This window comes from Rhinoraja longicauda, chromosome 36, assembly GCF_053455715.1.
Source record: "Rhinoraja longicauda isolate Sanriku21f chromosome 36, sRhiLon1.1, whole genome shotgun sequence".
In the NCBI taxonomy this organism is placed as follows: domain Eukaryota; kingdom Metazoa; phylum Chordata; class Chondrichthyes; order Rajiformes; family Arhynchobatidae; genus Rhinoraja; species Rhinoraja longicauda.
In genome coordinates this window covers 3801748-3945926 of record NC_135988.1, presented here as the reverse complement: position 1 = coordinate 3945926, position 144179 = coordinate 3801748, and the positions used below count along the sequence as shown (strand labels likewise).

Genomic DNA, 144179 nt, shown 5'->3' with positions numbered 1-144179 from the left:
TTTCCTCCCACACTCCAAAGACGTACAAGGAACTGTGGATGCAGCCCAGACCATCACACAAACCAACCTCCCTTCCACTGACTCCATCTACACCTCACGCTGCCTCGGCAAGGCCAGCAGCATCATCAAGGACCAGTCTCACCCCGGCCACTCCCTCTTCTCCCCTCTCCCATCAGGCAAGATGTACAGAATTGTAAAAACGCACACCTCCAGATTTAGGGTCAGTTTCTTTGCCAGCTTTTATCAGGCAACTGAACCACCCTACCAACAACTGGAAAGCAGTCTGAATTAATATCTACCTCATTGGAGACCCTCGGACTATCTTTGACCGGACTTGATCTTGCACTGAACATTATTCACGTTATTCCCTTTATCCTGTATCTGTTCACTGTGGACGGCTCGATTGTAAGACATGTATTGTCTTTCTGCTGACTGGTCAGCACGCAACAAAAGCTTTTCAATGTACCTCGGTACACATGACCATAAACTAAAGTCAAACTCTAAACTTGGGTTTCTCTTCATCTCTAAATATAGTGGGCATGGTGAGAAAGCAGCTTAGCAGCGGGGTGGAGCTGTGAACACAGGGAGTGTGCACTAGATGTCAGCCACGGCTCAGCTCATCGCACCATGACCACAAAACATCGCACATCCACCCCGCCTCAGGACGCTGATCACAGAAGGCAGAACCATGCCTCACCGCGGAACCGAGAGAGTGCAGCCTTGGCAAAGATACTGCCATCGAATCAGATGTCAAAGCAAGGGTAGAATCATAGAATCATAGACTGCGGGTGCTGTCCGTATGGAGTTTGCACGTTCTCCCCGTGACCTGCGTGGGTTTTCTCCGGGATCTCCGATTTCTTTAGATTTAGAGATACAGCGCGGAAACAGGCCCTTCGGCCCACCGGGTCCGCGCCGCCCAGCGATCCCCGCACTATCCTACACACACACACTAGGGACAATTTTTACATTTTTAATTAACCCAGCCAATTAACCTACATACCTGCACATCTTTGGAGTGTGGGAGGAAACCGAAGATCTCGGAGAAAACCCACGCAGGTCACGGGAAGAACGTACAAACTCCGTACAGACGGCGCCCGTAGTCGGGATCGAACCTGAGTCTCCGGCGCTGCATTCGCTGTAAGGCAGCAACTCTACCGCTGCGCCACTGTGCCGCCCTTCCACAGATTTCCTCCCACTCTCCAAAGAGGTGCAGGTTTATAGGCTAATTGGCTTGGTATACAATGTAAATTGTCCTTCGTGTGTGTAGGACAGTGCTAGTGGACGGGTGAGCGATGGTCGGCGCGGACACGGTGGGCTAAAGGGGCTGTTTCCACGCTATATCTCCAAACTAAACTGTACTAAACTAAGCCTTGACACAGAGGCCACTGTGAATTCTTAGTGCTGTCTCTTAAAAAATGCCTGCGTTTGGAGGCACTTCGCGATGTTCCAGTTTAACTTAAAAACTGATCTCTGGCTGAATGGCTGACTCATTGAAATATGAAAGGAAGCTTTAACCAAGTCATCCATCACATGCCAATGAATGTAACTTTAGCAGACACACAATGCTGGAGTAACTCAGCGGGTCAGGCAGCATCTCAGGAGAGAAGGAATGGGTGACATTTCGGGTCGAGACCCTTCTTCAGACTGAAGCAGACTGAATGGACCTTTGGCTGTGGACAAATATTTGGATCAATCCTCAACGACTATGCAAACCTTCACTTGGAAACGCACAGATCAGTCAAAGTCAGTCAGCATGGATTAGTTAAGGGAAGTCCATGTCTAACTAACAATTGGATTTAAGTTCAGAAATTCATTTGATAGGAGCAGATTTAGGCCATTCGGCCCATCAAGTCTACTCCGCCATTCAATCATGGCTGATCTATCTCTCCCTCCTAACCCCATTCTCCTGCCTTCTCCCCATAACCCCTGACACCCGTACTAATCAAGAATCTATCTATCTCTGCATTAAAAATATCCACTGACTTGGCCTCAACAACCTCCTGTGGCAATGAATTCCACAGATTCATCACCGTCTGACTAAAGAAATTCCTCCTCATCTCCTTCCTGAGTGAAAGTCCTTTAATTCTGAGGCTGTGTCGCCTCGAGTCCGAGACTCTCCCACTAGTGGAAACATCCTCTCCACATCCACTCTATCCAAGCCTTTGGTGTTTCTTTGAAAGACGTAATAAGGGTCAATGAGGGGTAGGTGACATTGATGTGACCTCCCTGCGTTTCAGTACGGTATTTGAAAAGGTTTAACATGGTATGCTGGTGAAAATAATAAAACAGAATGGGATCAAATAAACACGGGGAGGGGGGGGGGAATCGTTATCAATGGAGAGGAACACCCCTGTCCCGTCTCCATCAATAGACAATAGGTGCAGGAGGAGGCCATTCGGCCCTTCGAGCCAGCACTGCCATTCAATGTGATCATGGTTGATCATTCTCAATCAGTACCCCGTTCCTGCCTTCTCCCCATACCTCCTGACTCCGCTATCCTTAAGAGCTCTATCCAGCTCTCTCTTGAATGCATTCAGAGAATTGGCCTCCACTGCCTTCTGAGGCAGAGAATTCCACAGATTCACGACTCTCTGACTGAAAATGTCAGAGAGTTGTGCAGTTTATCAGGGAGTACAAATACCTTGGAGTGTACTAGACTGGTACAGCGGTAGAGTTGCTGCCCTACAGCGAATGCAGCGCCGGAGACCCGGGTTCGATCCCGACTACGGAGTTTGTACGATCTCCCCGTGACCTGCGTGGGTTTTCTCCGAGATCTTCGGTTTCCCCCCACACTCCAAAGACGTGCAGGTTTGTAGATTAATTGGCTTGGTAAATGTAAAAATTGTCCCCAGTGGGTGAAGGACAGTGTTAATGTGCGGGGATCGCTGGTCGGCGCGGACCCGGTGGACCGAAAGGGCCTGTTTCCACGCTGTATCTCTAAACTAAACTAAACTAAACTAGACTGGTCCACACGCCACTTTAATTTCATGTTTCATGTATTTTATGTTCTTGTGCTTTTATGACTGTTGGCAGATCAATCTCCCTCCTGGGATAATAAAGTTCTATCGTATCGCAGCGTATCGTTCAACGGTGGTTACCGAACCAGGAAGCAAAGAGCAAACCGAGTCATCGCCCCGACTCGTCCACACCGACCAAGGTGCCCCATCCAAGCTAGTCCCATTTGGCCCAAAGCCAAAACATAATTGCTCAAGAAACACTTTTGCAGCAGGAAAGTCCAATACATCTTTGCAATTAATTTTAATGATTTAGAAATTAATGTAGGAGAATATGAGAAATAAATGTCCAGGTTATATAAAAATTGGCCGTGTGGCTGAGAGTGAGGAGGGAGGTTTCAGACAGCTCGAGTGGACAGACTCACGGCAACTGGTGTGTAATGCTGTCCATTGCACGTAGGGTTGCCAACTGTCCCGTATTTGCCGGGACATCTCGTATTTTGGCTAAATTGCTTTGTCCCGCCCTTGTCCTGTATTAGGTCCGGACTGCGCTGTAGGCCCGGACAGTGTAGGCCCGGACAGTGTAGGCCCGGACACTGTAGGCCCGAACACTGTAGGCCCGGACAGTGTAGGCCCGGACACTGTAGGCCCGGACACTGTAGGCCCGGACACTGTAGGCCCGGACACTGTATGCCCGGACACTGTAGGCCCGGACACTGTAGGCCCGGACACTGAAGGCCCGGACACTGTAGGCCCGGAAACTGTATGCCCGGACACTGTAGGCCCGGACAGTGTATGCCCGGACAGTGTATGCCCGGACAGTGTATGCCCGGACAGTGTATGCCCGGACAGTGTATGCCCGGAAACTGTAGGCCTGGGCGCCGCATAACGGGGGTTGCGTAGCAATCCGCCTCCCGGCCCGGGCGGCTACCATTGGTGGAGCGGGAGCACGTGGCCGCTGGCTGGGTGAGGTCACGTGGAGCGCGGGGCGGTGACGTCACCCTTTGTCCCTCATTTGGGAGTGAGGAAGTTGACAACCCTAATTGCACTTCTCTGCATGTGGGGAGATGCAGCAAGGCAATGGGATTGCAATAACTCCACACATACTCAGAGAAGCCTAAAAACACCCACCACCACACTCAGCAAAAGCTTCTTCCCTGTTATCAGGCTTCTAAATGGTCCTTCCATAAACCAGGCTACTCTCCAATCCACCTCTACCCCATTATGGACTTTGGACTAAGAAACATAGAAACATGGAAAATAGGTGCCGGGAGTAGGCCATTCGGCCCTTCGAGCCAGCACTGCCCTTCAATATGATCATGGCTGATCATCCAAAATCAGTCCCCCCTTCCTGCTTTCTCTCCCATATTCCTTGATTCAGTTAGCCCTCAGAGCTAAATCTAACTCTCCCTTGAAAACATCCAGTGAATTGGCCTCCACTTGCCTTCTGTGGCAGAGAATTCCACAGATTCACAACTCTCTGGGTGAAAACATTTTTCCTCATCTCAGTCCTAAATGGCCAACCCCTTATTGTTAAAGTGGGTTGCTGAGAACTACTGTATATTCTGCACTCTGTATCTTCCCGGAGAACGACACAAAAAGCTGGAGTAACTCAGCGGGTCAGACAACATCTCTGGAGAGAAGGAATGGGTGATGTTTCAGGTTGAGACCCCTCTTCGTTTCGACTGAAAACGTCATCTATTCCTTCTCTCCAGAGATGCTGCCTGACCCACTGAGTTACTCCAGTTTTTTGTGTCTATCTTCGGTTTAAACCAGCATCTGCAGTTCCTTCCTACACACTTTGTATCTTCCCCTTTGCTCCACCGATTGTACTTGAGTTTGACCTGATTTTATTTATTTATAGTATTATCTGGTCAGATTGGATAACGTGCAAAAGCTAAGAGTGGGCAAATCTGTGCTTTTCACTGTAGCTCAGTACATGAGCCGATAATAACCCGAAACCCAAAAGGTTTGTAGGTAACTAACCTTTAAACAATCCCTCCCTATTATCAACAGTTCTCTGGCCACTGGCACTGTTCCAACCAGTTTCAAGCACGCGGTGGTCCAGCCCCTACTGAAAAAACCTAACCTAGACCCCACCTTGCCTAGCAACTACAGACCCATTTCCAAACTGCCATTCCTGTCAAAAGTCCTTGAAAAGGCAATCCTTAACCAATTAGTGCCCTACCTGCACCAAAACACCATCCTGGAAAGTTTCCAGTCAGGTTTCAGAGCCCACCACAGCACAGAGTCTGCCTTGTTGAAGGTACACAACGACCTGCTTCTCGCCATCGACACCGGCGACTGTGCAATCCTGCTCCTTCTCGACCTCAGCGCAGCATTCGATACAGTGGACCACACCATCCTTATTGACCGTCTCCGGTACGCGGTTGGCATTGATGGCACTGCCCTGAGCTGGTTCGCTTCGTACCTCAAAGATAGGAGTTTCGCCATCAACATAGGCAGTTATTCCTCTGCTCCAGCTAGCCTCTCCTGCGGAGTTCCACAAGGCTCAATCCTAGGCCCCATTCTCTTTTCTCTATACATGCTCCCCCTTGGCCAAATCATTCAAAGGCACGGCATTTCTTTCCACTGCTATGCCGATGACACTCAGCTTTACCTCCCCCTGAAACCCAACAACCAGTCAAATTTAAACAGCCTCTCACACTGCCTTGAGGACATAAAATGTTGGATGGCACAGAACTTCCTCCAATTAAATGAGAGCAAGTCTGAGGTCATCCTATTCGGCCCCCCCGACTCCATCAAATTGATAACAGGCAGTCTTGGAAGCCTATCCTGCCTAGTCAAACCGCATGTCAAAAACCTCGGCATGATATTTGACTCTGCATTAAAATTTGATAAGCAAGTCAACGCTGTGGTAAAAGCCAGCTTCTTCCAACTTCGAACCATAGCTAAAATCAAACCTTTCCTCAAATTCGACGACACAGAAAAAATCATTCACGCTTTCATTTCCTCCCGCCTAGACTACTGCAACTCCCTATACACTGGGATCAGCCAATCTTCCCTGTCCCGCCTGCAACTGGTCCAAAACGCCGCAGCGAGACTCCTGACGGGTACCCGTAAAAGGGACCACATCACCCCGATTCTGGCCTCTCTCCACTGGCTCCCTGTACGGTACAGAATCAACTTCAAGCTCCTCCTATTCACGTATAAAGCCCTAAATGGACACTCCCCCCCCTACATCAAAAATCTTCTAACCCCCCTCTCTAACTCCAGGTCCCTCAGATCGGCCGACTTGGGGCTATTCACTATCCCACGGTCTAGGCTTAAACTCAGGGGTGACCGCGCTTTTGCGGTTGCAGCTCCTAGACTGTGGAACAGCATCCCTCTCCCGATCAGAACTGCCCCCTCCATCGACTCCTTTAAGTCCAGGCTCAAAACATATTTCTACTCCCTAGCGTTTGAGGCTCATTGAGGAGGCGCTGTGAACTGTTTGCGTGCTACTGTATGTTTTCATTTTTTTTTCTATTGGAACCTAATCAAATGTACAGCACTTTGGTCAACGTGGGTTGTTTTTAAATGTGCTATACAAATAAAATTGACTTGACTTGACTTGACTCCCTTCTCCTCCTCCTCTTCCTTGTGTCTCACTTGGATCGGCCCGCATTTCTCCCCTCCCACCTCTCCCACCCTCTCCCCTCCCACCTCTCCTCTCCCACCCCTCCCCTTCCACCTCTCTCCTTCCATGCCTCTCCTTCCCCCCCTCCCCTTCCACCTCTCCCCTCCCACCTCTCCCCTCCCACCCCTCCCCTTCCCCCCCTCCCCTTCCCCCCTCCCCTCCCCATCCCTCCCCTTCCACCCTCCCCTCCCACCCCTCCCCTTTCACCCCTCCCCTTCCACCCTTCCCCTTCCCCCCCTCCCCTTCCACTCCTCCACTCCCCTTCCACTATATTCCTTCCTCTGGCTTCACAATTCCCATCTCTTCTATCCATCTCTCAATCTTTTTGTCTTTTCACCTCTTACCTTTGTACAACTATCTGCCCATCATATCTCCCCTCATCTATATCCACCTATCACTTGTCAGATTTGTGTCCAGCCCCCCCCTCCACCTCTCTTCCAGCTTCAATCTACCACCACCCGTTATAATCAGTCTGAAGAACGGTCCCGATCTGAAACGTCACCTGTCCATGTTCGCCAGAGATGCTGCCTGACCCGCTGATGCATTCACTTTTACTGGGCTAATCAGCAGCTCAAAAATACAAATTCAACCACAAAATGCAAAAACTAAACTGATGACACAAATTATTGGATGCCATAACTCATGCGTTATAAATTCATAAGTTCATTAGTGATAGGAGCAGATTGGGGCCATTCGGCCCATCAAGTCTACTCTGCCATTCAATCGTAGCTGATCTATCTCTCGCTCTCAACCCCATTCTCCTGCCTTCTCCCCATAACGTTTGACACCCGCACTAATCAAGAACCTGTCAATCTCCGTTTTAAAAATACCCAAAGACTTGGTCCACAGCAATCCCACAGATTCACCACCCTCTGACTAAAGAAATGTCTCCTCATCTCATTCCTTTTATTCGGAGGCACGTCACATTGGTGAGGCCGCATTTAGTGTATTGTGTTCAGTTTTGGGCACCATGTTATAGGAAGGATGTTGTCAAGCTGGAAAGGGTTCAGAGAAGATTTACGAAGATATTGCCAGGACCAGAGGGTCTGGGCTATAGGGAGAGGTTGAGTAGGCTGGGTCTCTATTCCTTGGAGCACAGGAGGATGAGGGGTGATCTTATAGAGGTGTATAAAATCATGAGAGGAATAGATCGGGTAGACGCACAGAGTCTCTTGCCCAGAGAAGGCGAATCGTGGACCAAAGGACATAGGTTTAAGGTGAAGGGGAAAAGATTTAATATGAATCCGAGGGGTAACATTTTCACACAGAGGGTGGTGGGTGTATGGAACAAGCTGCCAGAGCAGGTAGTTGAGGCTGGGACTATCTCAACGTTTAAGAAACAGTTAGACAGGTACAAGGATAGAACAGGTTTGGAGGGATATGGACCAAGCGCATGCAGGTGGTACTGGTGTAGCTGGGACATGTTGGTCGGTGTTGGTGAGTTGGGCCAAAGGGCCTGTTTCCCCGCTGTATCACCCTATGACTCTAAGTCCTGTTATTCTGAGACACATCCTTTTATTGTGAGGTACATTGCTTGGTACATTGCTTTTATGTACATAAAAGGTACATCCTTTTATAGTGAGTCGCCTGAGATTCACAGACTGCCCTTTAAAGGACAAACCGCTGAATATTCAGCGCCATTCACAGACTCAGAGTCATTTATTTTAGAGAAACAGGCCCTTCGGCCCACCGAGTCCACGCCACCCAGCGATCCCCGCACACTAACACTATCCTACACGCACTAGGGACAATTTTTACATTTACCCAATCAATTAACCTACAAACCTGCACGTCTTTGGAGTGTGGAAGGAGACCGAAGATCTCGGAGAAAACCCACGCAGGTCACGGGGAGAACGTACAAACTCCGTACAGACAGCGCCCGTAGTCAGGATCGAACCTGAGTCTCCGGCGCTGCATTCGCTGTAAGGCAGCAACTCTACCGCTGCGCCACCGTGCCGCCGTTGGATTGTCGGGCACAGTCGGGCACAGAAGGAGTGCAAACAAGCTTGGGAATTTCAAGCAGAGGCCAAAACAGCACAGTAATGGCGGGAACGGGACGAGTTAGGACAGGGGGGCACAATGATGGGTGACGGGCGCCGTCTGTAAGGCGTTTGTACGTTCTCCCCGTGACCTGCGTGGGTTTTCTCCGAGATCTTCGGTTTCCTCCCACACTCCAAAGACGTACAGGTTTGTGGGTTAATTGGTTTGGTGAATGTGAAAAATGTCCCTAGTGGGTCTAAGTCTAAGGCCCCCCTGGGTCATGGCTGACCATGGGTGATGCATCCTGGTTGTTGGCTGCTTGTTCCAAACCTCGGCTGGAGCAACGTGGATGTGCGGTGGGATCGGATGCAAGCCTGGGCGATGTCATATGAAGGACAGGCTGTTGCCTGTGCAGCTCGTCCCCCTCTCTCCACGTCGCCGATCCATCCAATGGAACAGCAGAGCCTTTGCAGTTTGGCACCAGCGCCATCGCAGGAGCTGCCAGAACCAGGTTGTGGACAACGACTAGTGTAGGAAAATAACTGCAGATGCTGGTACAAATCGAAGGTATTTATTTCACAAAATGTTGGAGTATCTCAGCAGGTCAGGCAGCATCTCAGGAGAGAAGGAATGGGTGACGTTTCGGGTCGAGACCCTTCTTCAGACTAATGTCAGGGGGGCGGGACAAAGGAAGGATATAGATGGAGACAGGATGATAGAGGGAGAACTGGGAAGGGGGGGGGGGGAAGAAAGGGACAGAGGAACTATCTAAAGTTGGAGAAGTCAATGTTCATACCGTGGGCTGCAAGCTGCCCAGGCGAAATATGAGGTGCTGTTCCTCCAATTTGCGGTGGGCCTCACTATGGCACTGGAGGAGGCCCATGACAGAAAGGTCAGACTGGGAGTGGGAGGGGGAGTTGAAGTGCTCAGCCACTGGGAGATCAGGTTGGTTAAGGCGGAATGAGCGAATGTGTTGAGCGAAACGATCGCCGAAAACGACAAACTGCCTTCGGGACTCCGACTCCGGATTTTTCTTGAGGTTTACTCCTGGAGCCTTTTCCATGACTGGATGTGGCCACAAGGCTGGGGAGATACAGTGGGACTGTAACAACATTTAAAATACACTTGGATCGGTACATGGATAGGGAAGGTTTAGAGGGATTGGAACTGCAGATGCTGGTTGATACCAAGGAAAGGCACAAAGTACTGGAGTAACTCAATGGGTTAGGCAGCATCTTTGGAGAAAAAGGATGGGTGATATTTCAGGTTGGGACCCCTCTTCAGTCTGCTGCGTCCGTGCCAGCCTGAAGGAGGGTCCCGACCCATCCTTCTTTTCCAGAGATGCTGCCTAACCCGCCGTTACTCCAGCAATTTGTATCTATCAAAAGCTTCGAGGGATATGGATCAAACACGGGTAGATACCACTTGTACCTTGGTTGGCACGGACTTGGTGGGCCGAAGGGCCTTTTTCTGTGCTGTGTGTCTAGATAAGTCGGGAAATCTAACATGGGCAGGACCTACACAGTGAATGGTAGGGCTCTGGGAAGTGTTGTAGAGCAGAGTGCAGGTGCATGGTTCCGAGAAGGTGAAGTCCCAGGTAGATAGGGTGGTCAAAAAGGTTTTTGACACATTGGCCTTCATCAGTCAGAGTATAGCAGTTGGAAGGTCATGTTGCAGTTGTATAAGACGTTGAAAAGGCCGCATTTAGAGTATTGTGTTCAGTTCTGGGCACCGTGTTATAGGAAAGATGATGTCAAGCTGGAAAGGGTAACAGAGAAGATTTACGAGGATGTTGCCAGGACTAGAGGGTGTGAGCTGTAGGGAGAGGTTGAGTAGGCTGGGTCTCTATTCCTTGGAGCGCAGGAGGATGAGGGGATGATCTTATAGAGGTGTATAAAATCATGAGAGGAATAGATTAGGTAAATGCACAGTCTTTTACCCAGAGTCGGGGAATCAAAAACCAGAGGTTTAAGGTGAGGGGGAGAAAGATTTAATAGGAATCTGAGGGGTAACTTTTTTGCACAAAGGGTGGTGGGTGAATGGAACCAGTTGCCGGGGGAGGTATTTGAGGCAGGGACCATCGCAACATTTAAAAAAATTTGGTCAGGTACATGGATAGGACAGGTTTAGAGGGGCCAAACGCAGGCAGGTGGGTCTAGTGTATGTGGGACATGTTGGCCGGTGTGGGCAGGTTGAGCTGAAGGGCCTGTTTCCACGCTGTATCACTCTATGACTCTCACAGCACCAGGGGCCCAATCGTTTCATTCTGTAGAACATCACTGGACATTCCGGTAGTCTGATTGACAGTGATATGGAGAGTCTGGTGGTACAACACAGCCCAGACTATCGCAGAAGCCAACCGCCCTTCCATCGACTCCATCTACAACTCACGCTGCCTCGGCAAGGCCAGCAGCATCATCAAGGACCAGTCGCACCCCGGCCACTCCCTCCTCTCCCCTCTCCCATCGGGCAAAAGGTACAGAAGTGTGTAAACGCACACCTCCAGATTCAGGGAGAACTTCTTCCCAGCTGTTGTCAGGCAACTGAATCATCCTACCACAACCAGAGAGCAGTGCTGAACTACTATCGAGCCCATTGGTGACCCACGGACTATCCTAGTTCAAACTTTGCTGGCTTTACCTTTGCACTAAACCAAAGATACTAGAGGAGCAAGATGGACCACCGCGTTGAAATCGCCCATACTGAAGCGCAGTACGCAAAGGAGCCATTTTAGTAAGCAAAACCCGCCGTTCGCTATGCCTCTCGCAGTGTAATCAGTGTTGTGGGGGAACAGTATGTGTGATGATACCATAAAAATGCAGAATATATCTCATCTATCAACTCACAGATTGTTGTTATTTTTCTTTTTAAATGTTTCTGCAAGTTTCTGCCGACTAAAATGGCGCCGTGACGTACTACGGTTTTTAGGGTCGAGTGGTCTATCTTGCTCCTCTAGTATCTTTGCACTAAACGTCAATCCCTTATCATGTATCAATTGTATCTATACACTGTAAATGGCTCGACTGTAATCATGTACACCCTTTCCGCTGACTGGTTGGCACGCAACAAAAGCTTTTCAATGTACCTCGGTACAGGTGACAATAAACTAAACTGTAAACTAAACTGCAACCAGAGGAAGGGAAGAAGGCAAGGGGATGGTTAAAAATGCTGCAGAGTTGACTCCAGCATTGAAAAATAAACAACAATGTGCTATTCTGCTGGGGTTTGTTCAATCCGCCCATATTTGCTGAGTGCATTTACAGCAGATGGTTTATTTTGTTCTTTGGTCTTGGATGGAAGCTCGAGTGTTACTTTATCATATCCTGTAGCCATTATACTAATGACTGAAGCCCTTTGGACACACAAAGCGAGAGCTAGAAAATTAATGTCATAAAACAAGAGAGGATGTTAAAGTATTGCTCATCCCCAATGAATTAGTGATCCATTTCAATTTGAGCAATCTTTCAGTGCTTTTACAAGAATTAAATTATTCATCACTCCACTGGTGGCTCAGAGCCTTGAGTACTCTGCCCGACAGTGTTAACACCTTCAAGTCTCAGCTGCCATTTTCCCTGAAGATCGACACAAAACGCTGGAGTAACTCCGGCAGCATCTCTGGATAGAAGGAATTGGTGATGTTTCGGGTCAGTCTGAAGAAGGGCCCCCTTCTCTCCAGAGATGCTGCCTGACCCGCTGAGTTACTCCAGCCTTTTGTGTCTAACCTTGGTTTAAAGCAGCATCTGCAGTTCCTTCCTACACATTCCTATATATTTTGTGTGTTGTCTATGTGCCTGTGAAGCTGCAACAAGCAAGGCTTGTTCACTGGACCTGTAGCTCACCATACTTGTGCAAATAAATATCGTGTGACTATAAACTCTTCGGCACGGTGGCGCAGCGGTAGAGTTGCTGCCTTACAGCGAATGCAGCGCCGGAGACCCGGGTTCCATCCCGACTTCGGGTGTCGTCTGTACGGAGTTTCACCCCGTGACCTGCGTGGGTTTTCTCCGAGATCTTCGGTTTCCTCCCGCACTCCGAAGACGTGCAGGTTTGTAGGTTAATTGGCTTGGTAAATGTAAAAATTGTCCCTAGTGGGTGTAGAATGGTGTTAGTGTGCGGGGATCGCTGGTCGGCGCGGACCCGGTGGGCCGAAGGGCCTGTTTCCGCGCTGTATCTCTAAAACTAAAACTAAAACCCAACTTGACTAAATTCCTTGATTCTCCAATTCGAGAAACGAGTTTGTTATCTATTTTATCAATTCCATTTGACATTTTTTGACAAAAAAACAAAGCAAAATTGTTACAAATGCTCATCAGCCATTGCAGCATCTGTGAAGACGGAGCTGGAGTGAGCAGTTCAGGTTGGACAGGTACACTGATAGGAAAGGTTGAGAAGGAATATGGGCCAAACGCGGGCAGGTGGGAATAGTGTCGATGGGGCATCTTGGTCGGTATGGACCCATTTAGTCTGAGGGTCATGAATCTGTGGAATTATTTGCCACAGAAGGCTGTAGAGGCCAAGTCAGTGAATATTTTTAAGGCAGAAATAGATAGATTTTTTGATTAGTACAAGTGTCAGGGGTTAAGGCAGGAGAATGGGGATAGGAGGGAGAGATGGATCAGCCATGATTGAATGGTGGGGTAGACTTGATGGGCCAAATGGCCTAATTCTACTCCTATCATTTCTGACCTTCCGACCATTTCTGTGGAGTATGACTCTATGACTTAATCAGACTGGACATTGGGAAGGACCAAAACTTTGGAGAGAGAGCCAAAGAGATTTGTTAGATGGTAGCAGGGGTGTAAGCTGACTGAAAGACTTTGGAAACTGAGCCTGATCGTCAATTAGTCAATGGGAGTAGGGAGCTTTAATATAAACTAGACCAAGTTGGGCCCAAACCTCTACTGCATTGGTGCAGCACCCTCCCCTCCCCCACTCCCCCTCCCCCCACTCCATCCCCTTCAACCCCCCTTATCCTCCCTCCTCACCCGCTCCCTCCCTCCCTCCCCCCCTCCCTCACTCCCTCGGAGATAGATTTAAACTTTAAAATGTGAATAACTTTAAAAATATAACACCAATTTCAACGAAACGTCTTCCATTAGCACCAAAAGGACGACGGTGAGTAAGGTGGGCCTAAAATTTAGCGCTATCGTGAACCGTTTTGGCTGAAGTTCAGGAACAAACAAACAAATGAGAGTTTTAGTATATAGATGTCAAAATATGAAGTATTGTGATGCAGTAAATAGAGTCAAAGTCCATTGGTGGAGCGGGAGCGCGTGGCCGCTGGCTGGGTGAGGTCACGTGGGGCGCGGGGCGGTGACGTCACCCTTTGTCCCTTCTTTGGGAGTGAGGAAATTGGCAACCCTAACTGAGAGAGTTATCGAGTCATACATCGGCCCAAAACCCCCACATCATCCAAGATGGCCCATCTACTCTTGCCCCACCTGCCTGTGTTTGGCTCATATCCCTTTAAACCTTTCTGATATGTACCTGTTCAAAGGGTTCAAAGGTTCAAAGATTAGTTTATTGTCATCTGCACCAATTAAGGTACAGTGAAACTCAAATAACCAAACAGCCATACTAAAAAAAGCAACAAGACACACAACGACATAAAAGTTAACATAAACATCTACCACATTCCTCGCTGTGATGGAAGGCAATAAAGTCTAATCTTCTTCCCTCTTTATTCTCCTGTGGTCGGGGCAGTCGTGCCATCTGCAGTCGGGGCGATCGAAGCTCCCGTGTCGGGGCGGTCGAAGCCCCCGTGGCCTGGAGCTCCCGAAGTCGGTCTCTAACCAGAGACCGCGAGCTCCACGATGTTAAAGACCGCAGGCTCCCGCGGTTGGAGCTCCCGAAGTCGGCCTCCAGCAAAGGCCGCCAACTCCTCGATGTTAGGCCGCAGTGCGGATGGAGATACGTTATGGGAATAAATCGCATCTCCGTCAAGGTGAGAGATTAAAAAATGTTTCCCCCCAACCCCCCCATAAAACAAGCTAAAGATCATTAAAACATACATTTAACACATACTATAAACAACAAAGAAGGAAGGGACGGACAGACTGTTGGCGAGACAGCCATTGCTGGCGCCACCCGGTGGTTTTAGAGTTAGATTTAGAGATACAGCGCAGAAACAGACCCTTCGGCCCACCGGGTCCGCGCCGCCCAGCGATCCCCGCACACTAACACCCACTAGGGACAATTTTTACATTTGCCCAGCCAATTAACCTACATACCTGTACGTCTTTGGAGTGTGGGAGGAAACCGAAGATCTCGGAGAAAACCCACGCAGGTCACGGGGAGAACGTACAAACTCCTTACAGACGGCGCCCGTAGTCAGGATCGAACCTGAGTCTCCGGCGCTGCATTCGCTGTAAGGCAGCAACTCTACCGCTGCGCCACCGTGCCGCCGTTCAAATATCTTTTAAATGTTGACATTGCACCTACCTCATCTACCTCCTCTGGCTGTTCGTTCCATATACCCACCACCCTCTGTGTAAAAAAAAATCCCCATCAGGTTCCTATGAATTATTTCCCCCCCCACCCCCCGTCATCTTAAACCTATGTCCCCTGGTTCTTGATTCCTCTACTTTGAGTAAAGGACGCTGTGCATACATCCTGTCTACTCACCCTGCCCTTGTGATTTTATACACCTCTATAAGATCACCCCTCTGCTGCATTAAAAGGAATAAAGTCCTAGCCTGCCCGACATCTTCAGAGCTCAGGCCCTCGAATCCCGGCAACCTCCTTTTAAATCTTCTCTCCACTCTGAAACAGGGGGCTCCAGTTTCCACCCAGATCCCACAGGCGTGGGGGCTTGTAGGTTAATTGGCTTCTTTAAAATTGTCCGTCGTGTGCAGCGAGTGAATGAGAAAGTGGGACAATTTAGAACGAGTTGAACGTGGGACTAATCAGCGTGGGCTCGGTCGGCTGAAGGAGATGCTGCAACTTTCAATAGACAATAGACAATAGGTGCAGGAGGAGGCCATTCAGCCCTTCGAGCCAGCACCGCCATTCAATGCGATCATGGCTGATCACTCTCAATCAGTACCCCGTTCCTGCCTTCTCCCCATACCCCCTCACTCCGCTATCCTTAAGAGCTCTATCCAGCTCTCTCTTGAAAGCATCCAACGAACTGGCCTCCACTGCCTTCTGACGCAGAGAATTCCACACCTTCACCACTCTCTGACTGAAAAAGTTCTTCCTCATCTCCGTTCTAAATGGCCTACCCCTTATTCTTAAACTGTGGCCCCTTGTTCTGGACTCCCCCAACATTGGGAACATGTTTCCTGCCTCTAATGTGTCCAATCCCCTAATTATCTTATATGTTTCAATAAGATCCCCCCTCATCCTTCTAAATTCCAGTGTATACAATCCATTAATTCAACGCACTCTATGCAAAGAGAAGTTCTTGACACCATTGTCATTCATTATACGCTATCTAACCGTGCCTCATTTTCATTCCCACACTGACCTTTCTGTCCTGGGCCTCCTTCACTGTCAGAGCGAGGCCAAACACAAACTGGAGGAACAGCACCTCATATTTTGCTTGTTGTGCAGGGAAAAAGAACATGCAGATGCCGGTTTAAATCAAAGGTAGACACAAAATGCTGGGGTAACTCAGCGGGTCAGGCAGCATATCGGGAGCGAAGGAATGGGTGACATTTCCGGGTCGAGACCCTTCTTCAGACTGAGTAACTCCAGCATTTTGTGTCTACCTCATATTTCGCTTGGGCAGCTTACAACCCATCGGATTTCTCCAACTTCAAATAACCCTTGCATGTCCCCTCTCTGCATCCCTCCACCACCCACGTCGTTGTACTGGGTTCAAACTCGTCTTGTTGAGTCTCATTGTCTGCAACTAGTTTTCACCTAGCACACAGCTAATAATGGCCTGTATCATCATTACTTTTTCGCGTATCTTTCATTCATTTGTTCTATATCTCTCTATATCATGGTCTATATCTCTCGTTTCCCTTTCCCAGTCTGAAGAAGGGTCTCGACCCGAAACATCGCCTATTCCTTTTCTCCAGAGATGCTGCCCGACCCGCTGAGTTACTCCAGCTTTTTCTGTCAGTTAAATATTTGGTTTAAACCAATGTCTGCAGTTCCTTCCTACAGTTTCCCCAGCAGTCACAGAGGAGCTTTACTGTATTAGAAACATAGAAACATAGGTGCAGGAGTAGGCCATTCGGCCCTTTGAGCCAGCACTGCCTTTCAATATGATCATGGCTGACCATCTAAAATCGGTACCCCATTCCTGCTTTCTCCCCATATCCCTTGATTCCTTTAGCCCTAAGAGCTATATCTTAAGGGCGTGTCCCACTTAGGCGATTTAAAGGCGACTGCCAGCGACTAGGCTGTTGCCGACAGGTCGCCGGGATGTCGCGGGCATGATCGTGAGGAGTCTTCCAAAGATCATAGTGGATCGTAGTGGATCTCGGCCCGTCGCTGAGAAATCAAACGGTTTGAAATCTCTCGGTGACAGCTGGCTTGTCGCCAGGTATCGTTGCTTATTGCGGGCGCTGTCGCATGCTGTCCCCAGGTTTGCTAGGTTCTCTTAAGATGCATTTAGAAGCACATAATATTAAATCAAGTAAAGTCATTTCAAAATACCATAAAATGCTTGTGTTTAACCAATTTATTTACCGTCAGGACATTTGACAGGTAGATTGGAGGCGACAGTTTGACAGTCAGGTAAGCGTGGGAATTTTCGCGATGTTTTTGGCCATCAGCCATTACATTTAAAGTGGGCTACCAACCCAGATATGCAACCCAGAAACCAGATATGCATCTCCCGTACATTTTCAAAGAATGCCCACACACTTTTCACAAAAATCCACTTAACTACTTAAATTATTATTTTTAATACAGCTATTAGTAAACTGGAAGTAAATCCAGTTTATTCCTTGTTACAGTGAAGCTTGGTTTTTAAGTACAAGATGTTATAGTTCAAAACTCTCAAGTACTTACCGACTTGTCAGTGATTTCAGCGAAAACCAGGACGCCGGAGAAGCATTGACAGCGCAGGGATTTCGTGGTGTTTCAGAAGACGGTGTAATCTCGACCTGACTCAGCATTGTCATGGTCATTGTCGTGGTCATTGTCGTGGTCATTGTCGTGGTCATTGGCACGGTAGCGCAGCGGTAGAGTTGCTGCTTTACAGCGAATGCAGCGCCGGAGACGCAGGTTCGATCCTGACTACGGGTGCTGCACTGTAAGGAGTTTGTACGTTCTCCCCGTGACCTGCGTGGGTTTTCTCCGAGATCTTCGGTTTCCTCCCACACTCCAAAGACGTACAGGTATGTAGGTTAATTGGCTGGGTAAATGTAAAAAAAATTGTCCCTAGTGGGTGTAGGATAGTGTTAATGTACAGGGATCACTGGGCGGCACGGACTTGGAGGGCCGAAAAGGCCTGTTTCCGGCTGTAGATATATGATATGATATGATATGAAAAGTTCGGCGATCTGCTACGACTTTGACAGTCGCCGGCAGTCGCCAAAAAGATCGCCTAAGTGGGACAGGTCCTTAACTCTCTCGTGAAAACATCCAGTGAATTGGCCTCCACTGCCTTCTGTGGCAGAGAATTCCACAGATTCACAAGTCTCTGGGTAAAAAAGTTTTTCCTCATCTCAGTTCTAAATGGCTGAATACCCTTATTCTTAAACTGTGATCCCCTGGTTCTGGACTCCCCTACTTATATATTAGCAAGTCTCTGGTGCATATTCCTGATCTAACTGGTTTAGTTTAGTTTGGAGTGTGGAAACAGGTCCTTCGACCCACCGAGTCCTCTCCGACCAGCGATCCCCGCACACTATCACTATCCTACACACTGGGGACAATTTACATTTATACCAAGCCAATTAACCTACAAACCTGTACGTCTTTGGCGTGTAGGAAGAAACCAAAGATCTCGGAGAAAACCCACGCAGGTCACAGGGAGAACGTACAAACTCCGTACAGACAGCGCCCGTAGTCGGGATGGAACCCGGGTCTCTGGCGCTGTGAGGCAGCAACTCTACCGCTGTGCCAGTCTGTACTGCATATTCCTGATCTAACTAGAATCATAACAATATCCTGATTGCCATATATATCATCATCATCATCATCACCACAATGCTTCAGGGGATACAGTAAACCCATCTCCTCTAATGTCTTGTTACAGCCACACACAGCCTGTTTATTCAGCGTGCTAACTGTCCATTGAAGACTTTAATTGTTCCAATGGAACTTCACGGTTGTGCATCGTTGTGGTTTTATGTTAGATAGATATTAATGCAACATCAAAGTGCCTCCATTTCTTTTGTTAAAAATGCCGACTTGATACTCTCAACAGGGTTCTCGTATGTTGAAAAGATTTTTTGCAGATGCTGGTTGACAAATATAAGACACAAAGTGCTGGAGTAACTCAGCGGGGCCAAGCAGCATCTCTGGAGAACATGTCGGTACCCTTCCTCGGTCTGATGGAGGGTCCTTACCCGAAACATCACCCATCCATGTTCTCCAGAGATGCTGCCTCACCTGCTGAGTTACTCCAGCACTCTGTGTCTTTTTTTGAGACTCATATTTGGTTTTCAGTGGAACACACTTCAATTTTGTTCAAATGCTTGCATTTATTTCCTTAAATATTACGTAACATTACTTCTCTTTTCCAGCTGACTCGTGACATTTAGCTTCCACGTGGAGGAATGGTGGGAGAACAGCACGGTGGCGCAGCGGTAGAGTTGCTGCCTTACAGCGCCAGAGACCCGGGTTCAATACTAACTACAGGTGCTGTCTGTACGGAGTTTGTACGTTCTCCTCGTGACCTGCGTGAGCTTTCTCCAGGAGCTCTGGTTTCCTCTCACACTCCAAAGACGTGCAGGTTTGTAGATTAATTTGCTTTGGTAAAAATTGTAAATTGTCCCTAGTGTGTGTGGGATAGTGTTAGTGTACGGGGTGGTCGGTGTGGACTCGGTGGGCCGAAGAGCCTGTTTCCACGCTGTATCTCTAAACTAAACAGTGCACATTTTCATTGACAAAAATACAAAGTGCCAGAGTTACTCAGAGGGTCAGGCAGTATCTGCGGAGGGAATGGAGAGCTGACGTTTTGAGTTGGAACCCTTCTTGCAACTAATTGTAGTAAGAGGAAAAAGCTGGAAAGGAGAGGTGGAAAAGAACTTTTCCAGCTTCCTCCCCCCACTACAATCAGTGTGAAGAATGGTCCTGATCCAAAACGTCGCCTGCCAGTCCCATCACAGATGCTGCCCGACCCGCTGAGTTACTCCAGCATTTGCGTTTTGTTCAAGATTCCAGCATCTGTAGTTCCCCTCATCTAGTTTCCCTGGTGCTGCCCCCTGATTGTATCTGTCCCTCATCAATGCAAGGTGTGTCTAGAACACAGAACAGTACCGCACAGGAACAGGCCCTTCGGCCCGCAATGTCCGTGTTGAACATGATGCCAAGACCAACTCCTATCTGCCTGCACATAATCCGTAAACCTCCATTCCCTGTATATCCAGGTCCCCATCCAAAAGTCTCTTAAATCCAGCAAACACTTTTAATCCAGCTAATTAAACTAAAATTCTTTTACCACATCAACAGATCAGCTTCCAAAGTCAATTTAACACAAAGAGCAGCCTTCATGTACCAATCAAAGCAGTGCGTTTAAAATCACCCAAGGGGTTGCTATGTGAGAGGTTGATAGTTTGACAAAGCAGACAGGCGAGCTGCAGCCTACACCAGGTCAATGGGACTGATAAAAGTGTGGAAGAGAAAAAATACAAAGGGCAGCATGGTGGTGCAGCTACTACACAACGGCAGAGGCCCGGGTTCAGAGAAACGTAGAAAACAGCTGCAGGAGGAGGCCATTTGGCCCTTCGAGCCAGCACCACCATTCATTGTGATCATGGCTGATCATCCCCAATCAGTAACCCGTGCCTGCCTTCTCCCCATATCCCATGATTCCATTAGCCCCCAGAGCTCTATCTAACTATCTTTTAAATTCAGCCAGTGAATTGGCCTCCTCTGCCTTTCAGTGAATTCCACAAATTCACAACTCTCTGGGTGAAAAGGTTTCTTCTCACCTCAGTTTTAAATGCCCCCCCCCCTTTATTCTAAGAAGTCGGCATTGGCTCAGTTGGCTGAAGGGTCTCTTTCAACTCTAAACAAACTTGTTACATGAGAAAATCAGTGCTTTCATGAGAGGAAGAGAAGTGGCAGGAAGGATTGGAGCATGATTCGCTATCAAAAGGATGTACAGGTGAATTCACGATACCGTAAACCGTTGTTTTAACAGACCTCGTCATAACGGATTTCAGCTGTGGCGGGCGGACCTTCCGCTGCTGGCGGCCATCGCCGGCTCCCAATGCATCCCCGGTCGCCACCACCTGCACTCCGGCTGCCCGCGGGCGGCCACCATCGACCCCGCCGATCCTCGCCTCTCCCCCGGCCGCCGGATTCCAGACCGAGAGTCCGAAGAAGGGTCCCGACCCGAAACGTCACCTAGCTATGTTCTCCAGAGATGCTGCCTGACCCGCTGAGTTACTCCAGCACTCTGTGAAACGTCACCTGTCCATGTTCTCCAGAGATGCTGCCTGACCCGCTGAGTTACTCCAGCACTCGGTGTCCTATTGTGTATTGACCAGCATCTGCAGTCGTTTGTTTCCACGACTCCCACAATGATGATACCGTACTCAGTTGTAGTGGACAATCGGCAATAACGGACACCCTTCCCCCCCCCCACACACATGGCCAGTTGTAACGAGGGTTTACTGTACACTATACTGTGGTGGCAAACTGTACAATCATGGAGGAAGCGTGTAGGAAGGAACCTACAGGACCACATGGGGGCGCTGGTGATCAGGGGCTTGTCCCGGCAGCTCAGTCTTCAAAGGAGGAGGTGGGGAGATCTCAGGCTTCTCCCTGCAGTTCACCCTTGCCTCGAGTGGAGGCGCTGGCAGTCTTTAGGCTTGAAGAGGCGACACTGGCAGTCTCTGGATTATCTTGGCGGCTGTCTTTGCCTGTGTGTGTGCGCGTTTGTGTGTGCGTGTGTGCATGCGCCACGGGTTTGTCCTTGCCTCGTCTCATCTCGTCTCCTCTCCTAGATAAGATAGAGTTACCTCGAGCACCTCGAGTATAGGAAAGATGTTGATCAGCTGGAAAGCATGCAGATAAGATTTACAAGGGCGTTGCCAGGACTCGAGGGCCTGAGCTACAGGGAGAGGTTGAGCAGGCTGGGACTTTATTCCGTGGAGCACAGGAGGATGAGGGGTGATTTTATAGAGGTGTATAAAATCATGAGAGATATAGATTGGGTAGATGCAGAGTCTTTTACCCAGAGTAGGGGAATCAAGAACTAGAGGACATAGGTTTAAGGTGAGAGGGGAAAGAGGAAAGAGAATAAAAGAATAATAGGAATTTGAGGGGAACCCTTTCCCATCCCAAAACATCACCCATTCCTTCTTTCCGGAGTTGGTGCCTGTCCTGCTGAGTTACTCCAGCATTTCGTGTCTATCTTTGGTGTAAACCAGCATCTGCAGTTCCTTCCTTCCCGTTCACACTAGTTCTGTGTTATCCCACTTTCCCACCCACTCCCTACACACTTGAGGCAATTTACGGAAGGCCAACTAACCTACAAACTCGCATGTCTTTGCAATGGGGGAGGAAACCGGAGCACCCAGAGGAAACCCACGCGGTCACAGGGAGAAAGTGCAAACTCCTCACAGACAGTGTCCGAGGTTAGGATTGAACCAAAGATACTAGAGGAACAAATTCTTGCTATTGAGGGCGTGCAGCGTAGGTTTACTAGGTTAATTCCCAGAATGGCAGGACTGTCATATGTTGAAAGACTGGAGCGACTAGGCTTGTATACACTGGAATTTAGAAGGATAAGAGGGGATCTTATTGAAACGGATAAGATTATTAAGGGGTTGGACACGTTAGAGGCAGGAAACATGTTCCCAATGTTGGGGGAGTCCAGAACAAGGGGGCACAGTTTAAGAATAAGGTGTAGGCCATTTAGAACTGAGATGAGGAAAAACTTTTTCAGTCAAAGAGTTGTGAATCTGTGGAATTCTCTGCCTCAGAAGGCAGTGGAGGCCAATTCTCTGAATGCATTCAAGAAAGAGCTAGATAGAGCTCTTAAGGATAGCGGAGTCAGGGGGTATGGGGAGAAGGCAGGAACGGGGTACTGATTGAGAATGATCAACCATGATCACATTGAATGGCAGTGCTGGCTCGAAGGGCCGAATGGCCTCCTCCTGCACCTATTGTCTATTGATGGAGACGGGACAGGGGTGTTCCTCTCCATTGATAACGATCCCCCCCCCCCTCCCCCTGTTTATTTGATCCCATTCTGTTTTATTATTTTCACCAGCATACCATGTTAAACCTTTTCAAATACCGTACCGAAACGCAGGGAGGTCACATCAATGTCACCCACCCCTCATTGACCCTTATTACGTCTTTCAAATAAACACCAAAGGCTTGGATAGAGTGGATGTGGAGAGGATGTTTCCACTAGTGGGAGAGTCTCGGACACTGATCACATTGAATGGCGGTGCTGGCTCGAAGCGCCGAATGGCCTCCTCCTGCACCTATTGTCTATTGTCTAAGATGGACCACTCCATTGAAATTGCCTATACTGAAGTGTAGTACGCAAGGGAGCCATTTTAATAAGTAAAACCCTCCGTTCGCTATGCCTCTCGCAGTGTAATCAGTGTTTTGGGGGAACAGTATGTGTTTATCATAAAAATGCAGAATATATCTCATCTATCAATTCACAGATTTCTGTTATTTTTCTTTTAAAATGTTTCTGCAAGTTTCTGCCTACTAAAATGGCGCCGTGACGTACTACGGTTTTTAGGGTCGAGTGGTCTATCTTGTTCCTCTAGTATCTTTGGATTGAACCAAGGTCTCTGGCACTGTGAGGAAGCAGTTCTACCCGCTGCGCACTGTGCTGCCTCGTGCTGTTCATACAGTCCACAAGGTACAGCCCCCGTCATTTGGACGGAAGTTGAGGCGGTGTAGCCCAACCTCAATGTTGATTCCAATCTTCACAAGAATGTTGACAGAACTCAAGGTCCTGAGCTATAGGAAGAGTAAAGGCAGGCTTCTTTGGAGCGCAGGAAGCAGAGTTGTGATCTTTCAGAGGGGTACAAAATCATGAGGGGAAATTTTTAAGAGAGCCTTTTTTCCAGGGTAGGGGCATCAAGAACTAGGGAGCAAACATTTAGGTTGAGGGGAACGATTTAATAGAACCTGGGGGAAAGTTTCACTCAGAGGGTGGTGGGTGTTCGGAACGAGCTGCCAGAGACGGTAGTTGAGACAGGTACAATAACAATATGTCAAAGATATTTGGACAGGCACATGGATAGTAAATTGGGATCATGTACAAGCAGGTGAGGTTAGTGTAACCTGGCATCATGTTCAGCAAAGACATTGTGGGCCGAAGGGCCTGTTCCTGTGCTGTACTGTTCTACGTGCTTGATGGTTGAAGTTGTGGGCGTTTGAAATCATCATTGGAGGAAGCTATTAATCCAATTTGGGCGGTCACGGTGGCGCGGCGGTAGAGTTGCTGCCTTACAGCGAATGCAGCGCCGGAGACCCGGGTTCCATCCCGACTACGGGTGCTGTCTGTACGGAGTTTGTACGTTCTCCCCAAGACCTGCGTGGGTTTTCGCCGAGATCTTCGGTTTCCTCCCACACTCCAAAGACGCTAATTGGCTTGGTAAATGTAAAAATTGTCCCTAACGGGTGTAGGATAGTGTTAATGTGCGGGGATCGCTGGTCGGAGCGGGGATCGCTGGTCGGCGCGGACCCGGTGGGCCGTAGGGCCTGTTTCAGTGCTGTATCTCTAAACTAAACTAAAATCACGACTATGGCTTTGGCTGTGGAGTCGCAGAGACGAAGCAGTCTTGTGAGTACAGACTGTGACTGTGATGCACAGGTGGAGAAGGGATTGCTCAGCGCTTCATATAGTTTAGACAGACAGCAGCCCCTCAGCTCACTGGGTCCAGCACAACCATCCACTTGGCGGGCTGAAGCACTAGTTGCAATCCCCTTCTCTACCGACCATGGATCACCCATTCACGCTAATTCTATGATATCCCACTTTCCCACTCCCAGATGGGAGAAAAAGGATGGGTGACGTTTCGGGTCAAGAGTCCCGACCTGAAACATCACCTGTCCTTTTATCTCCAGAGATGCTGCCTGACCCGCTGAGTTACTCCAGCACTTGGTGTCTGTTTTTGGTATAAACCAGTATCTGCAGTTCTCTGAAATACATTTATAATGCAACAAATGCATTTATAATGCATTCAAGAGAGAGCTAGATAGAGCTCTTATGGATAGTGGAGTCAGGGGGTATGGGGAGAAAGCAGGAACGGGGTACTGATTGAGAATGATCAGCCATGATCACATTGAATGGTGGTGCTGGCTCGAAGGGCCGAATGGCCTACTCCTGCACCTATTGTCTTTTGTCTATAAGATAGACACAAAATGCTGGAGTAACTCAGCGGGTCAGGCAGCATCTCTGGAGAGAAGGAATGGGTGACGTTTCGGGTCGAGACCAGTCTTCAGACTTTTACCTAGACTGCTTTAGTAGCTTTCAAATTGTTCAAATACTCAGAGATTTAAGTGTAGGAAAATAACTGCAGATGCTATTTCAAATTGAAGGCAGACACAAAATGCTGGAGTAACTCAGCGGGCAGGCAGCATCTCAGGAGAGAAGAAATGGGTGACATTTTGGGTCGACTGGAGAAGGGTCTCGACCTGAAATGTCACCAATTCCTTCTCTCCAGAGATGCTGCCTGACCCGCTGAGTTACTCCAGCATTGTGTGTCTACCAGAGATTTAAGTACATGTAAATACTTTTTTAAATATTGTTTTAAAATAAAATTAATCATCAAAACACACAAAAATCTCCGAATACCTTGAAAACTAATAATATATATTTAAAAATAAATTACCTTCCCCATTTAGCAGCAGGAATATCCCCAGTGAAATGAATGAAGTCTCACATCCTACAGTAGGTTTAATGCCAGGGGTCAGAGAGATGATCCCCAACGTAATGCTGGGGGAATCCTAGCAAGTGTGATTCTGCTGATGGATCGGCAGTGAGTTCATTGACACAGCAGGTGCAGGGACATCTGTTGCTCAACAAATCCTCAACTTGCACTGGACTCACGAGACCGGGACTTGGGTCCGTATACATGCCGAATGTTAATGGATCCCTTTGGAATTACTGGGCACACCAGAGAGGACCCGGCGTGGGGGGAGAACAATGGAGGACCGGCGTGGGGGGGATCAATGGAGGACCGCCGTGGGGGGGGCTGGGAGGAGGGGGAAGAACAATGGAGGACCCGGCGTGGGGGGGCGCTGGGAGGAGGGGGAAGAACATTGGAGGACTGGCGTGGGGGGAGAACAATGGAGGACCGGCGTGGGGTGGGGCTGGGAGGAGGGGGAAGAACAATGGAGGACCCGGCGTGGGGGGGCGCTGGGAGGAGGGGGAAGAACATTGGAGGACTGGCGTGGGGGGAGAACAATGGAGGACCGGCGTGGGGGGGATCAATGGAGGACCGCCGTGGGGGGGGCTGGGAGGAGGGGGAAGAACAATGGAGGACCCGGCGTGGGGGGGCGCTGGGAGGAGGGGGAAGAACATTGGAGGACTGGCGTGGGGGGAGAACAATGGAGGACCGGCGTGGGGTGGGGCTGGGAGGAGGGGGAAGAACAATGGAGGACCCGGCGTGGGGGGGCGCTGGGAGGAGGAGGAAGAACAATGGAGGACCCAGCGTGGGTGGGGGGAGGGGGAGCTGGGAGGAGGGGGAAGAACAATGGAGGACCCGGCGTGGGGGGGGGGGGGAGAACAATGGAGGACTCAGCGTGGGGGGGTGCTGGAGGAGGAAGAACAATGGAGGACCCAGCGTGGAGGGGGGGGCTGGGAGGAGGGGGAAGAACAATGGAGGACCCAGGGTGGGGGGGGCGCTGGGAGGGGGGGGGGGGGACAGAACAAAGGAGGACCCAGCGTGGGGGTACTTTGTAACTTTGTCAGCGCTGGTTAAGTGGCGACCTTGGGTGTGCAAGCACAGAATTTCACTGTGCCTCGTCGTCACAGTACAGTGTCCCAATTCCAAATCCAGATTTGTCCCACCGTTTATACGCACAACATTAATCTCCCATCTATGCCAGCGGTGAAGGCGGGTTGTTGTGGTTCCATCGGAAAACGCCTTAAAATCAAAGCCAGCCTCAGTGGAACGAAGGTACGAGTCCTACGGAAAGTGCACCTTGTGAGTTAGCGTGCGTGTGAAGTTTGCATTTGTGGGATTTAGTTCACTTGTGAAATACGTACCCTCCCTCGAGTAAATTTGCTCAGAGACAACAGAACAATATAACCCTTAATCCATTTAGGCTGGCGACATGGTTTTGCACGCAGCTGGTTTTGAACTCCTTCCACAATATGAATGGATTAAATCAATTTCCACTGTGCTAAAATAGGACAGGAGTACTTGTTATCTCAACTTCCCTCGAAATAAACACATTTCAATTTGTGTTAAGCTTAAATTCCTAAGATCATCAGACATAGGAGCAGAATTAGACCATTTGGCCCATGGAGTCTGCTCTGCCATTCGATTATGGTTGATCTATTTTTCCCTCTCGACCCCATTCTTCTGCTTCTCCCCATAATCTTTGACACCCTTACTAATCAATCTCCACTTTAAAAACACTCAATGACCTGGACTCCACAGCCGTCTGTGGCAATGAATTCAACAGATTCACCACCCTCTGACTAAAGAAATTCCTCCTCATCTCAATTCTGAAGTTATGTCCTTTTATTCTGAGGCTGTGCACTCTCATCCAAGACTCTCCCACTAGTGGAAACATCCTCAACACATCCACTCTATCCAGGCATTTCATTATTCAGTAGGTTTGAATAACATCCTCATCCGCACGGTAGCGCAGCGGTAGAGTTGCTGCTTTACAGCGAATGCAGCGCCGGAGACTCAGGTTCGATCCTGACTACGGGTGCTGCACTGTAAGGAGTTTATACGTTCTCCCCGTGACCTGCGTGGGTTTTCTCCGAGATCTTCGGTTTCCTCCCACACTCCAAAGACGTACAGGTATGTAGGTTAATTGGCTGGGTAAATGTAAAAATTGTCCCTAGTGTGTGTAGGATAGTGTTAATGTTACGGGGATCGCTGGGCGGCACGGACTTGGTGGGCCGAAAAGGCCTGTTTCCGGCTGTATGTATATATGATGATATCCTTCTAAACTCCAGTGAGTACAGGCCCAGGGCCATCAACACGCTTCAGACATTCACCCAATCATCCCTGGGATCATTCTCATAAATTACCTTCTCCTAGCTAACAATGATCTATTCTACATTTTCCTTGATCTCCAACCCCCTTTGATGTTTCGTTCTCACACCTTACACTTCCTTATCTCTGTATCTCCCCTGACTCTCATTCTGCAGAAGGGTTCCCGACCTGAAACTTGTCCTATTCCTTCTACCCAAGTAAAGTAGGCAAAAGTTAATAGAAATAAATACATTTGTCCGCTACAAAGACTTGGCAACTGATGGTTTGCGACGAGCTTACTCGTAGCCCAGTTTAAACCAAAATCTGCTGTTCCTTCCTGCACACCATTCTTATAAACCTCCTCTGGACCCTCTCCAATGCCAGAACATCCTTCCTCAGATATGTGACCCAAAACAGTGCACACTATTCCAAACGTGGTCTGACCAGTGCCTTATAAAGGCTCAGCCTTACATCCTTGCTTTTATATTCTAGTCCTCTCGAAATTAAGTTTGACCACATTGCTGCAATGTTCACTCACCAATGTTTTATTGTTCAGTTTCCAAAACTGTGAGTTTGGATATAAATAACCATTCTTTCAGGCGAAGAATATGGACAGTATCAAACACTATTTTCACTATTCACAGGAAAGCAACCCACACCACAAATTTGGAGATCCCTACCAATTAACTAGACAGCGAGTAAAGTCTCGGGAGAAAGTAAAGTAGGCAAAAGTTAATAGAAATAAATACATTTGTCCGCTACAAAGACTTGGCAACTGATGGTTTGCGACGAGCTTACTCGTAGCCCAGTGAAAGTGTCACGTTGCTCCAGGGCAGGCAGATGGCAATCCATGGCTAGTGCTGGTCTGTGGGGCTGTCAGGGTCAGCTCTGTGTCTTCTGCTGTCCGCTGGCACTGGCAGGAGGAAGTTAGAACTGCACCGCTCCAGGGGAAATGTTGAACAGCGTCGGGTCGAACTCCTGCCCTCTAAAGGGCGAACCTTCAGCATCCCAGCCCTTCTTCAACATCTCGTGCACTTTCTGGAAACAATCGACAAATCACAAACAATTTTAGACAAAGTTCGGGGTACGAGAGACGCGGGGAGGAGATGGAGGACGGAATCTACTCTCGTTTCAGGTAGTAACAAGGTGAGCCCCACACGAGTTCCTGCTCTCCACTGGCTAGAACTGTGGACAAGGGGACGAGTGAGTGGCACGGTGGCACAGCGGTAGAGTTGCTGCCACACAGCGCCGGTGACCCGGGTTCAATCCTGACTACAGGTGCTGTCCGCACAGAGTGCGTAGAAAGGCACTGAAGGCGCTGGTTTACACCGTAGACACAAAATGTTGGAGTAACTCAGCGGGTCAGGCAGCATCTCTGGAGAGAAGGAGTGGGTGATGTTTTGGGAAGGGTCTCAACCCGAAGCGTCACCCATGCCTTCTCTCCAGAGATGCTGCCTGTCTCGCAGAGTTACTCCAGCATTTTGTGTCTATCTGTCCGTACGGAGTTTGTACGTTCTCCCTGTGACCTGCGTGGGTTTTCTCCGGGTGCTCCAGTTTCCTCCCACACTCCAAAGACGTACAGGTTTGTAGGTTTATTATCTTTGGTAACATTATAAATTGTCGATAGTGTGTTAGGGTAGTGTTTTTGTACAGGGATCGCTGGAAGGCTTGGACTTGCTGGGCTGAATGGCCTGTTTCTGCACAATCTCTATATCTCTAATGTCTACTAGAAAATAAGGAAAATAAGGTGATTTCAGACTGGAGTCCGTAGACGACCGTCTTTCTCCCAGAGGTTGTGTGAATCTCTGGAATTGTGGCCCCAATGGGGGTGGACGCCAGATCATTAGAAATCTTTACGGTAGAGATGGATAAATATTTGAAAGATAGAAGAGATGAGGGTGACGGGGAAATGGCACAGAAGAGGAGCTGAGGCCAGCATTGACTGGAACAGCAGGACAGGCTTGAGGGGCCGAGTGGCCTATGCCTGCTCCGGTTTCTTGTGTTCTTGAGAGCTGGAACAAACGTTCAATGGAAGAGACATAGAGAGCAGAAAAGGATGCGATACAATGAGAACTGGGATTGAAAGTGACCTTTCCATCATCCGGTTTCCAATGTGACATGTAGGACATGCATTTAGAGTATTGTGTTCAGTTCTGGGCACCATTTTACAGGAAAGATGTTGTTAAACTGGAAAGGGTGCAGAGAATATTCATGAGGATGTTGCTAGGACTTGAGGGTCTGAGCTATCGAGAGAGAGGTTGAGCAGTCTGGAACTCTTCCTTGGAGTGCAGGAGGATGAGGGGTGATCTTATAGAAGTGCATAAAATTAAGAGAAGAATAGATCAGGTTGACACACTGTCTTGTCCAGACAAGGGGAATTGAGAACCAAAATGAATAGGTTTAAGATGAAGGGGGAAAGATTTAATAGGTATCTGAGAGGTAACCTTTTCACACAATGGGTGGTGGGTGTATAGAATGAGCTCCCAGAGGAGGGAGGTGAGGCAGGGACCATTGCAAAGTTAAAGAAACATTTAGACAGGTACATGTTTGGACAGGGTTGCAGGGATATGGGCCAAACACAGGCAGGTGGGACTAGTATAGATGGTGCACGTTGGTCAGTGCGGACAAGTTGGGCCGAAGGGCTTGTTTCCACGCTGTATGACTCTACGACAAATCAATCTAAGACTAATCTCTATATTTAGTTTGCATGATCCAGTTCATTGTGCCTGATATGAAACCACCAGATTATATTTCCTGCATAATCTGCTCCAAAATTTGAAATCTTGTTTTTGAGAGGTTTTAAGGTTAGATGGTTCAGATAAAGGAACCTTGCAGAATGGAGCGTTCGTTTCACAAGAGTCATAGTATTGCAACAACACATTTACAGTACTAACCTCATGCTGCATCTTGTCAAGCACCAGGTGCCAAACATTCAGCCCCATCAAGTACTATGTCTAATGCAATATACTGACTAAAGTACCAGCACAATGTACACAATGATACAGTTCCTTCACACCAGGACAGCACGGTGGCGCAGTGGTAGAGTTGCTGCCTCACAGCGCCAGAGACCCGGGCTCGATCCTGACTACGGGTGCTGTCTGTATGGAGTTTGCACGATTTCCCCGTGACCTGCGTGGGTTTTCTCCGGGTGCCCCGGCCTCCTCCCACACTCCAAAGACGTGCGGGTTGTAGGTTATACACCATGGAAGCAGGTCCTTCGGCCTAACTTACCTACACCGGCCAACATGTCCCTGCTACACTGGCCCTTGTTTGGTCCACAATCCTCCAAACCTGTCCTGTCTATGTACCTGTGTAACTGTTTCTTAAACGTTGGGATAGTCCGTGCCTCAACTACCTCTTCTGGCAGTTTGTTCCATTCACCCACCACCTTTGTGTGAAAAAGGTACCCCATATGAACTCTTTTCCCCTTCACCTTAAACCTACGTCCTCTTGTACTCGATTCGCCTACTCTGGGCAAGTGACTCTGTGCATCTACCCAATCTATTCCTCTCATGATTTTATGCATGATGTGAATTGTGGTGAGGGGGATGGATGGGCAACTGGAGAGAAGCAGGAAATGAGACCAAAAAAAAATAATTCCATAGCATCTTCAAGGCAGTTTTCAGAAATGGAAGGCAAGGAAGCTAAAGTTATTTGCTTTAGCATAGAGCATACAGCAAAATAAAGTGCCGGGTCAGCATTCCTTAAAACAGATTGTAATGATCCAACTGGTCTGGCTGCCATTTCATTCTGCCATCAGCACAAATCTATATTTAGATGTAATTAAGACATCACTCCAACTCAACATTTACCTACAGTCAAATACTTTGCTGACAGCATCATATTTATATAAAAGCAACAATGTGCCACTTCAGAAGCCTTGTGCAACAAACCATAAGCATCGTGAGACAATTAGGAGCAATTGGAGATAACAAATACACTCTGCAGAGTCTCGAAAGATTGGTCTGCGACAGTGTACAATCCAAGGTACAAAAAGGACTGGAGTGATAGACAATGGATGCAGGAGTAGGCCATTCGGCCCTTCGAGCCAGCACCGCCATTCACTGTGATCATGGCTGATCGTTCACAATCAGTACCCCGTTCCTGCCCTCTCCCCATACCCCCTGACTCCGCTATCATTAAGAGCTCTATCTAACTCTCTCTTGAAAGCATCCAGAGAATTGGCCTCCACTGCCTTCTGAGGCAGAGAATTCCACAGATTTACAACTCCCTGAGTGAAAAGGTTTTTCCTCATCTCCCTTATTCTGATCGGAGATGAGGAAAAACTTTTTCACTCTCGAAAGACTGTGTACAATCCAAGGTACAAAAAGGACTGGAGCGATCTTTGAGTGTCCGTATGAGTCTCCTGCTGCAGCTACTCGGAATTAACATGGATTAATCCAATCATAAAAGCGCATCACACAGAAATTTGGACACAAAAAATCTAGAATCATCAGTTGATACAAAAGACTTCAGATCTCTCAAATGCATTATACGGTATTGAGCACAGAATTAACAGAAATGTAGAACGCAGAATTAACTCTATTTTACAGTTAAACATTTCAAATTTTGTTAGCGGTTATTGCACAGGTATATGCAGCAAAATGGAAATTCCAGAGACTGCAGATACTGGAAGCTTTAAAAAGAAAATGAAGTGCTGGAGGAACTCAGCGGGTCAGGAAGGAATGAAATGTTTTGGATCGGGACCCTTGCGGCAAACCTTTTTGTAAAAATGAAAGTAGTACAGTTTAGTAGCACTATCTGGTGTTAGTGTTAGAGTTGGTTTTAACATAGTGAGAAAGTCCTGCTGTTACTGTCATAGGGTGTTGCAAAACTATTTAGTATCATGTGAACCACAGGAAACAGGACTTCTGCAGTGCTGCTGATTGTAAGGCACTCCCTTGGCACTGCATCAGGACGGCAGTTTATGATCAGCCGGCTTCACTCCACAATCTCTGGAGTAAGAAGCAAGTGCATGAACAGATGCAGTAGTTTAACAGAGAAATGATAAACAGCGGGCATTCATTTGCCACTTCTAATATGGTACAACATTCAAATGCTTTACTCAAAAGCATTATTAACTGACAAAGACAGGCACCAAGCCCACAAAACAACACTGGGGAAATTAGATCGAAGGATATAAGTTATATAGGACCTCAGACATTTCTGTTATAACATGTATTTCCTTAACATGAATTAGATATAACAGGCCTGATGAATCCGGGAACACTATTTGTGCTGCGTGATTAGGTGATTTCGATCGAAAACTAGAGACTTAAAAGTTACTTTGGAAATTGAGAAACAGAAAATAAAGCTGTCTTGGGGAAAAACTGTCTTGGAGAAAAATAACTGACCGTGTGACCATCCTGTAGTAATCAAACACCATTGTCTCTTAAGAACATAGTCTGTCATTTTCACCGCAAGTGGTGGCTAAACTTGACAAAAATTGGTTCTATTGACATTTGTGCAAGGATATTCGATTGAACAATGTAATATATAGCCTTTTTAGTATTTTAACTTGCAGTAATAATGTTAATTTATAGCTATCTGAAAATCCTTTGAGGAAACAGACTTGTTATTGCGTGTCAAACTCTCCATTTCCTGCCCCATTTTCCCCGTTGACACAGTTGTCTTTATTACCAATTTTTTTTCATGCGAGGTTTGTTAGGAATGGTACTATCATATTATAGTCGAACTACCTGCATTCATATTGACTGAAACACTACCCATGAACAACACTAATTACTTTCCCAAACTGATGATGATACATTATAGGAGGCAGCTCGAAAGACCTTGACGGTAAAACTACTGCCTCACAGCGCCAGAGACATGGGTTCGATCCCGACTACAGGGGGCTGTATATGTGGAGTTTGTGCGTTCTCTCTGTGACCATGTTGGATTTCTCTGGGTGCTCTGCCTTCCTCCCACATCCCAAAGGTTTGCAGGATAATTGGCTCCCTGTAAGTTGCCCCTAGTGTATAGGGAGTATATGCACAAGTGGGATAGCAGAGATCTAGTGTGAACGGGTGACCGATGGGTGGTGTGGCCTCGGTGGGCCGAAGAGTCGGTTTCCACGCTGTACGTCTAAACTAAACTAAATCATAAGGCAGGGATCGAGATAAAGCATTGAAATAAATAAAACAGTTAAAACTGCGTCTTCATCAGGATCTGACAAGGTTGTAATGTGAAGCTTGAATTACAATCAAGTCAAAGACACGTCTACAGTTCAATCATCCAACACTTCAATAATCACCGATGCCGAAATCCCACACACGCCCATCGCAAAATCACAAACGGTTACAATTCTGGTGAGTTGCACCTCAAGATTGGGAAATCTTAAAGGGAATGAAAGCATTCTGTCCACTTGCTTTGTGTTGTTTGCAAAGTCACAGAAACAATGATATCATACCTTAGGTTTGCAATGCACTGCAATATTAGGTACTTTATGTTCACCACCTAAGCTTATCAAAACTTTCATCGGTCATCAACTGTAAACAATTATTCAGGCAAACATTAGTCATTACAATTTACCATCAGTTTTAGTGTCGTTTCTCACAGGTGTTTTATTATGTATTCCCCTCCCAAAATTTCTAACTTATTATTCTGCCCTTTTCCATTTTCAATGGTTTGTAAAGGTTGACTCCAAGACAGGTTCAGAGGAGAAAGCTGTGCATGGATAAGAACGAGAAAGAGGAGGGCAATTGTCTCTCGATCTAGCTCTACTTAGTTTGGTTTAGAGATACAGCGTGGAAACAGCCCTTCGACCCACCGAGTCCGCGCCGACCAACATTATCCTACATGCGATTTTTACATTTATACCAAGCCAATTAACATTCAAACCTGTACGTCTTTGGAGTGTGGGAGGAAACCGGAGATCCCAGAGAAAACCCACGCAGGTCACGGGGAGAACGTACAAACGCACAGACAAGCACCCATAGTCAGGATTGAACCCGGGTCTCTGGCATTATAAGGTAGCAAATCTACCGCTGCGCCACCGTGCCACCCTTTACTAGATTCATAGATTTATAGAGTCATGGAGTGATACAGCGTGGAAACAGGCCCTTCGGCCCAGCTTGCCCACACTGACCAACATGTCCCAGCTACACTAGTCCCACCTGTCCACGTTTAGTCCACATCCCTCTAAATCCTATCCAAGTACCTGTCTAACCGTTTCCTAAACATTGGGATAGTCCCTCCTGCACTCCAATGAATAGAGTGCCAGCTTGCTCAACCTCTCCCTATATCTCAGATCTCTACATCGACTTGCCTACTTCATTGCATTTCACATCTTCCTCCTGGATATTGATTGATTGATTGAAAGATAAAGTCTTAGTTTAGAGGTACAGCATGGGAACAGGCCCTTCGGCCCACCATGTCCATGCTGACCATCGATCACCCGTTCACACTGGTTCTATGTTATCCCACTTTCTCATCCACTCCCTACACAGTAGGGGCAGTTTACAGAGGGGCCAATGAACCTACAAACACCGCACATCTTTAGGATGTGGGCGGGAAACCAGAGCACTTGGGAGAAAACCCACGCAGTCACAGGGAGAAAGTGCAAACTCCACATAGACAGCACCTGAGGTCGGGATTGAACCGTGTGTCTGCTGCTGTGAGGCAGCACATCCCAGGAGGATTGCCCGACTGCTCGAACCACCCTTGGCACTGCAGGAGGAACAATGGTATATTTGGAACTTGAAATTGTCTGAGGATTATTTATATCAATTGGAGGTAACTTTGGAGTTTAGTTGAATTAGAGATAGAGTATTGGATTTAATTAATCTGGACTGTTAATTAATTTAACTTTAAATTAAGCGTGGCGGCTCAGTGGCGCAGCGGTAGAGTTGCTGCCTTACAGCGAATGCAGCGCCGGAGACTCAGGTTCGATCCTGACTACGGGCGCCGTCTGTACGGAGTTTGTACGTTCTCCCCGTGACCTGCGTGGGTTTTCTCCGAGATCTTCGGTTTCCTCCCACACTCCAAATACGTACAGGTATGTAGGTTAATTGGCTGGGTAAATGTAAAAATTGTCCCTAGTGTGTGTAGGATAGTGTTAATGTGCGGGGATCGCTGGGTGGCGCGGACCCGGTGGGCCGAAGGGCCTGTTTCCGCGCTGTATCTCTAAATCTAAAAAAAAATCTAACTGCCTCTGAGCTGTGAACGGAGAAAGAGGCGGGAAATATTGGTATGGGGATTCAAAGTGTTAACATCAATGTCGGAGACTTGATAGAAGTATTATTAAAAATTATGAGGCATAGATAGGGTAGACAGTCAGAACCTTTTTCCCCAGGGTGGAAATGCCTAGCACGAGGGGGCATAGCTGTAAGGTGAGAAGGGGGAAAGTTTACTGGAGATGTGTAGGGCATTTTCTTTTGCATGGAGAGTGGGGGCTGGAACGTGCTGCCATGGATGGTGGTGGAGGTAGATACCATCGTGGTGTTTTAGAGGCTTTTAGATAGGCGCATGAGAGAGCAGGGATATGGATCATGTACAGGCAGATGAGATCAATTTAACTTGGCAGAATGTTTGAGGCAAACATTGCAGGTGGCAGGGCCAATTCAGGTGCTGTACTATTCTATGTTGAATGCAAACATTACATTTGAGGCATTTGTTCCTAAAGGGACATCTGACTAGCTCTCTATCATGCTGATGTAATCATTGGTAGGTAAAAAAGGTACAACTATACTCATTAACTCACGGATCTATCCCCATAATCTTTATATTTGTAATTCTCTTTTTTCTTTGCTTTCTCTCTATTAGTTTATAGTCTTTTTTTTCAGTCTCTTTTCATCTTTATTTTTTCTTTAAAAATTTAAAAATTGGAGCTATGTAAGAATTCTATAACCAGTCTGTCGTTTATTATTATTTGTACATATGCTTTAAAAAATTAAAAATAAAAAAAAATAAAATAGATAATAAAAAAAAAAATCAACCAGTGTTAATTGGAACCAAAACACAAAGTACTGGAGGAACTCAGCGGGTCAGGCAGCATCAGTGACGAGAAAGGACAGGCGTCGATTCGGGTCAGACTGAAGAAGTGTTTTGACCCAAAATGTCACTTGTTTACTCCCTTGACTGATGCTCACTCTCTCTCTCGCTCCCTTCTCTCCGTATCTCTCTCTCCCGCTCCACCTTCACCCCTTCTCGCTCACTCCCCTCTCTGCCTCCCTCTCTTGCCTCCCCTTCCCCCTCGCTCTCCCCTCCTTCTTTCTTGCCCTCTTTGACATGCCCACACTGTGTTTAAAATCGCACAATAAATTTTATATGAATAAAGCTTTCAAAAAATGCCCTCCAGCTTGCTGTCAAATAATGTCTAAAACACAAGTAGATTTTTGTCAGAGACATTAATGGCCGTCGATCATCCAGCTTCCATGTTGCCGTCTCACACTGCTTAGTTTAGTTTAGGGATATAGAGCGGAAACCAAGTCCGTATCAACCACTGATCCCCGCACACTAACACTATCCTACACAAACTAGGGACAATTTTACAATTATACCAAGCCAATGCAAAGGTACGTCTTAGGAATGTGGGAGGAAACCGGAGATCCCGGAGAAAACCCATGCAGGTCACGGGGAGAACGTATAAACTCTGTACAGACTGCACCCGTAGTCGGGATTGAACCCAGGTCTCTGGCTCTGTAAGGCAGCAACTCTACCGCTGCCCCACCGTGCCACTCTGCACCTGTACAGCCAGTAATGTCACATTTTGGAGACGTCTGAAAATATAAAGTGTAACACTATTTTTTGTAAAATGCCTAACTTTAAGAAAAATTGCTCTCATAGCGAATCGTGCCTCTGTTGTATTCCTGCGAGATTTGCCTATCATGAAGGGGTGGCGCAGTGGTCTTGCTGGTCTTGCTGCTAGAAAACCCTCTTCATCACCAGGGATCTCGGTGCTGTCTGCGTGGAGTTTGCACATTCTCCGTGACCATATGGGTTTTCTCGGTGCTCCTGTTTCCTCCCACGTCCCAAAGACCTGCGGCTTTGTGGGTTAATCGGCCCGCGTAAATTGCTTCTTAGTGTGTGGGCGATGTTAGAATCTACGGGGAGTTGATGAGATTGTGGGGAGAATTAAAAACATGGGATCACAGCGTTCGATCAGTGAAAATGGGTGGTTGATGTTTGGTTAGGACCCAGGTGGCTGAATGATCTGTTTCTGCGTTGTGTCTCTCGATGAATGAAGAGGATGTGGAACAAACTGTTAGAGGAGGTAGTCGAAGCAGGTGCTATCACAAGGTTTAAAAAAACAGTTGGGACAGATACATGGATGGGATAGGTTTCGAGGGATATGGGCCAAATGCAGGCAGGTGTGAAGTAAGTTGGGCCAAGGGGCCTGTTTCAATACCGTATGACTCTATGATGGCGGACGGCATGGTGGTGCAGCGGTAGACTTGCTGCCTCACAGCGCCAGTGAGCCGGGTTCAATCCTGACAATGGCCGCATGGGTTTTCTCCGGGGCTCCAGCTTCCCCACACACTCCAAAGATGTACAGCTTTGTAGGTTAATTGGCTTCGGTAAAAATGATAAATTGCCCCTAGTGGACGTGGATCGTTGGATTCAGTGGGCCAATAAGGTTCGCTTCCGTGCTGTATCTCCAAACCATACTACAGGTGCTCCTCAACCTACGATGGGGTTACCTTCCGACAAACCCAGCGGAAACCGAAAATGCATTTAATACACCTGATCACGTGGGCGGCACGGTGGCGCAGCGGTAGAGTTGCTGCCTTACAGCGAATGCAGCGCCGGATACTCAGGTTCGATCCTGACTACGAGCGCCGTCTGTACGGAGTTTGTACGTTCTCCCCGTGACCTGCGTGGGTTTTCTCCGAGATCTTCGGTTTCCTCCCACACTCCAAAGACGTACAGGTTTGTAGGTTAATTGACTGGGTAAATGTAAAAAAAAATTGTCCCTAGTGTGTGTAGGATAGTGTTAATGTGCGGGGATCGCTGGGCGGCGCAGACTCGATGGGCCGAAGGGCCTGTTTCCGCGCTGTATCTCTAAATCTAAAAGTCGAAGCATCGTAAGCTGGGGAGCATCTGCAAACTCAAATGTCAAAGATAAACAATGGAAAGGAAGCAGGGATATTTCTGAAAACGATTAACAATATCAATTACCTTTTCATGGCTCTGCGGTTTGCCCTGCATTTTCTGATGATAATCAAAGGTCAGCCTGTCTAGCACAGCGTGTTCCTCCTCATCCACTGTGGCCATTGAACGCTCTTTATTTATCTTGTCGATGTCTATTGTTTCCTCACCCTCCAGAATCGCATTCCACCAGTATTCCCCGTTTTTATTCAGGTTAATCTGTGAACAGAATAAACATTGAACGAATTATTTCCTCTGCAAAACTAAACACTTTAAAAATGCACTCAAGATTAATCGGTGTGTGTGACCCAACATAATACAAGTAGGCGGACAAACACGCAAGGCAATGTTGGAAGTAATTTAACACTAGATAGTTTGAGATTTTCTCCACTCGGGGTAGAATTATTCAAGGTCGCTTAAATAAAACATGACGGAATCTTTTAAGAATTCCATCTTCAAATGAATGTTACGAAAAAAGGACAATTCAAATTTACTCCAACGAATACATCTCCTCTGTCTGACAAATGCAAAACAAATTCACAGTCCATAAATGTGAATTAATTCCACACAATATGCATTGCAAGAATAATGTCATTAACAAGATTACAAAGTTCGCTGAACACATTATCCACATGGAAGGGCACAATGTGCTGGAGTAACTCAGCAGGTCAGGCAGTATCTCTGGAGGACATGGATAGGTGACGTTTCATTCGGGACCTTTCTTCAGACTCGGAAGGGTTGATCCAGTGGCAGCACAGTGGCGCAGTGGTAGAGTTGCCACCTTACAGTTCCAGAGATCCAGGTTCGGTCCTGACTACGGGTGCTGTCTGTACGGAGTTTGTACGCTCTCCCAGTGACCGCTTGAGTTTTTTCCAGGTGCTCCGGTTTCCTCCCACACGCTAAAGACTTACAGGTTTGTTGCCTGATTGTTTTGTGTAAATTGTCCCTGGTGTGTAGGATGGCGCTAGTGTACGAGGTAATCGCTGGCTGGCATGGACTCAGTGCGCTGAAGGGCCTTTTCCCGCACTGTATCTCTTAGGTAAAGTAACTAAAGACCTTAATTGTCACCTCTCCATGTTCTCCAGAGATGCTTCCTCACTCGCTGAGTTACTCCAGCACTTTCTGTCTTTTTAAATATATAATTCCTTGTTTTACCCAACATTTCCTTATGTCAATTACGGGGAGAATTAATATTGTTGACTTTGGTACATATTCCCCTGTGTTTACCTGCAGTTTGTCAATTAGTGCAATAAAAGCAAAAAAATATAAGGGCTCAACAATAATGGATCTCAAAGTTTAAACATTGTGACTCTAGAGTATTGAAGACAAATGAAAAAAAGTTCTGCTGATTAATGGCATCTTTTAAATCTCTTTCAGGACAGTGTAAGGTGCATTATAGATAGTTCAAAGTAGTTTTGATATGTTACCTCTGTTGTAATGTAGGAAAATTGACAGCCCTAGAGCATTAGAGATATAGAGCATGGAGACAGGCCATTCAGCCCGTCTGTGCCAACCATCAACCACCCAATGCATTAATCTTACATTAATCCCTTTTGTTCTATTCTTCCCCCATTCTCATCGACACATTAGACGTTCACAGAGACAGGGACACACACCGAATCACACAGCATGGGAAGAGGCCCCTGGGCTTACCGTTCATGCCGACCATCAAGCTCCCATCTACGCCAACTCTGCACACATCACATTTTATTGTTCCAACATTCCCATCAACTCCTCCCACAGTTTGCCACAGTCAGATTGCAGAAGGGTCCCGACCTGAAACATTGCCTCTCCATTTTCTCTAAAGGTGCTGCCTGACCTACTGAGTTACTCCAGCACTTTGTATTTTGCTTAAGATTCCAGCATCTGCAGTTCCTTGTGGCTCCCAGATCCTATCACACATTTACACACTTGGGGTAATACACACTTGGTGCAATTGACACTGGCTAATTAACCTACACGGTGGCATAGCGGTAGAGCTAATGCCTTACAGCGCCAGAGACCTGGGTTCGATCCTGACTACGGGTGTTTGTTTGTACAGAGTTTGTACATTCTCCCCATGACCTGCGTGGGTTTTCTCCCACACGCCCAATACTTACAGGTTTGTAGGTTAAATGGCTTGGTATAAATGTAAAATTGTCCCTAGTGTGTGTAGGATAGTGTTAATGTGTGGGGATCGCTGGGCGGTGGGGACTCTGTCAATATCCCTCCAGTTCCTGCATATCCATGTGCCTACCCGAAAGCCTCTTAACTGCCACTATCATATCTGCCACCACCACCACCCGAGGCAATGTGCTCCAGGCCCCAGCAATCTGAGTAAAGAACTGGCCCAGCACATCTCTTTTAAATTTTGCCCCTCTCACCTTAAAGTTATGCCCTCTTTGACAATTCCACCCGAGGAAGAAAGTTCTGCCTGTCACCCTATCCATGCCTCTCATAATTTTATATATTTCTATGAGGTGTCCCCTCAGCCTCTGACACTGCAGAGAAAACAGCCCAAGTTCGTCCAACCTTACCTTATAGCTGATACCCTCTAATCTAAGCAATACCCTCTAATACCCTCGAAAGACTGGAGCGACTAGGCTTGTATACACTGGAATTTAGAAGGATGAGAGGAGACCTTATCGAAACGTGTAAGATTATTAAGGGGTTGGACACGTTAGAGGCAGGAAACTTGTTCCCAATGTTGGGGGAGTCCGGAACAAGGGGCCACAGTTTAAGAATAAGGGGTAGGCCATTTAGAACTGAGATGAGGAAAAACTTTTTCAGTCAGAGAGTTGTGAATCTGTGGAATTCTCTGCCTCAGAAGGCAGTGGAGGCCAATTCTCTGAATGCATTCAAGAGAGAGCTAGATAGAGCTCTTAAGGATAGCGGAGTCAGGGGGTATGGGGAGAAGGCAGGAACGGGGTACTGATTGAGAATGATCAGCCATGATCACATTGAATGGCGGTGCTGGCTCGAAGGGCCGAATGGCCTCCTCCTGCACCTATTGTCGATTGTAATCTAAGTAAACGTCTTCTGCACCCTTTCCAGAGCCTCCGCATCCTTCCTGTAATGGAGTGACCAGAACTGCACATCATACTTAAAATGCGGCCTGACCAATGACTTTTACAGCCTCAACATAACTTCCTGACTCATCCGCTCAGTGCCCCGACTGATGAATACAAGCATATTGTGTGCCTTCTTTACCACTTTATCTATATGCCTGGCCACTTTCAGGGAGCTATGGACTTGTGAGCCCAAGATCCTCGTGTCTGTACATCAGTGAGAAATGTGTTTGTGTGCTATTCAGTCAAATTATACCGCACGTGAGCACAATCAAGCTGCACACTAGTACACCGGGTAGTGCAAATAAAAAAATTCCAGAGTGCAGAATATAGGATTACAGCATTAAAAACAGCACAAGTGTGGCGTCGCCATTCCTTCTCTCCAGAGATGCTGCCTGTCCCACTGAGTTACTCCAGCACTTTGTGTCCATCGAGGATCTGTTATCATCTACCACAATCACTTCACTTTAGATTCAAGGAGATAAGATTGCAGACTACAAATCCACAAATTTCCTGGCTCTTCTGCGGTTCACTGAGATGATATAAAACCCTTCATCCTCTCGGGCTTGGAATTCTCTTTGAATGCAGTCCTTCAGCACGGGATTTCTGCCCTATTCTCCCAAAGAGATGTCCTGCCAAACCAAGGGGTTTGTACAAATTAAAACTGCGCTACATTTTCTTGCTGAGGCTGACAGCGTTTATGTGCATAAATATTTCATTGGATTTTCCATCTTTAGAGATTTTTTCACCACCAACATTGATGTAATACATCTTAGAACATTTGGAGCTAGGCTCAGTCTAAGAGGTGGAAATCTCCACTGTGCGTTTTTGGGTGTGAAGAATATTGGTCCAATGACGCCTGCTTGCTTATTTTGATGCCATTTAGTATAGGGGTAAGCCCTTATCCAGTGTGCCTTCTGGTGCATTCACACTACAAGTCCAGAATGATTTTATAAGGTAATGTCCAGTTGTCCAGTTATTATACACAAGGGAAATCCAATGTCCATCCACAGCCCAGGCTACTGCTGATTACATGGCTGCAGACATCTGACCAGCAGGGTGGCGTGGCTGGTAGAGCCGCTGCCTCACAGGGCCAGAGAGCCAGGTTCGATCCTGACCTCAGCTGCTGTCTGTGTGCAGCTTGCATGTTCTCCCTGTGACTGCGTGGGTTTCCTCCGGGTGCTCCGGTTTCCCCCACCCCACATTCCAAAGATTGGCCCTCTGTAAACTGCCCCTGGTGTATAGAGAACAGATGAGAAAGTGGGATAACTAGTGTGAATGGGTGATCAATAGTTGGCGTGGACTCGATGGGTTGAAGGGCCTGTTACCATGCTGTATCTTTCAATCAAGTTGAGCTGAAGAAGGGTCTGGACCCGAAACGTCACCCATTCCTTCTCTCCAGAGATGCTGCCTGACCTGCTGAGTTACTCCAGCATTTTGTGAAACCCAAGATGACCTGGCAAATAATTCCAAAAATATCACTTCCAATTGTTAAAATGGAACGCATGGATTTGATACTACAGAATACAGAATAGCTTTTATTGTCATTCGTTTTACCGAACAAAATTAATTTGCCAACAGTACAAAAAAAACAAAAAACACAAGACACACAACCCCAACACAAACATCCATCACAGTGACTCCAAGCACCCCCTCACTGTGATGGAGGCAAAAAAACTTCCTCTCTCTTCCCCCATGCCCCTCCCACAGACAGACAGCTCGACCCCTACCGAGGCGACCGACCCGCACAGCCCCTCCAAAGAGATGGAAGGCCCCGCGGCCGAGCCGCACCGGGCGATTATTCACAAAATGCTGGAGTAACTCAGTCGGTCAGGCAGCATCTCAGGAGAGAAGGAATGGGTGACGTTTCGGGTCGAGACCCTTCTTCAGACTGATTTGATACTTTATTTTAGAGATACAGCGCGGAAACAGGCCCGTCGGCTCACCGAGCCCGCACCGACCAGCGATCCCCGCACATCAACACTGTCCTACACACACGAAGGACAATTTACACATACACCAAGCCAATTAACCTACAAACCTGCACGTATTTGGAGTGTGGGAGGAAACCGAAGATCTCGGAGAAAACCTACGCAGGTCACAGGAAGAACATACATACGCCGTACGGATGGTACCTGTAGTCGGGATGGAACCCAGGTCTCTGGCGCTGCAAGCACTGTAAGGCAGCAGCTCTACCACTGTGCCACTGTGCCCTCCCTAAATACTTGGCACTTGAAATCTCTCTGCGATGGTGGTTTATATTACGAGCATTTTCTTCGCATCCTAGCTGCTGACCAAAGCTATGATCTGTGGGGATATTCATAGGACTTGTGAATCAAACTACTGTAATCTGTGTCTGGCTAAGAACGACGGGATTGTGGCTAAGGTTGCCTCTCAAGATGAAGACACACATATTTTGGGATGGCTAATGCTTATAGAAATTTTTAAAGAGCAACAGTTCGGAGAGGTTTTCATTTACTTTAACAGTCTCTGGGTAACATTTAAAAAGTTAACACATACAATAATGATTAAATACAATATATCTTCTAGTGTGCACTTTGACGTAAATGCCTGGCGGGGGGGGGAGGGACACCAATTAAACTATAAACAATGGACTGTTTTTGGTTCACTAAGGACTTTGGGCTTTTTAGAATTGTTAGTTTATTAATTTTGTTTGTTTGAGATTATGTGTTTTCTAGGGATATTGTGTTTACAGGACTGTTATGCTGCTAAGAATTTTATCGTTCCGTTGTCGGTTATGACAACTAAACACTCTTGACTTGACTCTTGAATGTGGAGTCCAAAAAGGATTGAATTAATTTAATGTGCAGGAAGGAACTGCAGATGCTGGTTTAAATCGAAGATAGACACAAAATGTTGGAGTAACTCAGCGGGCGGGACAGGCAGCATAGCTCTCTGGAGCACAAAATGCTGGAGTAACTCAGCGGGTTAGTCTGAAGAACGGTCTCGACCCGAAACGTCTCCCATTCCTTCTCTCCAGAGATGCAGCCTGTCCCGCTGAGTCACTCCAGCATTTTGTGTCTACCTGTGAATTAATTTACCACTGATGTTGCTTCAGCCATTCATTCCCATGCCGTCAGTCAATGAGGCTGGGCTCAAAACACAGGGTGTCATCAACAGATAACGAGGCAGGAGAGGAAAAAGACATCATTTGCGATAATTCTCACTAAGATTAATTGAACTGATACCACTTTCAGCAAACTGATGAAACTGACAATGTGGCAGCTAGATATGTCTAGATATTGATGGATCTCAGTGAGTGGGGAATCTGTTATGCTTGAGGTTTTGTGGCTTTTGTGAAGAGATGAATATATTTTCCGTGCAGGTGGCTTAAGGCACAGACTGCTGCTGTCTGTAGTAATGGTATCTCACGGAAATCTTATTTCTTCATTTTGCACAGAATGTGTTGGAAAACTGGTCACCGTACTAAGAACGTTTGAAACTTTGTCGGTGCCAGAAACGTAGTGACACTTTGTGTACTGCCTAGGTGAAGTCTGCTATATGATTTTACTGGATTGTAGGCAAAAACAAAGAATTTCACTGGACCTAGGCACATGTGACAATAAGGATTGTTAAATGATTTTAAAAAATCAAGGCTGGTATGAGACAGTGAAGGTGGAGAGACACGAAACACCCCGTGATGTTGCCATGTCCACATTCAGGTGCCTTTAGAGAAACAAGCAACTGCAGATGCCAGTTTGCAAAAAATGAAACAAAGTGCTGGAGTAACTCGTGTAGGAAGGAACTGCAGATGCCGGTTTAAACCGAAGATATACACAAAAAGCTGGAGCAACTCAGCAGGTCAGACAGCATCTCTGGAGAAAAGGAATTTGGTGATGTTTCGGGTGGAGACCTTTCTTTCCCCTGACTCTCGTCTGGGTCTTGACCCAGAACATCATCTATTCCTTTTCTAAGGAGATGCTGTCTGACCTGCTGAGTTTTTGTGTCTATCTTCTGCTCGAGTAACTCCATGGGTCAGGTATCATCTCTGGAGATCATGGATAGGCGAAGTTTCGGGTCAGGACCCTTCCTTGGGCCAGTAACATCATTCCAGCATACAGGAGTGTGTTAATGCTGAGACTAAGAACAGAAATAGGATCAAACCTCATGCTGCCTCTGTGCCAACAGCAAGGCTGGCTCTATCCCAATTCAGTAACTTTAAACACTTCCTGCATTTACAATATTTTCTGTTTAAATACATTTTCTTGCATTGCAAGATAAACTGAGCAAATATCATAAACAACCATTTGAAAGAGGCTTAACTACAAGTCATTAGCATTCTGCCAGGTGAGGCATAACATACAAACTAAGAAGTGTCGTTTTCCTTACAGCTGATCCCCGCATTGATAGGTGACATTTCGGGTCTTTAGTCACTTTCCCCTTCCAGAATTCACAAACCGTTACTCAAAAAATTGAGACGTGGAACAAAATATGCTCTTCTATGGCAGGTAAATAAATAAACACAAAGTGCAAATGAAACAAGAATTTTTGCTCATTTCTATTTTTAATCAAGAACGTAGAATAGAACATAGAATGGGAGGCGGTGCCAGCAGAACTGCCTCCGGATCAACGCGGGGAAAACCAGGGAGATGGCCGTGGATTTCCGCAGGTGCAGCCAGGTCCCCCCGACACCAGTGAACATCCAGGGAATGGACATCGGGAGGGTGGACTCTTATAAGCACCTGGGTGTTTACCTCAATAATAAATTGGACTGGACCGAAAACACCAATGCGCTATACAAAAAGGGCCAGAGCAGACTTTATCTGCTGAGGAAACTCAGGTCCTTTGGAGTGCAGGGGGCACTCCTAAGGGCCTTCTACAACACGGTGGTTGCATCGGCCATTTTGTATGGAGTGGTCTGCTGGAGCAGCAGCATCTCAGCGGCGGAAGGGAAGAAACTCGACAAGCTGGTCAGGAAGGCCAGCTCTGTCCTGGGTTGCCCCCTCGACTCAGTGCAGGCAATAGACAATAGACAATAGACAATAGGTGCAGGAGTAGGCCATTCAGCCCTTCGAGCCAGCACCGCCATTCAATGCGATCATGGCTGATCACTCTCAATCAGTACCCCGTTCCTGCCTTCTCCCCATACCCCCTCACTCCGCTATCCTTAAGAGCTCTATCCAGCTCTCTCTTGAAAGCATCCAACGAACTGGCCTCCACTGCCTTCTGAGGCAGAGAATTCCACACCTTCACCACCATCTGACTGAAAAAGTTCTTCCTCATCTCCGTTCTAAATGGCCTACCCAGGCGGTGGGAGAGAGGAGGATGATGGCACAACTAACATCGCTGTTGGACAACGACTCCCACCCCATGCAGGACACTGTCACTGCACTGAGTAGCTCCTTCAGTGATAAAGACTCCTTCACCCCAAGTGCGTGAAGGAGAGATATAGGAGGTCCTTCCTTCCCGCTGCTGTGAGACTGCACAACCAGCACTGCTCCCAGCAGATAAGTCAACAGTAACAGTTAAGGAATACACAGTAAACTGATGACAATTTATCCGAGGCTTTACTTTTATTTATAATGAATGCTCTCTTGCTATCCACTTTGATGCTGTAACACTGTAAATTTCCTCGGTGTGGGACGAATAAAGGAATATATTATTATTTGAACGTAACCTTTGGCCCACAATGTTTGTGCTGAACATGATGCCTGACTAAACTGATCTCATTTGCCTGTACATGATCCATATCCCTCCACCCCCTGTACATCTATGTGTCTTTCTACAAGCTTGTAGGGACATAGGGATTGGCCAGGTAATAGAACCCTCGGATTGGATTACGGTCATGGGTTAAGGAAGCGCGGGGTATTTAAATGCTTGGCGCCAAACCAGATGAGAGATTAGATTATTAAGTAAAGTAGTGTTTGTCCAGGAAGAAGTCAGTCGCGTTTGTTACGGGTTTTGATACTAATAAAGGATTCCAATAAAACCACTCGTCTGGACTCACTACAAGCTTCTCAATTGCCATTAACATATCTGCCTTCACCACCACTCCTGGCAATGTGGTCCAAGCCCCCACCACTCTGTGTAAACACTTTGCTCCGTGCATCTCCATCAAACGTTCCCCCTCTCACCTTACAGCCATGCCTTCTAGTTTTGGATATTACCACCCTGGAGAAAAGGTTCTGACTGTCGACCCTATCTGTGCCGCTCAAAACTGTATATACCTTTATCAAGGCTCCTCTCAACCTCCGATGTTCGAATCCAAGTCTATCCAACCTCTCCCTGTAGCTGAAACCCTCTAATCCAGGCAGCAGTCTGGTAAACCTCCTTTGAACCCTCTCCAAAGTCTCCACATCGTTCCTGTAATGGGACGACCAGAACTGCATGCAATTCTCCAAACGTGGCCTAACCAAAGTCCTATAGAGCTGCTTCATGACTTCCTGACCATTATATTCAATGCCCCTAGTAATGAAGGCAAGCATACCTTACGCCCTCTTTACCACCTTATTTACTTGTGCTGCCAGCTTCAGTGAGCTATGAACCTGGACTCCAAGATCCTTCTGCACATCAATGCCATTAACTATATACTCTCTCTTTACATTCAACTTCTCAAAGTGCAACACCCCACACTTGCTTGGCTTAAACTCCATTGCCATTTCTCTGCCCATTTTTGCAACTGATCGAGATCCCAGTTTCTCCTGACAGCATCCCTCACTGTCTGCAACTCCACAGTTTTGGTATCATCAGCAAACTTACTCATCAACCCATTTACATTTCCGTCTAGGTAATTTGTATATATCACAAACAGCAGAGGTCCCAGCACAGATCCCTGCGGAACTCCACTGGTCACAGACCTCCAACGAGAGTGTTTACTGTTCCACCACAACCCTCTGTCTTCTATGACTAAGCCAGTTCTGAATCCATACGAGTCATTGTGAATCCCGTACTTCTTAATCTTCTGGATCAGCCTACCATGAGGGACCTTTCCAAAAGCCTTATTAAAATCCACAGTATACAACATCCACTTCATCAATGTGTAGGACAAAAACTGCAGATGTTGGTTAAAATCGAAGGTAGACACAAAATGCTGGAGTAACTCAGCGGGTCAGGCAGCATCTCAGGAGAGAAGGAATGGGTGACGTTTCGGGTTGAGATCCTTCTTCAGACTGATTCTTCACCAGTCTGAAGAAGGGTCTCGACCCGAAACGTCACCCATTCCTTCTCTCTCTCTCTCGAGATGCTGCCTGACCCGCTGAGTTACTCCAGCATTTTGTGTCTACCATCCACTTCATCAATCTCCTTTGTCATCTCCTCAAAAAACTCAGTCAAGTTAGTGAGACACGACCTGTCACGCACAAAGCCGTGCTGGCTGTCCCTGGCTGGTCAATAGTGCTGGGCAGCATGATCTGGACATGGCATCGTGCTGTCTGTTGGGTTGGCAGTCACAGCCGAGCCCCTCCTGGACGTGTGAACAGGTGTCTCAGAGCACTCTTCCTCTGCCAGGAAGCTTCTCTGGCACGCTGTATTGCAAGTGTCGATAATAATCTGCCTTTCAGTTCCTCTTACAGATTGTACCCAGAACCCGGCACGTTCTGCTTTCACAGGTGTCCTTAAGTCGGCTATTTCCATAAGTCGGAAAACACACAAAAAGCAGTCGCTATGGTATCCATGCCTCCGCAGTAATGTAGTGAATAGCATCAAAAGCACGGACAGAAGAGAGGGTCTTAGAGAGAGCCATAATGTCATACAGCATGGAAATAGGTCCATCAGCCCAATTCGTACATCCGACCGAGTGGCCCATCTAAGCTAGTCTCATTCCCTGCGTTTGGCCCATAGCCCTTCAAATTTTTCCTAACAAATGTACTTGTCCAAGTGTCTTTTAATTGCTGCCTCAACTACCTACTCTGGCTGCACGTTCAATATATCCACCACCATCTGAGTTAAAAAGTTGCCCCTCAGATTCCTATTAAATCTTGTAACTTTCATCTTAAACCTATGTCCTCTCGTTCTTGATTCCCCTATCCTGGGTAAAAGACTGCATTCAACCTCATGATTGTATACACTTCTAAAAGATCACCCCTCAGCCTCCTACACTCCAAGGTATAAAGTCCCAGCCTGACCAACCTCGCCCTGTAACTCAATCCCTTTAGTCTTGGCAGCATCCTCGCCAATCTTCTCTCTTTCCAGCTTAATGATAAGAACAATTACTAAACAGAGAGAGAAAACTAGTTCTGCCGTTCAAAGCAACAAATGTACGTCCGTGTATCGGAGTTTTGAATTTGACATCATGGAAGATTGTTTGCAAGTAGTGGTGTCTGTAAGTCGAGTGTTCCTAACCCAGGAATGACCTGGACTGAAGTGCACCACTTTGCACTTTCCCACATTGAACTCCATTTACTAAGTGTTCACCCACTCACTCCATCTATCCATATCCTGTGCAGAATCACAATATTCTCACCACAGTCTGCCCTTCCACCTATTTTCACGTCACTGGTAAACTTGGTTAATCAAGATGTACTGGTACATTATTGTCGTATGTACCGAAGCGGAATGATGAAATAAAGTCAGCACAGTGGCGCAGCGATAGAGTTGCTATCTTACAGCGCCAGTGACCCGGGTTCCATCCTGACTACGGGTGGTGACTGTACAGAGAGCTTCGTGGGTTTTCCCCTGAATCTCCGGTTTCCTCCCACACTCCAAAGACGTACAGGTTTGTAGGTTAATTGGCTTTGGTACAATTGTAAATTGTCCCTAGTGTGTGTAGTGTTAGTGTACAGGAATCGCTGGTCGGCATGGACTTGGTGGCCCAAAGGGCCTGTTTCTGCGCTGTATCTCTAAACGGAATAAAAAACCCAATATAGGGCAATAAGTAAAACAAAGCTTAAAGTCCCGGAGTTTTGTAAATCGGTTCAGTCTGAAGAAGGGTCCCGACCTAAAACATGGGCTATCCATGTCCTCCAGCGATGCTGCCTAACCCGCTGAGTTATTCCAGCACATTTTGCTCCATGGTTCGCTCATATCTGAACATAATCTCGGTTCCTATTTTAAATAACAGAAGCAGCAAAGTGGGTTCACTTTCACGTTCCACTCGTTTCATTGTATTTCAGCAACAGTAGCAGAACCTGATGAGTCAACAGATTCAAACGAACCAAATAGAGTGGGAGCTGCCAAGAAGATGCGTGCATGTCCGGTATTAAAACATAATCTAAGGAGTAAATGTTTTAGGCCCCCAAGCTATCAAATGATCAATAACACACTGCCATAGTATACATTATTTTTGAATTTGCAAGTTCCTCAGTACTTAGAAGGGTCGAAGCATTAAAAAGTATCCATGAAGATCAAATTCCAGAAAATGTTAGAAAACAGAGGGGAAAAAAACCCGACACAACAGAAATTCAAAGACCAAAGACAGGGCGGCACGGTGGCGCAGCGGTAGAGTTGCTGCCTTACAGCGAATGCGGCGCCGGAGACTCAGGTTCGATCCTGACTACGGGCGCCGTCTGTACGGAGTTTGTACGTTCTCCCCGTGACCTGCGTGGGTTTTCTCCGAGATCTTCGGTTTCCTCCCACACTCCAAAGACGTACCGGTTTGTATGTTAATTGGCTGGGCAAAAAGTAAAAATTGTCCCTAGTGGGTGTAGGATAGTGTTAGTGTGCGGGGATCGCTGGGCGGCGCGGACCCGGTGGGCCGAAAGGTCTGTTTCTGCGCTTTATCTCTAAATCAAATAATCAATTCACAACATGCTGTGAATTATTTTTGCAGACACTTTGGTAACATTCAACTTGCAACTAAATTACGGAAGAACCAAATACTTTGTGACGTGGGCTTTCAGGACGGGACAGTGGCACAGCTGGTAGAGCTGCTGCTTCACAGCGCCAGAGACCCGGGACAGTGGCACAGCTGGTAGAGCTGCTGCTCCACAGCGCCAGAGACCCGGGTTTGATTCTGACCACCCAGTGCTACCCGTGTGTGGAGTCTGCAAGTTCTCCCTGTGACCGTGTGGGTTTCTCCTTGGTGCTGCAGTTTCCTCCCGCATCCCAAAGGGCGTGCAGGTTTGTAGGCTAATTAATCTCTTCTATTTAAAAATGCCGGTAATGTATAGGGACTGGATGCAAAAGGATAATATAGAACTAGTGTTAATGGGTAGAATGTACAAAGTGGATATTAACACCCGTCATCGGATACTTCCTCTCTGTGATTGCGTGCGTTACCTCCGGGTGCTCTAGTTTCCTCCTACATCCTATTCACAAGAAGGGGCCAGTCAGTACCCTGGTACAGATGGAGGCTCATTATACACCCAAGTTTAGGTAATTTAACAGAGACTAGAAGTCGAACTCTGGAACAGTCTAATAACAGAAAGCATGCAAGTCAAGCATACTCATTAAGTAAAGCTATAACCTGGAAACCAATAATTACTTTCAGAGTTACATGGATAGAATCTCATCCTCTGTTTCACGTTGAATTCCACTTCAGTGAACTTCAATAGAATAGAATTTCAAAAACAGAGTTCTAGATGCACCTGTTACTGCCTTGGGCTTTTCATGCACACAGCAAGGTTGAATCTCTGGTCCACAATCTGCAGCGTACCCCAGACTCTCCCAAACTAACGTGCAATCACCACTTTAATTAATCCAGGGCCAAATATTACTTGCTGAATACAGAACCCGCAGCAAAGCATCATGATTTCAGACTTCCAACATCTTCTTGTGAGTAAAGAAAACTTGGAAGGGCAGCACAGTGGAGCAGCTGGTAGAGCTGCTGCCTCACAGCACCAGAGTTCAATGGGTTCGATGCTGATCTTGGGTGCTGTCTGTCTGGTTTTCATATGACTGCGCGGATTTCCTCCGGGTGCTCTGGTTTCCTCCCACATCTAAAAGACGCGTGGGTTTGTAGGTTCAATGGCCTTGTGTAAATTAGGCCCTCGTGTGTTGGGAATAGATGAGAAAGTGGGATAACATGGAACTAGTGTGAACGGGTGATGGATGGCCGGTGTGCTCGGTGATCTCAGTGGGCATGAAGAAGGGTTCCGACCTGAAATGTCACCAGCACTTTGTGTCTACCTTCAGTGGGCTGAAGGGCCTATTTCCATGCTGTGTCTCTAATCCAAACTAAACTAAACACAAGAAATAGGAGCAGCGTAGGCCAGGTGGCCCCTCAAGTATGCCCTGTCAACTGATACTGTAGGATCACGGCTGATCGATGCTTCTGTGCATCCTCATAATGTGCATTCTCTGATCCTCATAACTCTCAATTCCTCTACCTTTCAACATATTCATTGAAACTAGACCTGCATTTTAAAATATTTCAATTGCTATTATTTAAGTGCCATAGGAATATGAAATTTGCCATTCTGTTCTAGTGGGTAAATGCTCTACTTTCAATGAGCCATACAAATAGAAAGTTACTAGCTAGATTCCTGGCTTGTGCTAACTTAGCTGCAATACGAATGCTGCAACTGCATTCTGACTGCCAGAGTCAGGAACAGAACCGATGCCAGCCCACTTTGCCACCTCAATCACTAGCCAGTGGCTGGGGTGAATTATGCCTTTGTCCACATCAGACAAAGAACTAGTCAACACATGTGCTGCCCCCTCGCCTTCAGGCTCTGTTACGATTCAGAAACAAGAAACTGCAGATGACGGTTTACACAAAAGAACACAAAGTGCTGGAGTAACTTAGTGGGTCAGGCAGCGTCTTTAGTTTAGTTTAGTTTAGAGATACAGAGCGGACACAGGCCCTTCCACCCACCGATTAAGCACTGGCCAGCGATCCCCACACGCTTACACTATCCTACACACGCAAGGGTCAATTTACAATTATACCAAGCCAATTAACCTACAAACCTGTAAGTTTTTGGAGTGCAGGAGGAAACCAGAGATTTTGGAGAAAACCCACGCAGGTCACGGGGAGAACGTGCAAACTCCGTACAGCCAAGCAGCCGTAGTCAGGATCGAACCCTAGTCTCTGGTGCTGTAAGGCAGCAACTCTACCGCTGCGCCACCGTGCTGCCTACATGTTCTCTGCAGAGCATGGACACGTGACGTTTTGGGTCGAGACCCTTCTTTCGGCGTTATCTTTTCAGATTCTGTGTTTTAGCTTGGCCGTGAATGTGATCGAGGTAAAACCCCGCCACTCCTTCTCTTCTGAGCCCCCCACCCAGCAACCCAGAGCGTACCCCTTTCTTCTACTATCTTGCTCCTCTCCCCCTGCCCCCTTACCCTTCCATCTAAATCTCTCCTCTAGTTTTACATTTCACACTTCTCTCCTTATCCAAAACCTTTTTGTCTCCTATTAATTTCTAGCCTTCGTCACTTACTCCATCCATCTGCAATCAAATCCCCCCTCACCTGTATCCACCTATCACTTGTGTAGGAAGGAACTGCAGATACCGTTTTACACCGAAGAGAGGCACACAAAGCTGGAGTAACTGAACGAGTCAGGCAGCATCTCTGGGGGAAAAGGAACAGGGGACGCTTCGGGTCGAGACCCTTCCTTGGGATCGCCCCCCCCCCCCACTAAAATTAGTCTGAAGAAGGGTCCTAACCTGAAACATCGCATGTCCTTTCCTTCCGCAGATGCTGCCTGACCCACTAAGTTACTCCAGCATTTTGTGATTTGACACAGAAAGATGATACTGCTTGGGGGGCAGCTTCCATCTTGGACCTGTAGGAAAAAGCACCTGAAAATGCTGCTTTACACCAAAGGACCAAGGTGCTGGAGTAACTCAGCTAATCACTCTGAAGAAGGGTCCCGACCCAAAACGTCACCTATCCATGTGTTCCAGAGATGCTGCCTGACCCGCTGAGTTACTCCAGCATCTTTAGTATCCTGGATCTGTTGGCCAAGTGCTTCCAGGGGTACGTCCACATCATGTGCTAACGGTCTTACCAGAATGCAGAGCCCGGGCTCCAAGCTCCACATGGAGTTTTCAGTGTTGACTCTGTGCATCAGTTTTCCGTCCACAATGACTCTCTCACTCCCTCCTTCAAACACAGCCACTCGTAACCGGTTGCTTTGTATGTCGACAGACACCTGGATAGGAAAACAGCAAAATTAAACGATACCGATGTCTTTCCAGCAGTACAGCACAAGAACAGTGTGAACTGTGAGGAAGATGCTATGAGGTTGCAAGGTGACTTGGACAGGTTGTGTGTGGGCGGATGCATGGCAGATGCAGTTTAATGTGGATAAGTGTGAGGTTATCCACTTTGGTGGTAAGAATAGGAAGGCAGATTATTATCTGAATGGTGTCAAGTTAGGAACAGGGGACGTACAACGATATCTGGGTGTCCTAGTGCATCAGTCACTGAAAGGAAGCATGCAGGTACAGCAGGCAGTGAAGAAAGCCAATGGAATGTTGGCCTTCATAACAAGAGGAGTTGAGTATAGGAGCAAAGAGGTCCTTCTGCAGTGGCACAGGGCCCTAGTGAGACCGCACCTGGAGTACTGTGTGCAGTTTTGGTCTCCAAATTTGAGGAAGGATATTCTTGCTATTGAGGGCGTGCAGCGTAGGTTTACTAGGTTAATTCCCGGAATGGCGGGACTATCATATGTTCAAAGACTGGAGCGACTAGGCTTGTATACACTGGAATTTAGAAGGATGAGAGATCTTATCGAAACGTATAAGATTATTAAGGGGTTGGACACGTTAGAGGCAGGAAACATGTTCCCAATGTTGGGGGAGTCCAGAACAAGGGGACACAGTTTAAGAATAAGGGGTCGGCCATTTAGAACTGAGATGAGGAAAAACTTTTTCAGTCAGAGAGTTGTAAATCTGTGGAATTCTCTGCCTCAGAAGGCAGTGGAGGCCAATTCTCTGAATGCATTCAAGAGAGAGCTAGATAGAGCTCTTAAGGATAGTGGAGTCAGGGGATATGGGAGAAGGCAGGAACGGGTTACTGATTGAGAATGATCAGCCATGATCACATTGAATGGCGGTGCTGGCTCGAAGGGCCGAATGGCCTCCGCCTGCACCTATTGTCTATTGTCATAACAAGCCCCCCGGCCCACAAGGTGCGTGCCGCACGAACATAATGCCAAGACCACCGCTTATCTTATTTTAGTTTAGAGAAACAACGCAGAAACAGGCCCCTTCGGCTTACCAAGTCCACACCAATTCCGCACATTAACACTATCCTACACAACAAGAATAAGAAGGCTTCTTGCCCTGAAACCTACTTCTTAATGATACTGGAAACGCCCAGAAGGAACAAGGTGGACAAAATAGATACTGATTGATCGTTTTCGAGAACAGTTTGCACTGCCACAAGAAACAGAACACTGAAAAAATAGCCTCTGTTCAGACAAAAGGCGAGTGTTAATCTTGATCAGCCCTGGGAGAGGGCAGGAAAGATTGCCAATGTGTAGCAGCACCTGGGAGGGTGCAACACTGGTTGGTGGGTGATAGCTGGAATCAGATGGGGAGAGATAGATGGATGGAGCCAGGTTTAGTTTTATGCTTAGTTTAGAGATACAGCGCGGAAACAGACCCTTTGGCCCACCAAGTCCTTGCCAACCAGCGATCTCCATTATACTAGCATACACTACACACACGAGGAACAATTTACAATTATATCAAGCTAAAAAAAACAGTGCTGGAGTAACTCAGCAGGTCAGGCAGCATCTTTTTTTGTTTAGAGATACAGGGCGGAAACAAGCCCTTCGGCCCACCGAGTCCGCACCAACCAGTGGTCCCCGCACATTAACACTATCCTACACACACCAGGGACATTTTTTTAAACATTTATACCAAGTCAATTAAGCCTGTACTTTATACCAAGTCAACCAAGCCTGTACTTCTTTGGAGTGTGGGAGGAAACCGAAGATCTCAGAGAATACCCACGCAGGTCACGGGGAGAACGTACAAACTCCGTACAAACAGGACCCATAGTCAGAATCAAACCCGGGTCTCTAGAGCTGTGAAGCAGCAAATCTACCGCTGTGCCACCTATCTACCTTCGCATAATCCATATCCCTCCATTCCTTGCATAGCAATAGTTGCTAGTGCAGCAATTTAGTGTTAATCTTCCGTTTTCTGAGCAAGATAACTCACAACTTCTTAACGTTTTATAGCTTGTTAAGTTAATAGCTTTTAATCGATTATTAGCATCCAGTACAGGATCTTTGGGGTAGTAATGTGAAGCATTTCTTCCTTCAAGTGACATGGAGGAGTTGGAATCCGATGAACATCATTCAATGAGTAAATTGTCCTGCTTGACTGGGAGGTGGTAGGTTCAAAGGAGCCTTTAAAGTGAATTGCATCAACCATAAAACAAGAAAAGGTATCACAAAATGCTGGAGTAACTCAGCGGGTCAGGCAGCATCTCAGGAGAGAAGGAATGGGTGACGTTTCGGCTTGAGACCCTTCCTCAGTCTGAAGAAGGATCTCCACCCGAAACACGAGTCTGAAGGGCTCAACCCGAAACGTCACCCATTCCTTCTCTCCTGAGATGCTGCCTGACCCGCTGAGTTACTCCAGCTTTTTGTGATACCTTCGATTTGTACCAGCATCTGCAGTTATTTTCCTATGAAACAAGAAAATGGTACATGAATGTGGGGAAAGAGGCAAGAATTGCAACCTTCTGGACTCCTCTTCAGAAGAGCCCAAACAAACTCCCGAAGGTAGACACAAAACGCTGGAGTAACTCAGCGGGTCAGGCAGCATCTCGGGAGCGAAGGAATGGGCGACGTTTCGGGTCGAGGCCCTTCTTCAGACTGATGTCAGGGGAGGGGACATCACCCATTCCTTCTCTTCCGAGATGCTGCCTGACCCGTGAGTTAATCCGGAATTTTGTGTCTACCTGCGATTTAGACCAGCATCTGCAGTTTTTTCCTAAACAAACTCCCGATGTTCTTTACTGTTATTCTGCCGCAGGAGATCTGAGGTCCAGCCTTTCTCCCAAATTATTTGAGGACAGATGAGCATCAGTGCATTTGAAAGAGCTGGAACAACATCGCTTTGCGATCATCGTTCAGAGCTGGCACTTGATCAGAAAAAGCCGTATTTGGTTTCAAAGCCAAAGGGAACTTGAATGCCGAGTTTGAACGATCAGTTTAGAGATCTCAATAGACAATAGGTGCAGGAGGAGGCCATTTGGCCCTTCGAGCCAGCACCGCCATTCAATGTGATCATGGCTGATCATTCTCTCGACCAAACGGTCGAGTCTCCAATAGTGCATTGTGCCCCGAGGGATGAAATGCAGCATTGGCCCAGATTACCATCAAAGGTTTATGACACAAGAACACCAAGGAACCGAACCACAGCATCGTGGGTCATTCAACAGGGGAGAGAAGAGACATGTAGTTGTCTTTGGGGTTAGTAGTGTCAGGGGAATAGACACAATTCTTTGTCGCAAGGATCGAGAGTCCCCAAGGCTCCGTTGCCTGCCTAGTGCCGGGTTCACGACATCTCGTCTGACCTTCTGAGGGACTTGGAGTGGGAAGGGAAAGATGAGATGGTCCAAGTGGGTACCAATGACGTAGGTAGAACAAGGAAAAAGGTTCTGCTATGGGAATTTGTACAGCTAGGGGCTAAATTAGAAAGCAGAGCCAAAAAGGTAATAATCTCTGGATTGCTGCCTGAGCCACAAGTACATTGGCACAAGGTTGAGAAGATGAAAGAGTTAAACGTCTGGCTCAAAGATTGGTGTGGAAGAAGTGGATTTGAATTCATGGGACATTGGCATCAGTATTGGGGAGTGAGGGAGCTGTTCCAATGGATGGACTCCTCAGGAACCTTGCTGGGGCCAAGGTCCTGGTGAATCGCGTAACTAGGGCCATAGATAGGGCTTTAACTAAATAGTGTGGGGGCGGGATCAACAAATTGGAAATGTATGGATGAAGTTGAAGGGAAAGAGAGCGCAGGAGAGGTTACTGAAGTCTCCAGAATAAATAATAGGACAGACTGTTTAAAAAGGGATAAGAGTCTGTCACGCAAAATGGGGACCAATTTGAGAAGAGTGAATACTGAACTAAAGGTGTAATATTTGAACGCATGTAGTATACAGAACAATGTGGATGAGCTTGTACCACAGTTAGAAATTGTAGGTACGACATTTTCTTGGTGGGCATCACAGAGACGCGGCTGAAAGTGGATCAGAGCTAGGGTTACGAAGTATCCCGTTTTAGCCGGGACATCCCATATGTTGGGCTAAATTTGTTTGCCCCGTACGGGACCGCCCTTGTCCCGCATTAGGCCCGGGGGGGGGCCTGTAAGCCCGGACACTGTAGGCCCAAGGGCCGCTGTAGGCCCGAATAGTGTAGGCTAATGGAGTGTGTTCGGGGAGCGGCCGAGTGTTTTCGCCGAATGGAGGTTGCATAGCAACCTGCCTCCTGGCCCGTGTGGCCGCCATTGGTGGAGCGGGAGCTGGCTGAGTGAGGTCACATCACCGTTTGTCCCTTATTTGGGAGTTAAAAAGTTGGCAACCCTAATTGGAGCTGAACAACCAAGGATACACATCCTATTGAAATGACAGGGAGGTGGGCAGAGAGAAAGTGGTGGCTCTGGTGCTATGGAATGAAGTTCAATCTTTGCCAAGACACGACATTGGATCAGAAGATGTCGAATCCTTGTGGGTAAAGTTAAGAAACTGCAAGGATAAAAAGACCCCGATGGGAGTTACACACAGCCAGCCGAACAGTAGCCAGAATGTAGAGTACAAATTACATCAGGAGATACAATCAGGAGATACGAAGGACAATGTTACAGTGGCCATAGTGGATTTCAGTATGCAGGTTAAAACTGGGGATTATCAGCTTGGTACTAGATCCCAAGAGAAGGAATTTATAGAGAGCCTCAAGATGGTTTCTTACAGTAGCTTGTGGTCGAGCCTACTAGGGAAAAGGCAATTCTAGATTTGCAGTTGTGTAATGAACCAGATTTGATTAGGGAGCTTCAGGTGAAGGAACTCCATGATATGATAAAATTCAACCTGCTGTTTGAGAGGGAGAAGATGAAATCAGATGTGTCAATATTATTGCTAAGTAAAGGTAACTACAGAGACAGTTACCTGTAGTGTCTGTCTACAGGTAGACAGACCAAAGTTGGCTAAAGTTGATTGGAAAGGACCCTAGCAGGAATGATGGTGGAACAGCAATGGGACCAATTCGGAAGACGTAGGATCTTTTCATCGCAAAGAGGAAGAAAGATTCTAAGGGGAGAATGAGGCGACCGCGGCTGACAAAGAAAGCCAAAGACAGCATAAAAGTAAAAGAGAAGGCGTATAATATTGCGAAGATTAGCAGGCGGCTAGAGGATTGGGAGGCTTTTAAAAACCAACAGAAGGCAATAAGGGGAGAAAATATGAAATTCGAAGGTAGGCTAACCAATAATATAAAAGAGGATAGCAAATATTTTTACAAATATTCAAGGAGCAAAAAAGAGACAAGAGTGGACATTAGACTACTGGAAAATGACACTGGAAAAGTTGTAATGGGGAACGAAGATATGGCAGATTAACTGAATCCGTTTTTTGCATCTATCTTCACAGTGGAAGTCACCAGCAACATGCTAGAAATTCAAGAGAGTCAGGGGGCAGAAGTTGGTGGAGTTGCTGTTACTAAGGAGAAGGTGATTGGGAAGCTGAAAGGTCTGAAGGTGGATGCCAACCAAGGGTTCTGAAAGAGGTCGCTTTGGCGATTGTGGAGGCATTAGTTGTGATCTTTCAAGAGTCACTAAAGTCAGGAGTGGTTCCAGAGGACTGGAAAATTGCAAATGTTACTCCACTGTTCAAGAAAGGCGCGAGACAAAAGAGGGGAAACTATAGGCTGGTTAGCCTGGGTGGTTACTAACATTATTCAGGATGAGGATTACGAGTACTTAGATGATCAACATAAAATAGGCCAAAGTCAGCATGGTTTTGTAAAGCAGAGAACTTGCCTGACAAATCTGTTGGAATTCTTTGAGCGAGTAAATAGCTGGATAGACAAAGGAAAGTCAGTGGATGTTGTTTACTTTGATTTTCACAAAGCCTTTGATAAGGTGCTGCATGTGAGGTTGCTAAACAAGATGGTAGCCCATAGTAAAAGAGGGAAGATACTAGCATGGATTGAAGATTGGCTGAATGGCCGAAGGCAAATTTTGAATAGTCGGGTATGCTTCTTTTCATGTTTTATGTTAATGATGGAATTGATAGCTTTGTGGCCAAGTTTGCCGATGATATGAAGATAGGTGGAGGGGGCTGGTGGTGTAGAGAAAGCAGGGACTCTGCAGAAGGACTTGGACAGATTAGGAGAACGGGCAAGACTCTGGCAGGTGGAATACAGCATAGCAAAATGTGCGATCAAGTACTTTTGTAGTAGGTATAAAGGCATAGACTATTTTCTAAATGAGGAAAGGATTCAGAATTCAGTGGTGCAATGGAACTTGGGAGCAATGGATCCTGCTGGTGCAGGATTCCCAAAAGGTTTTTTTGCAGTTTGCATTGGTTGTAAGGAAGACATTCATTTTGAGAGAACGAGAATATAAAAGCAGGGATGGAATGCTGAGCCTTTATACGGCTTTATCAGGTCACATTGGAGAATTGTGAGCAGTTTTGGGCCCCAAATCTGAAGAGGGACGTGCTGGCGTTTGAAAGGGTCCAGAGGTTTACGAGAATAATCCCGGGGATGATTGGCTTAACAGGATGAGCGTTTCACAGCTCTGGGCTTGTACTCGCTGGAGTTTAGAATGATGAGTAGGGACCTCATTGAAACTTACCGAATAGTGAAAGGTCTGGATAGCAGGGATGTGGAGAGGATGTTACCACTAGTGGGAGAGTCTAGGACCAGAGGGCACAGCCTCAGAATAAAAGGACGTAACTTTAGAAAGGAGATGAGGAGGGATTTCTTTAGCCAGAGGGTGCAAAATCTGTGGAATTCATTGCTTTGAAGACCACCCGAGTATTTTTAAAGCCAAGAGTGATATGTTCTTGTGTAGGAAAGAACTGCAGATGCTGGTTTAAATCGAAGGTAGGCACAAAATGCTGGAGTAACTCAGCAGGTCAGGCAGCATCTTTGGAGAGAAGGAATGGGTGACGTTTCAGGTCGAGACCCTTCTTCAGACCGATGTCAGGGGAGGGGGCAGGACAAAGATAGAATGTAGCCGGAGACAGTAAGACTAGTGGGAGAACTGAGATGGGGGAGGGAATGGAGAGGGAAAGCAAGGGCTGTCTGAAGTTAGAGAAGTCAATGTTCATACCGCTGGGGTGTAAAGTACCCAAGCGAAATATGACATGGTTCCTCCAATTTGCGCTGACAATGGAGGAAAGGTCAGACTGGGAGTGGGAGGGGGAGTTGAAGTGCTGAGCCACTGGGTTAAGGCGGACTGAGTGGAGGTGTTCAGTAAAATGATCGCCGAGCCTGCGCTTGGTCTCACCGATGTAGAGAAGTTGACACCTGGAACAGCGGATACAGTAGATGAGGTTGGAGGAGGTGCAGGTGAACCTCTGCCTCACCTGGAAAGACTGTTTGGGTCCTTGGATGGAGTCGAGGGGGGAGGTATAGGGGCAGGTGTTGCATCTCCTGCGGTTGCAGGGGAAAGTACCTGGGTTGGGTGGGAAGGGACGAATTGACCAGGGAGTTTCGGAGGGAACGGCCTCTGCGGAAAGCAGAAAGGGGAGGAGATGGGAAGATGTGGCCAGTAGTGGGATCCCGTTGGAGGTGGCGAAAATGTTGGAAGATTTCGTAAACTTCTGGACCCTTTCAAACACCAGCACATCCCACTTCAGATTTGGGGCCCAAAACTGCTCACAATTCTCCAATGTGACCTGATAAAGCCATATTAAGCCTCAGCATTCCATCCCTCTCGTTCTCTCAAAATGAATGCTAACATTGCATTTGCCTTCCTTACAACCAATGCAAACTGCATAAAAACTTTTTGGGAATCCTGCACCAAAGACGTACAGGTTTGCAGGTTAATTGGCTGGGTAAAATGTAAAAATTGTCCCTAGTGGGTGTAGGATAGTGTTAATGTGCGGGGATCACTGGGCGGCGCGGACTTGGTGGGCCGAAAAGGCCTGTTTCCGGCTGTATATATATGATGATATGATATGATTATACGGCTGATGGGGTGGAAGGTGAGGACAAGGGGGACTCTGTCCTTTTTACGAATGGGGGAGGGGAAGCAAGAGCAGAGCTACGGGATATCGAGGAGACACTAGTGAGAGCCTCATCTATAATGGAAGAGGGGAACCCCCGTTTCCTTAAAGAATGAGGACAACTCCGATGCCCTGGAATGGAACACCTCATCCTGGGCGCAGACGGAGGAATTGGGAGTAGGGGATAGAGTCTTTACAGGAATCAGGGTGGGAAGAAGTGTAGTCAAGATAGATGTGGGAGTCAGTAGGTTTGTAGTAGATGTCGGTCAATTGTCTGTTTCCTGTGATGGAGACGGTGAGATCTAGAAACGGTAGGGAGATGTCGGAGGTGGTCCAAGTGACATTGATGTGTTCTTGAGTAGTAAGGATGTCAAAAGTTAAGGAGAGAAGGCAAGAGAATGGGGTTGAGAGGGAAAGATAGATCAGTCATGATTGAATGGCGGAGCAGACTGGATAGGACGAATGGCCTCTGCTCCTATGTCTTCTGAACGTACGAACAGAGTGCTTGAATAACTCTGCGGGTCAGGCAGTATCTGTGGAGCATGTGGACAGGTGACGTTTTGGGCCACCTATCCATGTTCGCCGAAGATGCTGCCTGGCCCGCTGAGTTACTCCAACACTCTGCGTCCTTTTGTGAAGACCAGTATCTACAGTTCCCGTTGCTACGCGAAGGTTTACGACACTCAGAATTATCATTTAGATGCCAGTGTGCCAGCAGCTGGAAAAAAATCACACCCAGTATTTCACTAGAGCTTGACACACCGGCCCCTCCCAAACACTAAAACTGAACAAACGAGTCCTACTAAACACTTCTCACTTCTGTGGGCCATGCAGGCAATAACATTCCACAATGGATTTGAGGATTACACATTTTCTGTTAAATGTACAAACTGTCTCCTCCAACCCACATAAAACCAGCATTCATTTAAAACGCATAAGGTCCTTTGTGGCAGGATTAGCATGGGGAAAGCTGCACATCAATGAATATTCAGCTTCCTGGACTGCGACAATTTGTGGGCTGTTTGCTCGGTCTAATTCCACACTGACACATAACCCTGTGCTGCACTATGAAACCACAGATGTCCACTTACAAGAAACCTTCAAAGGTGATAAATGGTTTTGCCAAGAACTGTATTACATTCAACAGATACAGGCGGAAGCCAGGTTTCAGTGAGGCAATAAATGTGAACATACTGCAGCTGACTGCGAGACACCGCTTTATAAAATATTTACCAAGGTGGAGGAGCAGCTTTACACACTGATGCACTCTGCAGGTCAGAGTCTGCGACCTGCCACACATTGCATCCTCTGACCTGCTTTATCTCAACGCAACACGGTGGCGCAGCGGTAGAGTTGCTGCCTTACAGCGAATGCAGCGCCAGAGACCCGGGTTCCATCCCAACTACGGGCGCCGTCTGTACGGAGTTTGCACGTTCTCCCCGTGACCTGGTTGGGTTTTCTCCGAGATCTTCGGTTTCCTCCCACACTCCAAAGACGTGCAGGTTTGTGGGTTAATTGACTGGGTAATATGTAAAAATTGTCCCTAGTGTGTGTAGTATAGTGTTAGTGCACGGGGATCGCCGGGCGGCGCGGACTCGGTGGGCCAAAGGGCCTGTTTCCGCGCTGTATCTCTAAATCTAAAATCAATCAATTCCCCGCAAAAGTGCATCGAACAGTCAGCACAGCAACAGCCTTTCAGCCCAGGTCTGTGTCGACCACGAAGCCAATCTAACTAATGCCATCTGCCTGCATTTAGACTGTTTCCCCCCATTCCCTGCCTGTTCATGTACCGTCTAAATGCCACTATTGTACCTGCTTCTGCCTGCTCGCCTGGTAGTATGCTCCGGGCACCTACCACCTTCTGTGTAAAACAACATGCCATACACTCCCTTTAACCCCCCCTTCTCCATCTTACATCAGGCTGCTCAAATCTAATCAGATTTTAATACCAATTTTCATCAGTCTTATTGCTTCCATTTTTCTGAAAGCATTGACCTACTGGGTGTAGTTTCACAGACACTGGCAAATTAGCAGCTCCCCACTGAAGGGACATTCACATTCCTCTGGGCTTCATGTTTCATTCCTCCTCTCCTTACATGACACCCTTTTATCTCCCTTTCATCTCTATCTACCCATCTGTCAACAACCACCTCCCCCCCACCACCTTCACTTACATCCATCTTTCACTCAAGTCTGAAGAAGGGTCTCGACCCAAAACGTCACACATTCCTTCTCTCCAGAGATGCTGCCTGACCCGCTGAGTTACTCCAGCATTTTGTGTCTACCTTCGATATAAACCAGCATCTGCCGGGTTTTTTTTCCTTTCGCTCAAAGGCTTTGTTTCTCCCCCCACCACCTTTCCACCCCCCCCGTACTACAATCAGTCTGAAGAAGGGCCCAGACCGGAAACGACACCTATCCATGTTCTCTAGAGACGCTGCCTGACCCGCTGAGTTGCTCCAGCACTTTGTTTTGTAAACCATTCTCGAGTCAGCATGGACAATGACTACCAGCAAGCTTTTCTACAACTTAGACCACAGCCAAACTCAATTCCCATGATGTCCAACAGATCAATCCACGCACACAAGTGCTCTTTCCAACAGAAAGCAACAGAAACGCTGGATGTCCTTTCCTATTTCTTGGCCTGGGGGCGCAGAGATCTGTAATGCTGAATCGTAAACAAATCAAAAATTAAAACTGCAGCAGGATATTTGCAAGAGTCGGACTCAGTGACTAGTCATTACCTGTCTTCCTTTAACGATCACCTTTGAAACGGGCACTTTCACTTCCAGGTCTGAGTAATCCTGGGACCAAGTGTACTTGTCTCTCACAGCCCCATTATAGCAGTCAAAAGCCTCTTCACATTTCCTGCAAACAAACCAACAGATAAATCATCACATGCAACATATCCCTAATTATAAACATAGAAAATAGGTAAAGGAGTAGGCCATTCGGCCCTTCAAGCCAGCTCCGCCATTCAATATGATCGTGGCTGATCATCCAGAATCAGTACCCCGTTCCTGCTTTCTCCCCATATCACTTGATTCCGTTAGCCCCAAGAGCTATATCCAACTCTCTCTTGAATACATCCGGTGAATTTGCCTCCACCGCCTTCTGTGGCAGAGAATTCCACAGATTCACAACTCTCTGGGTGAAAATGTTCTCCGGTTTCCCTCCACATCTCAAAGACATACAGGTTTGTGGGCTAATTGGCCTCTGTAAATTGCCACTGTAATGTCCTCCGTACGACCCTGTTGTGGCTAGCACAATGAATATACGCCCGACATCTTGTAAGAAGATATTATTATTGATCGTTCACCAGGAAACTTCTAGAAGGTCACCTGACCTCAGTCACAAGGCACAAGCCCATTGGCCAGCTTCTGCTTTTGGCCTCAAGGGGGCACTGGCATTTATATTACATATACATCACATCTCCCCCTTTACTTTAATTACATCACATCTCCCCCTTTACTTTACTTACATCACAGCCACTATTGTGTAGGGAATGGATGAGAAAGTGGGATAACATAGAACTAGTGTGAATGGGTGATCGATGGTCGGTGTGGACTTGATGGGCTGAAGAGCCCGTTTTCTTGCTGCATTTCTAAACTAAATTTCCATGTGCCTTCTCTTCCCTGTACCTTACTTCCCAGCCACAACAGTCAGGGGCTGGGTGGAGCCGAGCAGAGTTGATGGCGTTGAGCAAACTCATTCACTGTATCAGAGAGGCCGGCTGGCAGCCGCTCAGCCCGCACCTGCTTGCCCTCCCGTCACTGCTGCGTCTGTGATCCTCTCCCACACACGGCTTCCGTTCATGTCTGACTGACGACAATGGCGATTACAAACTAGCGAATGAACGAATAAGTTTATTGGCCAAGTATGTACACATACAAGGAATGTGCCTTGGTGCTCCGCTCGCAAGTAACAACACGATCGTACAGTAAACGATTAAGAATAAAACATTAAAACATTAAGAATACAACGTTACAGTTTAAACATGTAAGTGAAATAAACTCGAACAAAAAGAGACTACAGACTTTTGGTTATTGAGTAGAACTACTCCTCGCGGAAAAAAAGCTGCCTGTACTAATCTACTGCAAAACCCCAGTAAAGCCACCCAAGAAAAAGCACATAAACTATCCTTCTAGCCAATCATGAGGACTTTACGTCTTCTTGAAGTGATTCAGCATGGTATGTGGGTTAACCTGCCTCTGTCGATGGGTCCTAGTGTGTAGGGAGTGGATGGAAAAGAGGAATAACAGATACCTAATGCCCAGTTTGGAATGGTCGTGCTGAATGGAGTTAGAGTAGGACAATGGATATTTCAACCGTTACATGGAGAAACCTATCCGGTAGATATAATATTCAGTGCTGTTATGCATAGGACTGGATCTATAATCATTTTACACCATCCTCTACAAAAAGGGCACACTAATTTAAGTTTTTTTTAAACCAGAAATTTCAGACACTCAAGAAATATTACCGTACAATTCGCGAATGATACAAATTACTGTTGACTTTTAAAGAGATGATGAGAATATGTGAGTGTTTTGTCCGCTCCAATAATGTATTTTGATAACTTTAACTGCCAAGAGTCAGATATCCAAACTACTATAAATCAATGCAACCAATAACTTAAACATGACGGAAATACTCCATTGAATTAGAGCTAAATGGAGGCTTTGAAAACGTTGCATAAGTATTACAAGTGAACAACTTCCTAATTTCTGCTGCTTTTTTCCATGCCTATTGTCCCTCTGTACATTCTCCATTGACAAGATAATAGTACCCACAGCCCCTCCAGCTGCTCAACAAGAATAAGAAGGCTTCTTGCCCTGAAACCTACTTCTTAATGATACTGCAAACGCCCAGAAGGAACAAGGTGGACAAAATAGATACTGATTGATCGTTTTCGAGAACAGTTTGCACTGCCACAAGAAACAGAACGCTGAAAAAATAGCCTCTGTTCAGACAACAGGCGAGTGTTAATCTTGATCAGCCCAGGGAGAGGGCAGGAAAGATTGCCAATGTGTAGCAGCACCTGGGAGGGTGCAACACAGGTTGGTGGGTGATAGCTGGAATCAGATGGGGAGAGATAGATGGATGGAGCCAGGTTTAGTTTTATGCTTAGTTTAGAGATAAAGTGCGGAAACAGACCCTTTGGCCCACCAAGTCCTTGCCAACCAGCGGTCTCCATTATACTAGCACACTACACACACTAGGAACAATTTACAATTATACCAAGCCAAAAAAAAACAGTGCTGGAGTAACTCAGCAGGTCAGGCAACATCTTTTTTTGTTTAGAGATACAGGGCAGAAACAAGCCCTTCGGCCCACCGAGTCCGCACCAACCAGTGGTCCCCGCACATTAACACTATCCTACACACACCAGGGACATTTTTTTAAACATTTATACCAAGTCAATTAACCTACAAACCTGTACGTCTTTGGAGTGTGGGAGGAAACCTGAGATCCCGGGGAAAACCCACGCAGGTCATGAGAACGTACAAACTGCATACAGACAAGCACCCTTAGTCAGGATCGAACCTTGGTCTCTGGCGCTACACGGCAGCAACTCTACTGCTGCACCACCCTCCCAGGTGGGGAGGAAGGGGGGAGGGAGAAATGAGGAAGGATGAAGGTGTAGGAGTGGAACATCTCCAATGATTTCCTTCAGAAAACAATAATAATGTTTTTCTGTCCTTAATCCACCACAGCCACATGGAAAATGCTGGACAGTCAAGCACCTGTTAACTTAAAATTAAAACAACTTGAAGACAATTGCATTGCAAGTACATTTTTACATGGAGTTGGACGATATTTGTGTGGAGATTTCTTCTTTGTACCTTTTTATACCTCGAGTTTCCCTTTCCCCTGACTTTCAGTCTGAAGGACCTCGACCCGAAATGTCACTTATTCCTTTTCTCCAGAGATGCTGCCAGACCCGCTGAGTCATAGAAACATAGAAAATAGGTGCAGGAGGAGGCCATTCAGCCCTTTGAGCCAGCACCGCCATTCATTGTGATCATGGCTGATCGTCCCCAATCAATACCCCGTGCCTCCCTTCTCCCCATATCCCTTGATTCCACTAGCCCCTAGAGCTCTATCTAACTCTCTTAAATCCATCCAGTGAATTGGTCTCCACTGCCCTCTGTGGCAGAGAATCCCACAAATTCACAACTCTCTGGGTGAAAAAGTTTTTTCTCACCTCAGTTTTAAAATGGCCTCCCCTTTATTCTAAGACTGTGGCCCCTGGTTCTGGACTCGCCCAACATTGGGGACATTTTTCCTGCATCTAGCTTGTCCAGTCCAGTCACTCCAGCATTTTGTGTCGTTCCTTGGTGTAAACCAGCATCTGTAGTTCCTCCCCACACAAGTGATTCTTGGATACAGGCAAGGGGAATTTGATGGCAAATGGTTGGAGTAAGTGCCGAAGGCTAGAAATTAATAGAAAAGGGTTTCAGATAGGGAGAAACGAGGAGTGAAATGTAAAGCTGGAGGGAGAGATTTAGATGGAAGGGTATCGGGGCAGGGGAAGAAAGTGGAAGCAATGGGTACGCTCTGGTCGGTGTGGGGTGGGGGGGGCTCAGGAAAGAGAGAAGAAGTAATGGGGTATTACCTAAAATTGGAGAATTCACTGTTCATACTGTTGGTGTAAGCATTGGGTCAATTCAAGAAGGTTGCCCCATAATATGGGGGGGGGGGGGGGAACAAAGGACAATGGGGACCCGGCATGGAGGAACGTTGGGACAAAAGGGGCAGCCGGCTAGGAAGTTGGGGACGATCAGCCGGCACAAAGTGCTTTGTAACTTTGTTAGCGCCGTAGGTGGATGCTTTTTGTATACATTGTGTATTCAAGCACAGAATCTCACTGTGCCTAGTCACATGTGGCAATAAAGTATTCCTACTGCTATTCCTATAATCAGAGTGGAGAATAAGGCTCTTCAGTCTAACCACACCTCTCTTGAAGGGAAAGGAAATGCTGGTACATTGTGCATTTCCAGTTCAGACAACAGCACAGCGCTCTGCATCAAAAGAGACACACAAAGGGTCTCCAGCGAGCCACCCTACAAATCTGCATAACCTGCAGCTTGAAGGTTTCCAGGTTCTACATCACATGCAGGCAGGGGAAATTAGGTTAACACGGCCTTATGTTCAGCAGTGATATAGTGCGCCGAAGGGCCCATTTTTGCGCTGTGCTGTTCTGCGTTCAAAAGAGTAGCATGGATAGATTCTGGTGTCTTCACCACAGAAAGCTAGAGGAGCACCATGTATCAACCCAGTGATAAAACACATCTAACTACTCGACAGAGAACAATAGCTTTCCAAATGTAAAAGAACAGTGATTTCCTGGAGCAAATAATGTAATTATATTAATATTAATATTCAGTGATACAGCATGGAAACAAGTCCTTCAACCCACCGAGTCCACGCTGACCATCGATCACCCATTCACACTAGTTCGATGTTATCCCACTTTCCCATCCACTCCCTACACATTAGAGGCAATTTACAGAGGCTAATTAACCTCATATTCTCGGCGACCGCTTCGCTTAACATCTGCGCTCGGTCCGCGTTGGCCAAACTGATCTCCCGGTGGCCGAGCACTTCAACTCCCCCTCCCATTCCCAGTCTGACCTTTCTGTCATGGGCCTCCTCCAGTGCCATAGTGAGGCCCACCGGAAATTGGAGGAACAGCACCTCATATTTCGCTTGGGCAGCTTGCAGCCCAGCGGTATGAACATCGACTTCTCCAACTTTAAATAGTTCCTCTGTCCCTCTCTTCCCCTCCCCCTTCCCAGATCTCCCTCTATCTTCCTGTCTCCACCTATATCCTTCCTTTGTCTCGCCCCCCTGACATCAGTCTGAAGAAGGGTCTCGACCCGAAACGTCACCCATTCCTTCTCTCCTGAGATGCTGCCTGACCTGCTGAGTTACTCCAGCATTTTGTGAATAAATACCTTCGATTTGTACCAGCATCTGCAGTTATTTTCTTATATTATCATATTTTGGGGATGTGGGAGGAAACCTACGCGACCATTGGGAAAACGTGTGAATTCTACGCACAAGATGTGTAAAAGCACAAGACCAGGTTAGAGCCCGTGTCTCTGGTGCTGTGAGGCAGCAGCTCCACCAGCTACGCCACAATCCCTCCACACAGCAAAGAAATACAGGAGGAGGCTATTCTGACTATCATCTCCCTGCAGCACTGAGCTTTCCATTTAATTTAACTACCATGGCCTTACTTTTAACCTGCCAATTTTTCAAGTTTATACATCGGGCCCGTTGACAGTTATGACTGAATCTGCTTCCATCACTTGTCAGGGAAATTCATTTGGATCTCAGCTATGTACATTAAAAAAATCACCTCATCAGACCTTCTCCTAATTATTTTAAGTAAATGCCCTCTGTACATCAACACTGCCAGCAGTACATTCCCCTAATTTCTCTTCCAAAACCATAGCTTGAATATAAATCCTTAACCGTTTGGTTTAGTTGAGGGATACAGCGTGGAAACAGGCCCTTCGGCCCACTGAGTCTGCACCAACCAGCGATCCCCGCACACTAACACTACCCTACACACACTAGGAACAATTTACATTTAGACCAAACCAATTAACCTACAACCCTGCACCTCTTTGAAATGTGGGAGGAAACCGAAGATCTCGGAGAGAACCCACGCGGACACGGGGAGAACGTCCAAACTCCGCACAGACAGTGCTCGTAGTCGGGTTTGAACCCCGGTATCTGGCTGTAAGACAGCAACTCTACCGCTGCGCCACGCGTGTTTGAAAGGGAACGATTCCATCTTCTCTGAGCTGCCCTTCCAGTGAATCTGACATTCTTCTTCAAGTGTGACTCCCAGAATCAGTTACAACATTCTAGCTGAAGCTTCAGTTGTTATTTATTAAGAATGAGTTTAATTTCATTTATTTTGTGGTTCTTATTCATTATGAACTTTAAAAAATAAAACTAGAATGAAATATATACGTGTATGTGAATCTTCAGGCCTCTTTGGTTCTTCCCCACCTTTAGTTTTATTAAGTTTGCATTTCTCCTCATGGTCTTTTTTCCCCCCCAAAATGCAGCCATTGGATATTTTTTAAACCTCTGATCCATCTCAGTCGGTGTCATTCTAGCCACAAGACCAAAGTTCAGTCGGGCGAATGTTAACGAGGGAGCTGTAAGACGGAGAGAAACAAAAGCCCTGTGTGTGCACAGGCATGCAACTGCAATGCAGCAGATTATCTGCATTTATTCACAAAATGCTGGAGTAACTCAGCAGGTCAGGCAGCATCTGACGTCACCCATTCCTTCTCTCCCGAGATGCTGCCTGACCTGCTGAGTTACTCCAGCATTTTGTGAATAAATACCTTCAATTTGTACCAGCATCTCCAGATTATCTGCATTGGTTGGGAGAGTGATATAGAACCCAAACACGGATACAGGGAAGCTGAGACACCAACCTATCTTGGGCTTTCATGAAAGGGACGTGGCAGCTACCAGTCTCCTCAGAACTACTACTGAGCCTTACTCCTTATTTTGTTTAAGAACGTAAGTCAGCACACACGTACTTGGATGTCTCAATGTGCTCCTGCTTCGCATCTGGTGCGGCTGTGGCGCCCTCTGATGGTACAGAGGCAGCATCAACGTTGGCCGGCTGCTCTGCTTCTGCTGGGACAATTTTCTCAGTGCTCTGATCAGCCGCCTCCACTGCTGCTGCATGAGGTAGCTCCTCGGGTATTGAATCCACCTCCACCTCCACCTCCTGACTAGGAGATGGGACACACAACCTCTCTTCCTCCATTTTCTTCTTCTTGAGCTTTTCCTCAATATCTTTCACCCGTCTCTCGTTGTCTTGAATAGAGAAATGTTCAAACTTCTTAAAAGCCTTGAAAATAAAACAGAGATGTGTCAAAATCAGACATGGGTCTGAAGAAGGGTCTCGACCCAAACCTATTCCTTTTCCCCCAGAGATGTTGTCTGACCCACTGGGTTACTCCAGCTTTTTGTGTCTATCTTCAGTTTCAATCGGCATCTGCAGTTCCTTCCCACACAGAGGTGTGACAACGTTAGTCGCATTTGGTTGACTTAATTTCAACAAGGCTACTAACATGAGATGTTTTCGTTAGGCAAGTGATGAGAAGGAATGGTGGGCAAAGATGGGAAAAAGAAGATGAGGGACACATACATGATCCCAATGAACCCGAGTAGAGTTTGGATGGACTGAATGGCCGCCTGTCCTTTCTTAAAACACCAGGCAACTATTTTTTCATTGTACTCATGCATGTGATATTAACTTGAACTTTAATGAACGTTTGGGCCCCGTATCTGAGGAAGGAGGTGCTGGCGCTGGAGAGGGTCCGGAGAATGATCCCAGGAATGAGTGGGTTAATATATGATGAGCGTTTGACAGCACTGGGCCTGTACTCGCTGGCGTTTAGAAGGATGAAGGGGGGGGGGGGGGGGGTCATTGCAACTTACCGAATAGTGAAAAGCCTGGATAGAGTGGATGTGGAGAGGATATTTCCACTAGTGGGAGAGTCTAGGACCAAAGGTCATAACCTCCGAATATAAGGACGTTCCTTTAGGAAGGAGATGAGGAGGGATTTCTTTAGTCAGAAGGCGGTGAATCTGTGGAATTAATTGCCACAGAGGCCAAGACAATGGATAATTTTAAGGCAGAGATAAATAAATGATTAGTACAGGTGTCAGAGGTTACAGGGAGAAGGCAGGCGAATGGGGTTGAGGGGGAGAGTTCGATCAGCCATGATTGAATGGCGGAGTAGACTTGATGGGCCAAATGGCCTAATTCTGCTCCAATCACTTATGATCTTATGAATAGAAATTGCTCTTTATTACATGGGTGCTAGCTGAATTAGTTAGCAAGATCACTGCTCTTTTTACCTTTTGGATGAGTTACTAAAATTTCAAGAGATGAAGGAATACTGATAGAACACGATACAGAATGAGCTGAGAAATCCTATATCCGGGCACTCTCATCCTTACAATGAAACTGCTTCTACGTGGAGCTCTTGACACAGTAAAATGCCTTAAGGTGTTTCATTGGAGCAATTGTCAAACACCAAGTTTGACACCAAACCTTAAGGAGATACAAGTACAGGTGATCAAAGGCATGGCACAATACAATAGAGATTAGGAATGGAATAGAGAGCGTGTAGGAAGAAACCAAAGATAGACACAAAAAGCTGGAGTTACTCAAGGGGTCAGCCAGCATCTCTGGGGAAAAGGAATAGGTGACACTTTGGGACAAGACCCTTCTTCAGACGGAAGCTTAGGTGGTTTCGGGGAGGCAGTGAGTCAGCAGTGGCGGCAGTTTGGGCAGCACGGGCCTAGGATCGGCCGTGAAGGCGATGAGCCTCACTCTGAAGAAGGGTCTCAACCCGAAACGTCACCCATTCCTTCTCTCTAGAGATGCTGCCTGTCCCGCGAAGTTACTCCAGCATTTTGTGTCTACCCTTAGACAAGACAATAGACGCAGCAGGAGGAGGCCATTTGGCCCTTCGAGCCAGCACCACCATTCAATGTGATCATGGCTGATCATTCTCAATCAGTACCCCGTTCCTGCCTTCTCCCCATACCCCCTGACTCCGCTATCCTTCAGAGCTTTATCTAGCTCTCTCTTAGAGTACAGAAAGCTGGTGAATCACAGCAGGTCAAAATTAAAGGCATACAGAGATAGCAGGAGGTTGTGGGGGCTGGTGAAGATTACAGAGGTGGGCAGGACGATGTCATGTAGGGATTTTAAAACAAGAGTGGGAACTTTAAAGCTGAAGCATTGTCAGATCAGGAATCACTGTGGAATTCCGTGGTGAATGATTGCTGAGGAGACGGAAATCACCAATTTAGTGCTAGGGGTGTATAGTCCTCAAGGGTTTTGGCTTAGGCCACCACCAGAAGTGCAAATCAATTATCCCACGATAGCTTCACCCACTATTTCACTAGTTGTCTGAACCAGCTGTACACATATTTTTGGTTACATAAGAAAATATATTGTAACATTTAGTTAAATTGTTTAAGTTACCCTCTCAAATATAGCTTTGCTACTGATGCCATGTCTATGAGTTGCTCTTGGTTGAGGTTGCTTGTGAAGACAACTGCATCTTAAATGCCTCACACTCTGCACCTCAATTGCATTCAATTTAATAACTTTCAATCGAGTTAAACTGGCAATTAATATCTCAACATCTCCACTGAAATTTACTGATTATATCGAGGTTGGACAGAAAGTATTACCTGGAAGGCTTTTGAGTTAAATCCGAATGCCACGCTGAAACGTAGCATACAATACACAAAACACAATCAGACCAAATTAAAGTATACCAATTAGTATTATTTTCTAAACACTCAGAGGTGATATAATGCAAGAAACGTTATCCTTAAGAAGGGGGAGTGTTTTAGCGGCCTGATCCTTACATTATTGATGAGCCCTGAAATGGTCAATACCATTAATTTAGATGTTAGACTTTAGAGACACAGCATGGAAACAGGCCCTTCAGCCCACCGAGTCCGCGCCGACAATAGACAATAGGTGCAGGAGGAGGCCATTCGGCCCTTCGAGCCAGCACCACCATTCAATGTGATCATGGCTGATCATTCTCAATCAGTACCCCGTTCCTGCCTTCTCCCCATACCTCCTGACTCCGCTATCCTTAAGAGCTCTATCTAGCTCTCTCTTGAATGCATTCAGAGAATTGGCCTCCACTGCCTTCTGAGGCAGAGAATTCCACAGATTCACAACTCTCTGACTGAAAAAGTTTTTCCTCATCTCCGTTCTAAATGGCCTACCCCTTATTCGTAAACTGTGGCCCCTTGTTCTGGACTCCCCCAACATTGGGAACATGTTTCCTGCCTCTAACGTGTCCAACCCCTTAATAATCTTATACGTTTTGATAAGATCTCCTGTCATCCTTCTAAATTCCAGTGTATACAAGCCTTGTCGCTCCAGTCATTCAACATACGACAGTCCCGCCATTCCGGGAATTAACCTAGTGAACCTACGCTGCACGCGATCACCCTGTGCACTAGCATTATCCTACACACTAAGGACAATTTATAAGCCAAGTAACCTACAAACCCGTACATCTTTGGAATGTGGGTGGAAACCGGAGCACCCAGAGGAAACCCACATGGCCACAAGAACATACAAACTCGTGTCACCCGTAGTCAGGATCGAGTCCGGGTTTCTGCCGCTGCCGGCCCTTTACAGCAAATTAAACTCCTCGTCGAGAAGTTCAATTTCGGGGCAGTTCAGACCGAGAACGCCTCATTTAATTAGCTGCTCGGTGATGACCCCTTAGACAAGCAGCACAAACCCAGGCCAGAACAAAGTCGTCCAAATTACGATGTGCACACACGATGCTGACAGCTCGGTACATTTAAAGACACAAAGTGCTGGAGGAACTCAGCGGGTCAGGCATCATCCCTGGAGAGCATGGATAGGTCGGCAGGGCGGGAATGTGGATGGTTGCGGGTCGGGACGCTCCCAGCAAGCAGGCCCGACTTGCCCACTGACCGGGAACCAGCTGGAAGGCTCGTGGTCGGCGGGACTCACCCCAAGGCTCGCGGGCTCGGCAGGACCTCGCCAGAAGGGTCGCGGTGATCGGCGGGATCGGGAATCCGCCCAAAGGCTCGGCAGATGGCAAAACCGGGAGGGAACTGGAGAAGTCAGACACGAGAGGCAAGGTAGGAAGGTGAACTGGGGAGAGGAGAGGGGCGTTAGTTTGCGGGAATTGGTCCAGTGCATCGAGCTCGCAGGGCGACCGGACTTTAAATAATGGCGCCAATAATATCGGCGCCCACACGTGTAATATATGCAAAATGAATCTCACTGCACAGTTGCATTTGTGACAAATAAAGCACAGTGGACTAGGTGACGTTTCAGGTCGGGACCCTTCTTCAGACTGACTGTAGGAGTAGTGGGGAAGAACTGGCATCTGCAGTTGGTAAACCAACATCTGCAGTTGGTAAACCAACATCTGCAGTTGCTTGTTTCTACACCTCAGTATATGTGACAATAACCAATAGCAAAATCAAAGCTCAGGGGAAAAAAAGGCATCTCTTCTTTTTAAGGGAGATGTCCCTGTCATGGTTCCAGTGCATGGACGCAAGGATCCAGCTCCACACCTTGAATAGCTCTGCGAGCAGCACGGCCGTCTGACCCACCCGGCCTGCCCACCGTGGACGTCAACTGGACCCGCACCTGGAGGGCAAGGAGAGCGGGGAGGGTCGTCAGGGGAGGGGGGCCGTCAGAAGCCCCTGGTGAGCGCCGTGGAGCCGTCCGAGAGAACCCGGTGGCCGAGGATGAGCCGCATGAATGCCGGACGGGTCCGCGCTGGGTGCCGGAGGTCCGTTGAGGCCGTGAACAAAGAGGGGCCCAGCGTGGGGGAGCCACCGAGAACAAAGAGGGACCCAGCGTGGGGGAGCCACCGAGAATAAAGAGGACCCCAGCGTGGGGCAGCCACCGAGAACAAAGAGGGATTCAGCGTGTGTGCTGTTGAGAACAATAAGGGACACAGCGGAGGAAGGGGGGGGGACATCGAGTACAAAGAAGGACCATTGGGGACTACATTGAATACTTTTGTAACTTTGTCTGCCCCCTTTACATGGCGACTCTTTGCACATCCATGATCTCCAGAGATGCTGCCTGACTTGCTGAGTTACTCCAGCACTTTGTGTCCTTCTGTATTATTAACCAGCATCTGCAGTTCTTTGTTTCTACATATGTCAGGCTGCTGTTCGTCGCCTACAGCTTGGCAATCAACACAAACATCTCCTCCAAACATCACTAAGCTCCAAGACCTGGGCCTCTTCGCCTCCTTTTGATGGAGAAAGAGTTCTGTAAGCAAAAATGGCAATTGTACAAAGACCGTTGTCAATGTGAGCAGTGCAGATGGAAGTATTAATTTATAAAGCAATATTAATACACTGAATGAACTGGGAAAATATCATGCAAGATAGATGTAAACATGTGCACAAGATCATCCAGCTTGGATCTATCGTAACAGCAAAAGTCTCAAAGCAGTAGAGGTACAAAAAGTTACAGGAGAAACATGGGCAGGTGGGACTAGCGTAGATGGGATATCTAGCTTGGCATGAGCAAGTTGGCCCACATCCCTCCAAACTTTTTCTATCCATGTACCTGCCCAAATGCTTTGTATATGCTGTTATTGTACTTGCCTCAACTACCTCCTCTGATCACATATAACCAGAACATTCTGTTGGAAAAAGTTGCCCCTTAGGCTCCTATTAAACCTTTCCCCTCTCACCTTAAGTAGCAATAGAGCTACCGCCTTTCAGCGCCAAAGACCAGGGTTCGATCCTGACTACAGGTGCTTGTCTGTACATTCTCCCCGTGACCTGCGTGGGATTTCACCGAGATCTTCTGTTTCCTCCCACACTCCAAAGTCGTACAGATTTGTAGGTCAATTGGCTTGGTATAAATGTAAATTGTCCCTAGTGTGTGTAGGATAGTGTTAGTGTGTGGGGATCGCTGGTCAGTGCGGACTCGGTGGGCTGAAGAGCACTGTATCTCTAAACTAAACTAAACTTAATCCTATGTCAAAGGTAGACACAAAATGGTAGAGTAATTCAGCGGGACAGGCAGCATCTCTGGAGAGAAGGAATAGGTGACGTTTCGGGACGAGAACCTTCTTCAAACTTTGAAGAAGTTCCCCTCTCTTCGACGAGAGTTCAGCAACATCGTCTCTCACTGATACCTTCGATTTAAACGAGCATCTGCAGTTCTTTCCAACACATTTAAACCTATGTCCCCTGGTTCTTAATTCCTCTACGCTCGGTAAAAGACTGTGCATTTACCCTATCTATTCCCATCATGATCTTATACATCTTTATAAGACCATCCCACGTCCACCTGCGTTCCAAGGAATAAAGTCCAAGCCTGCCCAACCTCTCCCTATAGCTCAGGCCCTCAAGTCAGGCAACATCTTTGTAAATCTTCTTTGTACTCTTTCCAGCTTAACAATATCCTTCCTGTAGAAGGGTGACCAAAACTTAACACAATACTCCACATGCGGCCTCACAATGCAACTCCACAAAACATTAGCAATATCACACCTAAATTATTATAAGCAGTTTTGAGCACTTAATTTGAAGAAAGATATTAGAGGGAATATAGAAAAGGCTTAGCAAAATTATGGTTGGGTTAAATAACAAAGAACGATGACACAAACTGTGGATTCTCTGGATTTAGAAAGTTCAGGAATCCTTTATTTAATGATTTACTAATATGATCTGGCAAAAGTATTTGCACAGATGGGAAGTAAAGCAGGCATGAACTGATAGTGAAAACCAGGCCTCAATGTATAAATTTTAGAAACACTTCTGAATGCATGGCAGTTGGACAAAGAGCAATTAACTCTGGATCTTATATTTGATTAGTACCGGTGCCAGAGGTTATGGGGAGAAGGCAGGCGAATGGGGTTAGGAGGGAATGGAATGCTTTATTGTCACATGTGACTAGGCACAGTGAAATTCTTTGCTTGCATACCCAACGTATACAAATAGCAGCCACCTACGGCACTGACAAAGTTACAAAGCCTGCTGGCTCCTCCTTTTGTTCTCCCCCTATCTGAGAGATAGATCAGCCATTATTGAATAGCAGAGTAGACTTGATGGGCTGAATGGAGTCTGAAGAAGGGTCTCGACCCGAAACGTCACCCATTCCTTCTCTCCAGGGATGCTGCCTGACCCGCTGAGTTACTCCAGCATTTTGTGTCTACCTTCCAATTCTACTCCTATTCCTTATGACCTTATTTCAAGGTTCCATACACCTACAAATAGAAAGGGACCATTCAGCCCAGTCACTGCCAGCTCACAGCCATCTCATCAATCCCATTCTTCCGTGTACTTCCCTGTAAACTATCCTCTCACACACGCCTATTAACTACCCTCTGAATCTCCCACCACCCACCTCTGCTACAGGTAATTTACAGTAGCCAATTACTCTATTCCCCTGCACACCAATGGACTGTGAAAGGAAATCAGAACATGCTGAGGGCAGATCAGGGTGGCATAGTGGCGCAGCAGTTGAGTTGCTGCCTTACAGCGCCAGAGACTGGGTTCGATCTTGACTACGGGTGCTTGTCTGCACAGTTTGTACATTCTCCCCCTTCCCATGCCTCATCTCCCGTGCCCCCTCCTCCCCACCCCTCCCTCCTCCACCCTCTCGCCTCCCCTCTCCGAGCTCACCTCCCCTAGTCCATCCCTCCCCTAGTCCTTCCCTCCCCTCCATGTCCACTCCCCTCTTCCTCCCTCTTCCCCTTCTCTCCTTCCCCCTTCAAATTCTCCACCCCTGAGCTCACCTCCCCAGTCCCTCCCTCCTCGCCGTCCCCTCACTCCCTCTCCCTCCTCCTCTCCACATTCCCTTCACCCTCCCTCCGTCCCCTCCCCTCCCTTCCCCTCACTCCCTCCTCCTGTCCCCCTCCCCGTCCCCTCACTCCGCCTCCCTCCCCTCCCCCTTCCTCCACCCTCCCTCCTCTCCCCCTCCCTTCATTCCCTCCCCCTCCCTCCCCTCATTCCCTCCACCACCTCCTCTCACTCCCTCCACCTCTCCCCTCCCCTCCTCCTCTCCCCATTCCCTTCACCCTCCCTCCTCTCCCCTCCTCTCCCCTTCACTCCCTCCTCCTCTCTCCCTCACCTTCCCTCCACCCTCCCCTCATCACTCCCTACTCTCCCCCTCCCCTCATCTTCACTCCCTCCTCCCCTCCCCGTCCCCTCACTCTCTCTCCTCATCTTCACTCCCTCCCCTCATTCCTTCACTCCCTCCTCCTCTCCCTCCCTCACCTTCCCTTCACCCCCCCCCCCCCCCCCACCCCCCACCCCGCCCTCACCCGCAGCGCCAGCCGCTCGGCCACCCCGGGCGGGAAGCCCAGCCTGTCCTCCCTCAGCACCATCAGGCGGTAGAAGTCCGTTTTCCGATACAGGAAGCCGAAGATAACTTCCAGAAAGTTCTCGATCTTGCCGACGTGCTGTAGGATGCCGAGCAGCGCCTGGTCGTACATCTCGGTCATGCCCGAAGCCCCGTCCATCGCTGCTCGCCCTCCCGTTCCCGGTCTCCGCACCCGGACCCCCGTTCCCGGACACACTTCCGCCCGCGCCCCCGCAAACCACATCCCCCGGCTCCCCCTGGCGCCGGATCAACGTTCCGACCCCATAGTCATGCCCCTGATGCCTGGCAACAGAGGGGAGAAAGGGAGTATCCTCAGCGGGTCAGCACAACCTGGCGAGCGATAGGTGGATGGACACAAGGTGCTGGAGTGATAGGGGGATACACAAAATGCTGGAGTGATAGGGGCTACACAAAATGCTGGAGTGATAGGTGGATGGATACAAATGCTGGAGTGATAGGTGGATACACAAAATGCTGGAGTGATAGGGGGATACACAAAATGCTGGAGTGATAGGGGGAATACACAAAATGCTGGAGTGATAGGTGGATACACAAAATGCTGGAGTGATAGGGGGAATACACAAAATGCTGGAGTGATAGGGGGAATACACAAAATGCTGGAGTGATAGGGGGAATACACAAAATGCTGGAGTGATAGGGGGAATACACAAAATGCTGGAGTGATAGGTGGATACACAAAATGCTGGAGTGATAGGTGGATACACAAAATGCTGGAGTGATAGGTGGATACACAAAATGCTGGAGTGATAGGGGGATACACAAAATGCTGGAGTGATAGGTGGATGGACACAAAATGCTGGAGTGATGGGGGTAGGGTTGCCAACTATCCCGTATTAGCCGGGCTAAATTGTTTTTTTCCTTATGGGACCACCCTTGTCCCGTATTAGGCCGGGTGGGGGAACTGTGGGCCCGGACGCTGTAGGCCGGACAGTGTAGGTCCAGACAGTGTAGGTCCTGAGGCTCGGGCGCCGCCTAACGGAGGTTGCATAGCAACCCGGCTCCAGGCCCGGGAAGCCGCCATTGGTGGAGCGGGAGCACGTGGCCGCTGGCTGTGTGAGGTCACGTGGGGCGCGGGGCGGGGATGTCACCTTGTCCCTTATTTGGGAGTGAGATAGATGGAATCCCGAGATGGGGGATACACAAATGCTGGAGTGATAGGTGGATACACAAAATGCTGGAGTGGTAGGTGGATACAGGTGAGGGTGGTTTGATTAGCACATGGGTGGAGAGCGTGACAAAGGCTGGAGGTGAAAAGGAGACAAAAGGGTGTCAGATAAAGAGAGGAGAATATAAAGGAATTTTAAAGCTGGAGAAAGGGATATATGGATGGAAGGGGACAGGAGGGAGGGGGAAATTGGGGCGTAAAGGGAAAATGGGAGACGTGGTAGTGAGGGGTGGGAAATGAGGGGGGGAATGAAAGAGAATGACTCGGGTGCTGGGAAAAATGTGTGCTCACCAAGTTAGTGGATTGGAATATTTGGGGAAGAGGGGGTGGGAAGGGGAGGAGGGGGTAAACCACATGTCTTCTGTCTGTCTGTTGGATCCCTGGTTGGCAACCACTTTAACACCCCTTCCCATTCCTGATCTTTCTGTCCCGGGCTTCCTCCATTGTGACACTGAAGCCACACACAAACATGAGAAACAGCACCTCATATTCCGCTGGGATAGCCTACAATCAAACGGTATGAACATTGATTTCTCCAATTTCAAGTGAACCTCCCCACTTACTAATCATTCTCCACCCCCAGCCCACACATATTTTCCCCCACAACCCCCATCAATCTGTTCCTTTCCCCTCCTCACAAAGCAGAATTTGGCCATTCGGCCCATTGAATCTACTCCACCATTCAAGCATGGCTGATCCATCTTTTCCTCTTAACCCCATTCTCCTGCCATCTCCCTGTAATGTTTGACACCCTCACGAATCACGTCAATCTCCACTTTTAAAATGTCTGGGGTTATGGGGAGAAAGCCGGAGAACGGGGCTGAGAGTGAAATATAGATCTGCCATGATTAAATGGCAGAGTAGACTTGATGGGCCGAATGGCCTAATTCCGCTCCTACAATTTGTGAACATGAAAAATACCCAATGACGGCTTCCACAGCCATCTGTGACCTCCTCCTTCTGCTCATCTCTCACTTTATGTAGCTAACAGAATCAAGGGATATGGGGAAAAAGCAGGAACGTGGTACATTTTGGATCATCAGCCACGATCATATTGAATGACGGTGCTGGCTCGAAGGTGCCGAATGGCCTACTCCTGCATCTATTTTTCGTGTTTCCCCCTCCTCCAACATGGTGGTGAGATTGTGCAGGATGTTGATGCAGTATCAACTGGCGTAGTGTGTAACTTTCAGCCCTCTCTCTGCTTATGGCCCACAGCTGCCCTCAAGTGGCCAACAACGGCACAGCAATTTTGCTCACAAAACAATTGTCAAGAGGGTGGCTAAACACAAATCGGAGGAACAGCACCTCATATTTCACCTGGGTTGCTTACAACCCAGCGGTATGAAAATTGATTTCTCTAACTTCAAGTAACCCTTGAATCCCCTCCCTCCCCAACCCTAGTCATTGTACTAGTTTCACTGTCATCCTGGTGAGTTTCATTGTCTGCAACTCATTTTCAACGAGCCCACACGTAACAATGGCCTTTTTTCTTGATCATCATTACTTTTATGCATTTCTTGCATTCATTTGTTCTATATCTCTTGTTTCCCTTTCCCCTGACTTTCAGTCTGAAGACGGGTCTCGACCCGAAACATTACGTATTCCTTCTGTCCAGCGATGCTGTCTGCCCCGCTGAGTCTACTTTAGTTTAGAGATAGTGTGGAAACAGGCCCTTCGGTCCACCGAGTCAACACTGGCCAGCAATCCCCACACATTGACACAATCCTACACACACTAGGGACAATTTACATTTATACCAAGCCAATTAACCTGTAAGTCTTCCGTCCGGCACGGCCTGGAATAGGCGGCTGGGATTTTCTCCGCACGGCGGGGGCTTCAATGTCGGGAGCCCCGATCGCCCCAATGTGGCAACTCCAACAGCCTGACCGTGGGAGAAGATGGCAGGGGAAGAGAGAAAGACATTCTGGCCTTCCATCACAGTGAGGAGGTGACTGGAGGAGACTCACTGTGATGGATGTTTCTTTTGTTTGGTGTTGGTTTATGATTGTATGTGTTATTGCATACTTTTATTGCTTATTCTTATTGGTCTTATTGTTGAACTGCGGGTAATTTTTCATTTCACTGCACATTTATGTGTATGTGACAAATAAATTGACTATTGAAACTGAAGATCTCGGAGAAAACCCACCCAGGTCACGGGTAGATCATACAAACTCCGTACAGACAGCACCCGTAGTCGGGATCGAACCTGGGTATCCGGTGCTGCAAGCCCGCAACTCTACCGCTGCACCACCATGACCGCCCATGAGTGACTCCAGCATTTTGTGTCCATCTGAGGAACTGAGCAGGTCAAGATGCATCTGTGGAGGCAAAGTGTCCACCACTCTTTTGCTCCACACATGTTCAACAGTTTGGTTTTTACTCCAGATTCCAACATCTGCAGTTTTGTATCACCACGAAGACATGATTCTACCTAATGTAGAACTGCAGATGCCGGTTTAAATCGAAGGTAGACGCAAAATGTTGGAGTAACTCAGTGGGACAGGCAACATCTCTGGTGAGAAGGAATGGGTGACGTTTCGGGTCAAGACCCTTCTTCAGACTGGTCCCACTTAATCATATTAAAATCATTAACTAAATATTTAATGAGCTATGTGAACCACCAACTGAATATTTCCAGCTATCTGGATAGTTTTAAAGGAAAAGCTTTTTGGGGGGCACGGTGGCGCAGAGGTAGAGTTGCTGCCTCACAGCGCCGGAGACCCGGGTTCGATCCTGACCATGAGTGCTGTCGGTATGGAGTTTGTACGTTCTCCCCGTGACCTGCGTGGGCTTTCACAGAGATCTTCGGTCTCCTCCCACACTCCAAAGTCGCACAGGTTTGCAGGTTAATTGGCTTGGTATAAATGTAAATTGTCCCTAGTGTGTGTAGGGTAGTGTTAATGTGGGGGGATCGCTGGTCGGTGCGGACCCAGTGGGCCAAAGGGCTTGTTTCCACGCTGTATCTCTAAACTAAACTAAAACTATTGCAGTTTCTGATCAAGGATGATTTCTCTCCAGTCTATGAGTGAAACAGATGGGGGATTTCTATCAACTACTAGTTTCACGGCCATGATTTTTTTCCTTTCATAATCTCAAGATGTCCCCGACCACTTTAGAGTAAAGTAAGGACATCTGAAGTGTAGTCAAGAATGCAATGTGGGAAATGCGGCGTGCAAAGTATCACAAAATCAATCGAGATAAATGAGCAGATGTTTTAATTTTTATTTTATTCCCCCCCCTCCCCTCCCCTTTAGTTAGAAAAGTTGAGAAGACCACTATCTTGGGGAGATTGCTCCTGCTCTTGATCATGCCATGGCACCCTGGGGTATTTAATGTGCGTGAGGAAGACATGAACAGTGGCTCTGACAGTGCAGTAATCTCTCAATGCAAACCTGGATTGTGTGTTCTTTGAGTTGGAGTTGACTCCAGAGATTTGATAGTGAGGGGGATCCCACTCAACAACTGGCACACATCCACCTTTGCTTCAGACAGAGATGATCTGTTGGGTCCAGATAGCAATTACAAATTCAACAGTCATGGGCGAATGTCCAGCTTTTACCTGCTTTAAAGTGATATCAGTGTAATAAATATGTTTGCCCAAAGCCTTTCATTCAGGTGCTCTGTGTGTTTCTACTGTGTTAACTCAGCTGATCAAGCATTCCTCTCCTGTGGTGGAATGTACTCCAATCCAAAATGTGCAAAGATTTCTTCTTCTGTGGCAGCTGGCAAATATATATTCTGAAATAAAGAAGAAATGTATTCTGAAATATGGAAGAAAAATTCTGTTTAAACAATTAGCATCATTTACAAAGTCTCCAGAGACAAAGTCCAATGTTCACAATGGGCTAGAGGTGAATCGGACAGTACCCTAGCTTATGGAAGGACCGTTCAGAAGCCTGATAACAGAGGGGAAGAAGCTATTTCCACGTCTGGTGGTGTGTGCTTTCAAGCTTCTACCCAATGGGAGCAGGGAGAAAGAATGACTGGGGTGGGAAAGGATAAATGTGAGGTTAGCCACTTTGGCGGCAAAAACAACGAGGCAGATTATTATCTCAATGATGTCAGGTTTAGGTAAGGGGGAAGTACAGCGAGACCTGGGTATCCTTGTACACCAGTCACTGAAAGTTGGCGTGCAGGTACAGCAGGCTGTGAAGAAAGCTACTGGCATGTTGGCCTTCATAACGAGAGGATTTCAGTGCAGGAGTAAAGAGGTTCTTCTGCAGTTGTATAGGGCCCTGGTAAGACCACATTTGGAGTATTGTGTACAGTTTTGGTCTCCTAATTTGAGGAAGGACATCCTTGTAATTGAGGCAGTGCAGTGTAGGTTCACGAGATTGATCCCTGGGATGGCGGGACTGTCATATGAAGAAAGATTGAAAAGCCTAGGCTTGTATTCACTGGAGTTTAGAAGGATGAGAGGGAATCTTATAGAGACATATAAAATTATAAAAGGACTGGACAAGATAGATGCAGGAAAAAAATGTTCCCAATGTTGGGCGAGTCCAGAACCAGGGGCCACAGTCTTAGAATAAAGGGGAGGCCATTTAAAATTGAGGTGAGAAGGAACTTTTTCACCCAGAGAGTTGTGAATTTGTGGAATTCTCTGCCACAGAGGGCAGTGGAGGCCAAATCACTGGATGAATTTAAGAGAGAGTTAGATAGAGCTCTGGGGGCTAGTGGAATCAAGGGATATGGGGAGAGGTTGGGCACAGGTTACTGACTGTGGATGATCAGCCATGATCACAATGAATGGCGGTGCTGGCTCGAAGGGCCGAATGGCCTCCTGCACCTATTTTCTATGTTTCAATGTTTCTTTGACTAGAGATAGATGGAATTAATAGTTATTTCCCAAAAACCCTGCAATTAGTCTCTCCCACAAGCTCATCAACACCCCTTTGATTCTTTTACTATTTACCTACACTGGCAGAAATTTGATGTGGCCAATTAACCTATTAACAATAGAAACAAGGGACTCAGTCTGAAGAAGGCCCCATAGCAGAAGTGTCCACGTGGCGGGGCTGGAAGCTGGGAGTGTTCTGAGCTCATTCTGCTACCACCATCATCTATTGTTCAAGTGATGGCTCCCACTGATTGTCGCCGGAAGCTGGCGCCCTTTTCAGGACGGACGATGACAGTGATGTTACATTTGAAACATGGATGATGGACACAAAAGAAGAAGTCTGAAGAAAGGTCGTGACCTGAAACGTCACCTCTCCGCGTACTCCAGGAATGCCAAAGGGGTGTTGATGAGCTTGTGGGAGAGATTAATTGCAGGGTTTTCGGGAAATAATGCCAGGAGTTACTGGAGCATTTTGTGTCAACCCTAACAGTCTTTGGGATGTGGTAGGAAAGCGGAACAGCCAGGGGTGACCCACACTGTCATGGGGAGAAGATGCAGACTCAGCATGCTGTGAGCACTGGAGGTCAGGATTGAACTCTCTTGCTGTGGGGCAGCGAGGCAGCACCACATGTGCCACCCAAGAGCAACGTGGAAAATGCAGAAGGGCACATTACCTGCCCTCCAGGTGGTGCGATTCACTTCACGGGGTGACACCACATGGCAGCACAAGCTTAACGTTACTTAGAATCACACAGCAGCACGCAGGCCAGACACTCCATCTTGTCCAAGCTGCTACACAGACACAGTCAGTCAGTATCTCACAGTCAGACAGTCAGCATCTCAGTCAGACAGTCAACATCTCAGTCAGTGAGTCAGCGTCTCAGTCAGACAGTCAGCGTCTCACAGTCAGACAGTCAGCGTTGCACAGTCAGACAGCGTCTTAGTCAGAAAGTCAGCGTCTCAGTCAGTCAGCATCTCACAGTCAGTCAGCATCTCAGTCAGACAGTCAGCGTCTCAGACAGTCAGCGTCTCAGTCAGACAGTCAGCATCTCACAGTCAGTCAGCGTCTCAGTCAGTCAGACAGGGTCTTAGTCAGACAGTCAGCGTCTCAGTCAGACAGTCAGCATCTCACAGTCAGTCAGCGTCTCAGTCAGACAGTCAGCGTCTCAGTCAGACAGTCAGCATCTCACCGTCAGTCAGCATCTCAGTCAGACAGTCAGCGTCTCAGTCAGACAGTCAGCATCTCACAGTCAGTCAGCGTCTCAGTCAGTCAGACAGGGTCTTAGTCAGAAAGTCAGCATCTCAGTCAGACAATCAGCATCTCAGGCAGACAGTCAGCATCTCACAGTCAGTCAGCGTCTCAGTCAGACAGTCAGCATCTCAGGCAGCTGGGTGTATTCCCCTCCTTCAACCCTGTTTGGCAGGCCGAGAGAGAGGCTTAGATGACTTCCTACCTGCTCATTGTCAAACAAAGAATGGCTGCTCAGACTCATGTTCTTTAAGTGCTTGGCATATCTGCGTAGGTCTCGTTCGAAGAGCTACAAGACAGCAGGAAACAAGCCATTTAAAATTACATTAAAAATTGAGTTATTCCCGAATAAGTTGAATAAATCTCTGGATCTGTTTCACTGCATTTCCAATATATACACTTTGTTCTCTTTTTATTCCAACCATTTACTAGTCCAAAGAAGGGTCTCGACCCGAAACGTCACCCATTCCTTCTCTCCAGAGATGCTGCCTGTCCCTCTGAGTTACTCCAGCATTTTGTGTCTATCTTCAGTGTGAACCAGCATCTGCAGTTCCTTCCTACACAGTTACTAGTCTTGGACAGATTGCGTTTTGGGTCGGGACCCTTCTTCAATGTCAAGGAACCAAAATGTGGTCTACTGGGTCTCCAGTTGCCAGCCTTCCTTCAACTTTTAGAACGGAGATGAGGAAGAACTTTTTCAGTCAGAGAGTGGTGAAGGTGTGGAATTCTCTGCCTCAGAAGGCAGTGCAGGCCAGTTCGTTGGATGCTTTCAAGAGAGAGCTGGATAGAGCTCTTAAGGATAGCGGAGTGAGGGGGTATGGGGAGAAGGCAGGAACGGGGTACTGATTGAGAGTGATCAGCCATGATCGCATTGAATGGCGGTGCTGGCTCGAAGGGCTGAATGGCCTACTCCTGCACCTATTGTCTATTGTCTATTGTCTAACTCCTGCTCGTGCAGTGCCCGAGCTTTAATAAAATACTTAATCTTCAGCTAAAAACAGAAACCCTTTTATAAGAGATGTGCATATTACATTCAAATGGTATCCCCTGGATGTCTGCTGGCATGTGTGAGGGGTGCGGATACTATCTGTAGTTCCCTGATATTCCACCTCATATCAGGCAACTCATTTCAGAAGGATGTGTAGGAAAGAACTGCAGATGCTGGTTTACATCAAAGATAGACACAAAATGCCAGAGTATCTCAGCGGGACAGGCAGCATCAATGGAGAAGGAATGGGTGACGTTTCGGGTCGAGACGTCTGAAGAAGGGCTTGACCCGAAACATCATCCATTTCCTTCTCTCCAGAGATGCTGCCTGTCCCGTTGAGTTACTCCAGCATATTTTGTGTCTACCTGTGAATTAATTTACCACTGATGTACATGAAGCTGATGTACACAGAAGGATCACATTTCATTTAGAGATGGGCCCCGAACGGAAACGTCATCTCTCCAAGTTCTCCAGCGATGCCGCCTGACCCTGTGATCAATCTAATTCAGAAATTAAGAATTTGGTTTACGTTCTCTGAAATAAACCGGGGTGTCTCAAATTCCGAATTTCAGAAAGGACATTCTTGCTATTGAGGCAGTGCAGCGTAGGTTCACGAGGTTAATCCCCGGGATGGGGGGACTGTCATATGAGGAAAGATTGGAAAGTCTGGGCTTGTATTCACTGGAATTTAGGATGAAAGGGGATCATATAGAAACGTACAAAATTATAAAAGGACAGGACAAGCTAGATGCAGGAAAAATGTTCCCAATGTTGGGGGAGTCCAGAACCAGGGGCCACAGTCTAAGAATAAAGGGGGCATTTAAAACTGAGATGAGAAAAAATCTTTTCACCCAGAGTTGTGAATTTGTGGAATTCTCTGCCACAGAGGGCAGTGGAGGCCAATTCACTGGATGAATTTAAAAGAGAGTTATATAGAGCTCTTGGGGCTAGCGGAATCAAGGGATATGGGGAGAAGGCAGGCATGGGTTACTGACTGTGGATGATCAGCCATGATCATGGTGAATAGCGGTGCTGGCTCAAAGGGCCGAATGGCCTCCTCCTACACATATTCTCGATGTTTCTATGTCTCACTCTGCTTATTTACACTTACCCGTGATCCCGTCCATCCTAACAACGCATAAGCGTGCTGGCTGAAGGGGGCGACGACCAGGTCCACTCTCACGGCCTTCCAGTCTCTGTCGCCTGGCCCAACAACAGTGACCTGGTGAGAGGTCTCAGTCCCAGCAGTAAGACCACCTCCCCGAGTCTGGTCCCCAGCCAAGGAGTCGCAAAGGCTCAGCTTCTCAGCTCCCAAATTATTTACCGACTCCTTCTCCAGTTTGAAGATAGAGAAGCATTTTTCAAAGTGATCAAAAATCTCAGCCCCCTTGCTCCTCCCTTTGGAACTGTTTGCCATGATGTCGTCGTACAATATCAGACCCTGAAATAATCGCAAAACAGAACTTTAAGGTAAAAGTGTGTCAGATTCTCTCTCCTCTCGGGAGGTTGTCACCATGAGAAATATCTGACTTGTTGATAACATTCATCCAGGGTGAACTAGATTCAGTAACAATACTTCTTAAGCTGTGTTAATAATTCTACAAAACTTTCATTATCATACCATATCATATCATATATATACAGCCGGAAACAGGCCTTTTCGGCCCACCAAGTCCGCGCCGCCCAGCGATCCCCGCACATTTAACACTATCCTACACACACAAGGGACAATTTTTACATTTACCCAGCCAATTTACCTACATACCTGTACGTCTGTGGAGTGTGGGAGGAAACCGAAGATCTCAGAGAAAACCCACGCAGGTCACGGGGAGAACGTACAAACTCCTTACAGTGCAGCACCCGTAGTCAGGATCGAACCTGAGTCTCCGGGGCTGCATTCACTATAAAGCAGCAATTCTACCGCTGCGCTACCGTGCCGCCCTTATTAACTTTGCTTTGCAAACTATTCCTTCAACTATTCTCGAACAAATCTTATCTTATCGAAATGCATAAGATTATTAAGGGGTTGGACACGTTAGAGGCAGGAAACATGTTCCCAATGTTGGGGGAGTCCAGAACAAGGGGCCACAGTTTAAGAATAAGGGATAGGCCATTTAGAACTGAGATGAGGAAAAACTTTTTCAGTCAGAGAGTTGTGAATCTGTGGAATTCTCTGCCTCAGAAGGCAGTGGAGGCCAATTCTCTGAACGCATTCAAGAGAGAGCTAGATAGATCTCTTAAGGATAGCGGAGTCAGGGGGTATGGGGAGAAGGCAGGAACGGGGTACTGATTGAGAATGATCAGCCATGATCACAGTGAATGGCGGTGCTGGCTCGAAGGGCTGACTGGCCTCCTCCTGCACCTATTGTCTAAATCTTCACACGAAGATAGTTGGGGGGGGGGGGGGAGCATACATGAAACATTAAAATCAAGAGGTTTTGCAGGGTCATTATATTTGACACTATTACTAAAAGTGAGGCACAAATTGAGTCAGAGGACTGCAGAATCGGGGGGAGCATCATTACAGAAAGTTGCTGAGATGATGTAAGTTTAATCTTAAATGCTTCAAGAGATTAGAGTCACCAGTGCAGGTCACCAGTGATGTTCAGCAAGGTTGGAATTCTGACCGCCATGTTTTAAACAGTTTGGAGCTTGATTAGGTGGTTAAGTATGGACAAGTAAGTGAAAAATATCAAGTCTAAAGATAACAAAAGCACAGATAAGAGACCTTGCTGCACAGGGATAGATATGGCAGTCAGTAATGCTGTGGAGGTGAATGTAAGTATTGAGAAATAGAAAGAGGAGGTTTGGAGTGGAGGTGACGATTGAACTAGGTGTCACCTACACTAATTCAGCTCAAGAAGGGGAGCAGGGAGGTGGGGACAGAAATTGGGAATTCCATTTGTGGAAATCACCAAAGGCATGGGCCCCTTACAGCCATCCTAACATCAATCAGTCACATTAAAGTCATAGAGTCACATAGCATAGAAATAGGCCCTTCGGCCCAACCTGTCCATGTCGACCTGGATGCCCCATCTACAGTAGTCCCACCTGTCCATATCCCTCAAAACGTTTCCTATCCATATACCTTCTCCAAATGTCTTTTAAATGTTGTTATAGTACCTGCCTCAACTATCTCCTCTAGCAGCTCCTTCCATACACCCACCACCCTCCTGCTAAGATTTGTTGGATAACCTCTTCCAAAATTGTGGAATAAAGATAAAGCAGATCAAAAATTAAGAGGTAAGGAGATATCCAATTATTATACCACCAAGTTATTACTCAAGATGAGTAGAGTTTGGCAATATTATCCTGAATAGATTATATCATGATCAAGGGAATTTTAAAAATGAGCAAAAATATACTGGGACAAATCTGAAGAAGGACTGCAGCAGTAGAGTTGCTGCCTCACGGCACCGGATATCCGGGTTCAATCATGACTGAGTCTGAAGAAGGGTCTCGACCCGAAACGTCACCCATTCCTTCTCTCCTGAGATGCTGCCTGACCTGCTGAGTTACTCCAGCATTTTGTGAATAAATACCTTCGATTTGTACCAGCATCTGCAGTTATTTTCTTATATTATCATATTTTGGGGATGTGGGAGGAAACCTACGCGACCATTGGGAAAACGTGTGACTTCTACACACAAGATGTGTAAAAGCACAAGACCAGGTTAGAGCCCGTGTCTCTGGTGCTGTGAGGCAGCAGCTCCACCAGCTACGCCACAATCCCTCCACACAGCAAAGAAATACAGGAGGAGGCTATTCTGACTATCATCTCCCTGCAGCACTGAGCTTTCCATTTAATTTAACTACCATGGCCTTACTTTTAACCTGCCAATTTTCAAGTTTATACATAGGGCCCTTTGACAGTTATGACTGAATCTGCTTCCATCACTTGTCAGGGCAATTCATTTGGATCTCAGCTATGTACATTAAAAAAATCACCTCATCAGACCTTCTCCTAATTATTTTAAGTAAATGCCCTCTGTACATCAACACTGCCAGCAGTACATTCCCCTAGTATGTGGGATTAGCGACTAGAAAATTGTCCCTAGTGTGTGTCAAAAACCTTGGCGTGATATTTGACTCCGCTTTTAAGTTTGACAAACAGGTCAACTCTGTGGTAAAAGCCAGTTTCTTCCAGCTTCGTACCATAGCTAAAATGAAACCATTCCTCCAATTTGAAGATCTAGAAGAAATCATCCACGCATTCATTTCCTCCTGCCTGGACTATTGCAGCTCCCTGTAAACTGGGATCAGCCAATCATCCCTGTCCCACCTGCAATTGGTCCAAAACGCCGCAGCGAGACTCCTGACGGGTACCCGTAAAAGGGACCACATCACCCCGATTCTGGCCTCTCTCCACTGGCTCCCAGTACGGTTCAGAATCGATTTCAAGCTCCTGCTATTTGCAGACAAAGCCATAAACGGCTTGCCCCTCCCCCCCCCCCATATCAAAAATCTTCTAACCCACCACTCAAACTCCAGGTCCCTCAGGTCGGCCGACTTGGGGCTACTGACTATCCCGTGGTCTAGGCTTAAGCTCAGGGGTGACCGCGCTTTTGCGGTTGCAGCTCCTAGACTGTGGAACAGCATCCCTCTCCCCATCAGAACTGCCCCCTCCATCGACTCCTTTAAGTCCAGGCTCAAAACCTACTTATATTCCCTAGCATTTGAGGCCCTCTGAGGGGGTGCAGTGAACTGTTTATGTCTGTGTTGTTAAGTCTGTGTGCTATTGTATGTTCTGTTTTAGTACCTGCACTGATGTACTGCACTTTGGTCAACGTGGGTTGTGTTTAGATGTGCTATACAAATAAAATTGACTTGACTTGACTAGGATAGAACTAGTGTATGGGCGATCGTTGGTCGGCACAGAGGTGGTGGGCCGAAGGGCCCATTTCTACATTGTATCTCCAAACTAAACTACTAAACTAAACGAAGATAATTCTCCACAAATTAATCCCCAACTAAGCATGCTGGTCACAGGGAGAATGTACAAACTCAGTACAGACAAGCACCCTTAGTCAGGATCGAACCCAAGTCTCTGAAGCTGTAAGGCAGTAGCTCGACCTCATTGCGGACATTGGACTTTATCTCAGGAACTGGTGCACTACAATGCCGAGAACTATATTTTGCACTCTGTATCTTCCCCTTTACTCTAGGTATTTGACTTGATAGTATTCTGATTTAATTGGATAGCATACAAAACAAAGCTATTCACTGTACCTCTGTACACATGACAATAATAGATCTAAACAGACTCTAAATACGGCACGGTGGCGCAGCGGTAGAGTTGCTGCCTTACAGCGAATGCAGTGCCGGAGACTCAGGTTACGGGCGCCGTCTGTATGGAGTTTGTACGTTCTCCCCGTGACCTGCGTGGGTTTTCTCCGAGATCTTCGGTTTCCTCCCACACTCCAAAGATGTACAGGTATGTAGGTTAATTGGCTGGGCAAATGTAAAAACAAATTGTCCCTTGTGTATGTAGGATAGTGTTAATGTGTGGGGATCGCTGGGTGGCGCGGACCCGGTGGGCCGAAGGGCCTGTTTCCGCGCTGTATCTTTAAATCTAAAAAAATCTAAATTTACAGTGTATTTAGCAGCATGCTCTTCACAAGATTTGGGGATTATTAACTCATTTAAATCAAAGATTGGATCTCACTCCCTGGGATGTGGCTGAAGAATGGTTTGATGTGCTTCTAGGTCAAGGTGGTTGAAGTTTCAATTATCCATTGGACATTGGCAATGTTAGTAACAATCTCCCAGTCATACCTTGGTGGTCATCCAATTCACCACTTGGTAAATAATACCCTCCTCTTGGCCTTCCTCTGGGTGGGTTATAAGAAGGTCAATGTCGTGACCCCACTCCTTCCCCCTGATTAATGCAATTGAACACAAAACCAATTAGGAAAATGAAAGACGTATCAAAAATAATAGATAAATCTCTTTCTACGGAGAAAAGAAAAAAGAAAATGAAGTTAACCATGAATAATAGTGTTTTGTTTTCAAATGAGTTTAGAGAAACATCACACAAACAGGCCCTTCAGCCCACCAAATCTGCACTAACCAGCGATCCCTGCACATTAACACTACCCTACACACACGAGGGACACTTTTTACACTATATATACATTCATACCAAGCCAATTAACCTACAAACCCGTATGTCTTTGTAGTGTGGGAGGAAACCGAAGATCTTGGGAAAAAGCCCATGCAGGTCACGGGGAGAATGTACAAACTCCGTACAGACAAGCACCCGTAGTCAGGATGGAACCTGGGTCTCTGGCGCTGTAAGGCAGTAGCTCTAAAGCTACGCCACTGTGCCGCCATAATGTTGATTAGAATGGGAGCAGTGGTTGCTGACACTGCTAACAAAGCACACTCTTCATGATGATTCTACACGGCATTTCCCACACAGCTTCATGTACTCCAGTTTCCCATTTTGTAGGCCACCCTCGGGTTATGGATGGGTTCCATTTTACAGACGTCCCCAAGTCAATTGAAAAATTGAAAAAACTCGATTTGGTAACCATGCCACCCCACAGTATTATCTGAAGTCTGAAGAAGGGTCTCAACCCAAAACATCACCCATTTCTTCTCTCCAGAGATGCTGCCTGTCCCGCTGGGTCATGCCAATATTTTGTGTCTACCTTCCATTAATATTTATTTTCTTTTCTTCCCCTGCCTGGTTTGAATGGTACAGAAACAGGATGTCCCATGCTTTATTCAATGTTCAAGTGTCAGTGAGTGTTACATTTCACAATAGACGTTGTGCAAGTGTCAATGGGCTCGATTGCTTATCAGTTTCCAAAGCAGCTCTCTCAACCTCCTGCAGTTAAACTGCCACCCCGTGTTCATAAGAGACAATGGGGTCTGATTAATGCAGGATGGTTAATTTGAATTGAATAATATTTATTAGAACTCACTCGTAAATATGAGATATCCATAACTTGGGCATTCATAACCTAGGAGGGCCTATACACCGATCAGCCAAAACATTATGACCACTGACAGGCGAAGTGAATAACATTGATTATCTTGTTACAATGGCACCTGTCAAGGGGTGGGATATATTAGGCAGCAAGTGAACAGTCAGTTCTAGAAGTTGATGTGTTGGATGCAGGAGAAATGGGCAGGAGTAAAGACCTGAGCGACTTTGACAAGGGCCAAATTGTTATGGCCAGACGACTGGGTCAGAGCATCTTTGAAACGGCAAGGCTTGTGGGGTGCTCCCGGTCAGCAGTAGCGAGTACCTACCGACAGTGGTCCGAGGAGGGACAAACCAGGACCCTGCTGCGTATGGGGCTGCACATGGAGGACCAACAGCATATTAGGCAGGTGGTCATAATGGTTTGGCTCATCAGGTCATAATGTTTTGGCTGATCGGTGTACACCCACCCAGTCAAATCCAAAACAAATAAGTCAGTATGATGTACATCCAACAATGTTGCTACATTTCTGGGGTTCAGGATGATACAACACCATATGTCAATGAGACAAGTGCATCTATAGAGCACTAAACATGTATTTTTGGAGATAGACACAAAAATCCTGAGTAACTCCGCAGGACAGGCGGCATCTCTGGAGAAAAGGAACGAGTGACATTTCGGGTCGAGACCCTTCTTCACACTGGTTAGGGATAAGGGAAACGAGAGATATAACACGGTGACGAGGAGAGATAAAGAACAATGAATGAAAGATATGCAAAAAAGTAACGATGATAAAGGAAACAGGCCATTGTTAGCTGTTTGTAAGGTGAAAATGAGAAGCTGGTGCGACTTGGGTGGGGGAGGGATACAGAGAGAGGGAATGCCGGGGCTACCTGAAGTGAGAGAAATCAATATTCGTACCACTGGGCTGTAAGCTGCCCAAGCGAAATATGAAATGCTGTTCCTCCAATTTGCGTTTAGCCTCACTCTGACAATGGAGGAGACCCAGGACAGAAAGGTCTGCGTAGGAATGGGAAGGAGAATTAAAGTGTCCAGCAACCGGGAGATCAGGTAGGTTCAGGCGGGCTGAGCGAAGGTGTTCCACTAAATGATCGCCCAGTCTGCGTTTGGTCTCGCCGATGTATAAGAGTCCACATCTTGAACAACGGATACAGTAGATGAGGTTGGAGGAGGTGCAAGTGAACCTCTGCCTAACTTAAAAGGACTGTTGGAGTCCCTGGGCAGAGTCGAGGGAGGAGGTATAGCGACAGGTGTTGCATCTTCTGCAGTGCAGGGGAACGTGTCAGGGGAGGGGATGGTTTGGGTGGGAAGGGATGAGTTAACCAGGAAGTTGCAGAGGGAATGGTGTCTACGTCACGCATTCCTTTTCTCCAGAGATGCTGCCTGTCCCGCTGAGATACTCCAGCATCTTCGGTTTAAACCAGCATCTGCAGTTCCTTCCTACAAATTATGTATTTTTGGAGATCAGGATCATGATTTTTTTAATGTGTAGAAAGGAACTGCAGATGCTGGTTTCAACCGACGATAGACACAAAGTACTGGGGTAACTCAGCAGGACAGGCAGCATCTCTGGAGAGAAGGAATGGGTGACGTTTCGGGTCGAGACCCATCTTCAGACTCATTACTTCTACAAGTCATGTCTTGAAATATGAATTGGTACCATACATGACACTTCCAATTAAATCCCTGTGCTGGACTGTAAAAATGGTCTGAAAAAATATAAATGCTGCTTGTCCCGCTGAGTTACTTCAGCATTTTGTGTCTATCTTTCGTTTCAACCAGCATCTGCAGTTCCTTCCAACACAAGACTTGTACTTGATGGACAAGAGCTGATTTTTGGTTTTAAATGTTTTACGACCATCACCCTCTTTCACAGGTTGCATACACACTCCAATCAAAATAACTTAGCATCACATTTTCTGTTAAGGAAGCTGCTGCACTACAATGCCTGTTTCTGTCAAAAGTCCCAAGTTTTACCCTGGTATCAGCTGAAGCACAGGAAGATACCTGTTCAGCATTAGCCATGATTTCATGCAGGGCACTCACACAGTCCGAGGACTTTCAACCATTGCACTGCTGGAGATAACAGGCAACAATAGTGAAAGGAGGAGTTGGCTGCGCCTAACGGCTGCGGCTCTCTGGCAGTCTGTTGTCTTTTTTTCTTTTTTTTTTGTTTGTGTCGGTGTTGGGATGGTTTTTGTTTCTGTTTTTGGCTGTGTATGTGTGGTGGGGGTGTGTGGTGGGGGTGTGGGGTGGGGTGGGGGGGTGGGGCGGGGGGAAACCTTTATTTTATTAGGTCTCTTCCCCGGGGCGCGGCTCGGCTGCGGGCCTTAACATTGCCGGCGCAGCTCGGCTGCGGGACGTTTCAGTGCCCGGTGCGGCTCGGCTGCGGGCCTTAACATTGCCGGCGCAGCTCGGCTGCGGGACGTTTCAGTGCCCGGTGCGGCTCGGCTGCGGGCATTAACATTGCCGGCGCAGCTCGGCTGCGGGACGTTTCAGTGCCCGGTGCGGCTCGGCTGCGGGCCTTAACATTGCCGGCGCAGCTCGGCTGCGGGACGTTTCAGTGCCCGGTGCGGCTCGGCTGCGGGCCTTAACATTGCCGGCGCAGCTCGGCCGCGGGACGTTTCAGTGCCCGGTGCGGCTCGGCCGCTGGACTTAACATCGCCCGGTGCGGCCGCGGGACGTTTCAGTGCCCGGTGCGGCTCGGCCGCGGGACGTTTCAGTGCCCGGTGCGGCTTGGCCGCTGGACTTAACATCGCCCGGTGTGGCCGCGGGACGTTTCAGTGCCCGGTGTGGCCGCGGGACGTTTCAGTGCCCGGTGCGGCTCGGCCGCGGGACGTTTCAATGCCCGGTGCGGCTTGGCCGCTGGACTTAACATCGTCAGCGCTGTTCGGCCGCGGGACGTTTCAGTGCCCGGTGCGGCTCGGCCGTTGGACTTAACATCGCCCGGTGTGGCCGCGGGACGTTTCGGTGCCCGGGGCGGCTCGGCCGCGGGGCCTTCCATCCCCTTGCGGGGGCTGTGCGTGTCGGTTGCCTCGGTAGGGGTCGAGCTGCCTGTCCGTGGGTGCGGGGGGAAGAGAGGGGAAGTTTTGTTGCCTCCATCACAGTGAGGGGGTGTTTGGAGTCACTGTGATGGATGTTTGTGTTGGGGTCGGGTGTCCTGTGTTCTTTTCTTTTTTGCTGTATTTTGTGTGACTGCTGAAATTTCGCTCGGTGTTGTGCCGAGTGACAATAAAGTGTTGTTATGGTTATGTTATATATTTTGCATCAAATAAAAACCTTAATCAAACACTAGGTGGTAGAGTTGCTGTCTTACAGCACTTTCTGCACCAGAGACTTAGGTTCAATCCCGACTATGGGTGCTGTCTGCACAGAGTAAGTACATTCTCCCCGTGACTGCGTGGGTGTTCTCCAAGAACTTCGGTTTCCTCCAACACTCCATGGACGTACAGGTTTGTAGGTTAATTGGCTTATTATAAAGTAAGTTGTCCCTTGTGTGTGTAGGATAATGTAAATATGCAGGGATCGCTGGTTGCCATGGACTTGGTGGGCCAAAGGGCCTGTTTCAGCGCTGCATCTTTAAACTAAACTAAACTAGTAGTTGATTGCCCAGGTCTTTAGTTAAAAGGGGTTAGCCTCTAACATTGCACTAAAATAGTGCTGGACTGTCTGGCCCCTTCTTCATCCATCCAATACTGCCAGGACTCCGGGCCTTACGGTGAGATACAAGAATTGTCTGTCTCCGGTCTAGATGGGACATTTCAGAGACTTGGAAATTGAAAGCTGGAACGGTTCGTGGCGACTCTGCGTGCTGTTTCGGAAGAGGATCTATCATATTAATGATGGTCACAAAATACCAGACAAACACCATCTCTGGAGAGAAGGAATGGGTGGCGTTTCGGGTCGAGACCCTTCTTCAGACTATATCAATGTATGTCATGCTATGACAGAGAGCACGCAGAACGGGCATTTTGCTCTATCTCTGCACACATCACAATAAAGATCCCACTCAACCAAAATGCCTTTCCTATTTGCTGGGCTTCAAGCTTGTACAGAAATGGGAAGACAAAACTATGATGCAAAAGGAAACTACAATGGTCTAACCTTCGAAAGCCGCCCGTTAACGTTATAACTGCAGCAGGCAGAAATTTGTGCACAGCTCTTTCCACAATATGCTTGATCCAATCTGCCTCTGCCCTTGTAACTGGTACACAGAGGTCATTATGATACAACAGACCTGTAAAACAAAAGAGATTATCCATAGTAAAGCAAGGACAATTTGCCAGCAGTTTGAAATGTTTTGAAATATCGTCCAGTTAACACAGTTCCCTGTCGCCCACGATGACTGAAGGGCGCGTTGCTCCAAGGCTTTCACATCAGTTACTCCCGACATTATGTTAGCATTTGGAAACACTGCAACTTACAGCCCTAATGTACAGTAATGTACAGCTCATAATACTCTGCATTTGGAGGATTGTGAGCAATTTCGGGCCCCGTATCTGAGGAAAGATGTGCTGGCTCTGGAGAGGGTCCAGAGGAGGTTAACAAGAATGATCCTGGGAATAAGTGGGTTAACATATGATGAGCGTTTGACGACGCTGGGCCTGTACTTGCTGGAAATAGAAGGATGAGGGGAGACCTCATTATAACTTACCGAATAGTGAAAGGCAGGATAGAGTGGATGTGGAGTAGATGTTTCCAATTGTGGGAGAGTCTAGGACCCAAGGTCACAGCCTCAGAACTAAAGGATGTTCTTTTAGGAAGGAGATGAGGAGGAATTTCGTTAGTCAGAGGGTCGTGAATCTATGGAATTCATTGCCAGAGAAGGCTGTGTAGGCCAAGTCAATGTATGATTTTAAGGCAGAGATAAATAGATTCTTGATTAGAAACATAGAAAATAGGTGCAGGAGTAGGCCATTCGGCCCTTCGAGCCTGCACCGCCATTCAATATGATCATGGCTGATCATCCAGCTCAGTATCCCGTACCTGCCTTCTCTCATACCCCCTGATCCCTTTAGCCACAAGGGCCACATCTAACTCCCTCTTAAATATAGCCAATGAACTGGCCTCAACTACCTTCTGTGGCAGAGAATTCCACAGACTCACCACTCTCTGTGTGAAAAAAAACATTCTCATCTCGGTCCTAAAAGACTTCCCCCTTATCCTTAAACTGTGACCCCTTGTTCTGGACTTCCCCAACATCGGGAACAATCTTCCTGCATCTAGCCTGTCCAACCCCTTAAGAATTTTTAAAGTTTCTATAAGATCCCTCCTCAATCTTCTAAATTCCAGCGAGTACAAGCCGAGTCTATCCAGTCTTTCTTCATATGAAAGTCCTGCCATCCCAGGAATCAATCTGGTGAACCTTCTCTGTATTCCTTCTATGGCAAGAATGTCTTTCCTCAGATTAGGAGACCAAAACTGTACGCAATACTCCAGGTGTGGTCTCACCAATGCCCTGTACAACTGCAGCAGAACCTCCCTGCTCCTATACTCAAATCCCCTCGCTATGAATGCCAACATACCATTCACTTTCTTCACTGCCTGCTGCATTTGCATGCCTACTTTCAATGACTGGTGCACCATGACACCCAGGTCACGTTGCATCTCCCCTTCTCCTAATCGGCCACCATTCAGATAATAGTCTGCTTTCCTGTTCTTGCCACCAAAGTGCATAACCTCACATTTATCCACATTATACTGCATCTGCCATGCCTTTGCCCACTCAACTAACCTATCCAAGTCACATTGCAGCCTCCTAGCATCCTCCTCACAGCTAACACTGCCCCCCAGCTTCGTGTCATCCGCAAACTTGGAGATGTTGCATTCAATTCCCTCGTCCAAATCATTAATATATTAATATTAGTACGGGTGTCAAGGGTTATGGGGAGAAGGCAGGAGAATGGGGTTAGGAGGGAGCGATAAATCAGCCATGATTGAATGGCGGAGCAGACTTGATGGCTGAATGGCCTAATTCTGCTCCTATCACTTATGACCTTAGGAGCAACATCTCCATTGCAGCAGAGGAACACGTTAACGTGAACGTGACAAAATCTGAGTTAATTCTTTCCTCTGCTTTCCTCTTCCTATTTTACTTGCTCATTACACGTAATCTGCATTTCAATTTCTCATATAGAAGCAAAGAACAACTGATGCTTGTTTACGAAGACACAAACTATTGGAGTAACTCAGTGGGTCAGGCAGCACCCTGGAGAACATGGATAATGGAGGTTTTAGATTGGAACCCTTCTTTCTAATGTGGATAGGTGATGTTTCGGTTCAGGACCCTTTTCCCTAACAGGGATGGCGATGTTTTGGGTTGGGATCCTTTTTCCTTACAGGGATAGCGAAGTTTCAGGTCAGGGCCCTTCTTTCTAACAGAATAGGTGACGTCTTGGGTCGGCACCCATCTTCTCTATTTCTCATGCCTGCCCCCCCAACCTCTGTGGAGGCAGCACATTGGTGCAGTGGTAGAGTTGCTGCTATGCAGCGCCAGAGACTCGGATTCGATCCTGAATGTGGGTACTGCCTGTAGGGAGTTTGTACGTTCTCCCTGTGATTGTGTGGGTTTTCTCTGGGTGCTCACATTTCCTCCCACACTCCAAAGACGTACAGGTTTGCAGGTTAATTGGCTTCGGTAAAAACTGTCCCCAGTGTACGTGGTGATCGCTGGTCAGCAAGGACTCGGTGGGCCGAAGGGCCTGTTTCCACGCTGTATCTCTAAAATCAAAGTCTCATTTATAACTTCATGCAGACCTAGAGTATTCCAACATCCCTCCATTTCTTTAATTCTGACCTGTGACTCTAGTCATTGCAGCACTATAACAGGAACATCTTCCCGAAACTTTTACCACTCAATTCCCCATATTCACGATTCTAGGAACCCACTTTACATGACCAAGCCTTTAGTTACTCCTTCTAACATCACCTCTTTTGCTTGGGGTCAACTTTTGCCTGGTTATGCAACCATGAAAACATCTGTGATTTGTTAGTCCAGACCACTGGATTACTAATCTAGTTTAAAAAAAGCCACTATGCTAATCATGGCGTGACTCTGACAAACAGGATAATGTTTCTGTTGCGTTTGGAATGTCTCCCACGATCAGTAACAGGCAAGTCAGGCTTCCTCAGCCTTAGCCAAGTTGTAAAGCAAAGCTATCCAAAATCCACAAGGAGGAAGCCCAACAGGCACCATTGTGCAATAAAATAGAAACCTGTGGGGCTGTGAATTTGGCAATGCTGCAATATCCTACCCTCACCCTCCTTCCAACTTGTTCCCATAAATAGGGTAATCGAGTCACATGGCATGGAAACAGGCCCTTCAACCCGACTCATCCATGCCGACAAAGAAGCCCTATCTACCCAGGTTTGGCCCGTATCCCTCAAAATCTTTCATAGCCACGCAACTGGTCAAATGTCTTTTCAATTGTTGTTATACTACTTCCTCTGGCAACTTGTCCCATATACCCACCATCCCTTGTGTAAAATAAATTGCCCCTCAGGTTCCTATTGAATCTTTCTCTCTCCCCCTAAACCTATGTCTTCGAGTTCTCGATTTCCCTAACCGAGGAAAAAAATCTGTGCATTCACTGTATCTATTCCGCTCATGATTCTATACACTTCTAAAAGATCACAATTCAGACTCCTGTGCTCCAAGGAATAAAGTCCGAGCCTGGTCAACCTTTCCCTATAACCCAAGCCCCCATATCCTGGCAACATCCTTATAAATCTTATCAACATGCTCTCTCGCTGCTCCCCCTTTGTGATTTCTCCTACCTTCCTGCTCTATGACCACATTTTGACCCAGACTCGCTACCACAGCCACATCTGCTTTCTTGGGACTTGCCTGCGCCTCCATCTTCTGCCTCGTGGTTTCCAGCTCCGTTTCCAGACCTCCCAATTCGGACCCAACCCGGACTACCGGCTCCAACAGTCTATCCCCTCCCATTCCCAGTCTGACCTTTCTGTCATGGGCCTCCTCCAGTGCCATAGTGAGGCCCACCGGAAATTGGAGGAACAGCACCTCATATTTCGCCTGGGCAGCTTGCAGCCCAGTGGTATGAACATCGACTTCTCCAACTTTAGATAGTTCCTCTGTCCCTCCCTTCCCCTCCTCCTTCCCAGTTCTCCCTCTATCTTCCTGTCTCCACCTATATCCTTCCTTTGTCCCGCCTCCCTGACATCAGTCTGAAGAAGGGTCTCGACCCGAAACGTCACCCATTCCTTCTCTCCTGAGATGCTGCCTGACCTGCTGAGTTACTCCAGCATTTTGTGTATAAATCTTCACTGCACTCTTTCCAATTTAACACCATCCTTCCAATAGCGTAGGTGACCAAAACTGAACACAATATCCATGTTCTGCCTCAGCAACATCTTATACAACTGGAACATAACTTTGCAACTTCTATACTCAGTTTCCTGACAGATGAAGGCCAGCTTCTTCACCACCCTATCTTCCGGTGACGCTATTTTCAGCGAACCCTTACATCTTGATCCCTTCCCAGGGCTGACCATTCACTGTGAAGGTCCTGCCCTGGTTTGTTGTCTCAAAATACAAGAGCTCACTCTTATCCAAATTTAACTCCTTTGCCATTCCTTGACCCACATGCTCCGTTGATCATTATCTGGTTATTCTTGATAACCATCTTCATTATCAATGATACCAACTATTTTAGCATCTGCAAACTTAATCATGCCTTGAACATTCTCATCCAAATGTTGGTATAGATGACAAACAGCAATGGACCCATTACCGATCCTTGAGGCACAACACTAGTCATAGGCCTCCAGACTGGAAAAACGGCCTTCCAACACCATCATGCATTTTATAAATTCTGTATCCAGTTAGCTCGTTCACCCTGGATCTTGTGCAGTCTAATATTCCAGAGCAGCTACCATGTGGGACCTTATCAAAGACCATGTGAAGTCCATACAGCCAACATCTATGGCACAGCTCTCAGCAACCTATTTGGTTCCTTCTTTAAAAAAAAACTATCAATTCGTGACTCATGATCTTCCACACACAAAACTCTGCTGACCATCCATAACAGCCCCTGTCTTTCCAAATGCATGTCCATCTCACCCCCTCAGATTCCTCTCCAAGAACTTTCCTACCATGGATATTAAACTCACTGGTCCACAGTTCTGTATCCAGTTAGCTCTTTCTCTTGTGTAAGAAGGAACTGCAGATGCTGATTTAAACCGAAGATAGACACAAAAAGCTGGAGTAATTCACGGGACAGGCAACCTCTCTGGAGAGAAGGAATGGGTGACGTTTTGGGTCGAGACCCTTCTTCAGATTTGTTAGGGATAAGGAAACGAGAAATAAAAATGGTGATGTGGAGAGATAAAGAACAATGAATGAAAGACATGCAAAAAAGTCATTGTTAGGTATTTGTAGGGTGAAAACGAGAAGCTAGTGCGACTTGGGTGGGGGAGGGATAGAGAGAGAGGGAATGCCGGGGCTACCTGAAGTGAGAGAAATCAATATTCATACCACTGGGCCTCACAAAAAGCTAGAGTAACTCAGCGGGTCAGGCAGCATCTTAGGAGAGAAGGAATGGGTGACGTTTCGGGTAGAGACCCTTCTTCAGCAGTGAGAGAGCATGTTGTTAAACTCTCGTCGAAAAGAGGAGGAGAACCTCTTCAATGTAGACATACCTTGAGGAGAAATCGCAGTGGAGTGGCAAGTTGTGTAGGAAAATAACTGCAGATGCTGGTACAAATCGGAGGTATCACAAAAAGCTGGAGTAACACTGGGCTGTAAGCTGCCCAAGTGAAATATGAGATGCTGTTCCTCCAATTTGCGTTTAGCCTCACTCTGACAATGGAGGAGGCCTAGCTCTTTCTCTTTGCAGCTTCTTAACGAGAGGCACACCATTAGCCACCGTCTCATTTTCTGGCACTCACCAATGGTGCAGATAGACAATAGACAATAGGTGCAGGAGGAGGCCATTCGGCCCTTCGAGCCAGCACCGCCATTCAATGTGATCATTGCTGATCATTCTCAATCAGTACCCCGTTCCTGCCTTCTCCCCATACCCCCTGACTCCGCTATCCTTAAGAGCTCTATCTAGATAACTCAGCCGGGTTCCTGCAATATCTTTTCCATGTTCCCACAGTGTCCTTGAATATACCTGATCGCTGCCAGATTTCTCTACTTTCATATCATAAATATACAGCCGGAAACAGGCCTTTTCGGCCCTCCAAGTCCGTGCCGCCCAGCGATCCCCGTACATTAACACTATCCTACACCCACTATGGACAATTTTTTTTTTTTTTTTAACCTGTACGTCTTTGGAGTGTGCAATAGACTTTCATCAAGAAATCATCATTAACTTTCACAGTTCCCTGGACTTTGTGTCCCACCTATACTTCTACAGGAATTTCTGATAATTCATCTGTGAGATTTGACATTATTGTCAAAAATTGTTCTCCTGTGAAGTCTTCCTTGTTATAAAATGGAAATCGATCTTTTGTCTACAATTGGAAAGATTTCTTTATAAAAGTATTAGCTGGTTCCCAATTCATCCCAGAGTCTTTCAGCAACAAAAATATATTTCGAAAAGCTGTGCTTTTGCATAGCAGCACTTCAAAAAATGCAAGTATTTTATACATAATTTTTTTTTTTTACCTGCTTCCTGTTGCTTTGTAAGTTTTCCATCGGATGCTCTCAGTTGATCCAGAGTTCGCAGTCCCTCTCTGTACCACTTATCGGCTGTCTTCACACCAACGCCGAAAATACTGGTGAATCGCTACAGGACCAGAAACAAGGCTTACACATCGGGGTAACCAACTGGTTACAATCAATCACAGGGTCCCGTCCAACTGATTGCTATTTGCAAATAAGTAAAACATTCTAATTGCATTACAACCATCTCAACCTAGCACTTCACAGCTAAGTCAAAAGCATTAGCAGTCTGAAGAAGGGTCTCGACCCAAAACGTCACCCATTCCTTCTATTCAGAGATGCTGCCTGTCTCGCTGAGTTACTCCAGCATTTTGTGTCTATCTAAAAGCATTTCAAGTTTAGTCTCTATTCTAATGCACAATCTCTGGCAGACATTTTCTATGTAGCAAACACTCACAACAGGGATCATGTTTTTTTTTTAGAAACATGTTGATTGAGCAGTAAATGGCCAATTGATTGGCCAAAACATTAAGCTGCTCTTTAAAATACTGCCAGCTGATCCTTTCCCATCCTTTCAGAGAACAGCTGGATATTGGTTTAACATGTCATCTGAAAGACAGCAAAAAGCAAAATGCTGGAGGAACTCGTTGGGGCAGGCAGCATCTGTGGAAGCAGAAGCATTTTCGATGTTTCGGGCTGAGACTGTGCAATAGGAACCGAGTTCTTCCACTGATTTGTCTTTCACTCCAGATTCCAGTCTCATGTCTTCATATGAAAGACACTTTCTCGAATGTTGCAACATTCCTTCACGACCTGACTGAAGTGTCAGGCTGGATTTTGTGTGCAAGTTGCTGTGCAGTGGGCTGCATTCATCTCATTTACCAAAAACCTTGCTTGCATATCAAAATTAGATGAAACATTTCCTGTGCAGCAGAAACATTAAGCTATAATTATTCACCAAAGCAACTTGAAACTCAGTATCATTGTAAAAATGTAATAAAAGAAACGGCAGATGCTGGTTTATACCAAAGATAGACACAAAATGGAGATAGACACGGGGGCGTAGCTGTAGAGCTACTGTCTTACAGCGCCAGAGACCCGGGTTCGATCCTGAGTACGGGTGCTGCCTGTACGGAGTTTGTACGTTCTCCCCGTGACCTGCGTGGGTTTTCTCCGAGATCTTTGGTTTCTTCCTACACTCCAAAGACGTACAGGTTTGTAGGTTAATTGGCTTGGTATAAATGTAAAATTGTCTCTAGTATGCGTAGTTAATGTGCAGGGATCACTGGTCGGTGTGGACTCGGTGGGCCGAAAGGCATGTTTCCACGCTGTATCTCTAAACTAAACTAAACAAAATGCTGGAGTAACTAAGCAGATCAGGCATTATCTCTGGGGAAAATGGGTAGGTGGTGTTTCAAGTCGGGACCCTTAATCAGACTTCTTCAGTCTTAAGGGTTCCGACTCGAAAGGTCACCCATCCACTCACTGAGTCACTGCATTTCATGTCTATCATTTGAAAAATACGAGCAACTTCTGGATGAGCAGCTGGATTACTGTTTTGACCGGAACCTTTACTTGAGAACACCAAGACTCCTTAGAAGGGTCTTGACCCAAAACGTCACCCATTCCTTCTGTCCAGAAATGCTGGCTGTCCCAGAGTTACTCCAGCATTTTGTGTCTACCTTAGAAACTTCGTTTTTTTCAAAAAACGATTGACATTAACCACTGAAAAACGATCCTAGAAATAGTCATTGTATAAATGTTGCCATGAGTTTAGTCTAGTTTAGATACAGCATTGACTACGCCAACCAGCGATCGCCCATTCACACACCATTCTACACACCTTACACACTAGGCACAATGTACAGAGACCAATTACCCGACAAACCCAAAGCTCTTTGGGATGTGGGAGGAAACCGGAGCATCCAGAGGAAACCCACACAGTCACAGGAAGAATGTGCAGACACCACACAGACAGCATCAGGGGTCAGGATTGAACCCGGGTCGCTGGCGAGGTGAGACAGTGACTCTAACAGCTGTTCCACCGTGCTATTCTAACCAACTACTTTTTCCGATATGTCCCAGAATCGGTACTGAAACCCATTGGTGAATCGTCCAGACAATAATGTGCTGGAGGAGCTCAGAGGGTCATGTAGCATCTGTGGAGGGAAATAAACTGACGATCTTTCTGGTCTGGATCCTTCTTCAACCTTGACCTGAAATGTCGCCTGTCTATTCCCCTCCATAAATGCCACCAGGCCTCTGAGTTCCTTCGGCACATTGTTTTTTGTTTAAGATTCCAGCTTCTGCAGTCTCTTCTATTCCATATACTTATAGCAAAACATTATTCTCACCAAGGCCTACCTTTAGAGTATGATATCTCTCATTCTGGAGTATATTTCCAACTTCACTACATGTTCCAACTTCAAGGATCTCCTGCAGCAAAGAATAAGGAGACTTTTCTTCATTTCTTGCAAATAGCTAGAACAGCAACTCTCAATCTTGACATTTTCTAATCTTAATTTTCCCTCTGGAAAGCAATTTAATTTTTCTGCATCAACATTAAGACTTAAGTGACTGCAATGCAAGTACAAGTCCATATAATTAGCAGCTATTCTGCTGGATATCCAAGGAATGTAACAGACCATAGGAATCATATCATGCCTTTACCTTAATCACCTTTCTGGAATGGACGCCGAGACTGGGAATCCCTTGGAGGTCTTCCATTTTGGTCACAGTGTATGGCAAAGACTTTAGAATTGAAGATGCTCTTGAGAATGCCAAGTATCGCCCTTCACTCTCACTTAACTCTGCACTTTCAGCCAGAACCTTCAATGCTTCCTAAAGATCAAGACAAAAGATTCATCTCAATCCATTTTGAAATGAATAAAATTTATATAAACATATAAAATTCTTAAGGGATTGGACAGGCTAGGCGCAGGAAAAATGTTCCCGATGTTGGGGGAGTCCAGAACCAGGGGTCACAGTTTAAGAATAAGGGGTAGGCCATTTAGAACTGAGATGAGGAAAAACCTTTTTACCCACAGAGTTGTGAATCTATGGAATTCTCTGCCACAGAGGACAGTGGAGGCCAATTCACTGGATATTTTCAAGAGAGAGTTAGATTTAGCTCTTCGGGCTAACGAAATCCAGGGATATGGGGAAGAAGCAGGAACGGGGTACTGAGTTTGGATGAGTAGCCATGATCATAATGAATAGCAGTGCTGGCTTGAAGGGCCGAATGGGCTACTCTTGCACCTATTTTCTACGTTTCTATTTAGATAAGTCTGTTGCAGTATATAAGTTTTAACATGGCCAATTTTTAGCACAATGAAACTCCAGTAATCTGCTGTCAATGTGGAATTCCCAATGGTTTAATGTCTGGCTCACTGAAGACCGATGCTGACTTCCCTCTTACTGTGGCCCTGGTTCCTGTGCTGCCTTCCTCTTGCTGGGAGCCCTATTCCACATTCCCTTCTGCCCACTAGAGCCCTGGTTCCTGCCCTCTCTTGAAACTGACCTGTCTCAGTTTCCCAAGGTTCCTTGAGATTTACAAGTGCATTGTCTCACATGTTCCCTTTAAACTTGCCTGGATCATTGGAACATTTATTATTATACTATTTAAAAATATATATTAAAGTGTGAATTAGCGTAAGTTGGATTATTATTGGAATAAATCTAATAACCGAGACAATCTGCAAGTCCAACACCAAAGCCCCAGGCTTGCTAGATTCATGGAGTTGTAACATAACATTCTCAGGTATTCAAACAGCTGCTCACGTTATCCATTGCAAACATTTTGAATCAAAAGTACACTTCCTTTTTCATCTCCTTCAACAGCCACCATTCCACATGTGATCCTGACTGTGAATGTTGAGAGAGTGGGGAACTGTCTGAGCTCACATTCAGTTGCTCTCACAACTGTGTTCTCAAATGACTGAGGTATTTCACATGCATTTTCCAAAAAGTCAAGTAATGAACGTGAGCAGCACCATCATTCCTCTGAAAGTGCCAACAAGCTCTTAAATAATTCCCCCCTAAGGTTTGGGGTGAGAGAGAGTGGGCTGGGATGTCTGTTGATCATTACCGTAAATAATATGTTTTTATTCCTTAGCGTCGTCCTTCTATGACAGGAATATGAAGAAATGGGTGCCACAGTGACTGCAACGACTTCTGTCGATACCTACAAATTAAATATAATTAGCAAGCATTTAACTATTTCTTTGACAAAAGAAAACACCCCAAACCCCTCAAAAATAAAAAAAAACAGACCAATCATCAAAGAAATTTTTATTCACAAAATGCTGGAGTATCTCAGCAGGTCAGGCAGCATCTCGGGAGAGAAGGAATGGGTGATGTTTCGGGTCGAGCCATCATTAAGATAGTGACTAGCTTGAAAATGGTAAAGTGGACTTTTACTTGTAAATTCATTCATCCTTTTCTGAAGCAAGGCAGTTGCATACTAAATCAGGCAATGATCACCTATCAATGTTCTCCAGAGATGCTGCCTGAGCAGCTGAGTTACTCCAGCACTTTGTGTCTTCTAATAGAAACATAGAAAATAGGTACAGGAGGAGGCCATTCAGCCCTTCGAGCCAGCACCGCCATTCATTGTGATCATGGCTGATCGTCCACAATCAGTAACCCGTGCCTGCCTTCTCCCCATATCCCTTGATTCCACTAGCCCCCAGAGCTCTATCTAACTCTCTCTTAAATTCATCCAGTGATTTGGCCTCCACTGCCCTCTGTGGCAGAGAATTCACAACTCTCTGGGTGAAAAAATTCATTCTCACCTCAGCTTTAAATGGCCTCCCCTTTATTCTAAGACTGTGGCCCCTGGTTCTGGACTCGCCCAACATTGGGATTGGTTGGTGATTGAGCAGGCCCCTAGCTCAAATAAGAACCAATGTCTTCAGATGTATCTATGAACACTGGGGACACAAGGAACTGCAGATGTTGGAACCTTGAGCCAAAGACAAAGTTTTGGAGTAACTCAGCGGGTCAGGCAGCATCTTTGGAAGAAATGGGTAGGTGACATTGTGGGTCAGACTCTTCTTCAGTACTTTGGAATTTGTTCACTCAACTTTAAAAATCTGCTGGCCGATGTCTAAATGGGTGATCGACGATTGGAATGATTAGTACAGATAACCATAGAGGTGGGAATGGTGTCCGTTAATGCCGATTGTCTGCTTTAAAGCAAGAAAATGATTCACTCCAACCACCTAACGGTCACTCCATGAAACGATGAGTTGGTTTCAAATACAAAGTTCTTTTTAAACAACAAAATATGTATTTTTGTTACTGCAAGCTAAAAAGACTAAATGCTGTTTGTTACAAGGGTCAATCAAAGCAATTGCTTGTCAATCTCAATGGCCTCCCACAGGTTAGTTTAGTTTATTGTCACGTGTACCGAGGTACAGTGAAAAGCTTTTGTTGCCTGCTAGCCAGTCAGCGGAAAGACAATACATGATTCCAATTCAACCATTTACAGTGTGCAGATACATGATAAGGGAATAACGTTTGGTGCAAGATAAAGCCAGTACAATCCAATCAAAGATCGTCCGAGGGTCTCCAAATGCGATGGATAGTTCAGGCCTGCTCTATAGCAGTGTACCAAGCAGCCTGTGTTTTTAAAGAGACAGTGGTGGATAATTACTGTGGGGGCGCTCCGCACGCTAAAACCAACATCCGTTATACAAAGGTCCAGAAGAATGAGAACTGCAATCTATTAATTGGTAAACAATGATTTAATTTGGCATGATTCTGAAGTATTATTGCTCCTATTAACTTCCAAGAGTTGGCTTACAAATGCATCTGAGCTTTCTAGACACAGACCTGGAAGGTGGCCCTTTTATAAGTGTGGTTATATTCCACTGGTTGCCTGGAATCCACACACCTGAACTTTTCAGTCACTGTGGAAGCCTTGAAACATTGGACTGGCGCGTCTTGACAGAACGAAAACCAAAGCAAAGTTGATAAATGGCTGAGGGTGGATATTTCACAGTAACTTCAGATTTCATAGAAACATATAAAATAGGTGCAGGAGTAGGCCATTCGGCCCTTCGAGCCTGCACCGCCATTCAATATGATCATGGCTGATCATCCAACTCAGTATCCCGTACCTGCCTTCTCTCCATACCCCCTGATCCCTTTAGCCACAAGGGCCACATCTAACTCCCTCTTAAATATAGCCAATGAACTGGCCTCAACTACCTTCTGTGGCAGAGAATTCCACAGATTCACCACTCTCTGTGTGAAAAAAAACTTTCTCATCTCAGTCCTAAAAGACTTCCCCCTTATCCTTAAACTGTGACCCCCTTGTTCTGGACTTCCCCAACATCGGGAACAATCTTCCTGCATCTAGCCTGTCCAACCCCTTAAGAATTTTTAAAGTTTCTATAAGATCCCCCCTCAATCTTCTAAATTCCAGCGAGTACAAGCCCAGTCTATCCAGTCTTTCTTCATATGAAAGTCCTGCCATCCCAGGAATCAATATGGTGAACCTTCTCTGTACTCCCTCTATGGCAAGAATGTCTTTCCTCAGATTTCCCTTAACATTTCCAACATCAATAGAATTGTGGTCACGTGTATGAATGAATACATTCTTCTTGGCTTGGCCGGCACAAATATAAACAATAACCAAGGAACTTGTCCATCCAGGTACACCAGTCCATTGGATCAGGACCACTCTCCTTGACCGTAAACGTATAGTTTAGAGATACAGCACAAAAATAGGCCCTTCGGTCCAAGTCCGTGCCGACCAGCAATCCCCGCACTATCACTTTCCTACACATACACTAGGGACAATTTACATTACCAAACCTGTACGTTTTTGAAGTGTGAGTGGAAACCGAAGCACCCAGATAAAACCCACAATCTTTAGATATGTAAAAAGGAAAAGATTAGTGAAGACAAATGTAGGTCCCTTACAGTCAGAGACAGGTGAATTTATAATAGGAAACAAAGAAATGGCAAAACAGTTAAATGAGTACTTTGGTTCTGCCTTAACTAAGGAAGACGCAAACAATCTCCCAGAAATACTAGGAGACTGAGGATCTAGTGGGAGGGAGGAACTGATGGGAATCCACATTAGTCAGGAAATGGTGTTAGGTAAACTGTTGGGACTGAAGGCAGATAAGTCCCCAGGGCCTGATGGTCTGCATCCCAGAGTACTCAAGAAGGTGGCCCTAGAAATCGTGGATGCATTGGTGATCATTTTCCAAATGTTCTCTCGACTCTGGATCAGTTCCTGTGGACTGGAGGGTAGCCAATGTAACTACACTTTTTAAGAAAGGGGGAATTATAGTCCAGTTAGCCTTACAATGGTAGTGGAGAAGATGCTTGAGTTGATTGTTAAAGTTGTTATAGCAGCGCATTTGGAAAGCAGTGGCAGGATTGGTCAAAGTCAGCATGGATTTATGAAGGGGAAATCATGTTTGACTAATCTTCTGGAATTGTTTGAGGATGTAACAAGTAAAATGGATAAGGGAGAGCCAGTGGTGTATCTGGACTTTCAAAAGTATTGTGTGCAATTTTGGTTGCCTAATTTGAGGAAGGACATTCTTGCTATTGAGGGAGTGCAGCATAGGTTCACCAGGTTAATTCCTGGGATGGCAGAACTGACATACGATGAAAGATTGGGTCGACTGGGCTTGTAGGCACTGGAATTTAGAAGGATGAGAGACAACAGAATATGTAATGATAGTACTCTGTAAACAACATAATAAATGAAATACACACAAACGAACAAACAATAATAATGTTGAAAGACAACACCAATGTGCCCAAGTCTATGTAGTTCAAAGCTTATTTGAGGTTGCAGTGTATATTAGGCCAGTAGCTGAAGGGATCAGCATCTCGGTGTGCCCTCGTTCCCTGGCATCCTCACCCTTCTAATGTCCGTATCCTTCCTAAGATAGACACAAAAAGCTGGAGTAACTCAGCGGGACAGGCAGCATCTCTGGAGAGAAGGAATGGGTGACGTTTCGGGTCGAGACCCTTCTTCAGTATCCTTCCTGATGGATTCGGCAAAGGGCTTGATACAACACAAAGATGACAGGGAAGAGTGCCATCCCTGCCCCTCTCCTGGGTTGATGCAGGAGCTTTCAGTGTCCCTCCCTTTAATGTGGACTGCACTACTGATATCAGAATAGAGCCGTCAGATCCAATTCCCTCCACAATGTCCATTTTGGACAGCATATCCGTTAGGTGCACGTGCAAGGCCTGGTCCCGATTCAATCTACTCCTCTCTCCTGAACATATGTGATGGTATCCCTGAGAAACACTACGGTGTTAGAGATTTTCCTGCCAGGTACATCAAAGGTTTGTATCCAACAATCCCAGAACAGATTTGATCTGGTTGGCAATAACTTTGGACAGGATCCACAGTGATATGGTTCTCCAATTCCTGATGTATTTCTTCGCTTTGTGTTTATAACTGAGTGGGACGATGCCCTTCCTCATGGATTCTAACATGTTGCCAAACAGATACATACTATTGTTTATTTCCAGCAGGTTTATGCTCATCCAGTCCCAGAGCCAAAGACAACTTCACCCGCAAGTTGAGAGGTTTTGGGATTTGTATTCATCCCATCGGGCAGATGAGGCTCGTCAGCCTGGGAAGGCAGTCCGTCTAGGAGAGGGAAAACTCTGATATAAAACCGCCACTGCCTTGTGGCCATATCCAGTCATGGAAAAGGCTCCAGGAGTAAACCTCAAGAAAAATCCGGAGTCGGAGTCCCTAAGGCAGTTGGTCGTTGTCCACAACCTGGTTCTGGCAGCTCCTGCGATGGCGCTGGTGCCAAACTGTAACGGCTCTGCTGTTCCTTTGGATTGATCAGCGACGTGGAGAGGGGGGGACGAGCTGCATGGGCAACAGCCTGTCCTTCATATGACATTGCCCAGGCTTGCATCCGACCACACATTGACGCTGCTCTAGCCGAGGTTTGAAGCAAGCAGCCAACAACCAGGATGCATTACCCATGGTCAGCCATGACCCAGGGGGGTCTTAGCTTAGCTTAGCTTATTTCATCTCAAGTGAATGGATGAGCCGGTCAACTCATCCAGGGTCTGAAGAAAGGTCCCTACCCAAAACGTCACCGATCCATGTTCTCCAGAGATGCTGCCTTACCCGCTGATTTATTCCAGCCTTGTGTCGGACAGGCTGGTCCAGACTCTCCTGTTTGATGTGTGAAAGATCTGTAACAACGGAAGCTGTGCTATCTATGTGTTTTTTGGCCATCACACTGGCATTGTAGGATCTGCAGATCCTCAGATATATCAGTTGAGGATGTTTCTGAGCTGCCCTCTTCTTCAGGTCAAAATCCTCAACTCCCCATGTACTCATCAGGGACTGCAGCCATTCAGTGCCGAGGTCCAGCTTTTTAAACACGCAGTGAACAGGCATTCAACATTGCCTGCTCCACCAATGCCCGCTTCCAGTGAGTGTATAAAAACAAAAATGTTCAATTGTAATGTTGGGAAATCCCTGTTGCAAAGCAATACGGAAATACACTGATGTAATCATTGACCGCAACTCTTTAGAAAATATGTTCAGCATTTCAAATGCTCATCTATCAACATCAAGCTTCATTGACTTCTCTTATTCTGAATATATGGAGAAATATTACTAGTCATAGAGCCTCAGTGTGGAAATAGGCCCTTCCACCCAACTTGCCCACACCAGCCAATATCTCTCATCCACACTAGTCCAACCTGCCTGCATTTTGCCCATATCCCTCTGAACCTGCCCCATCCACGCACCTGTCTAAATGTTTCTTAAACGATAGTACCTGCAAAGTAATCTTGAAAAGATTTGATTCTATCATCTACAATGTTGGCGAGGCTGCACATTGGTTTTGATCACGCTGCTATAGGAAGGATGTTGCTAAACTGAAAACAGTGCAGAGAGGATTTATGAAGATGTTACCAGGACTAAAGGGCTTGAGCTATAGGGAGAGGTTGGGCAGGCTGGGGCTTTACTAGAGGGAGTCTAGAGATATGGAAGGGTATTGTGTGAAAACGAAAGTTCAAAGCGGACGATGATAAGGAAATGTAGAATGGTTCAATGTTAGCTGAGCGGAAGGTTAGAAAGGAGGCATACAATCAGTAACATTAATCAGGACAATAAACTGTGGGGTGGGGAGGGATGGAGAGAGAGGGAAAGCAAGGGTTACTTGAAGTAAGAGCAATCAATATTCATACTGCTGAGGGAAAGATAACTGCAGATGCTGGTTTAAATCGAAGGTAAACACAAAATGCTGGAGTAACTCAGTATAGGTTGCAACTCACTTGAGGTGCAGTAGGACATGTTCCTGGACCTTTGAGTTTGTCCATCAGCAACATTTGGTTATGGGCAGCTTCTGCAGAGGAAAGACCAGCAGACAGACTGCTTGACCTCTCACTACATTGATGGCCTTCCAGCCACTGTTGCTTCCACACGGGATCAATGTGGATACAGAGCTAGATATTGAGGGTGAACTATGTGATTATAGCTATCAACAATGACCTAATAATCATGAATCAAACCTTCCAGTTGTATTTGACAAAATATCACTAACTAGGCCCCGACCCCAAATGCTGCCTACCCGTTCCTTCCACAGATGTGGCACGGTGGCTCAGCGGTAGAGTTGCTGCCCTACAGCGCTTTCAGCGCCGGGGACGCGGGTTCAATCCTGACTACGGGTGCCTGTACGGAGTTTGTACGTTCTCCCCGTGACCTGCGTGGGTTTTCCCCAAGATCTTCAGTTTCCTCCCCCACTCCAAAGACGTACAGGTATGTAGGTTAATTGGCTTGGTTATAAATGTAAAATTGTCCTTAATGTGTGTAGGATAGTGTTAATGTGCGGGGATCACTGGTCGATGCGGACTCGACCCGAAGGGCCTAAACTAAGATGCTGCCTGACCTGCCAAGATACTCCAACATTGTGTTTTACTCAAGATTTCAGCATCTGCAGTTCCTTGCATCTCAAAAAATGAATACTTACACTTTTTAAAAATTATTAAATTGTGTTATTTCCTCGTAAATTTCCCCAGTGTGGGACAAATAAAGGAATATATTATTATCCAAGAATATTTTCATTAAATACCTGAAGTCGATGGCGATTTTCCACTTCCAGGGGTCTTCCTGCCCCCATACTCTCGGTAAACCATGCAATATCCACCAAGACGGCAGCAAGTCCAGCTCTGCAAATTCCATTCTGTTTTTCTAGCAATTCCAAAACTTCAGTGCCAGTGTTATTCTCTGCCACAACATGAGTAACCAAGTCACTGGAAGCAAGAAACAGTCAAATTCGCAAAACTCAAAACTACCCCATGTACTATTCAGAACGTGGCACAAATCAAATTCCAGTACGATCTGAAATGTTAATTGGGGTTTTTCTTGAAAACAAACTGGAAAACGTTCATCTTGTCATGAATTGATATGTGCGTTGTGAAATTAGGAGTATTCTAAAATGGCTTTCTCTGATCTTCCAACCCTTATTTGTAAATTTTCTTTCTTTAGCTGGTTTGGCTTGTGGATCCATTGCTTTGCAAACAGAGGGATGGAAAGCGGGAAGAAATCAAGGACATAAAGCAGACGAATTGGTGTGTACTGGACAAAAGTAGGCAACAGATACGTAAAGGGCTGTAGAATTATATTTATGGAAATTGAACTTAAGAATGAGTTATCTGAAAAAGTTGATAAAACATTAAAATTGAATGCTCTATTCTTAAATGCACCCAAGTTAAAGGTGACAAACACAAGGCTCAGATAAACAGAGGTTAAATCCTGTAAAATAACAATGCACTCAGAAATTATTAGTGAAAAAAAGGATTGTACAGGCAGGTAATCAAAGTAAAAAGAAATGGCCCAAAAGGAGGGGATACTCAGAGTGGAGGACTGAAAATTTGGCCCAGAGTTGGAGATTAAACTGAGGTGAAAGAGGTAAGTTTCAGAAGGAGCTGAATATGGATCAGAAGACAAGGAGTGCAAGCCAGAACCAAACAGATGGTAAACTGGAGGAAAGTGGCTGGATAAGAGTTAAAAGTTGAAGGAGATCACTTAATGAACCAATTTAAAAACAAGGCTAAATATTTTAGTTCTAATAATCTCAGAGAAGTTGCAGTCTCTAAAAGTCCATGGGGTCAGGGACAATACAAATCAAAACACTTAATCCCATAATTTACTTTACACAGCAGTGGTCTGGACTTCTACTAAGAAACAAGAGATCTAAGTCAGGTTGGCGAGTATTCTGGGACATCTTTAAATATGTGGGACTAATTGGTGGCCATTGGCCATTTCTTTTAATTTGGATTTAATTCCAAATGCAAACTGTTCTTTAACTTCATTCCAGTGATTTTAAGTACCAGCGTTGGCTAGAGACCAATAGCACAAACATATAAAATGTATTTTGGCTTATTTTCCAAAGAGTTGAGGATTACAGTTTTAAGACTTTCTAAATGTTTGTTAGATTTCATTCCTCTCATTGTGGCATTTACCCTGTTAACTGGGAGTGCTATGCAAAACAGGCCCTGTGGCAATTCCAATGCACTGCAGATGACAGAACACAGAACAATACCATTAAATCGCAAGTTAATAAATATTTAATTTTGATTCACTGCCATCAACGTTGACTCACCACTGCAATACTTCTGGTAAACTACCCAAATCACTATTAATGAGCAGGTAGCATTTGAGCCCAATCCTATCCTCACTCACTGTCTGGCAGTACACGTTTCCAGCTAGATTTCTGGATAGCAAACAGAATCAGTATTTGTTTCTTGGTAGAAACACCACAGTGACTTGGTAGATTGGATTCAATTTTGACTTGGCCAAGGATGACAGAGGGGAGTGGTAGAGAGGTGTTATGCCAACTGCAGCTCTGTGACTAGCACTGTTCTGCAGAGATCACTGCAGGTACAGCACTGGAACAAGCCTTCTGGCCCACAATGTCTGTGCTGAACATGATGCCAAGATAAATTGAAGCAAAGGCTGGCAATATTGCTGGCAACAACAGGTCCCTCCTCGTTTAACTCAATGCATTCTATGCCTAAGATAGATGGAGTAACTCAGCGGGAGAGGCAGCATCACTGGAGAGAAGGAATGGGTGATGTTTCGGGTCGAGACCCTTCTTCAGACTGCTGTGCCTGCTTTGAACAGAAGGTTGGAGCTGGAATGCCACCTGCCCCACCAGTCACGGGTGCGCCTGTGCCAACGGTTACTGAGGCGGACACAAGATCTGCTGCACCGACACTGAATTCGGGGAAAGCAACTGGTCCGGATGGAGTCCCTAGCCGCTTCCTCAGGACCTGTGCAGGTCAGTTGCATTCACAGACATCTTTAATCTTTCACTATTTCAATTTGAATTTCCCACCTGCTTCAAAACAAACACTATCATCCCGGATGGTGATGAAAAGCATACCTTAACGACCCCCGGCCAATGGCACCGACATCCACCATCACAAAGTGCTTCAGGAGACTGGTGATGTTGCATATTAACTCCAGCCTCCCAACCAGCCTCGGTCTACTGCAGTCTGCTTAGATCTACTGCAGTATGCTTACCGTTGCATCAGGTCCACAGCAGATGCTATCTCATAGGTTCATAAGTGATAGGAAGAGAATTAGGCCATTCGGCCTGTCAAGTCTACTCTGCCATTCGATCGTGGCTGATCTATCTCTCCCTCCTAACCCCACTCTCCTGACTTCCAGATCCTAAACGAATCTCTGGAACATCTAGACACCAAGTACTCCTAGTTAGACTCCTATTTATAACTGTAGCTCTGCCTTCAACACCATATTCCCATTTTATCTCATCTCCAAACTCCGGGACTCAGTCATCAGCTCCACCCTCTGTCACTGGATTCTCGACTTTCTAAACCACAGACCTCAATCAATGAAGATAGGTGACACCACCCCCTCAACGATAACTCTCAACACCAGGGCCCCTCAAGGAAGCGTTCTCAATCCCCGACTATGCTCCCTTTACACTCATGACTGTAGGCCAAATTTGGCTCCAATTCCGCCTACAGGTTTGCAGACAACACCTGTTTGGTGGGCTGAATCACAAACAATGACAAGACAGAGCACATGTAGGAGATAGAGAACTTAATGACATAGTGTCAGGACAATAAGCTCTCCCTCAATGTCCGCAAGACAAAATACCTAGTTACTGACTTCAGGAAGCATGGTGGATACATGCCCCAGTCAGATTCAATGGTGCAGATGTGGAAATGGTCGAGAACTCCAAGTTCCTTTGCGTTAATATTACCAGTGATCTATCGTGGATCAACCACATTGATGCAACAGCCAAGACGGCACTCCAACGCCTCCACTTCCTGAGGAGACTGAGCAAATTTGGCATGTCTCCAATGACCCTGACAAACTTCTCCAGATGCACCATAGAAAGCATACTGTTGGGTTGAAGGTATCACAAAATGCTGGAGTAACTCAGCAGGTCAGGCAACATCTCAGGAGAGAAGGAATGGGTGACGTTTCAGCCTGACCTGCTGAGTTACTCCAGCATTTTGTGATACCTTTGATTTGTACCAGCATCTGCAGTTATTTTCCTACACATACTGTTGGGTTGCATCACAGCTTGGTTTGGAAATAGCTCTGCCCAGGACCACAAAAAATTGCAGAGCTATGGATGTAGCCCAGGCTGTCACAGACAAGACTCCACACTATTGACACCATCTACACCTTATGCTGCTGCGAAAAAACAGTCAATTTTATCAACAACTCGTCCCAACAGGTCATTCCTTCTTCTTCCTGCTCCTGTCTGCCAAAAGCTTGAAAACATGCTCCACCAGACTCACAAATAGCTCTTCCCTCCATTATCAGGCTTCTGAACTGTCCTTCCATAAGCTAGGGTACTGTTTAATTTACCTCTACCCCATTGAGGACATCAGACATTGTCTATGGAACGGTGCACTACAATGCTGAGAACTACACCAATTAGCCAAAACATTATGACTACTGACAGGCGAAGTGAACAACATTGATTATCTTGTTACAATGGCACCTGTCAAGGGGTTGGATAAATTAGGCAGCAAGTGAACAGTCAGTTCTTGAAGTTGATGTGTTGGATGCAGGAGAAATGGGCAGGAGTAAAGACCTAAGCGACTTTGATAAGGGCCAAATTGTTATGGCCAGACGACTGGGTCAGAGCATCTCTGAAACGGCAAGGCTTGAGGGGTGCTCCCGGTCAGCAGTTGTGAGTACCTACCGACAGTGGTCCAAGGAGGGACAAACCACAAACTGGCGATAGGGTGTTGGGCGCCCAAGGCTCATCGATGCGCGAGGGCAACGAAGGCTATCCCGTCTGGTCCGAACCGACAGAAGGTCGACGGTGGCACAAGTCACAGAAAATTTTAATAGTGGTCACGGGAGGAATAATATATTCCTTTATTTGTCCCACACCGGACAAATGTGTCACAATAAAATGCCCCGCATATATCCTTTAAACTTTGCCCCTCTCACCTTAAAGCTCTACCCACTAGTCTTTAACATTTCTATCCTGGGGAAAAAGCTTCTGACTGTCTACCCCATCTACGCTTCACATAATTTTATATACTTCTATCAGATCTCCACTCAACCTCTGGCATTCTGGAGAAAACGGTGTACGTTTGTCCAACCACTCCTTGTCGCTAATTCCCCCTAATCCAGACGGAATTCTGGTAAACCTCTTTTGCACCCTCTCCAACGCCTCCACATCCTTCCTGTAAAGGGGCGACTACAACTACATGCAATATTCTAAATGCGGCCTAACCAAACTCTTGTTAAGGTGCATCATGACTTCTTGACTCTCGTACTCAGTGCCCTGACCAAGGATGGCAAGCATATCATACCCCTCCTTTACCACTCTATCTACTTCTGTTGCCACTTTCAGGGACCTATAGACCTGCACCCCAAGATCTCTCTGCATATCAAAGTAAATAGGGTGGTAAAGAAGGCAAACAACATACTTTCCTTCATCAGTCAAGCATTAGGTATAAAAGTCAGGAGGTCATGTTGCAACTGGACAAATCTTTGATTAGGCAACATTTGGAGTATTGTGTGCAGTTCTGGTTGCTGTATCATAGGAAGGATGTGGAGGCTCTGGTGAAGGTGTAAAAAAGGGTCAACCGGATGTTGCCTAGATTGGAGACTAATAGCTACAAGGAGAGATAGGACAGATTTGGACTGTTTTCTCTGGGGTGTCTGAGGCAGAGAGGGGCGATGTTGTATCTATATACTAAAACTCTCGTTTGTTATCTTGTTTGTGACTGAACTTCAGCCAAAGCGGTACACGATAGCGCGACAATTTTAGGCCCACCTTACTCACCATTGTCACTTTAGTGTTAATGCAAGTAGTTTTATTGAAATCGCTGTTATATTTTTAAAGTTATTCACATTTAAAAGTTTAAAAGGAGAGGAGGGGAGGGGGGAGTGGGGAGTGGGGAGAAGGGAGAGGGGATGAGAAGAGAGGGGAGGGGAGGGGAGGACAGGGTGCTGCACCAATGCAGGAGAGGTTTGGGCCCAACGGGTCCACTTTGTCTAGTAACTATTTAAAATTATCAGTAGCAGAGAGGGTGTATAGTCAGAGTCTATTGAGGGTAGAAATGTCAAATACACAGCACTGAGCAATACAATATATAGGGTAACAGCTGAAAAGTGAGGAGGAAGGTTTATAGGAGATGTGCATTGTAAAGGGATGCGAAGAGTCTGAAGAAGGGTCTCGACCCAAAATATCACCTATTCCTTTTCTCCGGAGATGCTGCCTGACCCGCTGAGTTACTCCACCATTTTGTGTCTATCTTCTGTGTAAAGTAATTGTTCACCCCCACTCCACCCCCAAAGAGTGGAATGCACTGTCAGTGCAGGGGCCGAAAGAAGTTACAAAAGCAACGTTTTAAGAGGCAACTTGCATTGCCACTTGTTTAAGAGGCATTTAGACAGGTACATGTACAGGCAGGGGATGGAGAGATATAGGCCACAGATACAGGCAGATGAGATGAGTTTAATTTGGAATCGTGTTTGACACAGACATCATGGGCCTAAGTGCATGTCTCTGTTCTGTCGTGCTCTATGTTCCATCTATCCACATTTCCCTCTCTTAATGAGAAATGGATGGAACACATTTTCAAAACATTTTCACACGTTTGCAAAATTTCCACTAGTCATGAAGAAACCCTAAAACCGACTTCTTACACTGTATGGCTGAGTTGCTCAGCATTTACTTTGTAAATGTATGGCCCCGTTCAATAACTGGAATTGCTTTAAAAGGAGCAATAAGAAATTGCATGGGTTTTTCAGTATGACTGAATACAGGGCACTAATATATGGAAATGGCTCCTGCTCAATCATATTGCACCATCAATACTCAAATTCTCAGGCCTGTAACAGTATTACAATTATATCCTGGGCCTCCCCCATTGTCAGGGAGAGGCCCAACGCAAATTGGAGGAACAACACCGCATATTTCGCTTGAGTAGCTTACAATAGACAATAGACAATAGACAATAGGTGCAGGAGTAGGCCATTCGGCCCTTCGAGCCAGCACCACCATTCAATGTGATCATGGCTGATCATTCTCAATCAGTACCCCGTTCCTGCTTTCTCCCCATACCCCCTGACTCCGCTATCCTTAAGAGCTCTATCTAGCTCTCTCTTGAATGTATTCAGAGAATTGGCCTCCACTGCCCTCTGAGGCAGAGAATTCCACAGATTCACAATTCTCTGACTAAAAAAGTTTTTCCTCATCTCTGTTCTAAATGGCCTACCCCTTATTCTTAAACTGCGGCCCCTGGTTCTGGACTCCCCCAACATTGGGAACATGTTTCCTGCCTCTAACGTGTCCAACCCCTTAATAATCTTATACGTTTCGATAAGATCCCCTCTCATCCTTCTAAATTCCAGTGTATACAAACCTAGTCGCTCCAGTCTTTCAACATATGACAGTCCCACCATTCCGGGAATTAACCTACAGCGGTATGAATATTGATTTCTCTGACTTCAAGTAACCCTTGCTTTCCCTCTCTCTCCATCCCTTCCCCACCCGATTTCTCAGACTAGTACCGTCCTTCTGATTAATTTTGCTGATTGTATGCCTCCTTGTCATCTTCCCCTCAGCTAACAATGAACCATTCTACATTTTCTTATCATCGTCCGCTTTGATCTGTCGTTTTCACACCTCTATATTTCCTCTCCCCTGACTCAGTCCGAAGAAAGGTCTCGACCAGAAACGTTACCCATTCCTCTCCAGAGATGCTGCCTATCCTGCTGAGTTACTCCAGCATTTTGCGTCTATCTTCAGAGTAAACCAGCATCTGCAGTTCCTTCCTACATTGTATTACAATTGTCCACCTCATGGTCCAATCAATTCAAAATTTGGGCACAGAAGTATAGAATAACAACAAACCTTTTCTATCTTTAGGATGCTGGCTTAAATTGAAGATAGACACAAAATGCTGGAGTAACTCAGCGGGTCAGGCAGCATCTTCAGACTGAAGGAAGGGTCTCAACCCGAAACGTCACCCATTCCTCCTCTCCCGAGATGCTGCCTGACTCGCTGAGTTACTCCAGCATTTTGTGTCTACCTTTTCTATCTTTGTCAGCATTACAGAAAGAATATATTGCAGAAACATTTCTGTGTTTCACATGTGTTCAACAAGTCATAAGATGTTCATGCCCTTTGCGTCATGTTATGTCACACTTTGCAACATGCTGCAGCATGTCTATGACTTCCAATTTCTCAATATTTCATTTCCCTTATTCCCGCGGCAGTGCGGTGAATCTTGCAACACTGGATTGAAAGCCTGGCCAAGTTGCCTTTTCCTCCATGATAGTAAACTGCTTTTAGTTTACAAACTGCTTTCATGATTGTAGGCCAAACAATTTTCAATAAGAGAATGCAAAATCACAGAATGAGTTTATTGTTATTGATGGTGCAATATGATTGATAGGAGCAGAATTAGGCCATTCGACCCATCAAGTCTACCCTGCCATTCAATCATGGCTGATCTATCTCTCCCTTCCAACCCCATTCTCCTGCCTTCTCCCCATAACCCCTGGCACCCATCAAGAATCTATCTATGACTCCCTTAAAAAATATCCATTGACGGCCTTCACAGCCTTTTGTGGGGAAAAAAATCACAGATTCACACCCTCTGACTAAAGAAATTCCTCCTCATCGCCTTCCTGAAGGAACGTCCTTTAATTCTGAGGCGACGACCTCTAGTCCTCGACTCTCCAACTAGTGGAAACATCCTCGCCACATCCAAGGTTTACACCATAAAAAACACAGAAGCCTCATCTTCCTTTGGTAAACTCTAAGCTACTTCTGTACGAACTCATACGCTACTGCGCTACGCTTTAGCCAGATTCTGATGGTCTTCCATTCCCTTTGTATATTGATTTCAAAATTTGCCTTAATCTTTCTTTATCTTGCTTTTTTCAGCTCTGCAACCCTATTTATATCTCCAGGTCAAAATACAAAGTGTTCGAATAACTCAGAGGGTCAGGGGGAAAAAGACAAATGAAGACGTGTCCCGACCCAAAACGTCATCTGTATATTCCCTCACAGATGCTGCCTGAGTTACTTCAACACTTTGTGTTTTGCTCAAGATTTGAGCATCTGCAGTTCCTTGTATCTCAATATCTCCAGGTCACCTGGACCACCAACTGACATTTAATCATTGGAAGACCTTCATACTATTATCCAGCAAATGCCATCCTAAACCTTTCCATTTTTGCTTCTCTGCATCTGTAAGTTTTCCTCCAAAACACCATATGCCTTGGAAAATACGTCTTTGGTTGTTGGGTCAAAATCCTTGATCACCCATCCAAGACCCTTCACCAGGACTGTACTAACTTTGAAAGTGTTACTCACTGCTACCTTCATAAGGCCAATTAAGCCTGGACAATAAACCCTCATGGCCTGGAAATTTAAAAAAAATTCAAATAAATAAAGAAAACACTGGAAATATTAATGGCAGTAAGCTGCAGTATTTTCTGCATTTTCTGTTTTTATTTCAGATTTCCAGCAACTGGAAGATTTTGCTTTGGTTCAAAAAAACATCCAACCTGCTTAAACATATGCTATAGATAGACACAAAAAGCTGGAGTAACTCAGCGGGACAGGCAGCATCTCTGGAGAGAAAGAATGGGTGACGTTTCGGGTCCTTCTCTCCGGAGATGCTGCCTGTCCTGCTGAGTTACTCCAGCTTTTTGTGTCTATCTTCGGTTTAGACCAGCATCTGCAGTTTCTTGTTAAACATATGCTATTGTCTCATGCAAAAGAAAAGTACTTAATATTTGCTTCTTCCGCACATGGCCCATCTCACAAAACAGTTGGTATTTCATTAGGAACAAGGAATTGCAGGTGCTGGTTTACAACAAAAAAAGAGTGCTGGCGTCGCTCAGTGGGTCAGGCAGCATATCTGGAGAACATGGTTCAATGGTGCTTTTTTTATGGTCTCATGTGCAAATTGCTAACACTGGGAAATTATTTTCCTTACGAGCAGTCCAGGGGAGTATTGCCATACCCCCGAATGGCAAATGTACGAAAACAGTCTACAGGTCCCACATGCAAGAGGCACCATGTTTTGGCGCCATTTCCAAAGTCCACGCTCTCGGCATCATAAGTGGTGTCTGTTCCAGGCAAGTCCCAGGCCACTGCAGGCCTACAGCCATCTCCTTCATTGGACGGCGCACATCCCTCTCCTCGCCCGTCCATCTTTGTTCCAAGGGCTGCCTCCCGCAGCCAACCATGAGGGCGCAGTAGGCCAGACCCCGGTCCCCTCTCCTCTCCTACTGACCCTGCTCCTCGCCCGTCCTCGCTGGCTCAATCCTCCCGGTCTCTGGTCTCCGGCGGACAAGCAGGGGCCGGCACGGTGGCCTCCCCTTTCCAGGCCGGCGGTCCGCCAGGTCCAATGAGCAGGGGACCAGCTTGTTCCTGGACTCCGCTTGGCCGCAGGGGGCCGACTTGCCGGGCTCCCCCCGAAGCCTCAATCCGCCGGACCTTCAGGTGACGGTTCATGTTGGGACCCTTCTCCAGCCTAACAGAGGTGCTGCCTCGCCAACTAAATTACACCAGCACTAGGTGTCTTGTTTTTTGGCATTTCATTTCATTAGTCCCAAGTTGTGTTAAATTGACTGTTAAGCTTATTTAAAGTTTGTCAGATTCTGGAGGCACGTACAACTCCAGCCCACTCACCTCATCTGCTCTTCCACGCGAAACCCCTTTTTCCAAGCGAGCTCTGTCAGGAACCTTCTCCTGCTTGACCCCATCCTCCTCTCCACCAGAAATACACCAACGTCACCAAACTTGACCTTCTTGCCAACAGGGCTGTTTCCACCCAAAGAGCCGTCGTATACGGTAGACACCGCTGCATCTTTACACCTCTTCTTACGAGGCATCAGCGCCATGGTTGCGGGCAAGACAAGGGAACCTGAGAGAGAAAATGGTAGGACAGCAGTTAACATGAAAACAAGGATAGCAACTGGGTCAATATCTGGAGTGAAACTTAACCAGATAAAGTTTTATTTGTTAAACTTAACTCCTGATTTTGGCCGTTGCCCTTCATGTTTCCTTCGATCAAATTCCACATTATAGTTATTCAACTTAACTTTTCTACTTTGCCGCATCTGTTTCCTTGTCAACTACGTTAATTAACATGGCGAAGGTCAGGGGGTAACATTTAGCAGATCGAACAGGCCAATTACTGGGGAAATATGGTGTCAACATGGAGTCAATGTCCTGAGTGAAATTTGAGATCAAAGTTGACAAGGAAACACAGAAAATAGGTGCAGGAGTAGGCCATTTGGCCTTTCGAGCCAGCACTGCCATTCAATATGATCATAGCAGATCATCCAGAATCAGCAGACACAAAATGCTGGAGTAACTCAGCGGGTCAGGCAGCATCTCTCGGGAGAAGGAATGGGTGACGGTTCGGGTCGAGACCCTTCTTCAGACTGAAGTGAAGTCAGGTGACAGTCTGAAGAAGGGTCTCGACCCGAAACGTCACCCATTCCTTCTCTCCTGAGATGCTGCCTGACCCGCTGAGTTACTCCAGCATTTCGTGTCTACCTTCTGAATTTCTTATTGGATTTACTTCTATCTCATAATATTGAAGAAGGGTCCCGAACTGAACAGTTGCCTGTCCATGTCTCTACACGGATGCTGCCTGACCCGCTGAGTTACTCCAGCATTTTGTGTCTCCCTTCGATTTGAACCAGCATCTGTAGTTATTTTCCTACACGTCCAGAATCAGTACCCCCGGTCCTGCTTTCTCCCCATATCCCTTGATTCCTAAGAGCTATATCTAACTCTCCCTTGAATACATCCAGTGATTTGGCCTCCACTGCCTTCTGTGGCAGAGAATTCCACAGATTCACAACTCTCTGGGTGGAAAAGCTTCACCTCATCTCAGTCCTGAATGGCCTCCCCCTTTATTCTCACACTGTGTGATGATCCCTGGTTCTGGACTCCCCCAATAGAGGGGGGGGAGGGACGACGACGACATTTTTCCTGGATATAAAATTGAACAGAAAAGATTTAACAGAAAGGTCACACATTTAACACACAAATTAAAAAAAAAAAAAATTATTGTAAAAATTTAATTATTGTAAATTTAAATTTAAATATTGTAAATGTGGAATTAGATCGCGGGAAACGTGAGGGAAAACGGCCAAACTCAGGAGTTGAGTTTAACAAATGAAACTTGACAATTATAAAAAGGAAAGAGAGGAGGGGGAGGGGGAGGGGGAGGGGGGAGGGGGGAGGGGGGAGGGGGAGGGGGAGGGGGAGGGGGTGCATTGAGGAGAAGGAGCGGTGTACCGGGGAAGGTGAGCCGGTGTGCGGCCTCCTCCTCAGGGCGAGGGGGTTAAAGCGAGCCCGGGGACGGCAGGCCCGGCGCAGGCCGCAGGCGGGGAGGCTGGAGAAGGGACGCGCCTGCAGGGCGGGCTCGGGCACGCGCACGCGCACGCGCACGGGCTCCGGCACGCACACGCGCACGGCGAGCGCGCTCCCGCCGCTTCCCTCCCTCCCTCCGCGGGCGTGCACGCGCCTCACCTGGGCACGCCCCTCTCTCCCTCTCTCCCTCTCTCCCTCTCTCCCTCTCTCCCTCTCTCCCTCTCTCCCTCTCTCCCTCTCTCCCTCTCTCCCTCTCTCCCTCTCTCCCTCTCTCCCTCTCTCCCTCTCTCCCTCTCTCCCTCTCTCCCTCTCTCCCTCTCTCCCTCTCTCCCTCTCTCCCTCTCTCCCTCTCTCCCTCTCTCCCTCTCTCCCTCTCTTCCTCCCCCTCTCTCCCCCTCTCTCCCCCTCCCCCTCTCTCCCCCTCTCTCCCCCTCCTCACTCCCTCCCCCTCTCTCCTCATCATTCCCCCTCTCTCTCCCTCCCCCTCTCTCCTCATCATTCCTCCTCTCTCCCTCATTCCTCCTCCCTCCTCCTCCTCTCCCCCTCCTCCCTTCTCTCTTCTCCCTTCTCTCCCCTCTCCCTCCCCCTCATCCCTCTCTTCTCTCCCCCCCTCATCCCTCTCCCTCTCTTCTCTCCCCCCCCTTCTCTCCCCCCTTCTCCCTCCCCCCCCTCCTCCCTTCCCTCCCTCCTCCCTCCCCCCCTCCTCCCTCCCTCCCCTCCTCCCTCCCCCCCTCCTCCATCCCCGCCTCCCTCCTTCCCCCCGGACTTTCCATCGCCCGGCTCGGCCGCGGGACTTTCCATCGCCCGGCACGGCTCGGCCGCGGGACCTTCCATCCCCTTGCGGGGGCTGCGCGAGTGGAGCCTCGGTCTCCTCGGCAGAAGTCGAACTATCTGTCCGTGGGAGAAGCATGGGGGAAGAGAGAAGAAATGTTCTTGCCTTCCATCACAGTGTCTGGAGGAGTCACTGTGATGGATGTTTGTGTTAAAATTGTGTGTCTTCTGTCTTTTACTCTATACTGTTGTGGCTCCGTGGCAAATGATTTTCGTTCAATTAATTTTGAATGGCAATAAAGGTAATTCAGGTCTTGTTTCTGTGCTGTATGACTATGGTGGTGTTGCTGATATTGTATGAGATATTTGTAGGCTGCAGGATGATATTAACCAGTTGTTATTGATGATTCTTCTTCAGGTGTGTCACATATTGGAGTCGCACACGCTGTGTCCTGTGTTGTACTTCTGTAATTCCAGAGGCCTAGCCCTGATTTCATATCCCCTTACAAGCAGGTACAATGTCTTAGATCTCCCTTCTTTCATTAAAAAAACACCTATAAAACAATAACGTATTATAGCAGAGCAAAACAACTTCAAATGGATTTCTTTTCCATACTATTAATAAACATTAACCAAACAATTGAAAGAAATGAATCACTTTTCCTGTGCTTCCAATTTTAAAATATCTTGACCAACATTAATTTTGTCTAAACACAACATAGCAAGCTTGTTACATATTTACTAGTCCAAACGGTTCGGTTTCTTGCTAACACTCCTGGTAGTGTATTCAGCTTGTGGAATTACTAGGTGAGCTGGGTGGGGTTGACTTCCTTCTGATGCAGTCAGCTGTGTAGACCTGGCCTGGCTGGTAGCTGACGACTGACATGATGAATCGCGTCCTAGCCCTGGACTCGGTTGAATTTCAGCTGATGTCTGCAGTGCATGACCTGGTCCTGGCTGGGGCGGTGACTTCACCTGTGCCGATGACTCCAGTCTGACGGTAGACCATGGGGTGGTCATGCAGTCAGTCGACTGGCTGGGCCTGGTGAGTAGCCAGCCGCCAGTCTTTGCGATTTCTCCTGTACTTCCAGCCGTTACGGTCAACAACATATGACCTGGGAGTACCATGATGTTCCAGAACAGTGGCCGTCAACCACTGCTTAGTTCCCAGTAGCGGTGTCATCCTGACTGGATCGCCTGGCTTCAAGACTGGAAAGTTCTGACCAGCCTACTGGTTGTAGTAGTGGGCTTGCCTGGCCTTCTCTTTGTCCAAACGTTGCTTGACCTCTGCTGGGTTGTAGGGCCTTGGCTGAAGGAGCTTCCTTGCAGTTGGGAGTTTGTTCCTCGGCCTGTGTCCCATCAGTAGCTGTGAAGGTGACAGGTTACAGCTGGCGAGGGGGGTGGTACGGTAGGCCAGTAATGCAAGATGTCTGAAGAAGGGTCTCGACCCGAAACGTCACCCATTCCTTCTAATGAGTCTGAAGAAGGGTCTCGACCCGAAACGTCACCCATTCCTTCTCTCCCGAGATGCTGCCTGACCTGCTGAGTTACTCCAGCATTTTGTGAATAATGCAAGATGCCTGTCTTTGCATTTCTTCCAGAGACACTTCACCGTTCGTATAGCACGCCCGGATTCCCCATTGGACTGAGGGTGATGTGGGGAAGACGTCTGGTGGGTTATCTGGTATTCTGCACAGAATGCTTCAAATCCAGATGAGACATACTGTGGTCCGTTGTCCGTCCTCAGCGTTTCCGGTATGCCATGGCGGCTGAATTGTTCCTTCAGGGCATCAATGACTGGTGTAATGTTGGTCTTGGAGAGTTGATTTACTTCGATGAATTTGGAATAGTAATCAACTGTCACGATGTAGTGGGACCCTTCCCACTCAAACAGGTCAGATGCTACCTCTGCCCATGGTAGATCAGGATGTTGAGTAGCTTGCATCGTCTCATAGTGTTGAGCTGCCTGGTGTGTGTTGCATTCGGGGCATCCCTCGATCAGCTCTTCGATCTGCTGGCTCATTGATGGCCAGAACAAGGCTTCTCTGGCTCTCTGTTTGCATTTCACGATGCCGAGGTTTGACTCGTGCACTTTCTCGAGCAGTTGTGGTCTCATGGATGGTGGCACCACTATGCACATTCCTTTGTATACGATGCCATCCAGTACAGAAAGCTCATCTCTCACCGTCCTGTACTCTCTGATGGAGTGTGGTACTTCTTGCTTTGTGTCAGGCCAGCCCTTCATGATCATTCCATGGAGCTCATTCAATTCCATGGAGCGTGCAGGTCTGGAACTGTGCGTACCTCTTTGGTGACACGGCGATGTGATCCATCATGTTGACCATGATTGGTTCCAGATCCGGTTCACTTTCCGGTAGATTGGCTCTGCTCAATGCATCACCGATAGGCACCTCCTTTACCGGCTGGTACATGACAGCCAGGTCATAGGGCTGCAACCCGAGGAGCATCCTTTGCAGTCTCATTGGAGCTGACAGCAAAGGCTTGAGGAAGATGCCTGTAGGGGCTTGTGATCTGATTCCATTAGCACTGACTTTCCGTAGATGTAGTGGTGGAATTTGCGGCAACTGTGTACGATCGCTAACATCTCTTTTTGGATCTGGGCGTATGGCGTTTCTCTCTGTTACTACCCTTGATGTATATGCTGCGGGGTGGCCTTCTTGGAGTAGCACTCCTCCAAGAGCATAGCTACGACTGTCACATTGTATTACTACATTCTTTGGCACATCGTAGTACGCTAGTACAGGGGAAGTGGTGCACAGGTCTTTGAGCTTGTCGAAGCTTCACTGTTGGGCATGATCCCACTGGAAATGTGCATCCCTCAAGGTCAGGGTTCTAAGTGGTTCATCAACCTTGTTGAGGTGTGGAATGAACCTAGACAGGTACTGTACGAAGCCGAGGAATTGTTGCACTGCTTTCTTGTTCGTAGGTGCAGGCATCCGCTTCACAGCTTCAATCTTTGCCGGATCAGGCCCGAGTCCTGCAGCTGTGACAAGATGGCCGACATACCGCACCTCAGACTTCCTGATCTGACACTTCTCCTCGTTTAGCTTCAGGTTGTCCAGCTTTGCCTGTATCGCCGCTTTCCAGAGCACTCCATCATGCTCTATGCTGTCTTTTCCCGATATCAGGATGTCGTCCATGATCGCTCTTGCCCCTTGGATCCCTATGATGGAGAAGACTTTGGCATCTGGCATCGATGCCACTACCTCCTCTACGGTTGGTATAGGGTAGTGTTCTCGTCTGATCGCTTTGTTGAGGTCTTTCGGGTCTATGCAGATGCGTACCTTTCCGTTCATCACTACCGTCGCCATTGAGTTGACCCAGTCTGTTGGCTCTTGCACTCTGACAATCTGCCCATTTCTCTCCATCTCCTGTAGCTTCTCTGAGATTTTCTTGGCCAGGGCTTGCGGTTGTCGTCTTGGTGCATGCACAACCGGTTGATGAGTTGGGTCGATTTTCAATGTGTACGTCCCGGGGAGTGTGCCAGTAGTGTGCATCAATTCCGGATACTCATCGATGTTGTGGAGCCTTTGTATCAGGTTCAATCTGGCACTGTCTGCCCCTGACATCAGCACTGGCTTGCCATCAGCCTCGACCACATGATACTCAACATCAAGGGCGCAGTCTTTATATGTTGTGGTCAATTTCACACACTCAATGTGTTCCATTGTGTGGTTGGAGTAGGACACAAACCGCCTCTTTGCTTTGTGCAGTTTTGGTTTGTTCTCCATCTTTTTGAAGACATGCGCTGGCATTATTGAGTACGAGCATCCTGTGTCTATCTGTACTCTCATCTCCTGTCCATTGACGTGCAGAGTTTCATACCAGTCATCCCCTGACTGAGTGATTGACTTGTCATGTACAGCATACATGTGTGCATATTCATAGCCGTCCTCACTATCTTCATCTGCGGAAGAGTCTGGTGGATAGGAAGCTGCTGCTTTCTCCGCAATCATATTTGCTTGCTGCTTTCTCTGTCTGCAGACTGCTGCAAAATGGTTGAGTTTTTTGCAGACTGAACACTCCCGACCTTTGGCAGGGCAACTCTCATGTTGTGCAGACTATCCACATCTCTTATACTTTGAGTCGGACTCCTTGCCTGCTCTTTGCTCTTTGCCTTTATCTGGGCTCCTGTAGTGACTCTTATCCAGTCTAGCTTTGGGCCTTTTCTTTCTGGATCCCATGAAATTGCCTCTGCCGGCACCTGTGGACATAGCATGCACTTTATCCTCTTCTTTGTCGATGGCTTCCATACTCTCTTGGGCTGTTTCATAGTTCTGGCCAATACTGATTGCCGCATCCAGTGTTAGTTCATCTCCTTTCTCAAGGCATTTCTTACGCACTGTCTGGTGGCGGGAACGGAGCACAATTGCATCTCTGAGCATTCTCTCCTCCTCCTTATCGTGACAATCCTTGACCAGCAACTTCAGGTCAGTCACAAAGTTGTCAAACTTCTCGGTGTCCAGCTGCTGTCGTCTGTGAAAGTCGACAGTGGCCCTTATCTGATTTTCCTTGGGCTTGACATACATCTCCTAGTGCTTGTACACTCCTTGCAGAGTCTCGTTCTCAAGGATTTCATCCCTGTTTTGGAGAGTAATTGTGTTCCATTGGAAGGTTAGGTAAATCTCCCTCCCTTTATCGCCTATGTATGTCATCAGATAGTTCACCTTTTCTTTCTCAGACTTACTGGCTAGTGGACCCTCAAACGTAAAATGGCAGTGCTGTTTGAAACGTTTCCATTCTAGGTGCAGATCTTTTGCCTGCCAGTTCATTGATGGCCTATCACTTGCCGATATCATGCACTCACGCGCACGGGCACGGCGAGCGCGCTCCCGACGCTTCCCTCCCTCCCTCCACGGGCGTGCTCGCGCCTCACCCGGGCACGCCCTCCACCCCCCTTCCCCCCTCCCCCTTCCCCCTTCCCCCCTCCCCCCTTCGCCTTCCCCCCTCCCCCTTCCCTTCCCCCCTCTTCCCTCCCCCTCTCCTCCTCCTCAAGTCTGAACTTTTTCACACAGTGGGTGGTGGGTATTTGGAACGGGCTGCCAGAGGAGGTTGTTGAGGCAGGTACTATAACGTTTAAAAGACAGATTTAGACAGAGACATGGATAGAAAGGTTTGTAGGGATTTGGACCAAATGCAGGCAGGTGGGACTAACTTAGGTCCGCTTAGACAAGTTGGGCTGAAGGTCCTGTTTCTGTGCTGTATGACTCTATGGTGGTGTTGCTGATAGTGTAGGAGATAGTTGTAGGCTGCAGGATGATATTAACCAGTTGTTATTGATGATTCTTCTTCAGGTGCTTTAATGGATACTGAGCCTAGAGTTCATGTCCATCTGTTGGAGCCCATGTGGTAACCACTGCCATGGAACTTGGTGGCATCAAAGGAACTGCAGATGCTGGTTTAAACCGAAGATAGACACAAAATGCTGGAGTACAGGCAACTTCTCTGGAGAGAAGGAATGGGTGACGTTTCGGGTCGAACCCCGGGTCAGTCTGAAGAAGGGTCCCGACCCGAAACATCACGCATTCCTTCTCTCTAGAGACGTTGCCTGTCCCGCTGAGTTACTCCAGCATTTTGTGTCTATCTTCGGCATCAAAGTCAAGGCAGATCTCATGATTTCAAATAGGGATCCTGGAGAGGGGCAGTGATGGGAGGTGAGCGGCACGTGTCACAGTGTTGTGAACTTCACTATTCCTCTGTTGCTGCAACACTATCTTTTGCACTCTGTTTAATTTCTCTTTTACATTGCCTGTTGTGGAGGGGTGCAGTTGGGAACCAGGCCCTTTGGACCAACTCATCCATGCTGACCAAGAAGAGCTAGTCCCATTTGCCCCATACCACTCCAAACTTTTCCTATCCATGTACCTGCCCAAATGTCTTATAAATGCTGTTCGACCACCTGCCTCAACTACCGCCTCTAGCAGCTCATTCTAGACACCCACCTCCCTTTGTGTGAAAAAGTTACCCCTCAGATTCCTATTAAATCCTCTCCCCTTCATCTTAAACCTAAGTCCTCTGATTCTTGATTCCCCTACTCTACGTAGAAGACTGTGCATTCACCCTATCTATTCCCCTCATGATTTTATACATCTCAATAAGATCACACCTGTTGCATTCACATAGGGTGCAATCAACCAGGATAGCATGCAAAATGAAGTTTTTCACTATCTCAGTACACACAACAATGCTACAATGCAATATCAATGTCCACCTGGCTCCACATTATAGAGGTTCCATTGATATGCACCAATCTCACTCTCCCCCCCCCCCTCCCCTCCCCTCCCTCCCTGACCCCTTCTACCTATATTCCTTCTTCTGGCTTCACAATTCTCACATCTTCTGGTCTTCTCCCCATATCTCACTCTTTTTGTCTCTGGTCTTTGTCAGTTCTGGTCGCCAAATTATAGGAAGGCTGCCGACAAAATGGAGAGGGTACAGAGGAGATTTACTAGAATGTTGCCTGGGTTTCAGCACTTAAGCTACAGAGAGAGGTTGAACAGGTTGGGTCTTTATTCTTTGGAGTGTAGAAGGTTGAGGGGGGACTTGATAGAGGTTTTAAAAATTTTAAGAGGGACGGATAGAGTTGACGTGGGTAGGCTTTTCCCTTTGAGAGTGGGGAAGATTCCAACAAGGGGACATAACTTCAGAATTAAGGGACAAAAGTTTAAGGGTAACATGAGGGGTAACTTCTTTACTCAGAGGGTGGTGGCTGTATGGAATGAGCTTCCGGTGGAAGTGGTGGAGGCAGGCTCGATTTTATTATTTAAGAGTAAATTGGATAGGTATATGGATAGGAAGGGATTGGAGGGTTATGGTCTGAGAGCAAGTAGATGAGACTAGGTCAGAGAAAGTGGTCGGCATGGAATGGTAGGGCCGAATGGGCCTTTTTCCGTGCTGTAATTGTTATATGGTTATTGCAGAAGCTGCAGTTGATTTCTGTTGATCTATTGAACAATCTATTGATTTCTAGTGAAACATCAGTGATCTGATAGGTTATAAGTCTGTCCCAACACTCTTGCACTGACATCCTTATTTATTTTAATTCCAAAATGTTTTTATTTAAAGTAATACAGTGGTTCTGCGGTGGAGTTGCTGTTTAACAGCGCCAGAGACCATGGTTCGATGCTGACGACAGTTACTGTCTGTCTGGTGTTTAGTACATTGTCCCTGTGACCACCTGGATGTTCTCAGGGTGGTCCGCTTCATCCCACAATCCAATAATAACGGGGGGAAGAGAGCGTGGTCAGGGTGGTGTGGGTCTGTGATGATCGTAGTCATAAAGTATAATTGAATTAAAATATTGATGACCGTTCCAAAGAACTTTCCAAGCCTCATCCCAACTCCCAGAAGAGAGTGTTTAACCCTGAAGGCCCTATTCCTCATGCACGTTCAGCACTTTTAAACATGTTGAGACTTCTCTTCTCCCCCATGTAGAGGTAGAGTTGCTGCTTTACAGCGAATGCAGCGCCGGAGACTCAGGTTCGATCCTGACTACGGGTGCTGTACTGTAAGGAGTTTGTACGTTCTCCCCGTGACCTGCGTGGGTTTTCTCCGAGATCTTCGGTTTCCTCCCACACTCCAAAGACGTACAGGTATGTAGGTTAATTGGCTGGGTAAATGTAAAAAAAATTGTCCCTAGTGGGTGTAGGATAGTGTTAGTGTACGGGGATCGCTGGGCGGCACGGACTTGGTGGGCCGAAAAGGCCTGTTTCCGGCTGTATATATATGATATGATATGATATGATATCTGCTAATCAAAACCTCCCCTCACCTACATCCACCCATCACTCATCAGGAAAAATAGACGCAAAGTGCTTAAGTGCTCAACTCAGCGGGTCAAGGTTTCAAGGTCAGTTTATTGTCACGTGTACCAGTTAAGGTACAGTGAAATTTGAGTTACCATACAGCCATACCATCTAGTGAAAAGCAACAAGACACACAGCCACATAAACGTTAACATAAACATCCACCACAGTGGATTCCACGTTCCTCACTGTGATGGAAGACAATAAAGTTCAAACTTCTTCCTCTTTGTTCTCCCGCGGTCGGGGCAGTCAAACCATCCACAGTCGGGGCGATCAAAGCCCCCGCAGCCGACGATCCAAGCCCCCGTCGGGGTGATCGAAACTCTTGCGTCGGGGCGGTTGAAACTCTCCGCGGCATGGAGCTCCCGAGTCGGCCTCTTCTTACCGGAGACGGCGGGCTTCACGATGATAAAGTCCACAGGCCCCGCGGTTGGAGCTTCGATCCCCGGCAAAGGACCGCAAGCTCCGCGATGTTAAAGTCCCGCAGACTCCCGCGGCTTGGAGCGCCCGTCAGTCTCCAGGAAAGGCCGCAGACTCCACGATGTTAGGCTGCAGTGGGGACGGAGATACTATACGGAGAAAAATCACATCTCCGTCGAGGTAAGAGATTGAAAAATGTTTCCCCCAACCCCTCCCCTCAACCCACATAAAACAAACCAAGGAACACCAAAACATACTTTTTAACACATACTAAAAATAACAAAAAGGAAGAAAGGACAGACAGGCTGTTGGCGAGGCAGCCACTGCTGGTGGGGCCTCCTGGGTTGTACAGCATCTCTGGGGAAGATTGAACCAAACCATCACCTTGCCATGGTCTCCATAGATGCTACCTGACCCACTGAGTTACTGCAGCACTTTGTATCCTTTCATTGTAAACCCACATGAGCAGTTCCCTGTGTCGATCACTTGCCAGGCTTTGTCCTGCCCCCACCTCTCTTCTCGCTTTCTCCTCCACCACAATAAACCTGAAGATGCATCACCTCACCATGTTCTCCAGAGATGCCGCCTGTCCCACTGAGTTACTCCAACACTCGATGTCTTTTTAGTGAGGTCAATAGCACTTGCTGATATCAATTAGAATATAATGAATCACACATACACTTGTAATCTGTTTGATTCAGTAAGGCAAAGGTCAGGGTAATTACTCATTGAGGGAGAATGAAAGTTTTGAGCAATATCAAAGATAACCATGTAGGAAGGTACTGCAGATGTTGGTTTAAACCGAAGATAGTTACAAAAGGGTGGAGTAACTCAGCGGGTCAGTCAGCATCTCTGGAGAAAAGGAATAGGGCCTCGACCTGAAATGTTACCTATTTCTTTTCTACAGAGATGCTGTCTGACCCGCTGAGTTATTCCTGCTTTTTCTGTCCTTCAAAGATAACCAGTTCCAGTGGCAACTAAACGCATGTCCTACAACTAAACAAATTAGAAGATATCCCAAAGGAATTTTGTTTTGCAGAGACCAAAACAGTAGCAGGGAGAAGAGGGTGAAGTTAGGTTTGTGATGAGAAAAAAGACATGGCTAAAGATGTTTGAGACGATTTATTAAAACAGAAAAGGAAGTTGCAACAGGGATTAGAACGCCACAGTGGTGCAGTGGGTAGAGCTGCTGCTTCACAGGGCCAGAGATCCGGCTCAACCCTGACCTCGGGTGCTGTCTACGAGGAGTCCACACATTCTCCCTGTGACCGCGTGTGATTCCCCAGGGGATCATCATCTATATACTAAAACTCTCGTTTGTTTGTTTGTTTGTTCCTGTACTACAGCCAAAACGGTACACGATAGCGTGACAATTTTAGGCCCGCCTTACTCACCGTCGTCTCTTTGGTGCTAATGGAAGAAGTTTCATTGAAATTGATGTTATATTTTTTAAGTTATTCATATTTTAAAGTTTAAATCTATCTCCGAGGAAGGGAAGGGGGAGGGGATGGGGGGGAGGGGGGGGGGGGGGGGGAAGGAGGGAGGATAAGGAGGGTTGAGGGGGATGGAGTGGGTGGGAGAGGAAGAGGAGGGGAGAGGGGGAGGGAGGGTGGGAGGGGGGAAGGGTGAAGGGGGGATGGGGTGAAGGGGGGAGAGGAGGGGTAGGGGAGGGGGGAGAGGGGAGATGGGGAGGAGAGGGTGCTGCACCAAAGCAGGAGAGGTTTGGGCCCAACGGGTCCACTTGGTTTAGCCCTCTCTAATACCTGCCAGCATGTAGGTTAATTGGCCTCTGTGAATTGCCCCTAGTGTGGGGAGTGGATAAGAAAGTGGGATAACGTAGAACTAGTGTGAACGGGTGATGGATGGTCGGCATGGACTTGGTGTGTCGAAGGGCTTGTTTCCATGCTGTATCTCTAAACTAAACTCTAAACCATAACTCAGAGGCTTTCATGAGCCTGGTGCTTAACAGCTGGTGAATGGTATCGCATGGGATAGCGAGGCTCAGTGTTAGAGAAGGGGAGGTTGCCGATAAACTGGAGAAGACCAGTAAACCAACATCTGCAGTTTCTTGTGATACCTTAGTACTAACTATATTTACAGTCATAGAGATATACAGCACGGAAACAGCCCAACGCTTCCCTGCCGAACAAGATCCCTGATCCGGCTAGTCCCACCTGCCCATGATTGTCCCATATCCCTGTAAATCTTTCCGATTCATGTACCTGTACAAGGCCCATTCCAGACTGCAGGAGTAAGTGCTGAGGGACTCACTGAAGTTCTGTGCAGCCATTGCCAAAGCTCTGTGGTGGAGTCTAGAGTCCTTCCACTGCTGGACATTGAGGAGCAGAGTCTGGTGGTGGGGACACACATTAAACAAGTGAAGGAGTATCACCTCAGGACCGCAAGATCCCAAGAAATTGCAGGAAATTGTGGACACAGCCCAAATCATGACACAAACCAACCTCCCTTTCATTGATTCCATTTATACCTCACACTGCCTCGGCAAGGCCAGCAGCATAATCAAGGATGAGTCGCACCCTAGATGAACCATCCTACCACAACTAGAGAGCAGGCCTGAATTATTATTCAGGGTGGCACGGTGGCGCAGCGGTAGAGTTGCTGCTTTACAGCGAATGCAGCGCGGGAGACTCAGGTTCGATCCTGACTACGGGCGCTGACTGTACCTGCGTGGGTTTTCTCCGAGATCTTCGGTTTCGTCCCACACTCCAAAGACGTACAGGTATGTAGGTTAATTACCTGGGCAAATATAAAAATTGTCCCTAGTGGGTGTAGGATAGTGTTAGTGTGCGGGGATCGCTGGGCGGCGTGGACCCGGTTGGCCGAAGGGCCTGTTTCCTCGCTGTATCTCTAAATCTAAATCTAAAATTATTTTGATCGGACTTTATTGGCTTTATCATGCACTACACGTTCTTCCTTAATCGTGTATCTGTACACTGTGAATGGCTCGATTGTAATCATGTATTGTCTTTCCGCTGACGGGATAGCACGCAACAAAAGCTTTTCACTGTACCTCAGTACACATGACAATAAACTAAGCTAAATTAAACTAAGGGGGCTTACATGGGTGACAAGGGCATTTTATTTGGACATAGGTGTGAACATTACTGAGTATAACACTAATGAATGTATAGACACTGTGAATGTCTGAAGACTTTGGTTTACAGTCGCAGTATGGACAACGATCCTTCAGTTCACCAAATCCCTGCCGACCATCGGTCATTCGCTTACACTTCTATTTTATCTCACGTTCTCATCCACTCTACACACAAAGGAACAATTGACACAGGCTCGTACACCGACAAACCTACACGTCTTTGTGATGTGGGTTGAAACCGGAGCACCCGGAGGAAACCCACAAGGTCACAGGGAGAACGTGCAAACTCCACACAGATAGCACCCGAGGTTAGGATCGAACCCAGGTCTCTGGCGCTGCAAGGCAGGAGGAGGTAGTTGAAACAGGTACTATCACAACATTTAGATAAGTACATGGATAGGATAGCTTTAGAAGCAAATGGGCCAAATGCAGACAGATATGACTCTGAATGCTGTTAAGATACATATAAGATAATTAGGGGATTGGACACATTAGAGGCAGGAAACATGTTCCCAATGTATAACAGTATAACAGTATAACAGTATAACAGAGCTTTATTTGTCGTTCGGTACCGAAGTACCGAACGAAACTACATAGCAGTCATAGAGAAAAGAAAAAGAACACAAGACACATGACCCCAACACAAACGTCCATCACAGTGACTCCAAACACCCCCTCACTGTGATGGAGGCAACAAAACTTCCACTCTCTTCCCCACGCCCACGGACAGACAGCTCGTCCCCGACCGACCCGCACAGTCCCCGCACCGGGCGCTGAAACGTCTCGCGGCCGAACCGGGCGATGAAAGGCCCGCGACCAAGCCTTGCGCAGCTAAGTCCCGTGGTCGAGCCGCACCGGGCGATGTCAAGTCCGCAGCCGAGCCGCACCAGCGATGAAAAGCCCCGTAGCCGAGCTGCACCGGGCGATGTTAAGCCCCGCAGCCGAGCTGCACCGGGCGATGTTAAGTCCCGCAGCCGAGCCGCACCGGGCACTGTTAAGTCCAGCGGCCAAACCGCACCGGGATGTAAAGTCCAGCGGCCAAGGGGCCACAGTTTAAGAATAAGGGGTAGGCCATTTAGAACGGAGATGAGGAAGAACTTTTTCAGTCAGAGAGTGGTGAAGGTGTGGAATTCTCTGCCTCAGAAGGCAGTGGAGGCCAGTTCGTTGGATGCTTTCAAGAGAGAGCTGGATAGAGCTCTTAAGGATAGCGGAGTGAGGGGGTATGGGGAGAAGGCAGGAACGGGGTACTGATTGAGAGTGATCAGCCATGATCGCATTGAATGGCGGTGCTGGCTCGAAGAGCTGAATGGCCTCCTCTGCACCTATTGTCTATTGTCTATTGTCTATAGCACCTGCTTCCACTTCCTCCTCTGGCAGCCTCGTTCCATTTATCACCAAATAAGAAACTTATTTGGAGAGCTTGTTTAAAAATAACCAATTACAGTGACCATAATCAAAGGAGGGGGACATTTTATTACCCTCAATGCCAATAGCCAACTGATTAAAATGCGAGATAGTCACAAAAAGCTGGAGTAAACTCAGGCAACATCTCTGGAGAAAAGGAATAGATGACGTTTCAGGTCGAGATCCTTCTTCAGACTGAGAGTCAGGGGAAAGGGAAACAAGAGACATTGATGGTGATATAGAGAGATATCAGACGAATGAAAGAAAGATATGCAAAAAGTAATAATGATCAAGGAAACAGTCATTGTTGGCTGTGGTCCAGACTAGTGTTGATAAGTTATACAGAAACGAAACTCAGTGAAACTAGTACAATGACTAGGATGGGGGAGGGAAGGGTTTTTGAAATTAAAGAAATCAGTATTTGTACTGCTGGGCTGTAAGCTGCCCAAGCGAAATATGAGGTGCTGTTCCTCAAATTTGCGTGTGGCCCAGGACAGAAAAGTCAGTGTGGGAATGGGAGGGGGAGTTAAAGTGGTAACCGGGAGATCACATAGGCCAAGACAGACTAAGCAAAGGTGTTGAGCGAAACGATCGCCCAGTCTACATTTGGTCTCGCCAATGTATAAGAGTCCACACCTGGAATAACGGATACAGTAGATGAGGTTGGAGGAGGTGCAAGTGAACCTGTTACATTAGATGAGGTTTTTGAGGAGGTGCAAGTGAGCCTCACAGTAGATGGTGTTGGAGGAGGTGCAAGTGAACCTGTTACAGTAGATGAGGTTGGAGGAGGTGCAAGTGAACTTACTGTAGATAGGGTTGGAGGAGGTGCAAGTGAACCTGTTACAGTAGATGGGGTTGGAGGAGGTGCAAGTGAACCTCAGAGTAGATGGGAAGCAATTTTCAGGAGGGGAGAGGTTAGAGTAAGTCAGGGGAGTGGAAAATTTGAGGCGGTTGATGTCCCGCCATAAG

General features: G+C 46.9%; 2 protein-coding genes across 2 annotated transcripts; both read right to left on the bottom strand.

Moving 5' to 3' along the window:
• Positions 1-28377: 28377 nt before the first annotated feature.
• Positions 28378-81133, bottom strand: nudcd3 (NudC domain containing 3). Its single transcript, XM_078428794.1, has 6 exons — positions 80890-81133; positions 72592-72908; positions 65761-65884; positions 54831-54974; positions 38961-39149; positions 28378-28880 (listed from the first exon to the last, which is right to left on the bottom strand). Exons 1-6 carry the CDS (start codon positions 81085-81087, stop codon positions 28770-28772), a joined length of 1083 nt encoding a protein of 360 aa, XP_078284920.1. The 5' UTR covers positions 81088-81133; the 3' UTR covers positions 28378-28769.
• Positions 81134-85389: 4256 nt separating this feature from the next.
• Positions 85390-129750, bottom strand: polm (polymerase (DNA directed), mu). Its single transcript, XM_078428710.1, has 12 exons — positions 129600-129750; positions 127977-128211; positions 117888-118068; positions 110888-110983; positions 109471-109641; positions 109165-109236; positions 106804-106924; positions 100275-100407; positions 94993-95095; positions 90329-90658; positions 88435-88518; positions 85390-85878 (listed from the first exon to the last, which is right to left on the bottom strand). Exons 2-12 carry the CDS (start codon positions 128186-128188, stop codon positions 85792-85794), a joined length of 1590 nt encoding a protein of 529 aa, XP_078284836.1. The 5' UTR covers positions 128189-128211; positions 129600-129750; the 3' UTR covers positions 85390-85791.
• Positions 129751-144179: the final 14429 nt, after the last annotated feature.

Coding starts and splice junctions, on each gene's coding strand:
- nudcd3 (XM_078428794.1), bottom strand. CDS start 81,087: ATGGACGGGGCTTCGGGCATGACCGAGATGTACGACCAGGCGCTGCTC. Junction 54,975..65,760: donor TGATCGTTAAAGGAAGACAG/GTAATGACTAGT, acceptor TTTCCTATCCAG/GTGTCTGTCGACATACAAAG. Junction 28,881..38,960: donor AACCGCAGAGCCATGAAAAG/GTAATTGATATT, acceptor GATTGTTTCCAG/AAAGTGCACGAGATGTTGAA.
- polm (XM_078428710.1), bottom strand. CDS start 128,188: ATGGCGCTGATGCCTCGTAAGAAGAGGTGTAAAGATGCAGCGGTGTCT. Junction 100,408..106,803: donor TACAAAGCAACAGGAAGCAG/GTAAAAAAAAAA, acceptor TTTGTTTTACAG/GTCTGTTGTATCATAATGAC. Junction 95,096..100,274: donor TTAACGGGCGGCTTTCGAAG/GTTAGACCATTG, acceptor TGCATTAATCAG/GGGGAAGGAGTGGGGTCACG.